The 144,179-nt window shown below is 42.3% G+C and overlaps 2 protein-coding genes and 1 pseudogene across 2 annotated transcripts; all 3 read right to left on the bottom strand.

The window, feature by feature from the left end:
• Positions 1–1,867: 1,867 nt before the first annotated feature.
• On the bottom strand, positions 1,868–3,662 carry LOC147899055 (UDP-glycosyltransferase 85A1-like). The gene is made up of 2 exons (XM_087377836.1): positions 3,072–3,662; positions 1,868–2,992 (listed from the first exon to the last, which is right to left on the bottom strand). Exons 1-2 carry the CDS (start codon positions 3,550–3,552, stop codon positions 1,995–1,997), a joined length of 1,479 nt encoding a protein of 492 aa, XP_087233962.1. The 5' UTR covers positions 3,553–3,662; the 3' UTR covers positions 1,868–1,994.
• A 20,654-nt stretch (positions 3,663–24,316) lies between these two features.
• Positions 24,317–90,419, bottom strand: LOC147899056 (ubiquitin-associated (UBA)/TS-N domain-containing protein). The gene is made up of 13 exons (XM_087378132.1): positions 90,164–90,419; positions 90,031–90,081; positions 89,797–89,938; positions 89,615–89,710; positions 70,688–70,764; positions 38,665–38,744; positions 35,490–35,550; positions 34,995–35,062; positions 34,812–34,893; positions 25,819–25,902; positions 25,607–25,684; positions 25,082–25,201; positions 24,317–24,972 (listed from the first exon to the last, which is right to left on the bottom strand). Exons 1-13 carry the CDS (start codon positions 90,278–90,280, stop codon positions 24,799–24,801), a joined length of 1,230 nt encoding a protein of 409 aa, XP_087234258.1. The 5' UTR covers positions 90,281–90,419; the 3' UTR covers positions 24,317–24,798.
• Positions 73,795–75,536, bottom strand: LOC147899057 (uncharacterized; annotated as a pseudogene).
• Positions 90,420–144,179: the final 53,760 nt, after the last annotated feature.

Genomic DNA, 144,179 nt, shown 5'->3' on the forward strand with positions numbered 1-144,179 from the left:
TGCTTTGCTTGCTTTGAAACTAAAGATAATGTGATGTCATTATTGTTTGCATTCTTGTCAAACATGAGGAGCTGGAATGCATAAGAGTTGGGAGGCACATTATAATTTCTGTGCAGATTTGAGCCATTGAATAGCCTATTGATTCTGATTGTTTTCTTTCTTATTAAATCCTTAATTTGGTTATTTCACACCGAACATCACCGTATTAATTCATATTCTTTTTGTTCTAGTAATGTCCTATCGCAGCATAGTCTAAGGTTGATCATATAAAATAAATGGGTGCTCACATTTAATATATTTTTTAGAGTCAGAGGATAGTGGCTGTAGACTACAAAATCATCACTTTAAATAAATTTGACAAGATTCTTTTGATAGAAGGAATAATTTCTATTGCACTAACGATGAAAGAAAATTATCAAAAGGTTGATACAAGGCTCAAAATCACACTGGTGCTACTAGGCTTAATAGTCGTAGGCTAGTAGTAGTACTAGTGTATTTACTAAGTAGTGTGCGTGCCTTTTCTCATTAAAATTCATAGTCTTCAAAAATATATAATACATAAGTCAAAATATTCTAATTAGTTTTATCATCCTAATGTTGAAACTGACTTAAATTCATAGTCTTAATACATAAGTCAGAATATTCCAATTAGTTTTATTGTCCTCATGTTGAAACTAACTTTCTCTTCCTTCGTCTCCTATGAGCTTTAAACCTTTAATCCATTAATCTCTCAAATAGTAAGAATGGTCTTGTATTAAGAGGTGATGATATCTAAAGTGATCTACAAATACTAAGAATGGTCTTATATTAAGAGGTGATGATATCTCAAGTGTTATACAAATTGTAAGAATGGTTTTGTATTAAAAGGTGATGATATCTTAAGTGTTCGACAAATAGTAAGAATGGTTCAAGTGTTCTACAAAAGTATTAGGTACCTCTTAGTGGCTGAAGGAAAGAAGTGATGATATCTCAAGTGTTCTATAAATAGTAAGAATGGTCTTGTATTAAGAGGTGATGTTATCTCAAGTGTTCTACAAATAGTAATAATGGTTTTGTATTAGGAGGTGATGATATCTCAAGTGTTCTATAAAACTATTAGATACCTCTTAGTGATTGAAGGAAAGGGGTTGGAAGTATGGGCAAAATCTCTAGGAACTACAGAATGGTTGCAAGAACAATTTTGAATGTCATAAATGACACTTGGATTTTTCAACATACGGATGAACTATTTTTAAACATTCACTTCTTTCATGGTCGATAACACTTTTAATAAGAAGAACCATTTTGAATGTCATAAATGACACTTGGATTTTTCAACATACGGATGAACTATTTTTAAACATTCACTTCTTTCATGGTCGATAACACTTTTAATAAGAAGAACCATTTTGAATGTCATAAATATTAATGCAATCCCATGCTATGAAGTCTACAGACAGTTTTTTTCCCCCGCATATGGGTGAAGTGATGTTTACGTTACTAAGTTCAACATATCAAGCAACGCATTTGTTTTGATTATTGAAAGAGTTTGATAATAAGACCCATTTCAAATGCAAAAGAAATGTTGTATCAGTAATGGAATCCGCTTTGGAGTGGAAATTCGATTTCTTTCAAACCCACATACTATTGTTGCATAATGTGAGTATGGCTCCAATTGGAAGTTAAGGTAGACTATAATTCACAATATTGGTATAGTTACACATAGTAACATAAGTTTTATTTTCGAGAATCTTCCCAAATAGTGGTTTCCACAAAGCTATGTTGAGTACCTCATAAAAAAATTGTGGAAAAGCTCGCTCGCTTTTTTGGGCCCACTCGCTTTTCCTCGCTCGCTCTATCGACTGCCTCAAGATTATTGATACACCTCTGAATTTCATGTAAAGGTACTTGCTCAAACTAGAAATTGCGAAAGCATACCCGTCTGACAGTGTGGTGTTGGAGCGACAGTGTGCTCACTCACGCCACTCATGGCTCAAGGTTGTGGGTCTAACAAGCTATGGAGAGGTGGAGGAGGTCATTTCTAAATGTTTTTGGCGTAGCCTTGACCATGACCTGAGATCATCTATGAACGTTTCTAAGTTGGTTCTTGATGAACCTCCCTGTTGAGTAGCTTTGACCAAGACGTCTCTGAGCTCCAAAACTTTCCTCCTAGAGTGTAAGCCTTGCTCACCTTGCATGAGAGCCCTGACTGCCTTCTCTATGGCAGCCCTTCCGACTGTGCCCCCTTCATCTGTCTCCACTGCAATGCCCACCTGCCAGTCCTCGTCTACGAACTTCTTGTTCATGCTTTGATCTGCTCTTTGGGGCCAAGCTATGATGGGAACCCCAAACCACACTGTCTCCAGGGTAGAGTTCCACCCACAATGGCTCAGAAAGCCCCCAACTGCAGAATGATTCAACACTGCTGTCTGGGGAGCCCAAGACACTATCAAACCTCTCTGTTGTGTCCTCTCTTGGAATCCATCAGGCAAAAGCTCGGAAACCAACTTACTGGACCTCTCCCCAACCACAGATCCTGGCCTTATCACCCACAAAAAGTTCTGCTCGCTGGCTTCCAGCCCCATTGCCAGCTCCTGGATATCATTCTCGGACATCCTCGACTCGCTTCCAAAGGCTACATACAGAGTGGACTCAGCTGGTTTGCCGTCAAGCCATAGTATACATGTGTGGTCGTCCTTGTACATGCTAGTCCGTGCTGCTTTTAAAGGCGTTTCTGCTTCGGCTTTGTTCGGATTCTGTAGAAACAAAGGCCCCACCGCATATGCACGAACCTGTTCGGCTTGTAGTGCGTCAAAGGCGCTGCTCTCCAGCTCGTAGACGCTGTTGACAAGTACTCTGTCTGCTTCCCTTGCCTTACCGTAAGAATCTTCTGTGCGCTTCCGAGTTCTGTCTACCGTTTCCTGCGTTTCTGACAAAATTTCTTTCGGATAATCCAAAGCCCTCATTGGAGGAACCCCAGGAATGCAAGTCACCCATGTCTCCTCTCGTCGACCTTGAAACAACAATGCATGTTTGTTAGTGGCGAGCTCATATCAAATCACTTTTCTAGTGCAAGTCGTCTACGATCTTACCTTTGAAAGGTACCAACCCTTCTTCCACAAGGCGAGAAAAGTAAAAACCAACGCAATAAATGCTGGCCAAGCTCGACCACATCTCCACTCTTGGGATACGAAATTTTTCGGTGACGGCACGCGTCCAAGGGCAGAAGGTGCTAGAGATGAGACAAGTCGGAGGGTGGTCCCCTTGCACGATCCCGGCCACGAGCTGCTCGAGGCCGGTTTGCATCAAGGGGATGGATGCGAGGGTTTCGTCAATGGAAGGAGTGTAGGAAAGGTCGGAAGGCAACCCATCGGGGATGATATCAATATGGATAAGGGGGTGGGAAAGATCGGGAGAGGCAGCGTGGAGTAAGCGAGAGTGGGTGCGGGAGGAGTAGACGAGGGTGGTGAGGAAACCGGCGGAGGAGAGCAGGTGGGCGAGATGGAGCATGGGGGTGATATGCCCCTGAGCAGACCATGGAACAAGCAAGACGTGCGCCATCTCACAAGCCATAGCCGTGAATTGGCCAAGATCGTGAGCTTAGATCCTCTCCACTCATTAGCTACAAGTCATTTGACACCAAACCGTGAATTCGCAAAGATAGTAGTCATTCTGAGCTTAGATCCTCTCCATTCATTAGCTAGTAGTCATTTGACACCAAGCCATGAAAAAATCTAGGAGCACTTCCCCACGCCTTCCACTAGTGGCATGGCAGTTCTCACGCCCCACGATCCCTTAAGGCCAACCTCTCCCCCTTTCCCTAATATACATTATAATCATATCTGAAACTTGTCCACATGGAGGCAAAGAAAGGGATACACACCACTGACATAACAATTTCCCTTTTTCACGCCTCTTTATTAGGTCTTTCCATGTAGAAAATAGGGGAGGGTGCTGACATTTTAAAGGCACCCACCTCTTTACTAGCCCCTTAACCCTATGTGAAGAAGAAGTGCTTGTATGTACAGCTATTCCTCCTCATTGTTAGAGTCTGTGCTTCCTTCGTCATTGTCATCATGGAGCAGGTCATCATCTTGGATTGCAAGCATTGCGAGTGTCTGCATCATTTTGTAGCCACTGGTGGATGTAAAGCTCGATTGCCATGGACGTAGCTGCATGTGCTGAAACGATTTGAGGATCTATATTGGCCGATTGGAGTTTTTAAGGAAGCAAGCAGAGAGCAAATTGGTGCGAGGGACCTCGAGTTGGAGGCGAGAGTAGACTGGTGCACGAGAGGAGCAGAAACTATTGCGCGAGGAAAAATGGCGCAAGGTGGGCTCTTGGCAACCCCTTGCAGGGTGATGTAGGTAGAGCGGGTTTGGGCGGGTGAGGGAAATCCAGCCGCCATGGGGGTTGAAGCTCACAATAGCTCGTTTTGGTCCACCATTTTCGCCAATGCCAAGCGGAAGGTCTGGACTCTCCTGCTGAGTTAGTGCATGGAAAAGTGATCTAACTAGGTTAGAGGAGCTCCCCGCGTCGTGCCTGATGCTGGGAACTCAGTGGGGAGGCTGCTAAGACAGCAGCAGGTTTTGCGATCTGTTTTGCATCCTTGTGTGTCTGTCTCACTCCAGTGCAGGGCTTGCAATACGGGTGGCACCGTCTGCAACCGAAATAGCCAATTCTGCTTGCACTCCACTTTGCCCATTTTTGCGGCCCTCCTTTGAACTTTAGCCATGATGTTCCGGTTCAACCAATCCAGCATTGCAATGCTAGGCTAGATTTCTCGAATTCTGGACGGTGGCTGAGTGAGGAATGGAGATGACAGTGGAATGGGTGAGGTAGTCCCAACGGGGTGTGGGAGGATGGGCTGCTTAGGTGTCAAGCTCTTATGAAAAGTTAAGATAGTCTAAATGTGGCCCACTGGTGCCTTTAGTATTGGGTATGTAGTTTTTCCACCAAGCTAATATTTTTTTCTCATTCTTTTTTGAAAAATTATATCCTTTCTCTATTTCCATTCATGCAATCCCTTACATTTTGAAAAACATAAAAAAAACTATAGGCGCAGCCCCTTACACAATGAAAAAGATAGGGATGCACAAGACTGGCCCCTTTACCCTCGTAGCAGGGATGCTGGTGGACGAGTTCTTACGAATGGACCTTCTTCGCAGGAGGAATACATATGGCATGTGGTATGTTAAGCCACGATCCCTTCATCTATGGCGAATTTTTTTTAATCATGTGGATGACGACGACATTCGCTTTGAGGCAGCATTGAGGTTGCTCTAAGGCCTTATGAAAAGTTAAGATGAAGCCTTAGATCATTGACAGACCCTACCTCAAAATTCTCCGAACTGTGGACTTCCCCACCCCTTAGTGCTTGGACAAATCCATCAGCTTCATCCTGGACCCTAGACGGTGCAAAGCAATTCGCTTTGAGGCAGGGTCTGTCAATGATCTAAGGCTTCTCCGAAATTCCATCCTATACCATTTGGTCGAAAGAGGGCATAATCTAAATGGTCCTACATTCGCACATTGAGATGTTGAAATCCGGGAATTCTAAATGGTCTGACATTCATACATTGAGATGTTGAAATCTGAGAATACATCCTTGTAGATGGAGAATATATATCTCTGCCATGGCCTGTCATTCCATCCCATCACTAGAGACTCAAATGTGAGCGATTTTAATTTCACACTCATCCTCCAGGATTGTGGTCGAAGGGCTTTTGGTAGGCTGAAGACTCTGTGGCGATTTCTAAAGAATCCAGTACAAAGGCCACACGTGAACTTCTTGCCGAGGATTGTCTTGGCCTGTTGTATCCTACACAATATTTGACTAGACTTTGAAGTGGACGTTCTAGACAATTTTGTACCCCAGCTCAATGTTAAATTGAACAATGAAGTGGCGGAGTTCAAGGGGGGGGAGCTCACTAGGAATAGTCTCCTCAACTATCTTCTACTCAAATGACCAGGGTGGAATGTGTATTCCATTATATGGGTGTTGCTTCTATGAAGCATGGAAAATAAAAAAAGGCTAGACTTCGTTTAAATTCCTATCTTGGTTTTCCTAAATGTAACCCTTCTCTAGTATAAACTAAAAGGGAAATTTGCATTTAGATCTCCATGTTTCTATTCAAGGCACAACATGAATTTAAAAATAGCATTCAGAAGCAAATTTTATCATTCAAAAAATTCAATGGTAGAAATTTGATAACAAACGTAAACTGTGTAATGATAAAACTCCTGCAAAATACTATTTCAACTGTCAAAAAATAACAAGTGCATTTCCATGGCAATCAACCTTTCCACACAAACCCAAACATCCCAAAACACTGCATTTTCAAAGACATAAGGAACCCCAACGAACCCAAACATTCCAAAACACTGACTGGAATTGTAATCTTCAGCAAACGAACCCAAATGAGTTCAATAGGTGAATCGTTTGGAGCCCATATAGGGGAAAAGTCCAAACACTACTTCTGCACATACAAAATCAAACTAGCTTGACAATCCACACAAAGGATTATCTCTAGTTAATGTTGTCATGCTATTCTATGACTGAATCGATTGTATGGTTCATTTATTGATGAAATTATTAAATTTAAACACACATATTGATCTCCCAACTAGCCCTTGGTTAGGCTAGTACCATAGAATAGGTTTTCAGTTTAGTAATGGCTACTCTTTCCTTTGATTTCTAATTATTGGTTTCTTGTGCAAAAATACTGGAGCCAAGCTCTTGTGAATTTGGAGTATGCAACTACTTATAAGAACACTTATCATACTACTCATTTCTACCATATAAAGGTCACTTAGCATTCTATTAGGTGGGCAGTAAGTTCCACATGGTGGGCTTACTCCCCACTGTGTGGTCTTACCCTCTAGGTTCGGGGTGAGCCACACACACACACACTTTTTTTTTTTGGGTAATTCCATAGTCATAATATTACAGTTTCAATATTTTATAAAGAGATTCTCTAAAGAGTAGAATCTCATGCACTTCAAAAACACAAGAAAACAATCTCCATACAAGAGCTATGAAGATCACCCTCCTGGCATGCATCATGAATAGATTGCCTCAAGGAGGCTCTGAAGAACTCATATGGATGAGTAAATTGTCTGTGCAGATACACCATGTTATGTTCAATCCACAAAGTCCAAAGAGCCCAATATCTAATCCAAAAAAGGAGCAAAGAATATTGAGTCAGTGGAGCAGGACATCTACCAAATAGCCAGAAAAGTTTTCCAAAAAGAGTTAGGGAAACGAAGCCTCAAGAGTGTCCACATCTGCTGAAGCAATGACTGTGCAGGGGCAATGCCAAAACAAATGAGCTATTGTCTCAGTTGACGCAGTACAGTGGAGACAAGAGGATGTGGCTATTCTCTACTTTGCCAATATTACACCCACAGGTAAGGTACGTGTCATGCACCACAAGAAGAGTTTTTGTTTCAAAGGTCACTTAGCATGCCACAGTGCATCCAAATTCTTCCTCCACCAAGATAGTGGTTTTTGCATGTGCCACAGAGCATTAGCATGATTATGTATCCAAGGCATGGGCTGCAATAGCATGTATGTTTTGATAGATGTGAGCTTACAAAGAGGTACAGGATGGAGATTCAACCCAACATGCTGTAATTTCCATTCAGCCAATCTCAGTCCAATTGAAAGGGGAGGGATTAGCAAGAATGGTTGCAACAGATCCTTAATTTTGTTCCAAATATTCCTATGATGCAAACCTAATCCATAGGTAGCCATAGCCTAAGGAAAAGATAAAAACTGCCCTTGATCATCCACCACATCAGCTATGTAATGAATGCCCCTTTTACTTAGATTATATGCCTTGACAGGCTCCTGCAGTGCAAGTGGAGAGTCAAAAATAGCACTCCAGTAAATACTCTCCATGCGTAATGAGCTGGCAGATCCCACTTAATATGTGAGAGCACCTATTTCCAATCTTGGATCAAAGCAGTGACAAATGGGCTGCCTGAAATCTTCCCACATATTTGCCCAGTATGACCTCCCATATATCACTTTACCATATATGACTTTCCCACTTTCCATAAGCATCAGTAATCAAAGTATGACACATAAGTGATAGCATAAGTGTCCATGGCTGAATTTGCTAAAAGAAAGTAAGCATCATTGAAATCTTTCTGGACAATGTATGAAGGCTAAGGTTTAGCACATTCAGCTCTCCATCTCTCCTTGGAGAACATACTTTATCCATTCTCAACAACCTCAATGCCTTGACTAAAGACTTAGTTTTCCAAAGTAGCTCCATAGCTTTAGACATATATGCTGAAATGTCTTGAGCAGTCCAGTGTATTAGAGGCAAATAAAATTGAACATAGGCCATGACAATGGATTGCACTATCTGAAGCCTAACATGTAGAGGCCATGTAGAAATCTTCCAGTAATGCAGCTTAGCATGAAGCTTTTGTAATATCCATTTTAGCTGCTACTTTTGAGTAATTAGATAGCCAATAGGATAACCCAAACATCTAATTATATCCTGTGGCTCCATGATTTGCCCTGGCCAAAGAATAGCATGCCAATCACATTGTTTCAAAGGTAAAAGTTTGGATTTTTCAAAATTAACATGAAGACGTGCTGCCAAGGCAAACAGAGAAAGAGAATCCATCAAATTTTGAAGCTCCTGTGGATTGTTCTGAGGCACAAAAAAGGAATCATCTGCATAAGCTTGAGCCACAAATGAGGATGCTCCTGGAAGTTGAAGGCCTCTTAAATGTCCCTCTCTAGTGAGATGATCAAGATACAAGAGAAGGGGATGAGTGGCAATGGCATAGAGCAATGCACTGAGTGGACATCCTTTTCTAACTGATCTTCCCAATGTCCATGAGTCAGATAAATGATTACCAAGCATGCATTGAGCAGATGAATCCTTATATAGCCAATAAAGTGCATTCACTATCTTGGGTCCAAAGCCCATCCTTATCATGGTTTGTGCAATAAAATCCCATTGAACACTATCAAAAGCCTTAGCTATGTCCACCTATAGAATGAGGACATCCTGTTCAGTGTATTTTGCTTACTTAGTAGCAATCATCGCATTTGCAATGTTATCATAAATTTGCCGTCGAGGCGCAAAACCATATTGATGTGGATGCAAGCCATCATGAAGTATGTCATATATCCTATAGATTAACATTTTGGCAACCAACTTGTATATCACAGGCATGAGAGTTATGGGTCTCCAGTCAGATAGATGCTCACATAGACTCTTCTTGGGAATCAGCTTGAGCAGCCCATGTTTCCATGAATTTGGCATCAAATTGCTGGCCCAAGCTTCATTAATCAGCCCAAGTATGACATGTTTGAGGTAATCCCAAAAGGCTATGTAAAATTCAGCTATAAGGCCATCCTAGCTAGGGGATTTCCCTTTTCCAAGATGGAACAATGCATAATCTAATTCCTCTTCCAAAAAAGGTTGCTCCAAAGAAAGAGCATCATCCATAGGTAAAATAGCATTGACACGTGTCAACAATGCTTCCCTGGCATTAAAAACTTCCTGTGAAGGGACAGTAGGCGATGCACACATGTTTTGAAAGTGATCATGACACTCATGCTGAAGCACTAGATTGAGTCCATGAGCCATCAAGTTTTCTCACTCTCAAATAGGAATTCTTTCGACGATGTGCATGTAAGCCCTGAAAGGATTTAGAAGAGTAGCCTTTGTCCATTAGTGGCTTCATTCTAGCTATGACTTTCCATTTATTGAGTTTCCTTTTGTCATTAGCTTGCAATAAAAACTGAGAATGTAAAAGGGATTCCTTTTGAGTGTCAGACAATGGCTAAACATGTGATAATTCAGTCAAGGATTGAATTTCTTGTTTTGCATGTGTTACCTTGCGCCTCCAATCAGCCATGCTAAATTTGAGACACAAAACTATCCTAGGCAAAAGACATATCATAATGAGCGTGTTCTTACAATGGGGCAATCGCATCCTTATCATTTGTTTGAATATGTCATGCTCCAGATAAGCTTGATTGATATGTTTCAAGTGGATAGTCTATGGAGGCATATCATCCATTCCAAAATTCATAGTCAGCCATAGAGGAGCATGATCTGAAAGACAAAGAGAATGATCCAATGTGATAGGGAGTGTAAAGTCCATGAATTGCTAAGCATTAATCAAATACCATCTGTCTAACCTGGCCTAGTAATAATGGAAAGCATTGTGATGATAGGTAAATCCTGGCTGATTATGTTGCAATATCAATCCCCCATTCCCACTCCCTCTCCCACTCCCATCCTCCCACCCCACCCCTCCCACTCCCACTCCCATCCTCCCACCCTCACCCCATCCCCACCTCCCCCATTCCCACTCCCTCTCCCACTCCCACTCCCACTCCCATTCTCCCACCCCCACCTCCCCCATTCCCACTCCCATCCTCCCACCCCACCCCTCCCACCCCACCCCTCCCACTCCCACTCCCATCCTCCCACCCTCACCCTAACCCCACCTCCCCCATTCCCACTCCCTCTCCCACTCCCACTCCCACTCCCATTCTCCCACCCCCACCTCCCCCATTCCCACTCCCTCTCCCACTCCCACTCCCATCCTCCCGCCCCCACTCCCATCCCCACCTCCCATAATCCCACTCCCATCCCCACCTCGCACAATCCCACTCCCACTCCCTCTCCCACTCCCACTCCCATTCTCCCACCCCCACTCCCATCCCCACCTCCCACAATCCCACTCCCTCTCCAACTCCCACACCCACCTCCCCTCTCCTACTCCCACTCCCACTCTCCCTTTCTCCCACTACCACCCTCCCAACTCCCACTCCCATTCCCACATTCCTACTATCAATTCCACTCCTACATATGAATCCTAATTAAAACTATTACTTAAATAAATGATCTTATTGAAAACACTCATAGGATTTAAGGTTTAGGGTTTAGGGTTTGGGGGTTAGGGTTTAGGGTTTGTGAGTTAGGGTTTAGGGTTTTAGGGTTTGGTGGTTTGGATTTAGGGTTTGGGGGGTAGGGTTTAGGGTTTAGGGTTCGAGGGTTAGGGTTTCGGGTTTGGTGGTTTGGGTTAGGGTTTGGGGGGTAGGGTTTACGATTTAGGGTTTAGGGGTTAGGGTTTAGGGTTTAGGGTTGGGGGGTTAGGGTTTAGGGTTTAGGGTTTGGGAGGTAGGGTTTAGAGGTTAGGGATTAGTTTTTATTTATTAGGGTTGAGGATTTAGAGAGTCAAGATAAACATTTACTATTTAGGGATTAGGGTTAAGGGTTTAGGGATCAAGGATTAGGGTTTGGAAATTAGGGTTTATAGGTTAGGTTTTACGGTGTAGGATTTAGAGTTTAGGGGTTAGAGTTCTAGGATTAGGAATTAGGGGTTAGGGTTTAGGTTTAGGGTTTTGAGGATAGGGTTTAGGGTTTAGGATTTAGGGTTCAGGGTTTAGGGTTTAGAGGTCTAGGATTAGGATTGAGGGTTTAGGAATTAGGGGTTAGGGTTTAGGTTTAGGATTTTGAGATTAGGGATTAGGGGTTAGGGTTTATGGATTAGGATTTAGGGCTTTAGGATTTAGGTTTAGGTCTTAGGGTTTAGTGTTTAAGGGTTAGGGTTTAGGAATTAGGGTTTTAAGATTAGGATTTTGGGATTAGAGATTAGGGTTTACGGATTAGGATTTAGAGGTCTAGGATTTAGGTTTAGGGATTAAGGTTTAGGATTTAGGGCTTAGGGTTTAAGGGTTAGGGTTTAGGAATTAGGGTATAGAATTTAGGGTTTATAAATTAGGGTTAGGGTTTAAGATTTAGGATTTAAGGTTTAGGAATTAGGGTTTATGGTTTCAAGGGTCTAAATTAGGGTTTGGGGATTAGGGGTTAGGATTTAGGGTTTAGGGTTTAAGGTTTGATTAATTTTTTAAACAAGATCTAGATTTTTAAATAATTAATAAAGTAGATTATTGAGAAGAGACTAATGTTCTTTATAATGGTTGTTACAGCTTGTTTGCAAAGGAAACTCACAAAGGAGATGCTACAAAATTTTTTCCGAGGATAGAGGTGATTCTATGTTGCAAAAGAGAAGTAGTTGCATTTGCTACAATCCATGAAAGTGAATAATTAAACCATACAATTAATTCCATCAAGTGGATAAAAAATTTTTTACAAAAAAAAGAGGAAAATATAAGGAAAAAATGTTTGAGACATCTAAGTTGTAAAATGTAACCATTAGAGTTTGCAAAAATTTCCACCAAAATTAGGAATTTTTAATAATATAGAGTTTGATTAATAAAATATTGAAAAAGGATGTCAAATCCTCAGGGAGTTTAGGTTCCGAGGGCAGGGTCCACTTACTTGCCACCATCCAAACAAACTAGGTGTTAGAACATCATAGTTATGTTTGGGTAGACAGGTAACACCTATTTTCCTAGGCTTGTTATTGCTTTATGTTACGAAAAGTATATTTTTGGTATATCTTGCTTTAGACATTAATTATTTTAGTCAAGTGTAACTATAGCAAAGTACTCCATAGGAGCGCACCAGACGCGGCAGAGATCCTAGTGGAAGCTTTGTGTGGTTAGTTGGGAATGCCTAACTGGCTTGTGTTTTGCCATGCTAGATGGTCGGTATTATGGGTGATTCCATGTTAATATTGATGTCGCTAGTGTTATTAGTGTTGTGCTTGATTATTGTACTTTGAGCATGGTTATGTTGGGATCGGTTGATTTGGTGATTCATTCAATCGATTGTTAATAACTAATGTAATTGGCGGCTTGAGTACAGGTGATGGAACTCACAACGAGGATTGGAGTTAGTGTGAGGGTACCAATTGAGGTGTCGCATAGTTCATCTTTTATGGCCATGGGCCAATTTTGTATTTTTTTAATATTGCAAGTTTGAGCAATATATTTTGGAGAGGACATAAATCAATTTTAGGCCCAAAGAGGCTATGTAAAGCAAATCCGTTATTTTGGAATAGAGGGATAATTTTGCCTCCTTGTGCTTTTATGAAATATCATAAATACTCTAGATGAGGAAGCATGAGCCAATCATCTAAGGGGGGAGATTGTACCCTTTCAAAGAAAATCTCACACAGGAGATGCAGAAACGGCCGTGGCAAGTCGCTAGTTTCTCCATCTCTTTTCTAGGTTACCCAAAATCTATTCCAGAGGCTCGTGTACCCATTCCAAAGCCTCCTACCCAGCCAAAAGCTAGAAATTCGATTCAGCCTGCCTAAATTGAGTTGAAAAACCAAGTCGCATGTGAGAGAGAGAGAAGGTGATAAGCACCTGACAATCGATGATAGATTGGCTTCATATGTTGGCTATACCATTTTCAGGACCTCCAAATTCATTTCCTTAGTTTGTTTGAGCTCTCATCATCGAGAGGATTAGCGGGTCCAAACGCGCTTATCAAGAGAGAAAAAGCTCAGAAGTCGTTGAAGAAGAAGATAAGTGTAGTGAATTTTCATGATGTGTGATCTGCTCTTGTTTGATCAGCTCTATCATTCTCCTCTTTGGCTTATCACTGCATCTACCCACTCTTTTTACCTCTCTAAAGTCCCCAAAATCCCTCTATTCACCCTCCTAAAAGCCTCGCTTTGAAAGATGGAAGATCCCAAGTGAGTTTCAACAAGAAGGGAATTTTGAAGAAAGATTTCCATATCGACTTCGAATCACAAAGTCATTGAGCAATTAATTAGAGTGCATTTGAGCACAAAGACGACTTCATGTGACATCACTCGGTCACATATCTCCCACTCTAGTCCTTTCTACATCCTATCAAAGAGTGAGATAAGTGATTTCTTTTGCTTTATATTTCATACACTTAGTATCATCCACCAATTGTTTCTTACCGTACACTCAAAAATTACACTTTTTCATCCATTTAATTTCTCATACACTTAGTATCCTTATTTCCCTCTGCTCTACTTTATTTGTATTTATTACATTATCATGGCAGATCAGCCACAACTACCCACACTCCAAGAATAGTTAGACGCACTTCAGGCATAATTGGCCGATGAGGATGAGCATAGGGAGAGATTCGAAAAGAAAGTCAATGGTAAGAAAAGGAAGAGGCATTCGTGTAATGATGAGTCATCCAACCATGATTCTAAAGATGATCCTATTATCAAGACAGTCAAAGCTACACTGAGAGCACAGAATTCAAAAAAAGGGAGTAATATAAGTAGAAAAGCCTTCTCATTTCAAAATTTCAATCGAAAGAAAGATGCATGCACTATCTTTTCTTGGATCAACCAGCTAGATGATTACTTTTCAAAGGAGAGATGCACTTTGGTGGAACATCACTAAGCACAGTAAAAGGTGACTAAAATCTTGGAAGTCTTTTCAAAATCTCATCAAGAGAGATTTCCTTCCCTCACACTTCAAAGGAAAATCCAAACGGATGGTAGCACGTTTGGTTTGTATGCTTTTTGTGCTTAAAAGCATGTGCTAAAAAAGCACAATTTCATCACATTTCAAGAGGTGCTTGCTTGTGACATATATCCACCAGCCATGTAAATTATGATTGGGTGTTTTGCACATGTGTCCCATGACACTCGTAAGCTTGTAAGCTTTCATGATACCACTACTTTAGTTGTAACTACTACTTCATCCCTCGCATGTCGTCTCCCTTGTCTCCCACGCAAGTCCTCCAACTCAACCAAATCCTCTCCCTAGTAGGTCGTGAGCTTAGCTCAATCCTCTCCCTGGCAAGTTCTGAGATCTAGCTCTCTTCTCTTTCCCCTCCGAGGTTCTCTACCTCGAGGTGTTGCTCTATGTGCACTACTTCTCTAGAGGCTGTCACCTTTTGCTCTCCCTCATAGGTCCTGAGCTCAGCTCAATCCTCTCCCTTGTAGGTTCTGAGCTCTACCTCCATTTACTTTCCCTTCCAAGTCCTCTAACTTAGTTGTTGCAGCTCTCACTCTCTTTTTATTTACTGCACGTCTCTTCCTCTTTGAGCGGGTGCTACAAGAGTGTCTCTATCATCCACAGACTTGCAAGTCAAGAGATTATGTCGTATTGATGTGGATTTTCCTAAGGTTTATGGTGGAGCATTTCAAAAAATTGTAGGCAAACATTGCCTTCTTCACGGACACATTGGAGATCCTGGGATTCAAAGTAGAAGCCCCAAATTTTGAGGAGATCATACCTAATTTGGAGGTAAGACTATATAAAATTTATTATACACTTTGCGTCAGTCCTTAAGTTTTTTTGTGATGTTTCCACAGTCCATGGTGTTTACTTGAGTTTAGTTTTTTTGTTATTTTGACATGCAAGCACAATTATGTGAAAAGTTTATTGTCTTTCAGACGAGGCAATAACAATATTATTTTGCCAAAAATTTGATGGAAAGAGTCTGGTCCAACCAGCTTCTTTGTATAAAATATCACCCATGTATATTTTGATGCAAATCGATCATCATGATCCACAGATGCTTAGATTTCTTACACATAGGCATCCACACATACAATTTTGGCATTTTGGTTGCCCACTCCCATAGTCTGTGTCCAATAAGCATGAAACTTTTCAATGTCATTAAATTAATCTAAAATGGCACTCCCATTCAAGGTTTGGTACCAAAATGCGACAACAGTTCACCGATGCATATCGTTCTTGCACCTAGGCACCCATGCATATAAGATTGGGGCATTTCACTTGCCCACCCCCACAATCAATGCATTAGTACATCCTAACATGTTTTACATGTAAGCACCTACACATACAAAATTGGGACATTTTGCTTTCCCACCACCACAAGCTATGTATGATATGCATGAAACTTTTGAATTCACCTAAGATAACACCCATATAAAATTTTTTACCAATTTGATACATCACAATGTGGCAACAGTCCACCAATGCATACTTTTATTACACATACACATTTATATGTACAAAATTGGATGGATTTGGCTTTCCCGCCCCCACAATTGGTGTTTCATAAGCATGAAAATTTTCAAGTTCATAAAATTCACTTGAAATAACACCCATTAAAATTTTTGTACCAATCCAATACATCTTGACATGGTAACAATTCATCGATGTGTATTTTTCTTACACATAGGCATCCACACATACCAAATTGTGACATTTCAGTTGACACTACCACAATTAGTGTCTGATATGCATTACAAAATTTTGGTATCATGTCATTCACTTTAAATAACACCCTTGCAAATTTTGGTACCATTCCTATGCACCGCAATGCAGTAATGGTCCATCTATGCATTTCTTACACATAAGTAGTGGCACATACAAAATTGGGGCATTTCTCTTGTCCACCCCCACAACCCATATCAAGTATGCATGAAATTTTTCAAGATCATGAAGCTCACTTGAAATACACCTATGCAAAGTTTTTTACCAATCGAATCCATCGTGATGTGGCAATGGTCCATTGTTGCATATTTTTCTTACACATGTGCACATACAAAATTGCAACATTTAAATTGATTACTCCCACAATCGATGTCTAATAAGCATGAAACTTAGAAAAGTCATAAATTTCACTGAAAAAATAATCATGAAAAGTTTGGTAACAATCTGATACATTGTGATACAACAATGGTCAACCGATGCGTATCCTTCTTATGCATAGCACCCACACATACAAAATTGCAATGTTTCAGTTGTCTACTCCCACAATTGGTGTCTGATAAGCATGAAACTTTGCAAGTTCATGACATTCATCTCAAATAACACCCATGAAAACTTTGCTACCAATTTGATACTTCACAGCATGGCAACGGTCCACTATTTGAGTAATGTTTTTACAATGCTCTCAAGTACAAGACTATGACATTTCCATTTTTGACTCCCCTAATTAGTGTCCAATGAGCATGAATCATTTCCCAGTCATGAAATAACACCCATAATAAGTTTGGTACCAAACTGACACATCATGATGTGGCAACGGTCCACTGATGCATATTTTCTTGCACATAGGTACTTGCACATAAAACTTTGAGACATTTCAATTTTCCACTCCTATAATCAATGTATGATAAGCATGATACTTTGCTAGGGAATGGAAGTCACATGGAATAATACCCTTGCAAATTTTGGTTCCAATCCGATATTTAGCAGTGCAACAATGGTGGATTGATGCTTATTTTTCCTACATACATATGCACCTGTACATGTAAAACTTGGGGGGTTCACCTAAAAATATGTAAGCCACTACATGAGTTCAAATGGAGGGTTTTGTTCAATATTTCAAGGTAAACTTATAGAAATACATTTATAAAAGGTTTTTTTTGTGAATTCTCAAAAAAACCTGTAAGTGTATATAGAAAAAAAGGTCACTTTATTCATTTAAAAAATACAAGGGGCTTTTTTAATACCTATTGAATGCATGTCATACCTAGGGCTTCTTAGTAGTGCACCCCCTAAGATGAAAAATTGGAACATTTGACCTTCCTACCCCCACAGTCAGTATTTTGTTCACATGAAACTTTGCAAGAACATTTGAGTCACATGAAATAAAACCCCTACAAAATTTTGGTACCAACATGATACTTCTCAATATGGCAATAGTCCATTGATGTGTATTTTTCCAAATCATATGCACCCACACATGCAAAATTGGTGCATTTAACCTTCCCACTTAAACGATTGGTGTCCGATGCGCATGAAACTGTGCAAGAACATTCAAGTGACATGAAACATCACCCATGAAATCTTGGGTACCAAACTGATACTACTCAATGTGCCAATGATCAACCAATGCATGTTTTCCCAACACATACACACCCACACCCACACCAATGAAATTGGAACATTTGACTTCCCCGCCCACACGGTTAGTGTCCAATGCACATGGAACTTTGCGAGACCATGGAAGTTGCTTGGAATAAAACCAATGAAAAGGTTGGTATCCTTTTGATGCTTCTTGGTGTGACAACAATTACAACCAATGCATATTTTTCTTTCACGTACATATGCACACATTAGAAATTAGGATATTTCACCTGCCCACCCACATAATCGGTGTTTAATATGCATGAAAACTATCAAGGGTGTCCAAGTGACATGAAATAATATGCCATATGACATAAGAAAAGATACGATTTTTTCTACATATACGTATCCTCCCATGCGGAACTGGGCTTTCCAAGCATAATAACAAGCCTATGTCACCTCAGTGTAGCCTTGGTGTTTGGCTAGTGAGGCCTTTTTTCCTTCTATGGAATATTCACATAGGGAGGGCACAATTTACGCTTTCCTTACTCGTATTTTACAAATGTCTTTTTAGAGCTTTATCATGTCAAGGACTATTGTGAACTTTGGATATGTTTAGAGTTGTGTTTACAAATTACTACATTTGTTTTTCAATTTACTTAGCCAATCCTCTAAGACTCGAGGTAAAATTTTAAAGTATGATCTCACAAGATCTAGTTGTTGAATTATAGATTTAATACTTGGGAAGTACTTGAGCAACATTACCTTATGTGTCCATAGACCCGCAATGTATTCAAACATGTATAAATTATAATTTGAGTACCAATACTTGGGCAACATTACCTTATAATTTAATACTTGGGCAACATTACCTTGTGTCCATAGACCCGCAATGTATTCAAAGGTATATAAATTATAATTTGAGTACCAATAAATTGGGTGTTAAGCGCTACACAATGTGATGTGTCTTCATACAAATTAGGATGGCCATCCGATATATAATGAGAGAGAGATAATTCATTTAATATGAAAGTGTCTACATGTTTAAATCTGGGATAAGTCTTGTGCACTTCAACTATACACAGGTAAATGAGGACTCATATATCTTGGATCTTTAATAGGATGGTATTTTTGTGTGCAAAAATATATGTATGCTTTAATAAGTCTTGTGCACCTCAACTATACATAGGGAAATGAGGAGTTATATATCTTTGATCTTTAATAATATGGTATTTTGTGTGCCAAAATAGATGTATCATTTTTTATTAAAATACTACAAAATGATATTCCTTAAGGAAGTAGGTGAGAATTGCTCTTTACTATTTTCCCTTTAAATAGTCTAGGCAACCAATCCAAGCAAGACGCCCTTAGCTTGCAACCACCCTTGTCTACTTAAACAATATTGTGGCAGGTAGCATCCATTCTTGTAACTTTAAAACCTCATCATCAAGCGACACTTGACCACAACAATATGCTAGAGATAATTGTGTAGTACATCCACTTGCATTGTTTTATCTTTCGCACTCTCATTATAATTCATATTGGAATGCTCACCCCTTATTTGATTACTACTTCTCCAATTATGTACTTCTCTACAATCTATTGAAAATAAACTCACTACACAAAAACATATGCAATTCACTATTGCTTCCATGAACTCCTACGCATTATTTACGAACATAAGTCGACAACATAAACATGTTTGCCAGTAAAAAATGCATCAATAACCCTCACCCTCTCGCTACTCCCTCCCTCTCCTTCTCACCCGCACCACAAGTGGCGAGAGGAGGAGGAGGGAAAGGGAGAGGAGGGGAGGGGAGGGGAGGGGAGGGAGATAAAGATTGCATGGATGGCATGCATAAGTGGCATGCATGGAATTGGAGCAATAGTGGAATGAGTTCAAAAATGTATGACATATAACAAATTGGAGGCTCCCCATAGAACTCAAGGGATGAGTGTGATTCCATAAATCAAAAAGGTTCCTTCCACCCCTTTGCCTTCTATGTCTAGTGTGCAACAAGATCCAACTATCCAATGTTATTGCAAGTATGGATATTCTTTTTTATAAGGGAAGGTACTAGCCTATTTTTCCCAACCTATTTTTGCCAACCATGGATGATTCACAAAGGACAATATATGCATACAACACCATTGCATGCAGGAAACTCTTGTGCACAACCATAGGACCAATCTAAAAATTACAAACCCTATTGAGGCTCATGAATTTCACAGTGTAACAAACCAACTCCATCACCCACATGCATTCAAATTCAAAAGAAATCGATTGAAACAAATTTGAGAGCTTTGAGAGATCATGGGTGTAGTTAGTGGATAGCCCATTGTAAATCTAACCATCCCAATCTCTACCATGCACCCAAAAGAGACCCAATAGTCACACAACCCTCCAAGATATTCAACACATCTCAAAAGAGACCTTATAAACAACAGTTCTCCAAGATAACTGAACACACACGAGGGATGATGCATGCTAAGGAAAACACCCAACAATAGAGATAAAGTATTGTAGGTGGGAGGTTGTGTTGAGTGAGGAGAGATCATCTCAAATGGGGTTGGATGGCCTATAGATGGAGGTAATTGCTCCCTTTCCATTGGTCTAGTGCATGTCAAGTCATATACCCACTAGGATCTAGGGTGCATGGTGACTAGTTGATGTAACTGGTAGACAAGGTAGGAGTCTGTAAAATGACATGTGCTCCCTTGAGTGAGGTAAGAGGGAAAGGGAGGGAGAGGAGGGAGAGGGTAGATCAGGATAGCATATGCAAGAGCTCCAAGCTATGCATCATAAGATATTTAGGGGTGACACTAGCAATGAAGTGGCACTATATTTTGGGCCATGTGTTTTAAAGGATGTCCTAGTTCTAGGATCATCCATCATGAACCAACTCCCACGGCTAGTTATGTGTTTGGGGGTCCCTAAGAAAACCATTACATGTGGAGGCACAATTTTTACGACACTTTCATCGATACTAGCCCCTTTGCCCTATATATCTTGATGGTGCATGGTTCTAGCCTAAGCATCATCTAAGCATTATACCAAGATTGACTAGGGTTAAGCATTGCTTTCATGTTTGTTGATTGTATCCTTGCACCTATAACTTCTTAATGTCATTGTATTTCTAGTCATTTATGGCCACCTTCATCTTATTTCCTCTTGAAACAATAACTGTGGGTGTCTACATAAGCCTTGTTCTTGGTCCTACTTGCATTTGTGATGCAAATGACACATGCTGACTAGTTTCTAGTTATGGCATGAACTTTTCATATTTCATAACTCTATAAGAGCTACTTATCTTATGTACCCCTTTTTTCCCCTAATGTTTTATGGATTCATTGGTGATTGTTGGTTTTCAATTAACAAGGATTATAGGCCCCCTTTTATCTTCATTGTGGCCTTCATGTGGAAGATTGTTATACTTTCTCAAATGTAGTGATAACATCATAGAAAAATAAAATCATGTCATTGGCATGATAAAGCTTCAACTTATGTGGGCAATCAATGTGAGATTCCATGTTCTATCACTTACAACTTATCAAAAAGATGAAATCTGTGACCAAAGGGCACTCGCATGAAGAACATACACTAACAGACTAGAAAAGAAAGCAGAAAAGGACCACCAAGAGATAATGCCTACATAAAATTCCAAGACTCTCCCAATACATAAAATACCAAAACTCTACAAATACAAAAAATATGTAATGAAGGCATATGAACAAACAAGTAGCTTTGAAATAAGGAAAATGAATATTTTGCACCTCGACATATCAAAAACCAACCAAATCTAATGAGCTGGTAGCCTAGATTAAGAATAGGAAGGTTAAACCCAATTGCAAAAAACTAAAAAATTTGCAAGCAAGACTTTCTTTTGCAACCCAACCAAAGGCCAAAATTGTCAAAGTCACATACGTCTTAAAATCTACAAACATCACACTATTGTAGAATGCTATCTAGAACTAACAAGATACTTGGCACAAGAACAATTTTGAGGTGAGAAAAGCAATAGCTGTAATTGTTTTGTATCCACTTAAGATGTACAAACCACCTAAGCACAAGCTAAATTCAAGATATTGTGGGATTAGTGCTACTGTCGACTCATAATTGCATCTCTAAGATTATGGCTAATGGATGCTAACACCATCTTTGATGCTAAAACCACTAGTCCTCTAGTGGACCCTAGATACTATAAGTTAAGGGACTACAGAGGTGAGATGCCATCTCTCCTCTATTGGGATATCATTGGAGTTTTGGTGCACATTGATAACAAACAAAGCACATGTTGTTTCTTAAACTTGCATCTGTGGTAAGGTATGCACATCTCTGCATGAGGTCATTGATTGGACCAATATCTCTAAGAAGACCTAATGCTACCTGACATAACCTTTTTTACCAAGGAGCTAATTGGCAAGGCATTCAAGACAAGGAAAATGAGGGGGGCATCAACCTAGTGACCACTTGATCATTTTAGCAACAGCCTACAATACACATTTGTAGTAGAGGGCATATAAATCCAAGCCTTTTCCAAATTTTCCTTGATGAATATATCCTAGAGCCTACATCTACTCAAACTACTAGGCCTCTCTTTCTTTAGTTATTCTTGATCTTTGAATGAGTCTTTACCGGTCTCGAAAGTTTGCCATAATAAAAAGTAACATTTGATAGATTCACCAAGATTTGAAACTTTTATGCAAAAAATTTTAAAGTTTCGCAGTTTCGCCTGGATTTACATTTTTTCCCTCAAAATGCAAAAGAAAACAAATAAAAGTATACTACACCCTGAGGTGGGAGGCACGACCCTTGATGCCACAAGGCGCCCTCTTGCAAATGGGACAACAACTAGGCAGCCACCAACAATTCGACTTAGGTCTTTCAAAAAAGGGGGAGCAGATCTCCCAACTTGGGATAACCATTGCAACATAGGACAAGAGCAAGTAGCATGCACCCTAGCATAGGGATTATGCTAAGTGTCATGATGCCCCCAGAGTGTTAAGTCCTCCATGTCTTTTTTGGATGTAACAACCTATACCTCAACATCGAGACTACTATAGATTGATGACGTATTCTTTGCACCATCATGCTACGTCATTACGAGGCAACCCCATATAGCTTATATCTCCATACCCTTTCAAACAAACCAACCTACTCATTAACCTTATTAGATTGCTCACACCACCAACCAATGTCTTTCCCTAGTGAAAGAATGGGGTTCACACCATAATTCATCATAATGGAAGAGAAGCCACTCATTCTCCCAACTTTTGGCTTACAATTTCCACGACTTGATGCCTTTGCCACCAAGGACCCAAGCTCCCATCTCACAACAAGTGAGTACTTATAATTTGCCTCAATCCATGCACCAATGAGAGGTCATGGTCATACAACTAGCCAACTAAACAATGATCACAAGAAAATTAATACTTTTCAAGCAAATTGTGTTCTACCTAAAAACATCAAAGACAAGATACCCATTCCATCACTTAAGATATCATGTTGTCACATTGTGGGTCTTATGTCCACAAGGATGATAAGGATCAAATCGCAGCAACCCCATCCCCTAGTGACAAAATGCCTTGTACCCTCTCAAATTGACCATGAGTTTGCTTTGGACATGAATCCCATCAACAATGTTTTCGAAAGTGATTGCATAGACAATGTCTTTGGGGGATTTGGGCGTCTCTAGGGAAGTTTAGTGTTGATATGAACATTGTGACTTTTAGCTTTGAATACAAGGGCAAGAGAATGGCATTGCATGTCTCCACAAGACCAAAAATGTGCCTAATTATAGCAAGAAAAAGTATAAGAAAGAAAGTGCATTGTCAATATTGTAGTTGGTTGAACCACAAACAGGAAGTGTTTCACATATTGATATGCAAGAACTACTTTCAAAATTTGTGGATATGCCCCATAAGCTAGCTTTGGAGAGAGATGTTAACCATGTCCTAGTCTTGGGCTTCTCAAGAAGACAATCAACAAGGCTCCTTATATCTCTAAGGTGGAACGGGAGGAAGTAACAAGTGAAGGACTTGCTTGAGAGGCATGCAATTCCTCATATCACTTCTCCTTTTGCCTCACCAATGCTTCTATTTGAACAAAAAGATGAGGCATTGGCTAAAAAGAACTAAATACGGATCCTCTGGCATTTTCCTTGAATTATGTTTGATGCCTTGTTGGATGAGCTCAAGGGTGTTGCACAAAACCACCTTCAACATAGAAAGGGCACGTACGGGTTTGTAGTGATACCATTTTGATTGCTAATACACTAGCCACTTTTCAAGCACTGATGAACACAACATTGCAGCCAATTCTACTCAAATACACGTTGGCTCCTTTTCATGACATCCTCATTTACAATAGGAGCACATCGAGCATGTCATGCTGTAAATCTTGAGCATGTCAAACGAGTGAGACCTTGCATCAACTTGGTACCAAAGCCATCCAATGCACTTTATGGAAAAATAGGTTCAATACCTCGCACATTGTGGGAGGAATGGGATTAATATGGACCCTTCAAAAGCTGAAAAATGTTTCGATATGAAGACAATGATAACTACTTTGGCGATAGCGATGCAATTTTTATCAGCTGAGAGGATTTAAGGGCCTTGTCTTGTTTTACAAACAATTCATATGCCATGTTGCAGGAAGGACATCTGTTCCATATCGCCTGAAGAAAAATGACTAAGCACCTATAGCTTTGACTTCAAAATTTTCCTTTGACCCAAGCCCCGAAGTTTATATGCCCAGACTTCTCACCATTACAGACCCCTGTGGCAACTTGCAATAACCAGTGCCTTGCACATATCGTTTTCAGTGCCTTGCACATATCCTTTTCAGGTACATATAAATATAAATTCATCATTACATTTAGTACTTGTGCCTTGATGCTCTGTATCGGATAGATGTAGGAAAAATAATGATATATAGATCCTCATTGGTAATATTGCATTCAGACATTGGAAAATATATTATTGCTTCTCAGAGGTGGGCATCAACTTTCACCCAGTAGAACCCCGCCCAGTCTGCACATATCATGCTTGTAATGTGGTCCTTTACTAATGTCAAACTTTAGCCAAAGACACCAATTAGATGACCCTCATAGATCTCTTGGGCTAAACAGAAGTTCCCATTTGCAAATTGATCAGAACTATCAAAGAACACCAAAAAAAGGGTTGACAATAGCTGAATTGAGCTCAGCCCCTGCAGTGTTGAGAATGGCAATGTCTACTTTATCTCGTGGAAGCAATAAAAAATCTCCACCCTCCTTTTCAAAACCACAAATTTCAAGAAACTGAATTCCTCCTTTCAAAGCTCCTACTCTTTCCTGCATCAACAAGAGCCACATGATGTAAAATATAATCAGACTCAGCCCGTCCTTTTAATCATTTTCTTCCACAATAACGCTGTTTTTTATTGTGAAGATTCTATTATACCTGAAAGGTTGGGTTGCTCAGACGTATTTTCCTGTACTTCTCTTCATCTGGAGAGCGTGCTACGTTTCCAACATAAGCCAGCAATGTTTGAAAAGCCTTCTTCACAGCTGCTTCATTATCCTATACTCACCAACACATTAAGGATAAACAATGTTTCTTTGTATGTCATGTTTATGATGGTAGAGAATACAGCATGGATGCTAAGAAACAAAGCACAAAAATAACTTATGCCTGCATTCAGAGACTATACCATGCTATTAGGCAAAGAAACTGAGAAAGGTGTGGTCCCTCATATCCATGCCTACTTTCATCCCTTAGGTACTCATATTTATTCCTACAATGCTTTATATATGTTTCATTAACAGTATTATGCTTTATATATGTTTCATCCCTTAGGTACTCGTATTTATTTCTACAACGCTTTATATATTTTTCATTAACAGTATTATGCCTTGCACTGAAAGGTCATGATTTGTGAAACTTTTTAAGCATGCCGCATGGATGAAGATTGAGGATGATGCTGACCTTGTGACTCTGCTTCAGACTGCGTAAGCATTCTCGCATTAACTCAGCTTTGCTTGCAGGCCTCACAGGAAGAAAACTCTTTGAGGTAAAACATGCAGATCAAGTAGACCCATTAATGTACTTTGATCATAATATTAATTGATGAAAAAAAAAACCAATACAACAAATTAATCTACAATGCAGAAATTTTACAAATATATGGTGGGATCTACCTTCTTCACCTCCGGAACTGGGGGAGGAGCTTGAACCTTTGTGGGATCTTCAGGAGGTAGCCCTAACTTTCGCCTCCTTTCTGCCTGCATGCCAATTTTTCAGAGAGAAAACACCCAGACCTCTAAATTCCTGGAAGGAATAACAGTTGGAGGAGACACAAATTTCTAATACTCCCACAGAATACAAACTGTATCAGGTTCCTAATGCCCTTTTAGTATTTTGCCTGTTAAGCGCAGTCCTGCCTTCACCACTGAAATCTAAGTTTGGGGGCTTTTGAAGCATTGTTGAAAATTAGCACCGAAAAATCTGTTATAAAAGAACTGAACACCTAGCATGGGTTACATCAGGATTTCTTATTGGCTCATGATAATTTTAGCATTAATCTATTCACACTATCCTAATATCACCCTGAAATATGTTGCCAACAGCACTATCCTAAGGTTTAGGGTGGCACCTGGCCTGCGCACAACATAAAAGTCATCAGCACAAAAACAACAATATAGAAAAGAAGAAGTGATATGTAATGCAGATGTGAAGCTATCCAACATGTAATACAACAAGTCTTGCATATACTGAGAGACAAAACACATTTTTCTTATCCTCAACTATCTTATGGCATAGAAATGGGAGAGTCTTTTCACCCACTGGCCTATCACAATTGAGAGTGGGAAATACATGTAGCATTTTGAGTTGCAATTGTCTCCACTGTATCCGAGCTCTTCCTTCAAGATGATCATCTTGCTTTAGACTGCAACAAGATGTTGGTGCAATGTTGTGGTGCTTTGTAGCAATAGATCTTGTAGTGGCTCCTCTAGAATTTCATTGGTCTGATTTAGTAATTGGATTTCTTAAAATTATTGCCTTCTAACCTTGTTGAAGACTCTTGAACTATTGAGCTGCTTTGCATTGTGCTAGCTGCATCAACACCTAGGCTTGCGCATTGATTCCTACATGGCATTCACAAGTTTCTCCTTTGGTGCTGTACATTCTTACTGTAGTTCCTGAACTTGGTGTTTACAATCTTTGAGACTTGTCTGCAACTTGATACTTGTTCGTTGTGCTGCATCTATTTCATAATCTTTCTGCATCAATCTTTCTTGTAATGGCAATATTCGTATTCAGTTCATCACAAAAGGCTTGCAATTAGTAGAGTGAATGCTCTACCTATTCCTTGCTAAGGCATCTAAAAGCTGCAATTGTTTTTGTTGTTGGGGTCACTGTGATTTGTATTGTATCTTTCCTACTTTCATTTCCATCCTAATGATGGGGTGCTCCAGCTTGAAGGATTATGAAGCCATGGTGGAGACGACGAGAGCATAGAAGTTTAAGAGATGCAATAAGGACAATGAGGTTGCAAGAGAGCTCCAATAAGATGAGAATGTGGGTTGCAATACCGATTGAATCCCAATATCATGCTACATGAGGAAACAGCTTGTCTAATCTGGGCACCATCATCTAGAATGGTGCATGTAATGCCTCAAGTGAATGAAGTGGCGATCCTATGCATGATGACATTGAGTAAGGGCCTAAATTGGAGTGCCTGGCTTGTGTGGCAGCCCCCGATGTTGAGCGTGCCTAAACGGAGGGATATGGTGAATGCATCTCTAGCAATACCAACATCCTATATGGTTCTCGAATGAACTTGTCTCAAAACCACAGTAGGCCCTTACGCGATTTAAACTTAGGATGATCCAGACATGACATAAGTCTTATAAATCTGAAAATATGGCTACTTCTTTCAAATTCTATACGTACTTTGGTGCGAAATTTTATTTTGCTGCTATTTGGGATGGTTTGCGGATTTTAGTGACACTATGCATGCCAACGTGTTTTGTAAGTCTAGCTCCGCTATGGGGTCCAAAGGGAGGTGTGGTGTTGCGAAAGCTTCCAAAATTACTGGAGCTTGAGATATGTAATAAAGTCTTGTGGAGAGTAGGCGTTCATCACCCCCCAAATCATGACTCCTAGGATCTGCATCTGCTGAAGTCTCCTAATCGTAAGGGATAGTGGGTTTGTGCAAAGGCCTTCCAAAAATCTACAAAGCAAGCATCCTTGATGATGGCCCATAGAGTGAAGATGTGGTCAAGGCTCAAGAGTAGAGTGCTACCTTCGGAACCCAAGCTTGCCCCAAAGCCCACTGTCCCCGTGCCTCTGTATAGGAGCTGATCTCTCTCACTAGTACTGACCCGTAAATCTTGGCTAATGTGTGACCAATCATTTAAGTGTGGTACTTCAGTGTCCATGGAGTCCTTTGCTTTGTGTATCAGCACGATGGTGGTGGTACTCCGTGGCATACAGCATGATCCAGCATATGTGCCTTATTGGGGCCAAGACCTCCTGTCCATGTGCAAAATCCTCAGTCCACAACCCCTCGTGATCCTGGTCTCTCCAGTTGTGGAGCCAATGCAATGCAGCTCACACATTCTATGCAGTGAACAGGATCGATGTAGTGGACCTGGCCAGGGAGGACATATCAGGTGGGGCATGGATCAAGACTGTGAGAAGTGCAGCAGAAACTGAACACGAGAGAGAGAGAGAGAGAGAGAGAGAGAGAGAGAGAGAGAGAGGCACACATAAACTGAAGTGAAAGTAGAGAAAGAGACCAAGAGAGACTGCAAGGGATATCAGGCAAAACCCCCTGAACTGCTAGGGAAAACCTCTTCTCATAGATGCACAAGTGATGCTCAACTGAGATACACAAACGAGGGAGGGGGGCCTATATATAGGCACTCCACCCCCCATCCCCAGTCGACTGGTCAAACAGGCCAACCAGTGGGCTGACCCACCTGCTGCATATGGGGGCTGCCACGCAGCCCTATAAGGGCCGGCAGAGCAGCTCCATGGGCCCGAGCCCCTCTTGCCCAAATATGGCCTGCCACGCAGCCATATAGGGGTTGACCCCCTGCCTCAACCAGGCCGACCAGAAGCCTAGGTACAGGTCGGCCCACCTCGGCTCATATATAGCCTGCTAAGAGTGGGGCTGCAACACCAAAGGGTGGCCAGACAGGTCCCCCCACACTAACCTGACCAAGGCACCTCAAGAGGGGCTGCCACGCGGCAGCAAGCAGGCGACAAAGGGCCCTAGCCCAGTGCTGCAGCAGACCCGTACCCTCCTGGGAGCACCTTGTAGACAGCATGCCATCATGGCAGCCTGCCCATTGGGCCACGAGCCCTGTTGTGCTCTGGCCCACAGGGATATGGACCCCCACTGGTATAGCCACATGCTGAATCCTACACTGACCTAACCTAGCTATGGTACATTAGGAGATGCCGACCTTGACAAGGATATGGACCCCCACTGGCATAGGCACATGCCCAATCCTACACTAGACTAGCCTCACAGGGGGTCCTCACTCATGACCTAATCTAACTATGGTACATAAGGAGATGCTAACCTCCAACGGAGACGTCATAGAGCAATCTCGCATATGTGAGCTAGACGCCTGGGTCCATAATGGCGATAGGTGGCTTCCCCTCAAAGAGAAGCCCCCATGCAATAGTGGAGTCCCCACCTCAAAAAGAGCGGATCACCTACTCTATGTGAGAGGAAAGCCCACCTCTTATGGCATGTAAGACGACGTGATATCCGTTGTGCCTCAAGCATCATCAAGTGCCCCAAGGCTGCTCCCGTATGAAGTGAGATCTCATCTCTTGGCACTCAGTATCAAACCATGGGTTCTAGGGCATCTTCCCAACTGGGGGCCATGCTGTGGACTGAGTTGTAGGGAATGGTATGTGACAGCATCAAGAACCGCTGATACAAGGGTGTTTGAGGCATGGGCGAGGTCTGCATCATCTCCAAGGGAGGCCAGTAGCTCCCAAGACAGGTGGCTCACATAGATCACATCAAGGGCATGATGTGCTACATATAATGAATAAGAGGTGGACCTATACATTCCCCTCCACTTTATCCCTTTTAGCCTTTAGCCCTCTAGGCCAAACACCCCTAGCCATATAAATCCCAACCCCTAGGAACTTGGCCCAATCATTATAGACAACCCCGCCCAAGATAATTTGTGCTCAAAATTGCAAGTGATGGTTAGACACAAAGGCCTTTGACCGTAAAAGGACGTACTCCATCATACATGCCACCTGAGTCAAAACGAAAAGTGATCCTATGTGCCCTGCTGTCCACTCTTTCCCTATATTCTGAGCATTGACTGCTTTTTCATATATCCCACACAGCATCTTCAATTAGCTGTCTTTGCAGGGCATCTTTTGCTATGCGGTCCAACCAAAATGTGAGGACTTGGAACATCCCACACAGCATCTTCAATTAGCTGTCTTTGCAAGGCATCTTTTGCTATGCAGTCCAACCAAAATGTGAGGACTTGCAAGTGATGGTTAGACACAAAGGCCTTTTACTGTAAAAGGACGTACTCCATCATACATGCCACCTGGGTCAAAACGAAAAGTGATCCTATGTGCCTTGCTGTCCACTCTTTCCCTATATTCTGAGCATTGACTGCTTTTTCATCTTCAATTAGCTGTCTTTGCAGGGTATCTTTTGTTATGCGGTCCAACCAAAATGTGAGGACTTGGAACTCTTCGTCATTATAGCTGTTGTATTTGGGCTCCAGAAATTCAGCAAGCCTCTATGCTTATCAAGGATCGAGGACGGGTAGTCTGTATTTTGGAACTCATCTTGTTTGTGCCAATGCAAATCACTACTGTATGTTCAATCATTGAGCGTGAGTGGAAACATAAAAGTGGATACCATGAGATTTTTAAAAATCATCCCATGTGTAGGGCCTGCATGATGAGTTCTTAGCGGCCCTAGCAAAATGGCTGACCCTACTTCTAATGGCAAAAAGATAGTTTTCTGTATAGTGTCTGAAATACTGATACCATGCTCAGCCAAGGCTTGCATTGACCTCCTGTTAGAATTATTATCATATTCTAGGCAGTGGCCAATGTAATGTAATAAGTGGGTTAGGGGCACTTTTCCCTCATTGAGGTTTTTCCCCCTAACCACAGTCTAATCCCTAACTACGGTTAATGGATAAGATAGGGTTTTGTCACTTAGACAAAACCCCTCACTTCTCTTTTGTACTCACTTCATTTCAGTCCACCATTCAGCAGACTTACGTTCAGCTCACTCTCTTGCTCACTCTTGCTCACTTTGTTCTCAAATTTGGTATCAAAGGAGGTTCTTACTGCTCTTGCTCCTGTCGCACACTCGCCTCCAGCTTCCGTCCTCTAGCTCCAACCCATCCCGTATAGGCTCGTACGACTGTACGGATTTCGTACCAACTGCCTACTCCGTACCATCGCACTTCAGCACCGCCATCAATCTATTGCATCCGTACAATTCCATACTGCACCATCGCCACCGTACTGCACGCCATCAATCCGTACAATAGTACGGTCATCCGTACTGTTTGTCACCATCATCTGTACCTCTCTGCGTAGGTGTCCGTACAAATCCCGCGCCATTCATCTCGTATAGGTCGTACATCTGCGCCAAATCCGTACAGCTCCACCGCACCTGCGAACTGCATCAGCACTGTACATCCGTACGCAGTCGTCCATATTGTGCACCGCCATTCCGTACTAGCTCTGTACTCCGTACAACAGGTCGTTCGTACAATAGGTCTCGTGGGCCGTACACTATCCGTACCATTGTACGGAATCCGTACTATCAATCCCGTACAAGTTGAAGGTGTCCGTCCTTTTTGGTAGGGTCCATTTGCAAGTTTATTTGTGCATTGTGCCATTGTTTGGCATTTCTTTGTAGCAGGTGGAAATTTGGGGTTGTTTGCAAGAGACTTGAAATTTGAGTGACATTTGCTCAATTTCACCCCAAAATTTGGGGCTTTTGGTGAAGGAAACACTCTTGAGGGGTGCACTACAAAAAAACCCTATGTATCACGTGCTTTCAAGTGTTATTTAAAGAACGAGAGAGGTGCACCACTTGGCAGTCCCTATCAAACATTGAAGATGATGTTGTGCTCTTAGGAGACTTCAATATGGTTGAATCAAGCTGGCTAGGGGATAACCTCCATCATCTTCAAGCAAAAACAAAAGAGAATGGATTATTAAAGAGCACAAGAAAGAATGAAGGCCAAAGCCTCTAACATTGTCAACATCAACAAATGAGAGGCACTAGTCAAATTCAAGTGTACCAATTATGAAAAATCAAGGCAAAGATTGGAGAGAAGAACCATAAGAAACTACCCTAAAAAAGGTAGAACCATAAGAATCTACTCGCAAGGACAAAGGAAAAGGACCAATAAAGGAGGATCACGCACAAAGAAAATCCTCTACCTCCTATCGGGTAGTCACATAAGAACATGTGTAAAAAAAGAGACATTCACACAAGAACCTACGTGACCATGAGTCTATCAAAAAGTCATTGAATTCACTCCATCATCTTTAAGAAAAATGGTGATTACACAAGAACCTATTTGCCCTCTTTTGGATGCAATTTCCCTAAACTGGGGCTTTTGGCATTTGGATGCAATTTGGAAGTTGAAAGACCATTTGGGAGTTTTACAAGCAGTTCTGGAGTCACTGTGAGTCAATTTGCAGACTTTTGCCATTTTTTGCAGATTTTTGGGCATTTGCAAAGCATTGTGATGCATTTTGAGCCTTTGATAGACTATGACCGTGGAGTTGCTGCTCCAGTGGCTCCCATAGTAGAGCAGAAAAGATGGGATTCTAGGGATACACAAGCTCTATCAATGATTTCTCTTTCTGTATAGTAGCTCGATCCTCAAGTAGAGGGCCATCAGCTATTGTAAGAATATCTAAAGCAGCCTTTATAATGATAAAAGCAATTGTGCCAACAACAGTCAATATTGTTCCCCTAGCTATGCGAACCAACGATAATGCCCATGGCACATAGTTTAAAATTGTGGTTTCGGGGAGCATGGTAATGTTACCATCAAATGGCTCACCCTTAATGATGTTGGTAGTAGCGTCCACATGAAGAGATAAGCAGCATGTTCCTCCTTCGCCACCTACATGCTTTATTATAGTTGCACCCTCAATCCTGTAGAAGGAGTCAGGAAGAAGGACATCCCTATACTGATGCACGTATGCATGAGGTACCACCAAAGTCACAATCTCATAGTTGTGATAATCAGCTTCGTTCCTAAAGAGAGAGCTTTCTCATACGCATATGGATGAGGGAGATTCCATGAATACTCATCTCACAAAGCTTCAAGATTTGAGGGAGCGGTTGCTGAATATTGATAAAGTTATTCCGGATTCAGAGATGATTACCACTACTCCGAATTCTCTTCCGGAGTCCTATCTTGGTTTCCACACCCAATTTGTCATTGAGGGGGGGCAGCAATCCTCTCTCTTTTCACGAGTTGATAGGACTTCTATTGCAGGAAGAGCAGACACAAAGAAATATGGCAACACGGGCTGGCGAGCATGCCATGCTTTCTAAGTTTAAGCCCAAGGGAAAAGGGCAGCAAAAGCAACATGCCAATCAACCCGCACATCAACATAAAGCTGATTCGAGACAGCCTTCTTATAAGGCTAAGGGTGATGTAGATAAGCCTAGAAAGAAGGGCGTTTGTCACTACTGCAAGAAGCCAGGTCATTATATTGGTGAATGCAAGAAGCACATAGCTAAAGAAAAGAAAAGGGATTCAAGTATGGCTGTGTCAGATGCATCAGCTCCTCATGCACATGATGGGGGAGATGTTACAGCTAACTTTGTGTAAGACACTATGCCTTTTTGTCTTGCATTTCAGATTCTTCAGTGGGTAGTTCAGATGCTACAGCCACTATTGAGGATGATCCTTATGCTTTCTTGACTTGCAGTTATGATCCTTCAAAGGATGCATGCTCTCTCAGTGTCAATGAGACACTAAATACTTGGTATTTTGATAGTGGTGCTTCTAAGCACATCACTTCCAAGAACAGCCTTTTTGCATCCCTGCATCCTCCACCTACTAAAAAGAAGCTCTTGGATAGGTTCAACATGCATGATTGTAAGCCTATAGCCACTCCCATGGAGCCAGGGCTGAAGCTTACTATGTATGATGCAAGTGAATCAGTGGATGTCACACTTTACAGCCAGGCTCTTGGATGCCTCATCTATTTGTGCAATACACGGCCCAATATTCAGTATGCAGTATCTCAGGTGAGCAGATATATACACAGCCTAAAGACAACACATTGGCAAGCTGTAAAACACATCTTCCATTATTTGCAAGGCACAAAGTCTTATGGCTTGATGTTTCCCAGGGGGGGTGACTTGCAGATGCATGCTTACAGTGATTCAGATTGGGCTGGAGACTATGATACCAGGCAGTCCACTAGTGGTAATTGTTTCTTTTTGGGCAAAGCTTGCATTTCTTGGCTGAGCAAGAAGCAATCTATAGTGGCTACTTCCTCATCTGAGTACAGGGCAGCTTTCACAGCGACAACTGTATGTGTTTAGCTGCGACGTTTGTTCGCTGATCTTCATCTCTTATTGGAGGGTCCTTCTCCAATTCTCACTGATAGTCAGAGTGCTATAGCAGTGGCAAAGAATCATGTGTTTCATGCTTGCACGAAGCACATTGAGGTTCATTATCATTATGTTAGAGAGAAGTTACATGCAAGGGAGATCAGTATGATCTATGTGTCAACACATGACAATGTTGCAGACATTTTCACCAAAGCACTTCCACGTGAGAAGTTTGAGGCATTTCGCAGTGCCCTAAACTTATCTCCTTTTGGTGATTGATCAATACCTTGTACACCACATTGGCACTGCAGGGGGGTGTTAGAATTATTATCATATTCTAGGCAATGGCCAATGTTAGGGGCACTTTTTTCTCATTGAGGTTTTTCCCCCTAACCATTGTCTAATCCCTAACTACGGTTAGTGAATAAGATAGAGCTTTGTCACTTAGACAAAACCCCTCACTTCTCTTTTGTACTCACTTCATTTCAGTCCACTATTCAGCAGACTTACGTTCAGCTCACTCTCTTGCTCACTTTGTTCTCACACCTCCAAGAAAAATAATAAAAGACCAGGAAAGCAAACCTTATCTTCCTCCAGTTTTTGCCTTATCCTTTCCCGTGCTCGCTGCTCTTCCTCCTTTTCTGCTTTTCTAAGAAGTATCAGGCTGCACCACAACAGATAACAGCACTATTTCAGAGGGGAACCTGACATGGCTTCATCATTTCACATGTATCAGAACAATTTGCTGCTTTCAAAGAGTCTAACCGTTTGCGTTCATTATCTTCCTCAATTCGCTTTGCCTCCAGCAATTCCTTCCCAATGCGTATACGCTCCTGCTCTTGAAGAAAACATTAAAAAGAATGATCAAGAATGACTTGCTGATGAAAAGCATAGTCAGATCAATTCCCATCTTGCTGTAGCTCACAAAGAGAAAGCATTTAGACTCACACTCGACCACTAGCACCCGTCACACTCAACATTGGCGAAGGGGAATGCACATTGAATACAACTCATACAGAAATCAGAAGAACATTCCCTTTCCCACATTGACCCAAATATAAAGCAGAATAAAAGGCTTTCGGAAACATCCTGTGCTTCAATCACTCACTCGCCATATTTTCAATTCTCTGTTAGCCTTTTTTGCCATTAGCTCAGACTTCCTGACATTTCATTCCTGAATATTACCTTCCATTAAGAATAGATTACAAACCACAAAAAAATGATAGGCCGAATGTTTTATCCAGAGAACATAATCCTTACCCTTTCCCGTTCCCTCTCCATTTGTTTCTCCTCTTCCTCCTTCTTCTTCCGTGCACGCTCACTGCAGAATATAAATTTTGCCTCAGTGGTCATATGATCAAACCCATCATTTTAGAAAAGATAGAAAGACTTCTCAAAAATAATGAAAACTATATCTCAGCATCATCCCACCAAGACCTTATTAGCAATGAACACACAAGGGTTTTATAATGCAAAACCATAGTGGACGCTGCAGAGTGCAGTTTGGCTGATTTAATTTCTTAAATATTATATCTAAGCAGAGCCCATTTGTACTTCTATACATTTGTAATCCATGGTGAGATGCATATGGCTAGGCTTTTCATTTCAGTTTTTGTTTCCTTAACACTCACGACACGGATTTGTTGTATATAGATTTGTCTCATGGTCCCATTTGGCCTTTGGTAGACGTTGATATACCCTCTCTCTCTCTCTCTCTCTTAGAGAGGCTATGCACACTAAGCCATCAGGGTACAAAAGAGTCTGAGCAGCACCGCTTTTTGGCACGTGATGCCTACTCAAGCATCAATGAGAATTTCAAGACTATCATCTCAGGGCATTTGAGCATTGCTAGTTCCTTCTCCCAAAGTGACCATACCTTAGCTATGGGAGCAAGAGCATACATTGCAAAGATTATGGAGACAGGGCATCATTTGTTGGATCACTAGACATGCAAGATGTTTTCCATCATATGTAATCAGTCATATGACCTATCATAGATGTACTGGCTTTTGTTATAGTCCCATAGATCGTACTCGACCTTCATGGATGTTAAAACAATCATCATCATCATCAGCATCCTCCCTCTCTCTCTCTCTCTCTCCATAATATCCATACACATACTCGTACTCGTACTCCTACTCCTACTCCTACTCATATACACATACAACACACTCTTTTTTCTGGTGATACACACACACACTTTTTTTAGTAGAGTGATACACACAAACACACTTTTCTAGTGAAATCAATTTGGCATTATATTACATAGAGCAGTCCCATCAAAAGGGACAGCCAATTACAAAGCATCAGAAATATATACCTAGATGAATCAATGAACATTCCCAAACTCATCCTCTAAAAACACAACATAGTGCAGTTTCAATCTCACGATAGTCACTCATAAGATTGAAAACCATAAACTCCATCACGCATAGCAGGGAATAGCTACTATGACATCCCCATTGATGTCATCAGTGCCCAACAGTGAGTGTAGACCATAGTATAAAAATATGCTCTCACACAAACAAATCCACACACCCACACATACTTGAGCATTCATTTATACAAAGTCTTCGTACTGAGTTTCTATTGGCACTCCAGAGGTGAAGGGCAGACTCAGCCGTGACGAAGGCTAGCACTATAGGAGAAATATCATTATACAACAAGAAGGCAAGATATCTAGATCCCGCGCACATAGACAATCATAAAATGATTGCCTTCAGGATGCTCGGAGGAATTGAAACTTAGCCAAAGAGGGATCACCAAAGAATCGATGGTTACGATCCAAGATACAACGTACTGCAAAGGTGATCTACTGAAAGAAGCGTTCTGACAAAAACGAGATCGCCAAAAGCTCCATGATGTTGGACATAAATAAAGAGATGTCCTAGCTAGCAAACATCATCAAAGAGAAGTAAAACTGGATATATGCCAAAATCGGTTTGGAGTTGTGGCTTCTGCTTGAGATACACACACACACAGAGCTCCATCCCTTAGCTTTAGTCTCACAAACCCTTTGGTCCTCCAAAGACTTAAATAAACTTTCTTTCTTTCTCTTTTTCTCATGGTGGGGGGCACAAGTACAGTGGACTACATAATGGGGCCCCCAAACTTTGTGTCACTCGGCGCTGACCCTTCCTACTTCACACTCGTCATCTTAGCTGCTACAGCAGACATGGGCCCCAATCCTCCTGCCCCACCCATGTCCGGATACACTTTGACCATGCCCTCAATGCCATCACCTATCTCATGAGCTAACAATCTCCCTTGGAGATGATGCGAGTCTCGCCCATGCCTCAAACAATGGTTCAGGATGTTGCTACCAAGTCATTCCCATGCACGACTCGATCCATAGCATGCCCTTCAGCCGGAAGATGCCCAAGAACTTATGATTTGATGCTGAGTACAGAGAAATGAGATCCCACCTCATACGCGAGCAGGGTTAAGAGGCATCTCACAATGTCCGTGGCATAACGGATGTTAGGCCGTCCTACACGCCTAAGAGGCACGCTTTCCTCTCACATAGGCTTGATTAGGTGATTCACTCCCTTCGGGGAGGGAACCCCACTATTGCATGGGGGCTTCAATCAAAGGGGGAGCCACCCATCCCCATCACGGACCAAGAAATCTAATGCCTTCACAAACGTGTACATATTTCTCAGTATACATGTACACAGAGGTCTCTGCAACCAACCTTTTTTCAAAGCTCCATAGATGGACAGACACAGGATCACGAAGGCTTGCACTTTTGAAGAGGGCTAATCGAGACTCGTCTACATTCTTTTCTTCGAAGCCATAAGGTTACTTCATTCAAATCTGCTATTATGCTTACTACACAGTCAAAGAGGCCCTAGATGAAACTTCATAATAGCTTACATCAATTACGTACATTGGTGCATCAACGGCCAACCAACTCCCCGTGGTCAGTCAACCAAACTATGTTGGCCTGATTAGCTCGGGGCCCAGTCGGGTTCAATTCTGCCTATAAACGATCTAAGTCTGCACAGTTACTACTGACTTCCAGTGTATTTTGGTAAAATACAGTCCATCTCGTTCAATTAAATGCGTACAATTAGTCTTGACTCTCTCTCCTAAAATCTTGTGTGTGTAGATGTGCAAGTTTTATTCTCATTGTCTAATCCTGAGTATTTGCACCCTTGTGTCTAACAATCTTACATCGAGCTTTCCACGCTGCTATAACAGGTCTAGATCTGCAGTTCTATAAACTGGACTCAGGATGAGACTCTCTTACTGCATGAACAGCTAGAGCACTGTATCCAGCTACTGCATGAAGTGTAACACGGCACCCAGCACATCTGTCTGCGTGCCTTTGTTCTATTCAGGTTTATATAATCGCATTTGAGTATAAGTTAACAAGGTAAACTTTTAAAATATACAAAACGTGTCTACATGTATCCAGCAGATCCATACTAACCGCAATTCCAACATTTTCGCCTTAGCTTCCTCCGGGCTAAGTATACGCTGTGGAGTCATGTCTTTGTTATCTGCTGGAACCTGCAAACATGTACGGCACACTTAGCAAAATCCAATAGCATTCATACTTGCAAAGCCTTATCTACTCAAGAAAACGACACCCACTACAACAGGAAATAAGGGTCACCCTCTCATTTCTTTTCAAAACACACATCCATGTCCACAAAACACACGAGGAAAAGTCTATCATACTGAAAACTAGTTAAGCTATCAATAGAAAAGCTATGCCCTGCTGCTTGTCACACATTCCTGTTGTAGTATTGCCTAAGTGTCCACCTTCATGGGGAGACCCAGTTAGGGTGCGCACGTAGTTGGGCTGCATCACAGAATATGTGGAGGCAGCTAGTGATTGATCCATGCATTCCAAGTGTCTGATTGGTTGGCGGTATGAAGATCACGTGGAAGCTGTGTCTGGGAGTTACCTCTCCATGCAAACTACGAGACACTTCTTCGACTTACCAGAGAGACATAGTCGCGCATAGCTCAGGAGAAGGCGGGCCATATGTACTAACAATGCTATTTGAAACATGTAGAACATTCTAGCACAAAGTTCCACTGAAAATAAGGATGCAAAGGACAATTGGAAAGGTTGAGCAATTTTTAGAACTAAGTGCTACCAGATGCATCCCAAGTGTCTTATGGCGGCCTTTGTATGGATATGGCCATTAGGACACTAATATAATTGTTCCCGATCCCTGCCCCCAGGAGAAAAATTAAAGCATGAACAAGAAGCTATTTGAAATCTGTGATCCAAGCTTAGAAAGTCCAAGAGGTAACTCAATGATGGGGGAGGTGGGAGGTATCAGTCTTCACTTAAATCTTTGTCAATATCCACTGCATCAATACCTCCCTTTTAAAGTGTGACCCCAATAATCAAAGAGTCACTGATGAGAAGAAATGATTTAATCAAAGACCTCTCAATGGCAATGACTGGGCTAGCAATTGTGTCATTCCATGTGGCATATGAATTGAAATACTCCATGGCCTTTCTTAAGCTTTAAGATAATAAACTTCCATCATTAAAAAAAGAGAGATCCTCCACTGCACGCATTTTATTTCTTTTGCAACGCCTTGAAATTAAAAGAAAGGAACTTTCTATTGCAGCTAATGCCACATTCCTTATTTATTCTATGTCACAAACGAAAACAATTAATGCACAGCAATCTAAGATCAGAAGTGCAAGCACGACAGATTTGCTGCTCCAATTGTGCGAGACACTTCATGCATTGTTTTCCATTACAAGTTAGCTGAATTAACGACTCTCTTTGTACATATCCATTCAGATCATATGTAATTAGCGGCAAGCTAACACACTTGATGCTTGATGACATATTACATGTACACCTATCACTCCGTCACATGACACAAACTCTCACATTAGAAACTGAATTGAATATTTAAATAAATGTCATCAGAAACATGGCATGCCGCAAATTCTTCGTGCTTGTCGAATTAGGCACATCTGCTCTGATTTCTCCAATGTTTCTGCTCTTGACTATTGCTGCATATAGCAGCATAAACTGAGCCATTTGGAACTGTAAGGAACCTTATATCCAGAGGCGTTACCACTGTCTCTATCTAGAGGGGAGTGGCTTCGTCCCTCTGTCACGACTGAAATCTTTGACCAATCAGGATTGCGTAGAATGGGTTCTGAAGCCAGAGCACTCTTGATTTGTACAAACCCATGATTAGAGAGCAACAGGGGATGGCTAGACCACCGCAAGACATAGAGGCTGACCGGGCACAGCGACGCGTCACAAACTTCTATACATTTGAGTCAGCCCTAGGACACTGTGGAGTGGAGGAGGAGGAGCTAGCCGACATGAGAGCAGTCTGGATTAGCAGCCGACACGGTACCACCGAGAGAGGGACGCAGAGACCACATGCGCGACGGAGAGTCCCCACAGTACACTCTCGAGGTCTAACCTATCACAGCTTTCCTCAAGGGGGACAGACAGAGACGAGGGGTCACTCTGGACATAGCTCAGAGAATTCAGAGAGCGAGGAGACTGCGTCCCCCACCGCAGCGCGAGCCAGCTCGACAGACACAGATACGAAATATCTTCGCAGCCCACCAAAGAGCCATCACTATGCCAAGCTTCAGTTTCTGATTCTGTTTTTGGGTCCCAGCTTCGAGACTGACTTGTTTTTCAGATTGTACCTGATACTGGATAGATTGATCTAGTCCACTGTGCAATTGCAGTTGACTATTTCTATTCATGATTATGATTTTGCTAGCATAGATTAGTACTCAGCAAGGGCCCAAGCGCACCCTTTGCTTCACCCCACTGAGGCTTGTATGAGTTTGCTTTTCTGTGTACTTTGTCCCATAGGCCCAGGAGGCCTCCCGTGGACATTAATATATCCCTCTCTCCCTCTCTCTCTCTCTCTCTCCCCCCCCCCTAACCCCTCCGTACAGCTCCGTAACCTGCCGTAACCCCTCCGTACAGCTCCGTACAACTCGTCGTACTTTCTTTGTACAGTCCCATACAACTCCTCGTAGCTTCTCCATACAATCCCAAAACCCCAAGTACAGCTCGGTCATACAGCCTGTACAGTTCTCCATAACCTTTCTGTACATCCCGTACCATGTCCATCGTACCAGCCCAGCAAGCTCCTAGGGTATGTAACGCCGAGTTGGGCTAAACCCCCAGCCCAACTCGGGAGTTAGGTTCAGCTAGGGAGTTCTAAAGAAATAGCCAAGATGGAATGGCCTACCCTCTCCTCCAAATGCCCCTCAACTCCATCAACCTCAACTATAAGGACACGGTACTCTACAATTGCAGCCATGACACCCTCTCCGTATGCACGCAATTACCAGTAAGAAGGGTCCAAACGACCTATCATTGGACAACATGAACAGATTTATTATTTGCAGCAAGGAGTCAGAGAGTTAAGGCTTGAGCTGGTAGAAGTAAAAGCTCGACTTCAAGTTCTAGAGGGACCTAGCAAGCAGGCAGTAATTGCTGAGGTTGTGAACTCATGTAAGAATTATCCTCCTACTCCTCAACTAGTCTCTATAGTCAAAGATATGGTCCATGCTGAAGTACAATCAATCAAGAAAGAAGTGATTGAGGAGTTCGACACAAAGGCAAACAAGACTGATATCCAAGAAGAGATCAAAGAACACGAAGCCAGACGTGATAATGCATTGAAGATTAGAGTAGGGGGGCTCCCTCAAGGATGGTTCAAAGATGATGACTCTTTCAATGAGACTTTAGCACATGTCAAAGCGGCCATGCCTAATATTGAATGGAAGGTTGATGATGATAAAGATGATGATGATGATGATGATGACGGGGCAACTAATATCCAGCACTCCAAACGACATGCTATTCTTACACTTAAGTCGCGAGATTTACGGATTAAGCTTCTTCGACAATCTTGCAAGTTGAAAGGGACCAAGATATGGATAGCTGAGGAACTTACACGAGCTCAATTGAAGAATAAGGCAACGGAATTAGCTAAAGTCAAGGCTGCTAGGAAGGATTAAAAAAGGGCAGTTTATCGTGAAGGCATAGCACTAATCAAAGAGTTTAAATCCAAACCAAAAGACTCTCAGTCTTAAACTGATGTATGGCTGATTACTCTTTCAGACTATTATGTAGGTATTCTAAATAATTGGGGTTGCTTTTGCACTCCCTAGGAGCTGCCATGTGCGCTCCTTAAAGCAAATGTACTAGATGGTTTTTTTGTTATCCCATAGACCTGTTGGTCTCCCGTGGACAAATTACGAAAGGGAAGGCTGATATGCTTGCATGGAAAGATGTACTCAAGAAAGACACAACAACCAAAGATAAGGGAACTCATTTCTGAAACAATTGAGGAAGAGAAACGGCGGGACAGCAAGAGTTTGAATGTGCTGGTCAGAGGCCTAACGGTAGGCGATAGCCCTGTTGGAGAAGTGAAAGGAAAGCATGGAGCTGAACACAAAACAAGAGAATGCTTATAGAATGAAGAAGGGTGAGGTCCATATGTAGGCACCTCTACATGAGCCACCAAGCTCCACAATCATCTCTTCAATCAGCTCCTAGAATCTCTCAATCAACCTATGTGGCATCTATGTCATCATCACTTATGTCATAGACTATGACACATCATAGCACTTATTGTGTACACATACATGATCATAGGACAAGCCCTTGATCACACATTTCCCAACATACCCCCCCTCAAGGGTTTGCCTCTTGCTATGTCAAGGATACATCTAGTCACATAGTTTCACAAGCCATCTCGTGGTGGTCAAGGATAAATCTATGGCTAGGATCCTCATGCTAACAAAGGTGCCCAAGGGTCAAGGTTTACAAAAATGGGATTGATTTCCTTTGATGTAGGAGAGGTGCCTATGATTTAGGCCACCCTCTCTCTCTTTCTATAAAATGAGAGGCTTTCCTCTCAAATGAATAGAACACACAATCTTTTGCATTCAGTCGGTTCTCTTCATCTCTCCAGCTATGTTTATCTACGAGCCACCATAGCTTTCTATTCCAACAAGCCCCATGTCAGATGCCAAAATCCTGTGATCCCGGACACTAGGAACTACCGTACTCTTATGATTGGCCACACTTTGGCTAAAATATATGGATCAGTCCTAGAGAGGGAGATTAGCAGCCACACAGAGGAGCATGGACAGCAGGCACTTGGGCAGGCAGGATTTCGGAGACAGCACTCCACCCTAGACCACATTTTCACCCTAAAAGCTATTATTGAGGAGGCAAAGTCAAGGTGTCAGCATGTCTACACTTGCTTCGTAGATTTTCGCAAGGCATTTGACACTGTCCCATGCTCTCGCTTGATCACGAGGCTACAGCAACTACGGCTCCTAGATGTCATGATTTGGGGGGTCATGAGTCTATATTAGTCTGTCAGAGGGAGGATACGTGCCCCAGGAGGCTTATCAGATTGGATTGAGAGCACCATCGGAGTTAAGCACGGCTGTCCCCTATCACCAACCCTCTTCGGGCTCTATATTGATGAGATCACTTCTTTTGTCGATCGACTAGTCGGAGAGGGTTTGCTCCTGGCTCACTTGATGGTGCAAATATTGTTGTATGCCAATGACATAGTCCTCATATCATCCTCAACAGGAGGGCTGCAGAAACATCTTGAGGCTCTGGAGGTGTTCTGCAAGGAGAGAGACTTGACTGTTAACCTTGGGAAGACCAAGTTTATGGCCTTCAACACCTCGCGAGCAACGTCCCGTAATCATAGTTTCACATACCGTGGTGAGCCTGTGGAGATAGTGCAGTCCTAAGTCCTCCAGGCGATTAGCAGTGAGTGGTGTTGATATGGCATGGTACGCACGGATATCCACATGGTTTGGTAGTCACAGCATTCAGATGGGCAGACTTCCCCCCTTTCAGTACAGTGAGATCAACCGTATCATACGGTTGGACCTCCTCTAGCTCCATACATCTAAGGCTTGGGGGGGAGAGGATCTCTCCACCAAGCTCCAGTTCTACCATGATCACTTCCTGAGGATCTCAGAGCACAATCTTGTCATCAGACCTCAGTATCTTGAGGACTAGAGAGTTTCACATGCATTGAGGATCGCCATTGGTCAGGTACAAGTCTCATCACATCAAATGCGGATTGAGACAGGGAGAGCTGCAAGCATACTCAGAGAGCAAAGGACTTGCACACTATGCCAGATGGGGGAGATCGAGACGGAGGAGCATTTTCTATGTGTCTGTCGGGTCTACTATGAGATCCGAGGACGATATCATTGCCTCTTTGAAGAGGGGCATGGCTTTGGTCCACTCACACAGTTGATACATTTTCATGATCAAGTCTGTGTTGGGCTCTACCTGCTTGAGATGCGCCGGCAGAGAGACACATTGATGCGACAAGCCAGAGAGCAGGATGGACTGATGCCACATATCACCATCGACAAATCGCAAACTTGTCATAGACTTCTATGCATCGGAGTCAGCTGCCAGTGTAGCTGAGGGAGAGGAGCTTGATGACATGAAAGCATCATGGATCAATAGCAAGACTGTCCACCGGTCCATTGGCTTTTGTCTCACGGATACACGACCTCACTATAACCCTCCCCCCCCACTCGGAGCCGACCACTCATATCTAGCGTTCGGTGTTCTTGCTACTACGCCAGTCACACGGAGAGTTCCTACCGCAGCCCGTACCCAGATCCACTGCTACTGCTCCGCGAGCTGCGCCAGGGGCTCCAGACCCCCCTCCATGAACTACTATCTGCACCTGAGGCCTCAGGTCCCCCCTGTGAGCCCTATTGCCGGCGGCAGGGGCTCCAGACCCCCCCGTAAGCTACTAGACAAGGGGCTGAAAAAGACTTGCAAACAGAAACCAAAAAAAAAGGGGGGGGGGGGGGGGGGGGGGGGGGATCAGACCAACAAACATATGCTCCAAGTGAAGAAATTCAAGACCGCAAGAAGGGGCTAAGACACCATCAAAGCTGCCAATATGGGGACAGAGGAGAGCTCACCAGATCAGAAAACAAGAGGTGAGAAGGACCGGAAGTGTAGCCTCATTTGGACGAAGGCAGAGAAGATAGAAGACCCGAGTGTCAAGGCTTGCATATCAACACTCAAGGAAGTATGCAAGATACAAGACACTGAAATTGACTGCCTACGCAAGAAGCTGAGAGAGACTAGAGAAGACGAGCTCTCAAACCTACGAGCCCAAATGTAAGATGAAATGAAGAAATGGCAAGAGGAGATGCAAACCAAATGGACATGTGAATAAGGTAAAATGTTGTAGGACATGAATTCTGTTCTAGGTGAAAAAACCAGTCATTTGGCCTCTCAAATTGAGATATTAGAAGCCCAGGTTGCTGCCCTTGTGAGAATGACAAACTGAAGGCAAGTGCACACTGAGAGGAAGGGGATTATCAGCCACGGTTAAACCAGGAGCTGAATACCATTAAAGAACAAATGCAACAGCTCAAAGATGCAAAGGGGGTGCCAAAGGAAGGATGCAAGATCATTGATGTGCTGAAATCAGAGAATGAACAGCTCAAAAAGGAAATGGCATCTTTGCAAACGACGACAGTACAAGGGAAACATGCTGAGTTCATACAGCAAATCGAGAAGGGGAAGGCAGATATGCTCGCATGGAAAGATGTGCTAAAGAAAGAAACAACACCAAATAAAAAGGAGCTCATCTCTGAAACACTTGAAGAATAAAAACAACAGGGCAGCAAGACTTTGAATGTGCTGGTCAGAGGCCTACCTGTAGGTGATAGCCCCATGTCAAATGCCAAAACTCTCTTTGACAAGATGGGAATCAACCTTACTTGTGAATCAGCTTGGAGAGTGAGTAAAGCAAATGCACCGACGAGGCCCTTAGTTGTAAAGTTACGAACAGCCACAGATAGATCCACCCTCATGAGTACACGGGCAACACTGAAGGGGACCAGGATCTATCTAGATAAAGATCTCACACTCCTACAGCAGGAACATAGAAGGGAAGGAATGGTGCGGGTGATGGCTGCAAGACAAGAGGGGAAATGGGCAGTTTACAGAGATGGCAAGGTGATCATTTGAGAGAGGACAGAAAGAGAAGTACGAGATGCAGGAGAAGGGGACAGCACATGACGGTGTTTGAACAATGGGACGAGTATGCAAAACAAATTGAGGATGGCAGTGTGGAATTGTAATGGCACCCTTTGGTCCAACCCAGGAGGGTTCTTGGAGACATGCGGTAACAAAGATATGGTCTTCTACACCGAGACACATGAGAGCCCAGAGAGAGGGCTACCCACAGTGACAAGATACACATGGGAGTTTGCTCATAGGAGGGACCTGAGGAGGGATAGTAGTACGAGGATCTGGAGGTGTGGCTGTTCTCTTCAGATCACATCTAAGGCCACTCCTCTCTGTGATACGAAGGGAGGAACACGCACAGCACATGTGGATTCGTATTTAGTTACAATACACACGACCGATCTTCATTGCAATATGTTACTTTCCCCCATACACATCATCTTATGCGCGAGAGGTCACCACTGACGGGCAAAGCACATATGAGACTATCCATGATGACATCACAGAGTTCTCCAGACATGGGGACACTCTCCTCCTTGGTAACTTCAATGCACGTACTAGGAACAGACAGGTGGGCCAATTATATTGCGATGGGGACTCCCTCATTGTACCGAAGATGGATGCGGCAAATCTGGGGATCGTGAGGCAGTCAATAGATGCAGATGCACCAGCGACAGCATATGGGAGGCATCTACTCGAGTTGGGGGCTATGCATGACCTGATCATATACAGCGGTCTCCGTAGATGGCCATCATCTGGAGGGCTCACTTGTTTCCCACATGGAGAGGGAAGTAGTACAATGGACTACCTGCTCCGTCCACTAGCCTTTGCCCCACGGATACATGCTTTTACTGTACCTCCTCTTCCACTTGAAGCCGACCACTCGTATCTTACCTTCTGATATCGATCACCACGCCAACCATGAGGAGGCCCCCCCCCGCCACCCACTCGCGTTCAGATCCATTTTGACCGTGCTCTTGATGCGGTGTACGTGAGCCACCTGGCTTTTGAGTTTCCAGTACTACTTGGAGAGGGGATGGACCCCGCACATGCATCAGACACCCTTATCTCAATGATACAGGATGTTGCCACCTGATCCTTTCCCACGACATGATCTGCACGCATTCTAGATGGGAAGATGCCCCAAAACCCCTGGTTTGATGATGAGTGCAGAGAGATGAGAGCCCACCTTACACGTGAGCGAGCACAGGGACACTTGACTTCACCAAAGGCAAAACGAATCTCAAGCCAAGTGACACGGTGTAAGAAGTGGGCTTTCCTCATGCACAAAATTGATGCGGTGATCAGCTCCTTTGACGGAGGAGACCCTACTATGAGATGGGGGCTCTTGTCGGAGGGAAAGTCGCCCATCCCCATTACAGATCCAACAATATGGCACACATATGCATGCCCCTATATGATGTCCCAGGTCACGCACCACCTAATATGTCCTCCATGCCTAGACCCACTACGTGTCATCTGTTCACTGTGCAAAATGTACGAGCTGCCCTTCTCCGACTTCATAACCGGAGATCACCAGATCATGAAGGACTATGCACTGAGCATTTTGCACATGGGCAGGGGATCTTGACCCCAATCCTAGCACAACTGTTCAACCATGACATATGCCATGGCTTCCCACCTACCTGGAGCACCACCACCATAGTGCCGATACACAAGGCAGGGGATCCAATGGACACTAGGAACTACCGTACTCTTATGATTGGCCACACTTTGGCTAAGATATATAGGTCAGTACTAGAGAGGGAGATCAGCAATCACACAAAGTCACGAGCAGCATGCACTTGGGCAGGCCGGCTTTCGAATACAGCACTCCACCTTTTGAAAGTCTACACTTGTTTTGTAGACTTTCGTAAGGCATTTGATAATGTCCCACACTCTCGCTTGATCAAGAGGTTAAATGAGTTGCAATTCCTAGAGATCATGATTTGGGGGGTCATGAGTCTATATGAGTCCGTCAGAGGGAGGGTACGTGCCCCAGGAGGCATGTCAGACTGGGTTGAGAGCACTATCAAAGTAAAACAAGGCTGCCCCCTATCGCCTACTTTTTTCGGGCTCTATATTGATGAGATCAATTCTCTTGTCCATCTCCTGGGTGAGAGGCTCGCTTCTGGCTGACCTGATGGTGCAGATATTACTGTACACCAATGACATAGTTCTCATATCTTCCTCAACAGAGCGACTGCAGAAACATCTAGAGGCTCTCAAGATGTTCTGCAGAGAGCGAGATTTGACTGTTAACCTTGGGAAGACCAAGGTTATGATCTTCAACACCTCGCGAGCAATGTCCCGTCGACATAGCTTCACATACCATGACGAGCCTACGGAGATAGTGCAATCTTACACATATTTGGGGGTAGTGTTCACCGGGCTAGGTTTCACAATGATCTATGCAAGTACGGCACAACTCACACAAGGATGAGGCGCTCTAGCCCGACTAGAGAGGTGATGCTTCCAGGCACACTTCCAAGACCCTCCGACGAAGGGTTGGCTTTTTGACACACTGGTGAGACCAACTGCCATGTATGCAGCACCCGTCTGGGGGAGCGATAATTCAGCGACAGATTTGAGAGGCTACAAGTGACTATGGGATCCAGGATGATTTGTAGTAAACCCTCAATCCCCCACTAGATTATACAGGCACAGTTTGCCATGACCCCTCTCTAGGTTGATGCCATCTTTCAGACAATGACAGTCTCATAGACCCATCGGTCTTCCGAAGACTTTGATAAACTTTCTTTCTTTCTTTCTTTCTCCGTTGACGCATCTCAATCATGTAGAGCCCTAAACGAGCATCCATACCAATGCAAACTGCAAAATGCAAAAAATGCAAAAATGCAGAATGGCGGTACTAAGTCCTAAGTACAACATAGTTATGTCGATGGTCGACTATATGACAATCTCAGCATCATCATCAATATCATCATCATCCCCAGCAACAGCAAGATATCAGAATGGATGAGGCAGTGGAGGCATGAAGTCGGCAATAGAGTGCTGTCGGCCACTCAGAGGTGTGGTCCTCGCACGTCTCCTAGTCGTAGCTCTTCATCTAACCAAGGCTACTGTGACCCCTGTCGATCACTCCGACTCTAAACAAGGAGGGGATGTATCCAAGTGTGATCTGTGTGTCAACCCTCTGTATGAGCTGTCGGGTCACGGGCTTCGGGTCACAGTCATGTCGAGGCCTCGTCTCATTGGGATCCATGTGATCTAGCTGAAAGAACTCCGTGATAAAGCTCTGAGAGGGATCAACCGAGGAAGAACTCTGCTCATGTCTTCATGCTCGGAGTATCCTCTCGCGGTGTCTAAGTGCCTCATGAATGAAACCTGCCAAACACCGCTGGTCTGGGTAGGAGAGGAAACGGGCTAAAATCCCATAACTATCCCTGAAGAGGCAGTGGAAACGTCCTCGAATCTCATAGTACACAGGACACCTGAAGATGAAATGCTCCTCTGTCTCAATCTCCTGTATGTCACACAGTGTGCATATGTGCCGCTCCCTGGGTAGTCGCTCTGCTCTGCCGCTCTCGATGCGAAGTTTGTTTGAAGAGACCCAGAACTGCCCAAGAGAGATCCTCAGCGAGTGGGGTAGGTGAATCTGTGTGTATCCTGGTGGGTCAATGAAACCCTCCGTTGTGATATGTAATAAGTGATCTCTGTAGAGGCTAAGCTTCACTGGGAGTTCACTCGATTCCAACCAAGTCCGAAAAAGTGTGTACCTGTAGTAGATCCTCACGGATAACCTGGTTAACCTCATGTGATAAGAGAGGAGAGAACAGAGCATCCATGCTATACTAAAAGGAAGGTAGTCTATCCATGTGGAGCCCCAGTCGCTCAAACCATCTCTCTATACGTGCATACCAGCACCTCTGATCTCCTCCTGCTGCAAGTGCCAATAGAAGAGGATAGAGCTATCCATCCTACTACGTCTCGAGGTATAATCCCCATATTCCCTAACTCGGTACAGATATGTGATGACCTGAAATGCAGCATCTAGCTGTAAAGGGGGTGACCCAAACTCAGCCTGAATGATCTGGTGAGGAACGGATGACTTACTTCGAATCATCTGTGATAACATGAGAACCTATAGCCGCTCCACACAGGCCCACTTTGTATCCGACAAGTCTGACCCCCAACAAGGACTGTCGTACATCCCCGCTGGGCGAGCCAAGGAGTTAAAAAGCAATCCCTTGGTGCGTGGATCCTGAAAGTGCGAGCGGAAGCACTACCTCTCTAGCTTAGCCAATGAGGCATACCCTCTACTCAAGCGTTCCTGCATCGCGGGTCTCATAGTGAAGCTCTGTCCGAAGAAGATAACCCCAAGATAAGTATGATGAAACTATCTCAACAGACGACCGCACAAATGTGAACTGCTCCTGACGCATGATCTGGTGAGGAACGGATGACTTACCACGAATCATCCGTGATAACATGAGAACCTATAGCCGCTCCACACGGGCCCACTCTGTATCCGACAAGTCTGGCCCCCAACAAGGGCTGCCGTACATCCCCGCTGGGCAAGCCAAGGAGTCAAAAAGCAACCCCTTGGTGCGTGGATCCTGAAAGTGCGAGCGGAAGCACTACCTCTCTAGCCTGGCCAATGAGGCATACCCTCTACTCAAGCGTGCCTGCATCGCGAGTCTCATAGTGAAGCTCTGTCCGGAATAGATAACCCCAAGATAAGTGTATGATGAAACTATCTCAATAGATGACTGCGCAAATGTGAACTGCTCTTGACGCATGATGGCTCGAGATGTATTGAAGATCATGACCTTGGTTTTACCCAGGTTGACCTTCAAATCATGAGACTCACAAAAGGACTGTAGTGCGTCTAGGTGTCTCTGAAGCCCCTCTGTGAGGAAGACAAGAGAGCCATGTCATCTGCATAGAGAAAATCTGGATCAGCGTGCCCGCAAGAGAGCAACCTACACTCCCTTGTGTCTGCATCACTGTCTCAAGCTCGTCAATGTAGAGGCCAAACAAGATAGGCGACAAAGGACACCCTTGTTTGACCCCGATGGTACTCATGATCTGGTCTATCCACTCGGATCCTGCCCTAACTCTGTCAGAAACTCTCGTAAAGTGCCATGACAGCCCAAGTGATCTCCTAGTCATAACCCAAGTCCTATAGGCGCCGTATGAGTCGGGCTCTCGGAACTGTGTCAAATGCCTTAACAATAAACCCTCTGCTTCTGTGACCTCGCCTCCTCGATGATACATCTGAGCGTGAGAATGTGGTCCATGGTTCCATGATCACGCCGGAATCCGGCCTATCCTGCTGCTCTGAGTCCTCGACACTCTGCAAGTCTGCTAACCTCGGAGTCAAGTACTGATGCAAAAATCTTGGACATGACATGTCCAATCATAATGGTCCTGTAGTTCTCCAGGCTCATGGGATCCCCTGCCTTGTGGATGGGTAAGATAGTGTTAATGGTCCAAGTGTGTGAAAATCCCAAACAAACCGCTTCATTAAAAAGCTTTGCTAAGATCGAGGCTAGGAGGTTAATCCCATATGCAATGAACTCAGTGCATAGCCCCTCATGATCCTTCGCTCCGCCATTATGAAGTTTCATTACGGCATCCTTTACCCCTTCTCTAGTGAAGAGAGTACAGGATGTGAAATGAGGCATGTGTGAGAAGTTAGGGACTGGCTGATTTGAGATGTCATAAAGTGTGCGTGCATAATCAAACCAAATCTGGGTGTCAGTGAGTGGCGGAGGGGACCATCCTTCTAGAAATCTCCGCCAGAAGTCCTTAGAGTTGTTACTAAATAAAATGTTCAGTAGCTCCTCCTCGTTTCGACGAACGAAGTCTAGTTTCTTCCTCCGTACCAGTCTACGGTATTCATGTAGCATATCTGGTGCGCTTGGAAGACTGTTTTTGGTTTCGAATCTAAGTTGACAGCGTAAGGCCTCACACTCATCATCGTACCAGGTGCAGCGGGTGGTGTGGAGAAACGGCAACCTCGTGTAGTGAGCGCGTGACAAGGGCAGCACGATCCTCTAAAAGGGGTATGAAGTCAATATAAGCGAGAAGTATGTACAAACAGCCAGAGTAAGAAGGTGAGTGATCCCGATCAAAGCGTATATCATGGTAGGTGGAGTAAGCACTGAGTGGGGTAGAAGGTGCTGTGCGAAGGGAGGTGGAGATGCGAAAGAAAAGGTATGTATGATCAGCCCTTGGGGGGAAAAGGTGCTACAGTGAAGTCAGTAATGCGAGATGTGAAGACAGGGAATCCCATGATGTCATCAACAACACTAGAGCCCCCCCATGTGGAGAGCATGTGAAACCACCTGAAGCGGGCCATCTGTCAAGACCATTATAGATAATGAGATCATGTATCCTGCCTAGGTCTAATAGGGCCTGCCCATAAGATAAGAATGGACCTCGCCTGTCAGCCGAAACCCGTAGCATACCTGCCTCCTCAAGGTCAACATCTGCCAGTAGAGTGGAATCATCTCTGAAGTCAAGAAGTGGTACCTGACGGGCCCTTGTCCTCGCGTTGAAGTCCCCCACTAGAAGGACTTCTCCGCGGCTAGAAAAGTCAACGATGGACTGATAAAGGACAACAAATGGGGATGTCTCATCATCACCTCAAATATCTCTGGCAAAGTGGGAGGTCTCCAGGAGGAAGTAGCAAAATTGTGACAAACAGATCCTGGCTGTCCATGTGTTGTATCCGGATCCAAAGAAATATGGAATGTGTATCTCTCTGCTCTACTGAAATGATCCCCCGAAGTATGGATCTGAAAAGGACTGCAACTCCACCTAAACCTTGAACCTCCTGTACCCCTCGTCTCATCTCTGTAGGCAGACTCCTATGTATATCCGCTGACTATTGGAAGAGGACGCTCTGGACTCTGATGTGTCTCTATATAGAAGACTATGTCATGGCCTGTATAGGATTCTGAGAAGTTCCCTGGCTCTGACCATAAGGTACCATTACAGTTCCAAAAGTGCAGGACAGAGTCTCAGATACCTAAGTCTCATAGACCCCGCTTCCCTATGTAGGGGAGGGGACAGGTGCCCTACGCGGGCTTGTAAGAAGTCGTTCCTCTCATACCACTGCCCACTTCCCCTCCTTCCGGGCCTGATCCCGCTGCTACAACAAAGAGCGCCTCTCCTCAACCTGTAGAGGTGTGAGGTCCTCATCCATAAAGATCGCTGACTGATCTCGAAGGACTGACCTGCATCGTAGAGCTGAAAGTCGTGCCTGAGTGTCATGGAATCGTATGATCAAGGGTTGCTCTCGGTTGGGATCTCTCCCCACCCGCCATGCCCTCTCTACCCTATGCTTAGTCACACCCAAGGTAGCGGCCAAGAACGCAATCGCATCTACCATTGGTGTAGCTTCAGTGCGTGGGATCCCGCGTACTCTGATGTTGAGAGCCTTACTGACTCTCTGCTGCTACTCCATGAGGGTAGCCGAAACGGTTACCCTTGCGGATTCCCGTTTGGCCACGTCAACCCATCTGGAAGTCTCCTCAATAGCAGATTGCGTGCTCGCAATCTGTGCCTCGACCACCGGGGTACTCCCTCAGACAGTGTGTATGGCTGTGACCTCCTGTCCGAGCTGCATGATATCCTGTCTGAGTCCCTGAATAAGACCTGCCTGCTCCCGAATGGCCCTAGCCTGCTCCTATATGATGCGGCTCTGGAAGCAGACCTGCTCCCGTGCGAAGCGAGTCAGCTCCATCTCACGCTCACGGAAACTATGTATCTCCATGAGCAAGGTCTCACGGGCCTTTGGTGTATCAGTCCACCCATGTCCATGCTGAAACTGTGGTGACTATGGCATGAAAGAGTGGGACTGAGTCCGAAAACTGGACGGTGACTGAGTGAGGAACGGAGATGACAGTGGAATGAATGAGGCAGTCCCAACGGGGTGTGGGAGGGTGGGCTGACTGAGAGGGAGAGGGGAGAGTGAAGCGTGATGCGGCACAGTGTATGACACCTCCGAAGTAGGGATCATAAGCTGTGCGAGAGCTGTAATAGGAGAAGAGGGGAAGGGAACAACAACCGGCGCCATGGGCATGAGTATGTCACTGATCGTAGATGTAGAGGGAGCTGAGACTGGAACTAGAGCTGGGCCTGAAGCGGGGACTGAAGTCGAAGTAGAGATAGAGATAGAGGGAGCTGAGACTGGAGCTGAAAACGAAACTGACACTGTAGCGAGAGTTGAGGTTGAGGTAGAGATAGAGGCTGAAGAAGCTGAGGCGGGTCCTACCTTTGCCTTGTTGTCTACCCCGAGTCCACTTCGGTTGTAACGTGTGTTCACAACCTCCAATTTCAGTTGTGTCGTTTGCTTTTTTTTGTTGTTGTTATTGTTGTCTTTCTTGGCTTTGTCCCCCATTTCTCTTGGGGTGCGGGTGCAGATCTTAGTGTTCGACCGGGAGCGGGAGCACCGGTTCCCCCCCCATAATGGAAGGCACATCCAGTGCGAGGTGGTGGAGAGGCAAGGCGGAAGCCTGAGGTGGAGAGGCAGCCAAGAGGTGGAGAGGCAACGGGGCGTGAGCAAGAGAGCATGAGCGTAGGCTGAGCGTGAGAGTGAGCGTGAGCGTAGGCTGAGCGTGAGAGTAGAGGCAGCCTCAGAAAAGGCCCAAAATGAAGACACCCAAGTCTAGGGAGTGACAGATCAGAGAGCAGCAGAGACTGATGCCACAAGTCACCGATATCGACAGGTCACAGACTTTTGTTACAGACTTTTATGCATCTGAGTTAGCTACCAGTGAGGCTGAGGGAGAGGAGCTTGAGGAGATGAGAGCATCGTGGATTAGCAAGAGAGTCCACCACGATGCTGCCAGACAAGGGACACTCTCTCCATGTGCGACACGGATAGGGACCAGAGCACGCACGATTGAGGTTCGGTCTATCTCAATCCTTCTTAGAGGCAACTGCCACAGGCAAGGCATCACCCTGGACGTAGCCCACCGAATCCAAATGCAAAGGCAGCTAATCAAAGTGCATCGAGGTGCTGCAACAAGTCTTCACGCAGAAAATAGATGGACTTTGATGTGCTGAAAAGGCCAGAAACACCTCGAAAGTTCCTTTGCTGTAGGCGGTTCTACAATAGCAACCCCAAAATGACTCGAAATTGCAGCAGCAGCCTCAGAATATGTCGAAATAGCCTTCAAAGTCACGCATTTCTGCCATCAATGAGCATGGGTGGCCGACTCTGCTGCAGAGGCCTGGAAAACCTAAAATCGGCAATGGAAAGGCTCCAAATCAGCTAGGCACTTGTGGCTGGTGGCTGCAGGGTACCGACCAGCAATCCGACAGGCTATCAAGGGCCTAGGAATTGCTCTAAGAGATCCCGTATGGTGGCGATAGCCTGTGCAGATTCTAGATGAGTAGAAAAGAGCACTAGACGAGTAGAAAAGAGCACAAAAGGCTGCAAGAAGGAGAGGCGAAATGAGGCGGCTGGCTGTGGAGGAAGTGGACAAGTGGAAACGGGGGCAAGGTGAGGCAGCTAGAGGCAGAAATGAGCTGAGAAGACGCTGAGCAGAATTAGGGTTAGGTTAGGGTAGAGATGATGATGTGGCAGCTATGGCTATGGCAGGGCTAACCTAGCTTTGATACCATGTTAGAAACATGGTGAAGGGAGAGAGAGAGAGAGAGAGAGAGAGAGAGAGAGAGAGAGAGAGAGAGTGTGTGTTAGGGTGTGAGGAAATAATGCTCCAATAAAGACATAATGAAAGGCTCTCATTCATTCATTAAGTGTGACAAGACAAGTGAAGTACAAGCCTTATGTAGGCTACTCACTCACACACTAGCACCTTGTGCATATGGGATAAGTGCACATGATGACACGTGGCACTCACACATAGACTAGTACTAGATCACCTAGTACTACACACTAACACTTCACACCAACACACTCTTTGACTATGATATCTCCAACACAAGGGTCTTAGTGGACCCTTTGCTTCAGCCCTCAGTGGCTTGTATGAGTTACCTTTTGGGCGTGTACTTTGTCTCATAGGCCTACGAGGCCTCTCGCAGACGTTAATACATCTCTCTCTCTCTCTCTCTCTCTCTCTCTCTCTCTCTCTCTCTCTCTCTCTCTTTCCCACACTATTTGGGCTATTTAGTGATCAAATCACAACATTCATTACCACCTGGGAGGTGAGGGATCGCAACTCGCCGACTTGATGATACAGATATTGTTGTACACAGATGACATAGTTCTATTATCCTCAGGAGCGGTGTTTTGTAGAGAGAGAGAGAGACTTGACAGTTAACCTTGGCAAGACCATTGTTATGAATTTTAACACCTCACGGCCAGCACTTCATCAACATAGCTTCACCTACTGAGGAGAGCCAATGAAGATCGTATAGTGCTATCCCTACTTAGGGGCAGTCTTTGCGGGGCCACTATTCACGATGACCTACGCAGCCAGGTCATGACTTACAAAGAACAAGTAGCTCTAGCTCAACTAGAGCAGCAATGCTTTCAAGCACATTTTCAGGACCCCCCGACAAAGGGATGGCTATTTAACATAGTAGTGACGCCGACAGCCATGTATGCAGTACCCTTCTGGGGGTGTGACCTGACAGCGACCGAGTGGTGATGTTTTGAGAAGTTGAAGGCGACTATGGGATCTAGGATGCTTTGGAGTAAACCTTCAGTCCCTCTAGGATGCTTCGGAGAAAAACCTTCAGTCCCCCACCAGATCATACAAGAAGAGTTTGGCATGACACTACTCGAGATTGATGCCATCTTCTAGACCAGTACTTATCTTCACAGGGTCCGAGCCTTATTTAGAGGGCGGCGGCTATCGAGGGTGGCACTGGAGTCATCTATACGACTAGCTAAAAGTGGGGCTCGCATGGCCTGGTATGCACGCACTTCCAAATGGTTCGGCAGACAAGGCATTCAAATGGATCGTCTCCCCCCCTTCCAATACAGCTTTGATGTTCCTTATCCCTTGGTCCCACGGGATGAGTTCAACCTTATTATATGGTTGGACCTACTCTGGTTTTATACGTCACATATACTTGGGGGGAGGGAGGACCAGGAGTTCCCCACCGTTCTACCGCAACCATTTCCTGAGAGTGTCAAAGGATGGAGTGGTCATCAGGCCTCATTATTTGCAAGACAGGCGAGTCTCACATTGCCATTGGACAAATGCAGGTCTCATCCCATCAGCTGGAAAATCGTGATAGGGAGAGCCATAGGTACACCCACACACGATGCAGCGACGACCAGAGCACGCACAATGGAGGTCCAAGCCGTCACAGCTTTCCTCGGTGGAGACCGTCCAACCAGAGGCGTCACTATCGTTATGGCCCACCAAATACAGAGATCACAGAGACCCCACCCCTCATCACAGCGCGAGACAACCAAACAGATACATATACGAGAAACTTTTGCAGCTCATAGGAGAGCCACCATGACAACTGGCTATGTATTCTAACTCCAGCTTTGAGATTGAGTCTAGCTATTAGCTCCTAGTTTTGGACTTCGAGTTTGTGTTTGTACTTCTGGGCTTGGTTTAGTACACTACTCAGCAAAGGGTCTTAGTATAGTATAGCACTCAGCAAAGGGTCTTCTGAGCTTGGTTTATAGTACTCAGCAAACGGTCTTAGTGAGCCTTTTGACTGAGCTCATAGCTGCTTGTATGAGCATGTGTCACTCTGATATTGTACTTTGTCTCATAGGCCCGTGAGGCCTCCTGAAGACAGTAATACATTCTCTCTCTCTCCCCCCTCGACCCGAGCAGCCTCAGCCAGCAAGGTCCGATATGCCACAGTTGCAGCGATGACACCTTCTCCATATGCACATGTCCGATACACCAAGACACCGTCTCCGTATGCACATGTCCGATATGCCAAAACACCCTCTCTGTATGCACACACGTACCTACGAGGAGGCCTGGATTGACCCATAATTGGGCACCATGAATAAATTTTTTATTTACAGGAGCAGATAAGTGAGTTAAAGATGCAGCTGGCAAATGCAGTAGCTAGAATTCAGGTTCTTGAGGGACCTGGAAAGCAGGCAGTAATTGATGAGGCTGTAAAATCTTGCAAGGCTTCCACCCCTACTCCCCAGGTAGTCTCTACAGTCAAAGATCTAGTTCACACTAAAGTACAGACCCCTAAGAAGGAAGTGAATGTGGAAGTGGACACCAAAGCAAGTAAGATTGATATTCAAGCAGAGATTAAAGAACATGAAGCTAGACGTAATAACGCGCTGAAGATCAGAATAGGGGGACTCCTATAGGAGGACACATATAGTGAAATATTGACAAGGATCAAAGCAGCCTTGCACAACATTGAATGGATAGATGGTGATAATGAGGAGGGTAACGATTCCAAGCCAGCTTCTATTGAACAATCTAAAAGTCATGCCATCCTTACATTGAAGTCAAAAGATATGCAGATCAAGCTCCTTCGACAATCTTACAACCTGAAGGGATAGTTGAGGAGCTTACACAAGCTCAACTCAAGAATAAGGCAACTCAATTAGCTAAAGTCAGGGCTGCCAGAAAGGATGGAAAATGGGCGGTTTACCGTGAAGGCGTAGCATTAATCAAAGAGAGTAAATCCAAACCAAAAGACTCTCAATCTTAAACTGATGTATGGCTGATTACTCCTTCAGACTATTATGTAGGTACTCTAGATACAAAAGGCTGAGTATTCTCCTCTCCCTGCATGCTTGTCCGAGTGCAAGGCTGTCAGTGCTAGTGATGAGACATGAGGAGGATAGGGGGGCTTTATATAGGCCCATTGCTGGGCTCAAAAAACCGACCAGCAGGGGGTCGGCCCCCTACTGCAGCACCGACCTCTAGGCCCTCCACCAACCAGCCTGGTCGGCCATTCCTTGGCTGATCTGGCCAACTTGGGCCACGCCTATATAAGGGCCCATGTGCCCAGCACATGGGCTGCTGATGCAGTCCCCAAACACAGCCAGTATGCTGCTCCAGCAGGCGCCTAAGATGCTGCACCATCATCCTCTTGCTGCATGGGTTCCAGGCCAGGTAGGTTCTCTGTTTTTCCTTCCCCTGCCCCTTCTAGTCTCCTGCCCCCTTGTCCCCTAAAATCGGTTCACAGATGGGGCAGTGACATTCTAACACCCCCTCTCAATGACACAACTGTGGGCCGATCCCCATGCGTCGAATGAGGTGTTCCATTTGCTCCCTGGGAAGCGCCTTCGTGAAGACATCCGAGACGTCGTCGTCGGTTTGGCAGTACATCAACTCTATGACACCTTCGTCGATGAGTTCACGAACAAAGTGGTAGTGGACCTCGATGTGCTTCGTCCATGCATGAAACACGAGGTTGTTGGCAATTGCTATGCAACTCTGATTGTTGCACATAATCACCATCACATTTCTTGGGCCACGTTGTCCTCCAAGATCCACCTGAGCCACAATGTTTCGCATGCCGCTGTACAAGCAGCCCTGTACCTTGTCTCTATAGATAAAAGGGCGACAGTAGATTGTTTCTTACCAAGCCATGACACAGCTCCTGGATGAAAGTAAGAAACGGTATCCAGAAGTCGATCTTCAAGTGTCACTATCACCTGCCCAATCACTATCGTAGAAGCCTCCCAACTCAATGCCTCTCGTGTAACAGATGCCATAGGTGCAGGTACCTTTCAAGTACTTCACCCTCATACCTACGTCCCAATGGGCCTTCTTGGGTGAGGTGGAGAACTGACACAGCAATCCAACTAAGAAAGAAATATCCGGTCTGGTATTGGTGAGGTAAAGCAAACTCCCCACCATGCTTCGATACAGTGATGAATCAACCGGCTGAGATGGATCATGTACACTCAGCTTTAGACCAGCTTCCATGGGAGTCACTGCTGCTTTGCAATCTTTCATTTAAAAGCGTTTGAGTAGCTCCCTGCAATATTTCTCCTATGAGATAAAGATACAGCTCTTTCCCTGCTTCACCTCAATCCCAAGAAAGTAATGATGAAGTATGCCTAAGTCCGTCATCTCGAACTCCTCCATGAGAAGTCTCTTTACCTGAGCAATCTTCTTCGTATGATCCCCTATAATGATGAGGTCATCCACATACAAGATCAATACCAGCTGCAAATCCCCCTCTGTGTCAAGATAAAGATTTGCTTCTGATGGACTCCGCTGAAGCTCAATCTTCTGAAAGAAAACATCTATCTGCTGGTACCATGCTCTGGGGGCCTGTTTCAGCCCATATAAGGCCTTCTTTAAGTTGCATACTTTTGATGGGGATCCTGGAATCTGAAATCCTGGTGACTGTGCCACATATATCTCCTCCTCCACGGTTCCATTCAAAAATGCAGATTTGGCATCCATTTGAAAAATAGGCCAACTGTGATGAGCAACCAAGGCAATGATGGTCTGAATGGTCACCATCCTGGCTGTGGAGACGAAAGTCTCGTCGAAGTCAAGTCCTTTGCATAGCCTTTCACCACCAATCTCACTTTATACTTGTCCAAGCTCCCATCTGACTTGAACGTAAGCTTGTACACCCATTTAGTCCCAATTACCTTCCTCTTGGTCGGCCTGGCTACTAAATCCCAGGTGTTATTTTTCATAATAACATCCATCTTTGCTTGCATGGCTTCCTGCCATTCCGGAATATCATTCGCTTCCTCGAAGGAACGGGGCTCCTTAAGCTAAGCCACCATAGCATAGTCAAGGAGGGAGTCTTCATGTTGCGTTGAGATCGCCGCACTCCGGAACTGCTCTAGGGAATGTCCATGACCCGTGAGTCTGCTAAGGTCTTCAAATACCACTGAGGTAGCTTCTTCTCTGACGGAGGTGCCTTTGCTGGAGTTGCCTTGGGAGCCGGTTCTGGAACATCGTGCTCCTCCTCCTCCATCCTCGAGTTCTTCAGTTGTCTCCACCTCTTGGATAGTGACCTTGGGTGGGGGTAATGATGGAAGTTCATGAACCTCTTCTGCAGACTAGAGCTCTGACTCCTCAAAGATCACGTCCCTGCTGATAAGGATCAGCTTCTTTACCGGGTCGAAAAGACAATAGGCCTTGGATTCTTCACTATATCCCACAAAGATACATCTTCAGCTATGGGAATCAAGCTTCGTCTGCTCTTCTTTATGCACATGAACAAATGCATTAGAACCGAAAATCAGTAAATGAGATATTGTTGGCTTTTTACCATAGTAAGCTTCATATGGAGTCTTGTCATCAACAGCCTTGGTCTTCATTATGTTGAGGATGTGAACGGCAATGTTCACAGCTTCACCCCAATAAGCTTTTGAAGGATTTCTCCCTTGCAACATGGTCAAACCTATCTCTGTGACGGCGTCCTGTGCTTCCTCTCGACAACTCCATTCTGCTGCTATGTGCGACCTGTAGTGAGCTCTCTTGATCCCGTGCTTCTTGCAAAATCCATTGAACTCGGTAGAATTGAACTCCCCCCCTCTGTTTGTGCGGAGGGCTTTGATTACCTCCCCGCTCTCCTTCTCTACCTGGGCCTTCCAGTCTTTGAAATTATCATAAGCCTGAGACTTCTTGGCTAGGCAGAATACCCAAGTCATGCGACTGAAATCATCCACAAATAAAAGAGAATACCGCAAACCTGCGAATGAATTTGTTGACACCAGGCCGTAGATATCGGAATGAACCAAATCAAGCGACCTCTTGGCCCATGATGAGGCCTCCTGTGGGAACTTGTCCCTGTGTTGCTTGCCCTCCAAGCAAGCCCAGCAAACACGATCATTGCCTACAATCGATGGAAGTCCATCCACCATCTTTGACTTTTGCATCTCGATGAGAGTGCCATAATTAGCGTGACCAAACCGCTCATGCCACAATTTGGATTTGCCATGGTCCCCGTGCACCAACAGAGCGTTGAGCCGATATAGCCCATGCTCCTCGACTCCTTGAGCCACCACCTTCCCATTTGCATTTGCCTTGGATGTGACACTGACTTTGCCATTGTGGAATAAGACCGACATGTTGTGCTTATCCATCTTACTGACAGACAAAAGGTTAATGCACAAATTCGGTAAATACAATACACCGAAAATCAGCTCCTCGTTTCTTGCAGTCGCGATGAATGGAATACTACCAACACCCTTCACAGGGCAAGTCCGGTTATCCCCCACAATGACCTTGGAATCGGGATGCGTAAATTCCATGGATTTGAACCACTCCTTATTGGACATGTGTTTTGAAGCTCCACTATCCACGTACCAACCTTTCTTTCCTTCACTGACTGCATAGGCTGAGCAGGACTCAGTAATGATAAAGAGAGCGCCGATCGTGACATTTGCCGATTCGGTCTTTGGCTCCTTGAATTTGAACTACTCCTTTCGCTTGAGGTCCACCTTCTTCTTGCGGCATTCCATAGCGAAATGACCAAAAGCAATTCATCTACCTCTTTTTCTCTACATCCTCGGTCTTGTTGTTCTTGGAGTCTTTAAACTTACCCTTGCCGGCCGTGTCCCTTGCCACGAGAGCCTTCTCATCCGATTGAGTAACTAGCTTTTCCCGAGCCTCTTCTTGCAATAGTAAAGGGCCAAGCTCTTTGAAGGTGAGAGGATTGGCCCTCTATCCTGTAGTGACCGTAGTCACGAAACTCTTGAAACTACGAGGTAGCTTGTGTAACGTCAGCAATGCTAGATGACTTGAGTCTCCCTTCTGACCAACTGCTACGAGCTGGTCCCTTACCACCTTGACTTTTGTCAGATGGTCATGAACATTGTCCCCCTCATTCATATCCAGATTGTATAGTTGATGTTGAAGAAGCAAGATATGAGATGTGTTGTCTGTTTAGTACAGATCCTTCAAAATAGCCCACACCTCTACAGACGTCTTGACCATCTGGATGTGCAGAAGAACAAAGTCTGCCGTGGTCCCTATGATCAATGTTAGGGAGTGGGCATCTAAATCTTCCCAACCTTCAAGCTCTTCTCCATCTACTAGAATAGAATCTTCCCCTTGTCGTCCAACAGATCTCCCGGCTTTCCCTCCACTCCCGTTGTCAACTTCCACAGCTTCCAAGCCACTAAATGACTTCGGATCTTCACCTTCTAGATCGGGTAGTTTGACCCATCTAGTTTCCCTGACTCTCCAAAGTTAGGGATGGTGAAAGAGATAAATCTGGGGGGGGAGGAAGGAAGAGAAGGGGCTGAAGGGGCAATAGATGAATCCTTGTCCTCCATCCTTGCTGTAATAGCAAACAGCAAACTGAAAATGAACTTGCAGTAGAGAACTTGACCACGCAGCAAACCTGAGTGTCGATTGGAGTCGCCTTCTTGCTGAGGAACTCCATTCTGGAGCTGGAAACCCTGCTCTGATACCATGTTGGAAAGCAGAGGATAGAATCACTCACTCCTCTCACTCCCGATCGCAGCTCATACAACACTCAAGGAGAGATAGAGAGATAGAGACAAAACTTAGATGTATTCTTCCACTAACAGTGGGCTGACAAAAGCTCAAAAGGTGAGCACCAAACAGCAAAGAGATGCTGATACAAAAGGCTGAGTATTCTCCTCTCCCTGCACGCTTGCTCGGGTGCAAGGCTGTCATTGCTGGTGATGAGAAATGAGGGGGATAGGGGGGGCTTTATATAGGCCCATTGCTGGGCTCAGAAAAACCAACCAGCAGGGGATCGGCCCCCTGCTGCAGCACCGACCTCTCGGCCCTCCACCAACCAGCCTGGTCGGCCATTCCTTGGCTGATCTGGCCGGCCATTCCTTGGCTGATCCGGCCGGCTTGGGCCACGCCTATATAAGGGCCCATGTGCCCAGCACATGGGCTGCTGATGCAGCCCCCAAATGCAGCCAGTATGCTGCTCCAGGAGGCGCCTAAGATGCCACGCCATCATCCTCTTGCTGCGTGGGTTCCAGCCAGGTAGGTTCTCTGTTTTTCCTTCCCCTGCCCCCTATAGTCTCCTGCCCCCTTGTCCCCTCAAATCATAGGTGGGGCAGTGACATTCTAACAGTGGGATGCTGAAGATGTAATAGCTGTCCTACAGGAGGGGATACAAGCCAAAGTATGCTTTCAGAACAAGATGAAAAGAAGCAAGATTCTCAAGCAAACCAATAAGTTGAAAGGCAATAAAATATGGATAGCGGAGGAGCTCACGTACGTAGCCTCCCGTACCTTCCGTACATAGCCTCCCGTAGCTAGCCCATCGTACCGTTCGTAGCCCATCGTACCTTCCGTACACAGCCTCTCGTAGCTAGCCCGTCGTACCGTTCGTACCTTCCCGTACAGCCTCTCCAATACCGCCCCTTATGTACAACCTCCTCGTATCTTCCGTACCTCTCCCGTACAACCTCTTTCCTTGTACAACCTCCGTACCATCTGTACCGTACCACCCGTACAGCCTCCCCCTACCTTCCGTACAGCCGTACCCCCCGTACAGCCTCTTTTGTACATCCGTATCTCCCCACCTCTCGTACATCCAATCCCGTACCCTCCCGTACAGCCGTACAGCCATACCTCTACCCGTCTAACACCTCTCCATCCTCAATATCTCCCGTCCGTACCTAGTCTAATCCTAGTCTAGTTCTAGTCCTCCCTAACCCCGAGTTGGGCTAAACCCCCCAACCCAACCCGAGGGTTAAGTTAAGCCAGGGGGTTCATCATACAGCCAACTATGGATTGGCCTACCCTCTCCTCCAAGTCCCCCTCAACCCCCTGAACTCCTTCAACATCCATCAGGTACTCTACAGTTGCAGCCATGACACCCTCTCCATACGCATGAAATTACCAACAAGAAGGCTCAAAACGGCCCATCCTCGGGCAACAGGATCAGATTTTTTATATGCAGGCAATGAGAGAGCTACGATTGGAGCTGGCAGAAGTAAAGGCCCGACTTCACATCTTGGAAGGGCCTGGTAAGCAGGCAGTAATTGATGAGGCTGTAAAATCTTGTAAGGATTCCCCCCCTACCCCACAGCTAGTCTCTACAATCAAAGATCTTGTTCACACTAAAGTACAAACTGCTAGGAAGGAAGTGTTTGTGGAAGTGGACAACAAAGCAAGTAAATCTGATATCCAAGCAAAGATTAAAGAACACGAAGCTAGATGTGATAATGCGCTGAAGATTAGAATAGGGGGACTCCCAAAAGATTGGTACAAAGAGGAGTATACATATAGTGAAATATTGACAAAGATCAAATCAAGTTTGCCCAACATCGAGTGGGTGAATGATGATGAGCAGGATGATGACAACTCTAGGCCAGCTTCTATTTTGCACTATAGAGGTCATGCAATCCTTACACTGAAGTCAAAAGATATGCGGATCAAGCTTCTTCGACAATCTTACAAGCTGAAGGGCACCAAAGTATGGATAGCAGAGGAGCTTACACAAACTCAACTCAAGATTAAGGCAACTGAATTAGCTAAAGTCAAGGTTGCCAGAAAGGATGGGAAATGGGCAGTTTACCGTGAAGGGGTAGCACTGATCAGAGAGTTTAAAATCAAAACCAAAAGACTCTCAGTCTTAAACAGATGTATGGCTGTTTACTCTTCCGAAATATCATGTAGGTACTCTAAATAATCGGGGTTGCTTTTTGCACTCCTTGGGAGCTGCCATGTGCCCTCCCTAAAGCAGATGTACTAGAGGGTTTTTTGCTGTCCCATAGACCTTTTGGTCTCCAGTGGACGTTAATAGACTTTCTTTCTTTCTTTCCTTCACCCCAACTCAACTCAAACTGAAGGCCGCTGAATTGACTAAAGTGAAGGATGCTCGAAAGGACTGAAAATGGCTGTTTATAGAGATGGAAAAGCACTAATCAGAGATTTCAAATCCAAACCTAAAGACTCTCAGTCTTAAACTGGTGTAATGCAGGCCGATCATCTTTTGTAGTAGACCATAGTTAACCTATAATAACTTTGTGAGGGCTATACACACTCCCAAGAGACTCGGTCTATAACTGATGTTTGGTGTTTACCTTTTTGGTGCGTGTTTTGTCTTGTAGGCCCGTGAGGCCTCCCGACATTAATCTCTCTCTCTCTCTCTCTCTCTCTCTCTCTCTCTCTCTCACACATGAGAGTCAATGCTTGAGCAACATGTACACACCATGCAACATGTTGGGATCATTAACGACCTATCACATAATTGCAAAGTACAATGATAGGCAGAGAGTGCCCATGATGATATGTGCACATAATGTAGCACAAGCACAAAATCTTTATGTGCATGCAATTATTTCATTGATGTGCAGTTTTGTACAAACTGAATTTTTACCCATAGCATTCAAATGCCAAACTCTCTCAAAATTACATGGTGTTTCCTACAGCACGTGAAACTGGTGTAGATAAGCATCGATTCTCATCTTTTATCATTGTCAAACACTTTTCAACAGCAAATTAGGCAAAAAGCCAATAATTGGTTTTCTAAGCACACTTTGTATCATTCTGACACCTACCATTTTGCCCATATCAACCCCGTCGGCTGTGTCTACTCCAGCAAACATGGAGGAGAGATCCCTAAGCCTCATCTTGTGTCAACACGATCTAACTGGAAAAAATCATTAATCACCCTCTAAGTGGACACTCTGGCTAGGTATCACGATTTGGTCTCTGTCTCTTGGGCAGCTAGTCTCTCTATCGTATAGCCTCGGCAAGGAACAAAGTAGCAAACCACCTAGCTTAGGATGTTCTGCCTTTTTGTCTTGGCACGTCTGCCACTCAACAACATAGTCTTAGAAATCTTAAAACTGTCTTTTCATAAGAGCATAAGTCTTTTGAATCCCTAGATATCCCGCATTCTATCATGACACTCATATAACAATTGAAGCCTGGTGTCTTTTATATCCAAGACTACTCTTATAGAGTAGATATCCATTTACTATGATAACCTTTTTTCACTTTTGTCCTTCTTAGGTAGTGTAAGAAATCCTAGTAATCTCCTGTCATTAGTGACTTGGGAGCAGAAAGGAGACTATAATGATAGCTTAGAACAAGAATATCTATATTGCATAGAATGTCCAAAGCATATGTTAAATTAGAGAGTGAAGAGCCACACATTTAAAAGGTGTGCACAACCCTTGATGAGAGGGTACATTACAATGTAATAAATAGAAGTGTCTTCTTCACAAGCATATGCCTCTTTGGAAGAGTAGTAAATCTTGATTGTAAGGATTATGCCTCATGGAAAGTGGCCCGTCAAAAAGGCATACTCTTCTACAAGTGTCCATTCATTCACCTGATTCAGGTTAATTTACTGTTGGTGAGTCCAATGAGTGATTGTCTCCTCTAGCATGGCAATGCATTTGATGACCTGGCCCTAGATACCATTTGTGTAGCTGCCCTTGACATTTGTTTATCTTCTATACAATCATCAGTTTTGTAAGTTCTGTGTCACCTATACTAATCTACCTTCTTCCATCGCACAAAGAAATCGAGTCAGGTTTACAACAACACTCGCATGCACACGCTCAATCCTAGTATAAGATGCATTCAAGAGGCCATTAGACCTTCTGTGGAGAGATTTGAGGACATACATAGGTAGACAATGCTGCACCTATATCTGTGAAGAAAAAAAAATTAAGTCTGGATTTCCCTAGTTATTGCTGCTGGATTTCACAACTGCCCCTCCACCCACATAGAATCATGCACTAGAAACAATTGGAATCAGCCCTTCCTCTCATTGGAGAGCCAAATCGTTATCCTTAGATGCTATTCTTTTGACCTCCTAAAAATCTGCATGTGTTCTGCACGTGTTGTGCAATAACAATGGAACATGATCAATACAATAACCCAGATTCCCTCTTGCCCAATGCCAGGCAATTCATGCTACCCCCTAACAGTGGAAGTGTAACATGCAACGGTTATATGATCGTGTAATTCATAGCAAGACCTTCTTTAAAACTTTAGCGAGGAATGAGCGTTGTTTACCATAGAGAGAGGAAGGAGATGAGGGTAGAGAGAGAGTCGAGTCGACAACCGATTGGGTCCCTGTACCCACTGAGGGCCCCCTCCCCCAATCAAGGGAGAATTTGCTTTATACTTGGAGAACTGAGAAATACAAAGAACACTCTTCAAGAGAGCACAGAACACGCTTCTGAAGAGCTCACTGTGCACACATATAGCAGACCCAAAGACCTGAGAGGCAACGCCGACCAATACCGAGACCTTGATGCTGTCCACACTGACGATGTAGGACGCTTCTGTAAGGCAAGGAAGAGGCTTGTGCTGTCTAGCGGAATGCAGGGTTACTGCATGAGTGAGAGAGTGAAAGCTAGAAGTGATAGATCCTATGAGAGAACTGAGAGATGACGGAAATATAGAGCTGAGAGTGAGCTGTGTAAACTGTAAAAGAGAGCTGAGAAAGCTGAGGAAACAGTGTCCAAACCTCTCTCCGTTTGCTGGTCCAAACCTCCGACTGTTGTGCTGCGTGGTCACCTTCAAATCAGGCTGAACTGATGGCCAAGGGACTGAGGCTAGAGCAGGGCCAGATCTGAGGATCTCAGGGGCTGCACAGGAGGCTGAAGTGGAGCTGTAGGAGGACTGAAGGCAGGAGCAAACTGAATGAGAAAACAGGGCAGCCAAGGGGCCCTTTTATAGGGCTGAACTGAGCCAACCCAGTCTGTAAACAGACTGACTCAGTCTGTTTTACAGACTGGCTGGCCTACAACCAGCCTATAAAAAGCCCTCCCTGGCTCATTTGCCAAGGGAGTTTTTGGGCAGCCTTTGCAGGCTGCCTTCCCTGCTTACCTGTCCAGCCTTTGGGGACCCTAAAGGGACTCCTAACCTAGGCTAAGACCTAAACTATAAGATGGAGACACTTAACCTACTGTTCTCCAGTGGGTACTAGTGAACAAGAACTGACTACTGACTTGACCTAAGGCTGAGAGACTGACCTACGTAGCTTGTGCCTGACTGTCCCTGGACAAGGGCTCACAAAGGGGTCACAGCATACGACAAAATCTCCTATCTGGGAACTATAATGCACTTGTCGATGTAGCCAGTGTGTCACCTTGCACCCAAGTGCAGGGGTGCATGTGACAGGAAGGAAGCGTCACTTACCAATTCATGACAGACTATCGGATAACAGAAGCAGATATGACGCACTACACTGGAAAGACTATCAAACTGTAGTATAGCTATCCTCTCTGCTTCACTTGGGAGAGAGACACTACTTCACATGTCCACCTCTGTAGCTAAAGAGTTCTGATTACCTTAAAAGAATAATAGTCTGAAAAGCATGATGGCAATTCAATCAGAGTTAACAGACTTCGTACACACATGTTAAAAAACCAAGCCAAAGTATCAACTTCCACAAAGGTCTTGTCTTCATTTAGGTATCTTTTGGCAAACCTTCAAACCACCGGCCCCATTTACCACATGCCTACTGTATGCTGATGGAATCCATTCTCATAGAATCAGTACCATGCATAATTGGATACCCCATATCTATAAACTACACGAAAACAAGTAAATTACCTCTTAAAAGTATACGATGGAATTGACAACAAATTCACCAAAGTTATTCAAAGGAGACAACCAATCCTGCTGTAAAGAAGCTTGCAAAAAAGGGGCAACTTGAGTTCATGTAAATGCTTGTACTCTTTATGAGTAATATGCCACTTTCAGTTTATTTGGTTTATAGTTTATCTCAGCTTTTATTGACCTTCTCTTGCCTTGCTCGTAGCGTGGTCACTCTAATATTTATATTCTATTATCAAAATTGTCTCAGAATGGAGGATGGTGCATGCATAACGAGGCAACTATGCATATTTGACCAGACAACTCTTGGTCATCGCTACATCAAAGAACAGTTTAGCAAGGTGCCTCGTGTTGGCTGGCAAACTGACCCCTTTGGGCATTTTGCGTGTCTGCCTCATCCATCCATAAATCATGTCTCCTCTACAAACTAGGTGATGAATGCGTTAGAATTAGATTGTATAAGTCAGGCTTCGTGAAATTTTTACAGGAGTATGGAATCATGACCCACAAATCACAAATATACCTGCATATCTGATATATTTACAAACTATACTAAGACAATTGGACTACTCCTCGAAGGCACAGTCACAACCAATGCTAAATTTGAAGGATATCACCAAACCTCCATTAATCATAAATTCCCAGCAAGATATATGGTGTTTGCAGCACTGCTGAAGAAGTGCCACAAGAGAACCCTCCAATACCATAAGATTGATGGAGGAACAACCACTATTGAATTTCAATTTATTTGTAACATCAGTATGAACTACTTAGTTTGATGTGGGTTTTAGTGGCACTTTTAGTCCTGGCTTGGGGAAACAGGCTGAAGCTGTTTAAAATTTGTAGGCACTAGAGAAATTTCCATCGACTACATTGGGCCTCTTCAAGTAATACAATTTTGAGAGGCCAAGATTCCCCCTGCTGTGCTTCAATTGCATTTATAATCCACCCTACCTTACGTACTAAAATTGCCCACCTTTATCCATCTAAAGTGCTTGCTATTATAACTCCATGTGCCTAAGATTATTTGTAGCTTCTTAAAACATACTTCACATACCATTGGCATCTCATCTATGTCAGGATCGTTTTCATGTTCGACTATCCAATTGATTGCAGCCTCCACAGATGAAGAACCTGTTGCAGTATCAAAGGATCAACCCCTTAAAAATACCTACCAATTCAAGACATGGATAGTTGCACTTTTATTTTTAAAAATCCATATGTAAGTAGAGGCAGAGATAGTTTACAAACTTCCAAGTATAGAAGATCAACAAGTTCAATCTGACTGCAGCATTGAAACTTAAATTCTTCGCATTTGAGCAAAGACCCCACCCATCAACTGTATATCACTCACAGCCTTGAAATTTGACTACATGATTAGGATGAATATTGGGTACAGTTGTGCAACTAATTCAAGAACCCATACGTGATGTTTATCAAGATATGAAAGCACTTATTAGATCTGGACCCAAATAATAAATTCAATTAAGGCTTCACTTTCACATGTTCTTCTTTCACGTACATCCAACTTTATGTCCATTGATAAGACAAGCCTGGAAATTTATATTAGCAGTCAAAATACAAACCAATATTCTATGGACCATCATTGACATTTGTGCACCATTATTTCAAACATAATGCAAAAATTCTTTATTGTTCTGAAGACACTTTGAAGGTGAAGCTTCCACAAAGGCTTAGGGGGTTTGAGACAAACGGGAAACTTCTGGGGGCCCCATCTGCTTGCTAAGGGACCAACATAGCAGAATCATATAAACAACTCCAATCTAACTTCTAAGAGAGAGAGAGAGAGAGAGAGAGAGAGAACTTGGTTGCCCTAGACGACTCGAACCTATACAGCTAGACAACTTGAACCTATACAGCTATAATGCTTCTTGAAAGAGATTTGTTAAACCTATAATGCTTCTTGAAAGAGATTTGTTAAACCAAAACTAAGCTAAAAGAAATACAGCAAAACATTATACTTATGCAATACACTACAACGATTAAGATAAACATCATTCCCTTGAAAAAAGACTTCTCTAGCCTATCCTAAATCAATGGCGATCTTGATGACAACAATATTAAGAAGAGTTTCTTGAAACTGGAGCCATAGTTACTAGGGAACGTGCATGCCAATGGAATGCCAACCCCCTAAGGAACATGAATGCCAAAATCCTAGGTAACGGGAACAGGAACGGGAAGGGAACACCACATCACCATACTCACTAGAAAACATACTATCTGCACAACTGCTATTGGACAAAATTTGGAGTCACGATGTCACGACATAAACAAAATCCTGATGATAGATGACTCAGGACTCCAAATTTGGAGTGAGGAACTTAGGACATAAACAAAATCCGAATGATAGACAAGATTTAGGTTGGGGAACGGCATAGGGAACGTTCCCTAGATGTTCCATAGGTGTTCTCTAGTGTTCCGTAGCTGTTTCAGAAGTCTGGCGTTCCATAACCATATCTAAAGGGAACGCCGTTCCAGCGTTCCACAGCTAGGGAACGGGGTTCCCTGGGCTCTATGACTGGAGCACACTTCTAGCTTCAAAAAAATTACAGCCTAGGCACTAAACATTGGCATCATTATAAAAGAATATGTTTCTAGCTTCAAAGGCAATAATGCCTACACACCAAACAATTTACATCAAAGCCATGTACCTCTTGATAAACCTTCAAATATTTTTCATATCCTTACAAACTTATGTATTACTAACAAATCTTACATTAGATGAATTGTTCGAAGCAAATATAAGCATGTATGCATTTTCTCTAGTTTATAATATAATACTATGCATGCTATGTCTCTACTACCTTAAGATCTGTAAGAACAAGATGAAAGCTGATCTGCAGAAGGGAGGAAGATACCAGAAGATGAAAGATGGAGAAGCTGCAAGAAAGCTAATGGCGGAAGACAAAGACAGAGAGAGACGCATTGGTTTAACATACAACTTTCACAACGATGAAAACCTGATAACTACTACAACCTTTCATGTACAAACAAAACACAGGCATGTAAGGCTGAGTCTCTTCCCAACGAAACATGACAACTCCAAATTGGAGTCCTTAGTGGCCCCCTAGACCTTGGACTCACTTCCATGTCTAAATTTGGTAGCTTGCCTACATGAGCGCCATACTTGTGTCAAAAGCCTTGTGATGCCCAACCACCTTGCAAACCGCATCAAGGCCCTTACCCACAATTTTTTACCATCAGTTTAACCCACATAATTCAAACACACCCCAGCAAGATTACATACAAAAACCCACACAATTAATTATATTTAGTTACAACTTTGAGTTTATATTAAACCAGTCTATGGCCTCTCTAAAGATCGATGTCAACAAATCTGTCCAAAGTCCTATTACCATATAACTAGAATGTAACAACCCTTTTTCAGTATCAGCACCCTCAATGATAAATGGGAATGCTGTCCAGATCTAGTAAATACACTCCCATATAGCCTTTGATGGACCAATGGGAAGCAAAGTAGGAACAAGAAACAGCCGACTTGTATTGATTTAACTCTCACTATCAAAGAGGGACAGCATACAAAACATGTGTGAGAGTACACACATGAACAAGATACTAAAAACACATGTCTACATGAATCCAGGAACATGCCCAAACTCATCCTTTGAAAACACAACACCTCGTGCAGCTTCAATCTCATGATAGGCATTCATAAGGTTGAAATCATAAACTCCATCACGCATAGCAATGACTAGCTACTATGACATCCCCACTGACGTCATCAGCGCCCAACAGTGGTGTAGACCATAGTATAAACACATGCTCTCAAATATACAAATCCACACACCCACACATACTTGAGCATCCATTATGCAAGGTCTTCGTACTGAGTTTCTGTCGGCACTCCGGAGGTGAAGGGCAGACTCAGCCGTGACACAAGCTAGCACTAAAGGAGAAGGCTAATCAAAAAGAAGTCCACTTTTCTTCATTCAAGACACTCAAAACATATGTAGTTACATTTATAGGCTTTAATGAGCATTAAACTCTTACACTCTCCCTTAATGCTCAATTTGATATTTTGCAGCCCAAGCATATCCTTGCAACATTCAAATTTCTTGCCACCCAACGGCTTTGTCAAAATATCAACAACCTACTGATTTGTGGTACAAATATGAGATCCATCTATTTTGATACAAGCTTTTTCCTGATGAAATGAAACAGCACCTCAATGTGCTTTGTCCCTGCATGAAAAACACAGTTTTTTTTCCAAACGTATACAAGTTCTATTGTCACAATACATAGCTGTACCATCATCCTGTGGCATCCAAATTTCTCTCAGTAGAAGCCTCAACCATGTGGCTTCAAAAACTGCCAGGCTGGCTGCCTCGTACTCTGCTTCAGTGAAAGATAATGCCGCTATCTGTTGCTTGTTACTACATGTCTGAGCCAAGAGAAGCCTGTTGTATATACCTAGATAAATCCAGGAACATTTCCAAACTCATCCTCTACAAACACAACATAGTGCAGTTTCGATCTCGTGATAGTCACTCATAAGGTTAAAAACCATAAACTTCATCACGCATAAGCTACTATGACATCCCCACTAACGTCATCAACTCCAACAGTGGGTGTAGACCATAGTATAAAAATATGCTCTCACACACCCCTTCTTCTGTAAGGCATGTAAAGCAAATGCAATCTCCGCAAAATACCGAATGAACCTCCTGTAGTACGAGCAGAAGGCCAGAAAGCTACGTACTTCATGGATGTTCTTCAGGTGTGGCCAATTCCTGATGGCCTCTACCTTGGCAGGGTCCATCCTAACTCCATCCTTGGAAACAATGTGCCCGAGAAAATGGATCTCATGCATGAAGAATTCACTTTTCTTGGCATTGACAAGCAGCTTATGCTTCCGTAGCTCCTCGAGAACAATTACAAGGTGCTTCTTGTGTTCAGCCTCATCCTGAGAGAACACGATGATATCATCGAAGAAAGTGCCAACAAAGGTTTGGTGCTCTCTAAAAATCATGTCCATCATTCTTTTGAAGGTGGCAGGTGCATTAGTTAACCCAAATGGCATGACAAGAAACTCGTACAAACCAAATGTGGTACGAAATGCTGTTTTGTGAACATCGTCTAGCTGAATTATGATCTGGTGATAACCACTCTTCAGATCAATGCGGCTGAACATTCCAGACCCCTGTAACCTATCCAAAATATCATCTATCCGAGGTATAGGGAATCTCTTCTTAATGGTAATCTTATGGAGGGCTCTATAGTCAATGCACATCCGCCAAGATCCATCCTTCTTCTGGACCAAGAGCACAGGTGAGCAGTAAGGTGAAGAGCTGGGCTGAATCAGCCCCTTCTCCAGCAGGTCCTTGACCTGGTTCATAATTTCCTCTTGCTGGGCTGCACTGACCCTGTAAGGAGGTCGGTTAGGAGGACTGCTACCAGGGATTATATCTATCGTGTGGTCTTCTGGCCTTTCAGGGGGAAACTCCTGTGGAAGTGAGTCATAAAACAGTCCCTAAACTGAAAAAGAAAATCTGTCCGCTGTTTTTCCAGCTTAGAAAAATGAGACTCTTCTTCTACTGACTTCTTTTCAGATGCAAACACAAGTACGCTGAAAGATGCTTTTTCATTACGTTGCCTATGGCAGAAGCAAATACAACAGGGATGGATTCTCCCTTCAATTTAGCATCCAGAACGTGGGTCTTGCCACGGTGAGTGATTGTGATTGTTTTATTCTTTGTATCCAAAACAGCCCCAACACGAAAGTGCCAAGGTATCCCCAGTAACACATCACAACCATTCAACGGCATAATATAGAACTCTTCTGTGTCCACGTAGCTCTGAATATGCATCCGCAGCTTGCCTATCACCGGAGTAACTGACTGGCTGACTCCCGGACAAGCCATATTTGCATCACACAAAGGACCCATCTCTTCTGCCCTTATTCCTAACTTTCCAGCCAGCTCTGGAGAAATGAAATTGGCCTTGGCTCCTGGATCGAAAAACATCAGAGCTGTCTGGTCTCTTATCTTGCCCCATGCCCAGCATAACTGTATAGCATCTGTATTCTGAACAGTCCCAATCAAGTCTAGCAAAAGACCAGCAGTGGGCTTGGTCTTTTTATTCTTCTGATCAGTCCTCTTTTCCTCCTTGTGCTCACCCTGCTCAGAAGGAGGGAACTTCCACTTCTTATGTGGGCATTCAAAAGCCTTGTGGCCTTCCTCCTTGCAAATATAACACTTGTTGGCATCATAAAGAATTTGCTTTTCCTCATCAGACATGCAGGTCGGTCTGTCCTCCAACAAACTTTGCCTTCATGGGCTGCGAAAACTTTTTGAACTTCTTAGGGGATTTTGTCTTGCTGCCCTTTGACCTTGATGTCTCCTGTGAGCTTCCTTTGAACCCAGAAACTTTCCCTTGCATTAGTGCATAAGCTGTAGTGGCATTCTCAACCAACTAAGACATATTGGAAACCCTTGTCTTCGTGCAGTAGTCCCGAATCTCCTTTGGCAACCCGCAGCAATATCTTTCAATTTGCTCGGACAGCGGTACATGTCTCTAAGAATTCACTGGCAATAGGGCTTCCCAAAACTTCTTATTGTAGTCTTCCAAATTTCTGCAATTTGCAGCATCCAACCTGTACCAGGCGGTCATGATATCCACCTCAAAAGTGGTAGTGAGCCATGCTGCTGAGAAGACCTGCTTGAATTCGACCCAAGTGGTAGGTGCTCTGCCTTGCAAGAGGAGGTTGGTCCACCATTGGAGCGCATTGCCCTTCAAAAAGGTGGCTGCCTTTCAGACTTTGGAGGATTCTGTGAAGTGTCCACCTTAGTAGGCAGCATCAAATTGTTGCACGAATGTCTAAGCCTTCACTTTGTCCTGCATCCCATTGAAAGTCTCAAACTTGACAGTTGCCCCTCCCTCCTTGTAATCTTTCAATTTGCCTTTAGGGGTGAGATTGTCATAACGGGGGCCTGTAAAAACGGTGGGGGCATCACTGCTCCCACATTCTGAGCCATTCCAACCGTACCCATGGTGGGGTTTGGCATTCCAGGTCCCGCTCCCTGCATCTGTGGCATATTCCAAGTATTGCCCATTGTCCCAGACTGCATCCCAATGTTTGAGTACATCATATTGGCATTTGCAGGGGGCATTCCACCCATCATAGGTTGCTCGAAATTCTGCATTCCCGGCTGCGTGCAGCCCATAAAGCTACGTGGCATTCTGGGTGCCTCTGCAGATGGTGCGACCATTGCTTGAAAAACTGATCCCCCTCCAAAATATCCTGGATGCATCTTGGGCTGAGGAAGGGCTTGCTGTCCCTGATTTACTGAATGAAAGTTATTGGCATTACCCGCTACAGGGGTGATCGAGGGCATCTCTGACGGCTGTCCACCGAAAGAAACATGCCTAGGGGTCTTCTTGTGCTTCTTATGTTTCTTCTGAGATGACTTTTTGCTTCCAGGGGAAGCAACCATAGGGGGAGGAGCTTGCATAATCTCCGTGACAGCATGTTGCAACTGCGACAAGGCTCCCCCTACACTTTGCATTCGTAGCTGAAAAAGTGCATTGGGATCAAGCTCCTCTGCCTCGTCTACCTCATCCTGTGAGTCCTCCGTGGCATGCTCAAGAGAGACTAGATGTGCCCCACTGTCCTGCTGGTCATCACCCCCGCTGGTACTGTGCTCCTCATCAAAGCTCTCTGATGCTCTGTCCTGCCCCTCCTGCTCTGAAATGGTCAATGACCTCTCACGGTGTGACATGCTTGCTAAGATTGATTGCTATAGCAACAATTGCACTGAAGGTGTCCTTCACCCAACACTACCAGGGCTCTCAACTCTGTAGGAAGATGGTGACGATCCCGACAGTGGAACCACTGAAACCGGACCTCGATAAACAAAAGGGCAGTGATCTTCTTCTACTCAATCATAAACTTCATAAATGGCCACAATGCAAGCTTTAGTCACTTCAATCACTTAGCACGAACAAGCTTCAACAACAACAAAGGTGAGGCTAGAATGCCCCTGCTCAATGAAAACAGTACACAGTGTGCACCCACTGGCCCCAAATGCCTTGGCGCCCCTTACGATATTTATTTAATGCTTCTAAATGGAAAAGCTTTACAACAAGGGTTCAACCCTGCACTGTTTCTCTCTGCAAATCCTCTACATGTCTTCAAGGCATCTAATCCAAGTGCACCACTAGAATTCCCACTGGCAAGGCATACTCACGCATTCACTTCTGATCTGACACAACTTAGAGGCATTCAGGCATCCAAACCACTATCAAACTGAGCTCAAGGCAGCCTCAAGGCTATCACATGCATCCACATTGTTCTTAGGCCTTCCACAGGATCACCCTTGCCTTTGGGTGCTTGCTAGAATTTGTAGGAGTCCTGAAAGGACTGCACACAACACGCATGCACTACAAAAAGCTACAAAGCAAGAAAGAACAAGGAAAAACAAAACCTAAAACCAACTCCCGCTGTCTGTGGCAAAGGGGCGAGCTCCTTCCTCACACCTATCCTCTGTCCAGGCTCCCCGCAGGGTGCAAGTTTCTTCTAGCAATCAGGAGAAGAGAAAAATGAAGGTAGAGAGCAGAGAATGAACAAGAAAGAGTTGTAGAGGAAAGATGGTCCACAGATCTGCCCCGAAATGATTGCCTCGAGATCTGTGCCTGAGAGAGGGTGCCAAAAGCAACAGGGAAAGTTCCTCCTGCAGCCTGCACTGGTCCAAAACAGCTCCAAAAGCCACCACGCAGCCAGAAACATGTGCACAAAGGTCCACCATAGCAAAAGACAACCCCGGCCGACCCCCCCCCGTTCACTCGCGCCACCTCGCCCCCTCCGCCTCTCCATTCCTCCCCACCCCCCGTCCGCCACCTCGTGCGCCACCTCCGTTCCCGTCACACCTAGGCTCCACCCTCCCACTTCTAACCCCCCCCCCGTTTTTAGGGTGACAGCCTCTTCCTCATCGGAAGCCTCGCAGTTTGTCTTGGCGGTATGGCGGCTCCCTGCCCGGAACTGGAGGCCCAGACGGTCCCTCCCTCTCCGTACGTACGGACGTCTGTACAGTCCGTACAAAAATTTTCAAAAAGTTCATAAATGACTTATGGCACTTCCTAGAACTGCGAACTCGCCTTGGAACTGCGTAGATTGAGTTACGGAGATACTTTACATCACTTTTCACGTCCTCGTGACACTGAGCACCAATGTCTCAAACCCATCGGGCAATTCCAAATCATGGCTTCGCAAATTGTTGATGATGGAAATCCCTCGCTCAAACAAGTATTGCCAATATGTTTCCTTTTTCACATGTAGTCGAAACTTTTGAGCATCCCCATACTTAGCAGATGCAACTGGATCATTTCCACGTGCCATCATCAATTGTTGTAGAAGCTCTTTTTTCCTATTAATATCATGGCAAAGGAAAAAAATATTAGCATCACTATGGAGTGATTGTGCAAAAACATTAATTGACATTACCTATTATGGGCTTTACAAATGTAGCGGCCTTGAACTCCGCCCAAGTAGTTGGCCTTTGTGGAGAGTCCCTCATGTACCGCCACCAAGTGAGCATAATCCTATTAATGCATGCCAGCAAATATATTGCGCTCCTCGTCATGCTTGGGATAGCAAAAGTAGTCTTCCAACTTCATGAGCCATTCTTCCTGCTTATTGGGTGTGTGTGTGTGTGTATCACCCTTAAACTTATTCACCGTGAGGTGCATGTGACATTCCCTCCTCCTTAAATTATGGATGATGATACCAAAGAACTGAGGGAAAACAGTCTGGCACTAGGACCGATATGGTACCGCTCCAAAAGGCTGAGGAACGAATGTTCTATTACGATAACATGACGGCTCAATAAAAACTCCTAAGAACCGGTATAGCTATGAAGATTGGAAGCCAAACTGCTGAGACCAGTCATCCCACCACGCTACTACTGCGAACTCCTGATCCTTGGGTGGTATGGCACTTTGATAGGCTCCTAGACATAGGAACTGCATGTTGTCCTCGTGACCTGCTGAGGACTGATTGGGCTGCCGATGTGGAGGCATTGCACTCCGGAAGTCCAATAGCATGAAACTGGCTACCAATTGTTGGCATGCCTTCTCCCCACTGAACTGTGGAAGATACACCGACATAGAAATGCTAGTGCTACTCCAAGAATTGTTGGGTGATGACAAAGCTATTGAAGCTAGGCAACCAAAACTGATGAGGATTGCATTACTTGAGGATGCCTTGCAGGATTGCATTACTGGAGGATGCCTTGCGGCAGTTATTAGCGCAACAGTTACAGGCAAATGTAGGGCAGTCTGAACTTAGAAGAGTGATACACAGTATGTCTGCCAGACCTTCTCGAGATGAGAAAGGAAAGGCTCCGATGTAACCGGACGGTCGAGCCTGGGAGGGCTAAAGTACCTAATATTGCCAATTATAGGCCGGAAAAGTATTCTGGTCGGATGAATGACCGTAGTTCCGATATCATTGAGACCTGGTTGCACAAATGGGACGAGGCGTTCGCCATTTGTGAAATCAGAAATGATATCAAGAAAATCCGCAAGGCCACCCACAAGTTTAGTGAGGCAGCGGATCGGTGGTGGATTAAACAACAGAAAGATGGTATTGCATCCACTATCTGGGAGGGGTTTAAAAGGGAATTTAGGAAACACTTCTTACCTTCTGACGAAGCATCCCGACCTTGGGATCAGTATAGAATCCTTCGGTAGAGAAATTTGTCAGTGACAGAATACACTGATAAGTTTCGAGAGAGCGTAATGAAGGTTGATGAACCCCTACCTCAATCAATCCAAGTGAAAGATTTCATATTTGGATTGAATGATCGGATTAAAATAGAAGTTCGGACTAAGTACGCGAACACGTTGGATGATGCAATAGCCATAGCCCTGAACTATGAAGATGCCAAGTGCTCTCAGCCGAGTGGTCAAGCCAAGCAAGCGAAACTAGCTGAAACTCCTAAATCAAGTACCACCATTGGAGTGAAGAGGAAAGTAACACCAATGGTAGCCCGGGCTTGGTTAAAGTCTCCCTTAAACCTAGAGCAAAGAGAAAAAGCGAGGAGAGAAGGCTTGTGTTTTGGTTGCCTTCAACCTCATCAGTGGAAAGATTGTCCACGAAATAAGGATCGTCGGATGGCTGAGATGGTAACCTCAGAATGCGACGTCGAAATGGAGGGAAGTCCTAGAGCGGAACAGATGCAGATTCAGCTAGCAGGATCTTCTCAGAGGTCAGTACCTTGTTTGTTATGTGTATCTGTTGCTAAGCTAGTAACGAGTGCACCTGATAACATCCTATCTAAGCCTACAGCAACGGGATATACAGCCTTTAATGATACGGAGTTAATTAAGATGAAAGGACAAGTGGCCAATCATGATGTCATCGTGTTGTTTGACTCGGCATCAACTCACAATGTAATTAACTCCAAGCTCGTGAAGAGGCTGAAGTTACAGACTAGCCCATCTAACTATGCTTATACAGTCAGGATGGCAAATGGAAGTTCAACTGAAGTATGGGACCAAAGGGTTACCCAGTTGAAGCTTCGTATTCATGACTATGCTGAGAAGCTTGATTTTGAAATGACTAAGCTTGCTCATGCAGATATAGCCCTGGGTAAGGCGTGGCATTCTAAGAAGAATCCAGCCATTGATTGAAAAAAGCACGTATATCAATTCAAGATGAATGATGTGCTTTATGTCTTACAAGGTGAGAAAGATGTACCTCAGAGACCGTTGGTTTCCGTGATGGAAATCCGAAAAGCTCAAGAAGAGTTTTTATTCCTTTGTACAGCATCGGTAGAGCCGGTTGATGATTCTTCGGCTAGCACTGATGTTGCACAAAGTGATGAAATGGCCAAGCTGGCTAATCTTACAACAGAGCAGTTCTCTGACTGTTTTAGGGATGAGCTACCTTATGGGTTACCTCCAGAGCGGAATGTTCAGCATAAGATCGAACTAATCCCAGGGGCAGAACCTGTAAATAGACCTCCCTATCGAATGAGTTTTACCGAAGAAGCAGAGGTGCGAAGGCAACTGGAAGAATACCTCAAGTTGGGCAGATTCAACCAAGTTTTTCACCTTTTGCTTCCCCAGTGATATTAAAGAGGAAGAAAGATGATACTTTTCGCCTCTGTATAGATTACAGAGCATTAAATAATATCACTGTTAAGCACAGGTATCCAATGGCTCGGATCGATGATTTGCTAGATGCATTGCATGGGGCCGTAATTTTCAGCAAGATAGATCTTAGATGTGGCTACCATTAGATCCGTATTAGAGCCAAGGATGTGCATAAAACCGCTTTTAGAAGCAGGTTTGGTCATTATGAGTTTTTGGTAATGCCCTTTGGACTTACCAATGCTCCGGCTACATTCGTCATGCTTATGAACGATTTACTACGTCCGTATATCGGAAAGTTTGTAGTACATTTTATTGACGATATTCTGGTATTCAGTAAAAGTATTACTGAGCATCGCGAACACTTAAGAATAGTGTTCAGTACTTTGAGGAAAGCCAGTCTTTATGTAAATAAAAAGAAAACTATACTATGTATGGTTAGACTTGAATATTTAGGATTCATAATTACTCCAGAGGGGGTAGAAATGGATCCAAAGAAAGTGGCTGCGATACTAACTTGGCCAATCCCTCAAAGTCTGACCGCTTTGCGATCATTCTTGGGATTTGTCCAATTTTATAGAAGACATATCAAAGGATATTCCGAAATAGTATCGCCATATACTGATCTAACCTTAGATAAAGTACCTTCTATATGGAGACAGAATCAACAAGAAAGTTTTAACGCCGTGAAACAAGCTATGGTTTCAGGGCCGGTGTTAAAAATAGTTGATCCCCAGAAACCGTTTTTCCCAGAAACCGATGGAAGTGGCATTGCGGTAGCGGTTCTTCTTCAAGAGGAAAGGCTAGTAGCCTTTGAAAGCAAGAAGCTTTCTCCCTCTCAGCGAAATTGGCCAACTCATGAATTGGAGTTGTATGCTGTTATCCATGCTTTGAAAACATGGAGGCATTATTTGTATGGTTCAAAGTTTTATTTGGATGTGGATCATGATACTCTGAAACATTTTTGTAAACAGCCTGACTTGAGGGGCCGCCAAGCTAGGTGGGCAGAGCTCATGCAGGAGTTTAATTTGACGATTCGGTACCGAAGAGGAAAAGATAATAAAGTTGCTGATGCGTTGTCACGCATTATGCATAACATGAGTTTTACGGTATTAGAGAGTGCTCTAATGACCGAGATTAGAGAAACTCAAAAGGTGGACGAGTTTGTCCAGAGCTTATTGCCTAAAGCTCATGTGTTTAGACCCGGGAAAGAAAAGAATGACCTGGCATCCAGAAAAGACCAAACATATGCAAGATATACCATAAGGGATGGTATGCTGAAAAGAAATGGCAAGGTTGTAGTACCTAGTCAGAATGACCTTAAGCAGAGAGTCATTCGACAATGCCATGATAGCCCATGTGCGGGACACCCAGGAGTCGAGAAGACATATGATCTCGTGAAGCGAGATTTCTTTTGGCCAAAGATGTAAAAGCATATTCATGAATATGTGACACAGTGTTTCTCGTGTCAGGTAAGTAAGGCAGAGCGGTTGAAGCCACCCGGACTTTTACAGCCCTTGGAGATACCACTAAGTAAGTGGGAGAGCATTTCCATAGACTTTATTGTGGGTCTGCCTACGACACAAGGAGGGTATGATTCTATCCTTATGGTGGTTGATCGTCTAACCAAGATGGCTCACTTCATTCCGACTAGAGAGTCTGTTAGTACCCCGCAAGTAGCGGATTTGTTTATTAGACATGTGTTTCGTCAGCATGGATTGCCTAGATCCATAGTGTCAGACAGAGATGTCAGATTTACCGGTCATTTTTTGACAGCGGTATTTGCAACACTAAGGACTGAGTTAGGAATGAGTAGTGGGGATCATCCAGAGACGGATGGTCAGACGAAGAGAGTCAACCAGATTCTAGAGGATATGCTGAGAGCATATGTATCATTGAGGCAACATACGTGGCACAAGTGGTTGCCATTGTTAGTGTTTGCCTACAATGATAGAAAACATTCCTCTACAGAGTTTAGTCCGTTTGAATTGAATTATGGTTATAGACTAGCAAATCCAACTATAGTTGGAGTACCTCAGAAAGTGCCTAATGCCACGAACTTTGTGGTTCAGATGCGAGAAATGCTAGCACTTGCGAGAGCTAATATCCGCCAGGCTATGGATAGAGCCAAGGCGTATGCGGATGAAAACCGGTCTATAAGAGAATTTAACGAAGGAGAAAAAGTTTTTCTCAGAGTTCCTTCGCACTCGAAGTCGTTAACTTCAGGAGAGTGTGCTAAGTTATCACCTCAATATTGTGGGCCGTGGTTAATTCTAAAGAGAATAGGCAAGGTAGCCTATAAATTAGAATTGCCACAGGGTTGCAAGGTGCACCCAGTGTTTCATGTTTCTCGTTTAAAGAAATTTTTCCATATTGGTGACTCACTAATCGAAGGTGTGGTTTTGTTTCAGGAGATAGAGGATAATGCAAGACGCAAACCAACAAGAATCCTGGACCGAGGAACAATGCAAGTGCAAAATCGGAAGATATCCACGGTGATGGTTGCATGGCATGGTCAGCCTCTATCAGAAGCTACCTGGGAATCCGTATACCAATTGCGGAGTGTTCCCAGACTTTATCATCGAGGACGCTGATGTCTGAAGAGGGAAGGAATGTTACGCTCTAGCTGAGGTGGCATGACCTCAGAAGAATCAGTCGACATTTCCCTATAGGATCTACGTTTGTAATATATTTGTTTGCGCTTCATGTAAATGATCGAGAGGGAATTAATGTCAAGGTCCTACGTGAGGGCTGATAGCACCAGACTAGGTGGATCTAAGGCTAAGGGCCTAATGCAAGCAATGTGCCTAGGGGCAAAGGAAATTAAAGTATCCCAAGAGAGGGGTGAAAAGATGCATTAGGAAAGGCCCTGTGATGATGACATGTGGCATCTAGATCCATCTAGGGAGATGGGGCTTGTTGGAGTTAGTGAGAGAGGGAGAATGGACCTTCATGTGATTTTTCTGATTTCGATTTCTCTAAGAGCTCTCACGCTCTAGCAAGGATTTGGCTAGGAGGATATTTTGTGGTGCTACTCCCATGATCTGCTGTAGTAAGTAGGTAGTTCGTATCATGAGAGGCCACTAGCACTGCAAAGCACCCCTCCAAGGAGGAGACTGTATTGGATGCTCTCCAAAGGAACGGAGGAGCAGCTGGGCACCCCTCTAACGACTCAATTGAATGGGATGCTACCTGAAAGAACTGTGAGATGTCCAGAACTGCTAAGAACACCTCGTCTACCATGAATGATTGGTACGTCACTCGAAGGAACAGAGAGATGGTTGGCTATAGGTTCTTCCTGATGGGATACTGAGACTAAGCATGTCCCCCTGAGGTACTGAGGAAGTACTAAGGCTGCTGAGCACACCTCTGATGAATCGACCGAAGTGTTGTCATCACCAAGGGAACTGCCGGTGTAGACACTGGTCACTACTATTGCTGGTGGCTTGCGATCTGACGGAGAGGACACTGTATGACTAACCTCCCGGAGTGCAGGACACAATAATGGGAACGCCTCATCGATCTCTCTACTGACTGGTACTGTAACTGCTGCTTCCCTAAAGTGCTAAGGAAGAGGAGCTGTGGAGGAAACTGCATGACTATTCTCATGACTGCCGAGGACTCATCAACCTCCGTACTGGTGATAGCTATACCTGCAACTCCAATTATGAGGGTACTCCCTCCTGCGAGGCCTGACACTGGCAAACTCCTGAGACGCCCTCTCTTGTTGAGCATCACGGCCAGTGGAACTGAAAACTGAGCTCCCTAGTTTTGAAAACTCCTGATGAGAAGGTGAAATGTGAGTCATGCCAACTAAAACTGATGTGGTCAACTGAGCTGCAAGGGCGGAAGCCCCATAGGAACTGACCGGTGCTGATGAAGAGGCTTGATGGGTGGAAGACCCATGACACCTATCAGTCGCATCTGGGGTGTCCCCTTGGGTGGAATCCCCAAGAGAACTAACTGTGGGGAATATACAACTCCTTCGGACGATGGACCCAAGAGGCTCATCTATGGCAAATGCCGATGGGTCTAAGATATTTCCAAGGGTGGAAGACCCATCCCTCATAGCTGTGAAAACCATATGTTCCCTTGCTAAAGCTGATCCCGCTGACTGAGTTCCCAGAGTGGAAAAAAAAAGAGGAGCTAACTCAACATGATAAAGCTGCTGAACGAGTAAAAGAACCATCCGACGTAACTACATGAACTGACTGATCCTCTCGGGTGGAAACTCCAAGAGAAGAGGCTGCTGAAGCTGGATGATCCCCGTGGGTGGTAGACCCAAGAGTCTCATCATCTGGGTGTGCGGACTAAGCTAAGCTCGCCCCAGGGATGGAAGACCCCTGAGAGCACGCTGTGGAAATGGCTGCACTACCCCTATGGGTGGAAAACCCTGAGGCACTGCATGTAGCGATTGTGGAAACTGAATGATCCCCTGGATTGGTAGGGAAACCACTGTCTGAGCTGCTGCAAAATAGTCCACTGAACTGTGCTAGGAGATGGAAGACTCCAGTGCAGATAAAGGACTTCCTGCTGATGCGCGGTCTGTGGGTACTGCGGATGAGGAGAGGAACTGTGAGCAGGCCACGAGAAACCGATGGTGCTGTACAAGCATCTGCTCTCGGTCTCGCCTGCATTGGACCTCATATACTGCCAAGTCGGCACGACGTCTAGATCAGCCACTTCGAGGATTTCATGTTCCAACAGAAGCTGGAAACGGTCCAATGTCATTTGTCATCTTGTCCTGCTCGTGCTGCTCAGAAAAGAGCATATTCTGCTCAAGGAGATGATCTTGCTCCCTGAACGCTTGCCTGAGAGCTGCTCTATTGGAGGGTCCATGATGGAAGGCTGGAAGACCCATCAACTGCTGCAATAATGACTGCCAAAGGGGAAAAAATTCCCCCCCTAACCTTGCCCCACAAGGTGTAAACACATACGGGTGAAGACGGGAGCCGGCCCAATGCACGATGAAGGTTGGGAGGGAGAGGCTAATGGAGTATGGTGATACCACTAGTCTGGGGTAGGGACAAAATACAAAATTAGATAATATCCCAGACATGCTCCCTCCTCATCTAACTGAGTCTCCATAACTTAGGCTTTGCTGCCAGGCCTCCCTCCAACCTAACTCAGGTTAAATCATTGGTGGTGTTGCTATCTCAAAATAACCTTTTATATACTTTCTATAAAACTATGCAAATCCCAAGGATGACCTCAACCCAGTAACATTCTTTAGAATAGGCCACACTAAAATTGCAGCAAACTGGTGGGGATCCATTCACCACCATCTAGGGCCCCTATATTTAAATCTGACTATGAACAACTTACTATAATGAGCATAGACGGAAGCTTCCCTCAACGTATTGAATACAACTCTCAAGTGGTATATATGCTTCTTGATAATTTTGTAAATGGCCTCATTTTAAGCTTGAGCCTTTTAACTAACTTGGAATTAATAATGATGCAGCACAAACTTCTTTCGAGTATAGTGGCATGTACATATTCTCACAGATGAATCACAAAACCACTAGACTTGAATCTCAGGAGCTTGAAAGCTACAGCAATAAAGGGGTAGCATACTTGCCCCAGAGTCCCAATTCAATTATGCCGTGAAAGCCAAAGACCACTATTTAACCTTGAGCAAACTATTGTAATGGATCTAGAATCTTCATTACCACTTCACGAAATTTGGTAGTATACTCTATACTCATCCCAAGCTTGGAAAGCTTCCTTCAAAGGCATGACTTGTTATAGAAATTCTATTTCAAAACTCTCCCAAGTTGATGGTGCTACATCATGGTTATTCAACTTGATCCACCATCTATCCACAGCTTCAAAACGAATATGTAAGTCACCTTATAGATTTTCGTAATATTCTCGATTAATTCACAAGTAATAAAAGCTTCTTCCCATTCATGAACCAACGCCTCGATCACATCCAAGCTTCTCTCACCCAAAAAATTATCCATTGGCAATACTTCTCCGTTAAACCAGGCTTTTTCCTTTTTATGCACATGGACCTCCAGTTCCATTATACTCACCAAGATGTCTATTTGCAAGTGCATTTCGTAATTCACAACTGTTATTTGCTTGCAAAATACACCAAGACCTAACGAATTCTCACTGTCAATGGTTATGTTTTAGTTTCACATTTCAAAAAGCTCAAAACATGTGGTACAAGTCGAAGCCTGTATACTATGGGGTCTCCACAACTTTCACCTTGCCATACCACACCTCACTCAAGCTACTGACATCATTGAGTACACTTACTAGCACTATTTAAATTCGACCATACAATAGACAACATATACGGTAATTACCTTGACAACCAACCTTTCCTTGATGCCAAACTAGCAAAATAACACTTGTTCTCTTAAACCATCAAATCCACAAGAGAGCCACTTGAAGGATCTTCCACGGTATGATGAGAGTGTACAACCAAGCAATCTTGTGCATCATGTGCAAGAAGAGTCCTAAGCATCCTCTATGGTAATAACTGAGTTTTCAATTAACAAAAAATCACCTTGCCTCATTCAAGACCTTGCCGTTTGGAAGCCTTACTTAACCCTATATGATGTACATAAGTAAAACAACTCTCAGCATACCTTGTCCCACCCAATCCGCACATTTGACCACCTATCATGTCAAACACACCATCCGAAAGCTATAGGATGGCAAGGGCACGACTCCCCACTCATGGTTGAGAAAAGTCACCTTTACCCTCTTCAACAAAACTCGATGTAAAGCACCTGTCTTGGACTATCATCATCATCATCCCAATCCAAAAAATAGGAAAACCTACGAATAGCAACTACTAGACAATCACAACAAGCCACGCGCTTGCAAGGGTACATGAATCAGCACTAAAGATCACATTAGTGAGTATGCCAAACCCGAGGGTTTGTGATCCAACCTTCAAGGTCACTCCACCCTAGACCAGCACATTATAAGGCATCATAGAGAACACCACCCATGAACACTAGAGAGTATGATATTGCTTCATAGACTCCCAAAAAAACTCAATGGAGCACCACGAGCTCAAGTCGTCTCACAACGCCAACACTTACATATTAAGAGCACGATCATATGAGCATGTTATATGAGAGGGTCACAGGCAAGCGTCGCCATGTCGAATGAGGTCACTAGTACTACAAGCGTCAAAGAGTGTTGCCAGGGTGTCTCCTTTATTGTATCCGCAGCATCCCTTGGACTAGACAATTTTCCCCTGGGGCTTACTGAAGCATTTGGAGGTCCTCTACCATGATGACCATCGGTCTGAAAGAGAGCTGTTGACTCTCATACACTGTATGTACATTGATGAGTTGGTTGGTTATAACTCAAGGGGCGTCTTCACTGGCATACACAATAGTCCCTTTCCAGCTAAATGCAGATAAAGTAGTTACTAATCTTTCACCATGACACGTTTACTTCTGTAGGCAAGCCGATGGAGACCGCCTGGTCATGCATCTACTTGGGATGGACCATGGTAAACTCTGGTGGAAATTGTAAATACACTACGTAATGGATGACTGGCCATAATAAACCACGTCGGTATTTGAAAATTGTTTCCTGACGACTGTTTTGACTTGCTCTTGTTTCAAAATACCCATCATCCCACAAAATTAAACCTTACGTTCATGTGAAGCTTCATCTGATTTCATCTTACCATTTTCCAGAATTTTCAATCGGTGCAGTCTGTAATTCTATACTCACGCTCTGATAGAGACACCCTTGCATGGAACGGTATACAACCAATAACATTCTGCATTTTCAGTGCTTCAATGCCTATGATATGATTAAATCATTTTGGTTGATGTAAAGTCTATAATCCTCGTGAATGATTGCCGTATTGTACCGGAAAAGTGAAGGGCCCGAACTGCACGTACGTGTGGGAAACCCATGCTTTCCATCTCTTCAAGCATTTGCTTGTCAACATTAGGGACCACCAGATCTGCAAGCGCACCCTTAGATATCAATAAGACCGTTTCGAAGAATTGCTATATTGAAACGTGGATCCATTGATCCGAGCCTTATTACCTACACTATCAGGGGCAGCTTCGCTGGCGCTGCTACTAGGCACTTCCTGTGGCTTGGTGTCTAACGAGATAGGCTTTGCCGCTTCAGCAGTTTTATCATCGAACTCGCCATGTCCTGTTCGTTTCGTATGAAGGTCACACTCCTACAATCAGGTAGCGCATCGAGCCTCAAAAAAAAGGCAAGACTTCCATGGCAAGTGAGAACTTAAGCAATTGAAAGGAGTGAAGTAGACACCGTCTTTGTGCGACAAGGCTTCCCGCAGGTTGTACAGACGAGGTTGAGAACCTGCTCGAGCAAAAGGAACAAAGTCCATCAGAGTAAAGACGGAGAAGAAAAAAAATCAAAGCATAGGGTAGAGATCTCGTACAGGCTCGGTGGACTCGGAGAAATCGGTGTGGCCGGTGAGCTCGGCATGCTCTTGAGCTTCCTGAACGCTACGCAGCTGGGTGTGGCAGATGCCACAGGTCATGGAGAGGGCAGCCATAGCTCTGCAGCTTTCGTGCTCAATGGCATAAGGTACTTATTATTACAATTGTTTGCTTAGTGCTCAATCAAAGTTTCCTCTTGCCCTTCCCTAAAGGGATCCTTTACACACATACACTCTTCTGGTGCTGCTTTTTGGCATGGGCTAAGGGAAAAATGCACCCGTTTAATTCTCAAATTTGGGTATCTTGGATTGGTGAGTGCTTTGACTTTGTTGCCTGGGACTCAATGCAATATTGTTAAGGTCTACCTTCTCTTGGAGAGCATTTGCTCTGCCAAGCTGCTTGCTCGTGCATGGGCAGCACTTAATTTTCGCGATTCCTGATTTTGTAAACTGGATGCGAGCATTGAAGGCGCCGCTTCGAATTTTATCGCCTAATTCACTAGCACATGCAAAGTTTGTTTGTATGTATCCTTTGAGCTTATCTTCTCTACCGGAGGTGAGTGCTTCAAAAATTTTAGTCAATATAAGGCCAATATAGCGGAGTGTTAGTGATGGAGGAACCTCAATTTTCAGCAAGTTCGATGGACACAGATTCTTGGAATTTTATACGAGGTGGTCTACGATTTCGCTCATCTTCACTTCACGCTTCAATTTGTACTTCATGCCATCAATCTTTAGCTTTTTCTTTCCACTTACTGTGTTCTTTTTGTTACAAAGCTGGAGAAGACATGTGAGAAAGGTCCAATCATTGTGAATGATGAACAGCCTACCAACGATGAAGCAAGTTCTTGCATGCAACGCGGTATGACTCTGTATCTCATTGCGAGTTCCATGCATGTTTTTTCTTTGAGTGAACGGTGTACGCATGAGACAGCAGTACTCCATTCAAAAATTGTCTATTTTTCTCATTCATCACTTCTAATTTTTTTCTCTATGCAGCTGTTGTGTCTGTGCGTCTATTCAACTGGTCCACTCCAAGCGTAGTTCGATGCTCCAAGTTTTGCTTAGGCTAGTCGTATTTGTTGCATGGCTATTTTAGCCTGATATGGTTGCAGGTTGGCTATCGTTCAAAGTACTTATGGATTCCTTTTTGCATACTCCTTTTGTGCGTCGTCTCCTTGCAAACCTCCCAACCTTGTTATAGAAGTCGTTTGTGCCCATTGGCGTGTAGCTCTCTTGTGCAAAAGCCGTTCATATAACAATGCAATTTCGATTTACGTAGAGTGCAAGAAGGAAAAGAGACGGCATCATCATGCGAAGAGGAGCTTCACTCCCTTGAAGGTAGCGTTGTGTCAACAGCAAATTAGCTTATGTTTGTTTGATGTTCAAAGACATCAACTTTGATGTCATGATGACTCATGGGACACTTTATTTGCTATTTAGTAGGGTCCATGTCTGATTTTTCTAATTGCACTATGTGAATAACACATCGCCTTTGTGTAAATGCTTTGAATTTAAAGTTCATGGTATTACTATAATGAATATCGCTTGTAGGTTTTGCTCATTGGGATAGTGTCAACACAAAGAAGCACTTCTCTTTCAATTGTTCTTCATCCATAAGTTACATCGAAATACATGGAATACCTTGTAATATGCATAATTACTTTGAAATATAAGGTTTGAGAACTTTGACACAAATACATATTTCCATTGCAACCAAATAAACTACATGAATAAAATACCTCTTGGTAGATGAGACTAATGCACCTCCAACAATTGATCCGTTCATTAGGATAAGTCAAAAAAGGACTTACATACATGGACAAAGGACCACAAAGCTAATCTTCAAACTCTAATCACATAAAACCCAAACTTGCCAATGAAAGCCATTACGAGCATGTACCAAGTCAGTCCAGGTACACCATCCAAGGTATTACAAAGAAGATCTATAGATTAAGGGCACATGGATTACTGCACCAAAACACAGAGACCCCAAGCCTCATGCCGTCCATTCATGCAACACAATCTAGCTACCTGCAAGGCATTGTTGTAGACAGGGCATGCAACTGCAAACACTTCCCATTCCTAGCAAAAGGAAAAGAGAACATATTTCTTCATGCACCCTCTACGCTAAGAAAGTAAAAGACACCCCTAGGTTTGCATGCATTTGTTGTGACACGCTGACATTTTTTTGCAAGCTAAAGAAGTTGGATGCTCCATCCAAACATGTATTGCAAACACAATTGTTGCAAGTGCAAATTCTCCATTAAAAGGCAAAAGTGTTTACAATTTCAGTTTGAAGCAGCTGCTAACTAACAACCTTCCTAAGATGTGTACAAAGAACATGCCCATGTCATTGACAACAAGATGCACTAACCATTGCAGCTCGCCTCATATCTATCTAGATTCCCTTCACACAAATACCTAAGTTGATAGACGAGAGGGTCAGTTCAGTCTGCATGGCGGCGTCATCAAAGTCTTTGCAGACATTGATAAAGTCCAAAAGTTGTTGCCTTGTTTTTTGAGAATGGCACGATCGGGGTCGCAATAAAACATAGAATGCACTAGACACACAACTACATGAGTGGTCTTGTTTGACCTTCGATGACAATGTTGGCATGCATGAGCTGCTAGAAATCACTTTGTACAAGGAAAACAAAGTCAAGCTGAACACCCTTTGGGATGAACACATAAAAGCATTGCAAGCTAATGGAACAAATATTCAAAACTTTTGAGATGCCATTGACCCCATAGAAGACGAGTTGCATATGTACACCTTGGTCCATGGTATTTACACTAGTCAACAAGTAGTTGACTTCAACGACAAACCATAGCCATTGTAGCTCGGCATATTTAAAGATGCTTTCAATAAAGAGTTGGCATTCCCAATGTTTTTCTATGATGAGCCTTGAAATTATAACTTATGCACTTGTACTTCATACCAAAATATTACAAGATGGGAGCTCACTAACAATGAGTGCATAGAGAATCCATTCTTCAAAACAATGAAGATAATGGTGCAACAAGTCCTCTCACAGCATGATTATGGTTGCAAAAAGGGCAGACGAGAGGGCACACCCATCAAGTCAAAGATGCATTGCTTGATACAAACATAGAGAACCTTTTACAATCTAAAATTGGCTATCGAGATTTTATGCACTTGCGTACATCTGCTAACTACAAGCACCAGCTGGAAAAAAACTCTTCACCATGCTTCGATACTTGGGTTCTTTTACTTTCTTTGTGATATTGTCTGCAGCTGTTGAAAAACAATGGGAACCGTTGATGGCATGCCTTTGGGAGTTTCGGCCAAGACTGGCATCTCACGAACCAATAGACCCAAGGCTTGAAGTCCAAGACTTGGCGCGATCAAACCCTATAACCACACTAAGGTATTACACTCAATTTCAAAACAAAGGGAGCCAACACGACCATTGTTTGCTATGGATAAAAGATGCGCCCACATGCACAAATGCCTTGAACAACGGTATCGAGACATTTGTGGATCATTTTATCACGATAGATATCTCTAAATCAAACATTCTACATCATGACATGCAAATACATAAGCATAGGAAACCATGCTACAAAAAGAACAAGAAGTGCAGATTGGGCTCCCACACCCACCCATGATGAGGACTCAAGTTTTGCTCCCACTTGGTGGCAATTGCAAAGATAGCCCCCCACCATCAACAATATAAGTGCATGTTGAGTGTCCTCCCTCAAGATTCAATGCTACAACTCGACTTTTGCACATTCTTTGAAGCAATTGGCTTAAGCAAGAGTACATATTAACCTTGTGTGCTTCCTTGTCACAGCCTCGAGCAACGATTGCACCTTCTCTTGACTGGGAATGCAGGGATAGGTAAAACATACACATTGATGCTCATAGATCAAGCGCTTCTGCAACACTACATGCACAAGGGAGCATTAGACATTGAGTTGCCAAAACTATTGTTGCTAGCATACACTAGCAAAGTAGCATTGAATATAGGTGGTACAACCATACACTCGACACTCCATCTACTACTCATGGCTTCGAATCACACAAGCCTTTCAGCCGAAAAACTCAACGAGCTCTTTGTATTGTGGTACAATCATACACTCAACACTCCATCTACTACTCATGGCTTCAAATTACACAAGCCTTTTTGCCAAAAAGCTCAACGAGCTCTTTGCCCACTTGTAGTCGGTGGTCTTCAATGAGATCTCCTTGATAGGTCAAAGCACTTTCATAGTAGCAGACACGCATTTGCAAGAAATCAAAGACGATCACCTTAAGCCTTTCAGAGGCATGGATGTTCTACTTTGTGGTGACTTGTGTCAAGCAAGCGCCACGAAAGACATGGATTTTATTCAAGAAATCAACATCCATAGCTTTAGAACCCCTTCAAGGTATCTGAATTCTCCTCAGGCCTTGTGGATTCTCGATTTTTCCAAACCGTTTCCTTGGGGGTGACAAAGTGTTAATTGGTCTAACCACCCCGACCGACGAGTAGGTGTTCTGATAACATGGCAGGTTTGACATTAGAGTCACCCCACCTAGACTCGCCTCTGATAGGCCTTTAAGGTGCAATCAAGAGGTGGCCGCTCCTTGTTCAATGTGGTGATGCCATTGGTTACTGCCATTCTTTTGGAGAGACCAAGTGCTATACTACAACAAACTGGTGACTTCGATGTGCCAAAACAATAGTCACTTCAATCAACATCCTCAATTGCATTCGTATTAGAGCTTAAACAAAGCATGACATTGGATACATAAACTCTCAATTCTAGCTGTGCATTTTGAACGAGAAGCATAATGTGCCCCATCTTTCGTACACTAACTCCTCAAAAGACAAGCACAATCTCAAAGTGTTTCACATGCTTTAACCAAAGGAATATGTGCTTCGAGGAGTAGATGCGAGGCACAAAACATGCAGCCCAAACAATAACAACACCAATTGACCCGAAGTTGATCGGTGATCTACACAAAGAACTTTGCCTAAAATCAAGCATGCTAGTTGAGATACATGCCAGTAACCTTGACATCTCTTATGGCTTGGTAAATGGCACTGAAGGATTTTTCAAAGGGGCATGCACAAACACAAAACCTCCCCTACTCTAGGTTGAATTTAGCAACATGAAAATAGAGTTCCATAACCTACACAAGAGTTGAACTTGGGAACACAAGATCACCTAGCTATGGTAGTGGTAATTGCCAATCTATCTATCGAGCAACTCGGACTGACAAGGGATTTATTTGTCAGGTACAAGGATGTATTTGCATGGAGTTAGAGAGATTTAAGGGGAGTTTCTCCTGAATTATATCAGCATAAGATAACATTTGTGCCAGATGCTAAGCCAATCTGATAGCAAAGGTACAGAATGAATCCCAATTATGCCAAGCAAGTCAAAGTTGAGTCGGATCAACTCTTACACGCTGGATTTATATATGCCATAAACCGTAGTGCCTAGCTCTTTCCTATTGTGGTTGTGCCTAAGAAAAATGGCAAAGTCCAAATCTATCTGTGTGGACTACATGATGAAACTAAATGCTTAGATAGTTCCAGATCCATTCCCCATACCTTTTATTGATGGAATTTTGGATCAAGTTGTAGGACATGAGTTGTACTCATCTATGGATGGCTATAGTGGGTACAATCAAATTACAGTGGCTCCAAAGGATCAATCGAAAATTTCTTTTATTATAGAGTGGGGTCCCTACACCATCAAAGTGATACATTTTGGATTGAGAAATGCCCCATCAACTTTTCAAAAGTTATGGTAGAAACCTTTAGAGATTACTTCACTGAGTTCATTGCAATCTACTTAGATTATTTTTGTGTATATTCCTCGGATATTGATCACTTGGGATACCTTGAGAATTTCTGAGATGCAGGCAAGTGGGTATCTCTTTGAATCCTACTAAGAGTGTGTTCTATGTCTGAGTTGGTATTCTGCTTGGTCATGTTATTTCTAAGGATGGAATTAGAGCCGAGCCAAGTAAAAATGCCATACAATAGATGCATGAACCTTAGATTTAAATTAGTTACGTTCTTTTGTGGGTTCTATCGCAGGTTCATCAAGGACTTTGCTAAGATTGCAACTTCCTTATAGGAATTGACAAAAAAGGATGCTAAGTTTGAATGGAATGCCGAGTTGACTATAGTTTTCACTGATTTGAAAAATTGAGCACTGGCTACTCCAATCGTGAGACAATCCTGAGACAACCAAGATGGGATGTCATCTTCCATGTGCATGTGAATGCTTCTAGTTATGCTTTGGGTATTATTCTAGCTCACTCAGATGGTCAATTGGACTATCTAGTATATTATGCTAGCATATTGCTAATTCCTACTGAATTAAACAATTGCACAACTGAGCGAGAAGCTTTGGGCATGGTTTTCAGTGCACAAAAACTAAGGCCTTATTTACTCAAAAATCCCTTTGTGTTTTATGTGGACCATCAAGCTTTGCTCTATTCCATTAACAAGACTATCATTCAAGGATAGCTTGTTTGTTGGATGCTTCTGCTACAAGAGGTCAACTTCAAAATTATCCATAAACTAGGCAAGAGCCATGTGGGAGTTGATTGTTTGTCTAGGTTACAAGCACCCAAGCAAACACATGAAGTTAGTTGACATGGAATTACCAGATGCTGATTTGTTTGCCATTGATTATTGTGAAAATGAATATGCCGAGTTGGTAGATTACTTGTCTAAAGGCATATTCCCTGAAACTATGACTCAAGATAAACGCAAGCAACTAGCTCTCAAGGCATGGAAATACACTCTCATTGGTGGGCAGCTCTATCGAAAGTGTGTAGATGGGATCCTTCATCATTGGGTGTTACCCCATGAAGGTGCAATTGTGTTGTAGGAGGTCCACTTGGGTCCATCAGGAGGACATTTTCAAGGCAAGCTAACTGCTCAAAAAGTCTTACAAGTAGGATTATGGTGGGAGACATGATTCGAAGATTATCAAGCCAAGTGTATGCAATGTGATGTGTGTCAATGCACTGGATGTTTATTGGCTAAACAGTCTATGCCTTTGCAACCCACCAGACCAAGGGAAGCCTCTCAATGTTGGGGTTTGGCTTTTATTGGTCCTTTTAAACTTGTAAGATTCACTCAGAACAAATATACTCTTGTCTCCACTGACTATGCTACTAAGGGGGTAGAGGGCTAAGGTACTCCGAGACAACTCTCAGCTTGGATCCATGGATATATATATATATATATATATATATATGTATATGTATACATATATATATACATATATATATGTATATATATGTATATGTATATGTATATGTATCTGTGTATATGTATATGTGTGTGTGTGTGTATATATATGTGTGTGTGTGTGTGTGTGTGTGTGTATACACACACACACACATATACGTATACATATACACATATACATATACATATACATATATATACATATATGTATATGTATATGTACATACACACACACACACACACACACACATATATATGTATCTGTCTATGTATATGTATGTATGTACATACGTACACACACACACACACACACACACACACATATATATATATATATAAAATTACGGCCCATGCATGAGATTAATTTACCATGAGAGTCCTCTAAAATCTCCAAGACTTAATTAATGGTGTTAATAAACACCTTTCAGAGTTTTGGAACTCTAAAATCTCCAAGAGTTAATAATGGTACCAATAAACACCTTTCAAAGTTTCAAAAAGCAACATTGGTATAATCTCAAAGAACTTTATAACAATGCCAATAAACACCTTGCAATAGTTACAAAGGTTTTTTAAGCTCACACTTTCAAATGACACCTCTTCATGGAGGGGGAAAGAGAGGGAAAGAAGTAAAAGGGAGAGGAAGATGGAATGGAGAGAGAGAGAGAGAGAGAGAGAGAGAGAGAGAGAGAGAGAGAGAGAGAGAGGCGAGGGGGTCAGGGGGTGGGGGGGCTAAGAGGAGAGGGAAGGGAGGGTAGGGTAGCTCTCACACTATCGTGGCAGCAAGAAATTAAAAAAAAGGAAGGGAGAGAGAGAGAGAGAGAGAGAGAGAGAGAGAGAGAGAGAGAGAGAGAGAGAGGAGAGGTCTCTTGTGCTACTGCAGCTGCAAGAATTTTAAACAAAAAAGGAAGGGGGATGGGAAACGGAGGGGAGAAATGATTTTTTTTAAATAAATTTAATTAGATAAGAGGAGAGGGGAGGGTGATGGTGAGGAGAGAAAGAGATCGCGCTACTATAGCAGCCAAAAAAAAAAACCACCCCGATAGCGCAATCCCTCGGGTACGTGATGCGGTTCATTTACTTTGTTCAAGAGGACACTTGAAAGGGTGGGGAAGAAAGGGAGGGAGAGAGGAGAGGAGAAGGAGAAGAGAGAGAGAGAGAGAAAGAGGGAAGGGAAGAGAGAGGGAGAGAAGGGACGAGAATGGGAAGAGAGAGGGAGAGAAGGGAGGAGAAAGGAGAGGGAGAGGGAGAGGGGGAGGGGAGCACAACACAAGGGAGAGGGAGAGAGAAAGGGAGGGAAACACGACGAGAGGGAGGGTGTGATTCAAACTTCCCGCTCTAGAATTCAAACTTCTCGCTCCTCCTTCTCTCTCTCCCCCCCTCTCTCTCTCTCTCTCTCTCTCTCTCTCTCTTGCCCCCCCCTCACCCCCCTCCCCTCCCCCCTTTCCCCTTTCCCCTCTCCCTCTCCCCCCTTTCCCCCTTTCATTGGGTATGAGAGCATTTGAATAATATACCTCAAATACTATTTTTTGGCGGTTGTGCATAACGCTTAGTGAAAAACAGAGTTTTTGGCACGTTTGACATCCAAGGAATATCTGATGGGTGAGCTATTTTGTATGCACCTCAATATAGATCGTATTTATGTGTGTGCAAAGTATAGTGCCCATCAGGTATGAGCGCATTCGAATGGCACACCTTAGATACTATTTTTTATTAGTTTTGCATAACACTTGGTGAAAAATGGGGCAACTTTGGCCATCCAGAGCATATATGATGGGCACAATACTTTGCATACACATCAATATTTGTTGGATTGATGTACGTGCAAAGTATCATGCCCATCGGATATGTGTATGTTTGAATAACACACCTCAAAGTGTGTTTTTTGGCAATCATGCATAACACTTGGTGAAAAATGAGGTTTGTGGTGAGTTTGACCATCCAAAGCATACCTGATGGGCACTATACATTGCACAAGCCTCAAAATTTATTGTTTTGACTCAACTCGAGAGGATCATGTCCATCGGATATGTGTGTGTTCGAATAACACACCTCAAATACTTTTTTTGGCGGTTGTGCATAACATTTGATGGAAAATGGGACTTATGGTGACTTCGACCAGAGCATATGCAATGGGCATGATACTTTGCACATGGCTAAAAATAGCTTGTATTGACAAATCTACAAAGTATCATCTCCATTTGGTATGTGTGTGTTCGAATAACACACCTCAAAGCATGTTTTGTGGTGGTTGTGCATGACACTTAGTGAAAAATGAGGTTTGTGGCGTGTTTGACCATCCAAAGCATATTCGATGGACACGATACTTTGAACAAACCTCAAAATAAGTTGTATTGGCATGGATGCAAAGTATCATGACCATTGAATATGTGCATGTTCGATTAACATACCTCAACTCTCTCTTTTTGCGGTTGTGCATAACACTTAATGAAAAACATAGTTTATGGTGACTTTCACCATCCAAAGCATATCGAATGGGTATGATACTTTGCACACAAACCAAAATAGGTTATGTTGATGCACATGCAAAGTATCATTCCCATCGGGTATGAGCACATTTGAATAACACACCTCAAATACTATTCTTTGGCAGTTGTGCATAACACTTGGTGAAAAATGGGGTTTGTGGCACGTTTGACCGTCCAATGCATATCATATGGGCAAGATATTTTACATGTATCTCAAAAAAGGTTATATTTACACTTATGGGAAGATATTTTACATGCATCTCAAAAAAGGTTATATTCACACTTGTACAAAGAATCTTACCCTTTGGGTATGAACGCATTTGAATAATACACCTCAAGTGCTATTTCTTGGCAACCATAACACTTGGTGAAAAACGATGTTTGTGGCATGTTTTACTATCCAAAGCATATCCTATGGGTAGGATATTTTGCACATGCCTAAAATAGGTTGGATTAACGCAGGTGAAAAGTATCGAGTCCATCAAGTACGTGGCAACTTTGATTATCCAGAGCATATACAATGGGCATGATAGTTTGCACATGGCTCAAAATAGGTTGGATTGACGTACGTGCAAAGTATCATGCCCATCGGGTATGTGTGGATTCGAATAACACACCTCAAAGCATGTTTTTTGGCAGTTGTGGATAATACTTAGTGAAAAAAGGGGTTTGTGGCACGTTTGACCATCCAAAGCATATTCAATGGGCACGATGCTTTGCACAGTATGTGCACATTCGAATAACACACCTTAAACTCTATTTTTTGGCAGTTGTGCATAACACTTGATGAAAAACGTAGATGTGCGTAACACTTCATGAAAAATGGGGTTCATGGCGACTTTCACCATCCAAAGCATATCCAATGGGCATGATACTTTGCACACAACTAAAAATAGTGTGGATTGATGCATGTGCAATGTATTGTGCCCATCGAGTATGAGCGCATTATTTGAATAACACACCTCTTTAACAGTTGTGCATAATACTTGGTGAAAAATGGGGTTTGTGGCATGTTTGACCATCCAATGCATATGCGATGGCCAATATATTTTGCACACACCTCAAAATAGGTTAGATTCACACTTGTTCAAAGCATTGTACCCTTTGGGTATGAGCATATTCGAATAATACACCTCAGGTACTATTTCTTGGCGGTTGTATATAATACTTGGTGAAAAATGATGTTTATCGAATGGGCATGATATTTTGCACATGCCTAAACATAGATTATCGATGTATATGCAAAGTATCATGCCCATCGGGTATGAGTGCATTTGAATGACACACCTCAGATACTATTTTGTGGTGGTTGTGCATAACACTTGGTGAAAAATGCAGTTTGTGGTAATTTTGACAATCTTGGAGCATATCTCATGGGTATGATACTTTGTATGCAGATTAACATAGGTCATATTGATGCATGTGAAAAAGTATCATGCCCATTGAGTATGTGCACATTCGAATAACACACATCAGAGCGTGTTTTTTCGCGGTGGTTGTGCAAAACACTTGGTGAAAACTGAGGTTTGTGACAACTTTGACCATCTAAAGCATATCTAATGGGAACTATACATTGCACAAGCCTCAACATATATTATATTGACTTGTGTTAAGAGTATCATGCCCATCAGAAATGTGCATGTTCGAATAATACACCTCAAATACTATTTTTTTGCGGTTGTGCATAACACTTGATGGAAAATGAAATTTGTGAAAACTTTGACCATCCAGAGCATATAAGATGGACACGATACTTTGCACATAGCTCAAAGTATCGTGCCCATCAGATATGTGCGCATTCGAATAACACACCTCAAAGCGTGTTTTTTAGTGGTTGTGCACGACACTTAGTAAAAAAAGGGATTTGTGGCATGTTTGACAATCCAAAGCATATTATATGGGCACAATACTTTGAATAGACCTCAAAATGGTTGAATTAACATGGATACAAAGTATCATGCCCATCCAGTCTGTGTGCATTGGAATAACACACCTCAACCTCTATTTTTTGGCAGTTGTGCATAACACTTGATGAAAAACAAGATTTGTGGCAACTTTCACCATCCAAAGCATATCCAATGGACATGATACTTTGCACACAACTCAAAATATATTGTATTGATACACATGCAAAGTATCATGTCCATTGGGTATTAGCGCATTTGAATAACACACCTCAAATACTATTCTTTGGCAGCTGTGCATAACACTTGGTGAAAAACGGGGTTTGTGGCACATTTGACCATCCAATGCATATCCGATGGGCAAGATAATTTTCACGCACCTCAAAATAGGTTAAATTCACACTTGTTCAAAGTATCGTACCCTTTGGGTATGAGCACATTTGAATAATACACCTCAGGTGCTATGTCTTGATGGTTGTGCATCACTTGGTGAAAAATGATGTTTATCGGATGGGCATGATATTTTGCACACACCTCAAAATAGATTATATTGATGTGTGTGCAGAGTATCATGCCCATTAGGTATGAGCGCATTTGAATGACACACCTCAAATACTATTTTGTGATGGTTGTGCATAACACGGTGAAAAGCGGGGTTTGTGGCAATTTTGACAATCCAGAGCATATCTGATGGACATGATACTTTGTATACAGATCAACATAGCTTGGATTGATGCACGTGAAAATTATCATGCCCATCGGGTATGTGCTTGTTCCAATAACACACCCCATAAAATGGCTTTTGGCAGTTGTGCAAAATACTTGGTGAAAAATGGGGTTGTGGTGAGTTTGACCATCCAAAGCGGTGCAAAAGCCTCAATATCTATTATATCAACTTGTGTCAAGAGCATCATGGCCATCGGGTACGTGCGTGTTTCGATAACACACCTCAAATACTAAATTTTGACAATTGTGCATAACTCTTTATGGAAAATGGGATTTGTGGTAAATTTGACCATCTAGAGCATATAATATGGGCAAAATACTTTTCATGTGGCTCAAAATAAGTTGGATTGATGCACTTGCAAAGTATTGTGCCCATTGGGTATGTGCACATTCGATTAACACACCTCAAAGCACGTTTTTTGGCTAGTGAAAAATGGGGTTTGTGGCACGTTTGACCATCCAAAGCATATTTGATGGGCACAATACTTTGTACAGACCTCAAAATATGTTGTATTGACACAAATTCAAAGTATCATTCCCATCTAGTATGTGCGCATTCGAATAATACACCTCAAACTCTATTTTTTGATGGTTGTGCATAACACTTGATGAAAAACGCAGTTTGTGGCAACTTTCACCATCCAAAGCATATCCAATGGGCATGGTACTTTGCACACAACTCAAAATAGGTTGTATTGATGCAAGTGCAAAGTATCATTCCCATCGGGTATGAGTGCATTTGAATAACACACCTCAAATACTATGCTTTGGCAATTGTGCATAACACTTGGTGAAAACCAGCACGTTTGACCATCCAATGCATATCCGATGGGCAAGATATTTTGCACACAACTCAAAATAGGTTAGATTCACACTTGTACAAAGCATCGTACCATTTGGGTATGAGTGCATTCGAATAATACACCTCAGGTAATATTTCTTGATGGTTGTGCATAACAATTGGTGAAAAACGATGTTTGTGGCGCGTTTGACCATCCAAAGCTAACCCGATGGGCATGATATTTTTCACATGTTTCAAAGTATCATGACCATTGGGTATGAGTGCATTCGAATGACACACCTTAGATACTATTTTTTTGCAGTTGTGCATAATACTTGGTGAAAAACGGGGTTCGTGGTGACTTTGACCATCCAGAGCATATTTGATGGGCATGATACTTTGAAGACATCTCAAAATATTTTGGATTTATAGAGGTGTAAAGTACTGTGTCCATCGAGTATGTGCACATTCGAATAACACACCTCACAGCATGTTTTTTGGTGGTTGTGCGTAACACTTTGTGAAAATTGGGGTTTGTGGAAAGTTTAACCATCCAAAGCATTCCCGATGGGTAGGATACTTTGTATAGGCCTCAACATAGGTTGTATTGACATGAGTGAAGAGTATCGTGCCCATCGCATATGCGTGCATTGAAATAACACACCTCAAATAGTATTTTTTGACTGTTGTGCATAACACTTAATGGAAAATGGTGTTTATGGTGACTTTGACCTTCAAAAGCAAATACAATGGATATGATAATTTGTACGTGCATTAACATAGGTTTGATTCACATGTGTATAGACTATCACGCCCATCACGTTCGAATGACGCACCTCAAATACTAATTTTTGGCAATTGTGCATAACACTTGGTGAAAAATGGGATTTGTGGTGACTTTGACCATTGAAAGAATATTCGATGGGCATGATACTTTGCATGTGCTTTAATATAGATTTGATTTAGATGTGTGCAAAGAATAGTGCCCATTGGTTATGTGTGCGGTCAAATAACACACCTCAAATACTATTTTTTTGCTTAAGGTTTAGGATATAGGGTATACGGTATAGGGTTTAGGGTTTAGGGTTTAGGGTATAGGTTTTAGGGTTTAGGTTATAGTAAATAGGGTTTATGATATAGTAATTAGGGTTTAGGCTATAGGGATCACGGTTTAGGATTTAGGGTATGAGGTAGAGGTGTAAATATTAGCCATGTTACCATTTTAAGGCTTCAATAGATTTAAGTATAATTAAACTTCATTCACACATTTTTAATAGGCTAGAATTTGAAAATACTAACCATAAATATGACTTTAGAAGGCTTAGGGCGATTGATTTGAGTACCTGGAGGGTGAAATTTGGACCTCATACGAGAAAGTTGTGTTAATTTTTGGGCAAATTTATCAAATTTCAAGACTGAAATATTAGACACACTAGTTTGGAGAAGCTCCTAAATTCACCTTTGGGAAAATATTCACCCTTAATAATTACCTTGGGGAGGGTAGGAAAAAAGGGAATTAATGGAATGGAGGAGAGGGGAATAGAAGAAAGGGGGGGGGCAGGAGGAAAGGGGGATGGGGGGGAAGCGAGGGGGGGGGGAGGGAAGGGGGAAAAGGGGGGGGGAGGGGGGAAAGGGGGGGGAGGAGGAAGGGGGGGAAGGGGGAGAGGAGGGGGGGAAGGGGGAGAGGGGAGAAGGGTGAGAGGGGGGGGAAGGGAAAAAGTGGGTGGGTGGGTGGGCGGGGAAGAGAGAGAGAGAGAGGGAGGGGGGGGGAAGAGGAGTAGGAAGTTTGAATTCCTTGAGGGCTATATATTGACTCTCACCTCTCCCCTAACTCATTTTCAATCACATCCTTCCTTCTACTCTCGACCCCATCGTGGTCCCCTCCCTTCCTCTCCCCTCTCCCTCTCCCTCACGTTGCACTCCCTCTCCCTCACGTTGCACTCCCTTCCCCCTCTCCCTCTCCCCTCTCCCTCTCTCTCTCCCTCTCCCTCTCCTTTCTCCTCCTTCTCTCCCTCTCTCTCTTCCCATTCTCTCCCTCTCCCTCTCTCTTCCCCTTCTCCTCTTCTCTCTCCCTCCCTTTCTTCCCCACCCTTTCTTACTTTTCTCCCATGCCTCCCCACCCTCATTTTGCTGCCATGGTAGCGCAAGGGGTCCCCTCCCCCCCCATCACCCACCCCTTCCCTTCTCCTCTTATCTAATTAAATTTGTTTTTTGAAAATCATTTCTTCCCTCCCCTTTCCTCTCCCATCCCCCTTCCTCCTTTTTTGTGTTAAAATTCTTGTTACGCAAGAGACCTCTTCTCCTTTCTCTCCTCCCCTTTCCTCCCCCCTTCCCCCCCTCCCCCCCCCCCCCTCTCTCTCTCTCTCTCTCTCTCTCTCTCTCTCTCTCTCTCTCCTCCCCTCCCCTCCCCTCGCTCTTCCCCTTCCCTTCTTTTCCTCCCCGTGGCAATGCAAGGGGCTATGCAAAAAAAAAAAAGTAAGTTGTTGCGGCAGTGAGAGAGCTACTCTACAATCCCTCCCTTCCCTCTCCCTCTCCCCTCTCCTCCCCTCTCCTCTCCACCTCCCCCCCTCCTTCTCCCTCCCTCTCTCTCTCTCTCTCTCTCTCTCTCTCTCTCTCCCTCCTCCCCTCGCTCTTCCCTTACCTTCTTTCCTTCCTCGAGGGTTCCCCCTCTCTTTCCCCCTCCATTCCATGTCTCTCCCCTTTCCCCTCCCTTTTCCTTCTTTCCCTCTCTTTTGCCCTACATCAAGATGCATCATTTGAAGGTGCATGCTTCACTCAGTACAAACACATCTTTAAAAACCTTTGTAACTATTGCAAGGTGTTTATAAAGTTCTTTGATATTATACCGATGTTGCTCTCTTACTTTGAAAGGCTTTTATTGGCACCATTATTAAGTCTTGGTGATTTTAGAGTTCCAAAACTCTAAAAGGTGTTTATTAACACTGTTATTAAGTCTTGGAGATTTTAGAAGACTCTAATGTTAAACTAATCTCATGCATGGACCTTAACTATATAAATATAAATAAATTATATATATATATATATAATATTTTTATGGTTTTTTGTATATTTAAATTATTAATAAGCTAAGAAAAAGTTAGTTCTTAAAAGAGGATTGATTTTCTTTAAAATAAATATTTATACTAGGACTTTTACAATATAGAGTAAGGTACGAATTATTTTCCTAGTTCTTGCATTATTAGTTCAAAATATTAGTGCAAGTAAATATAATTTTTATTGAGAAAGGATAGTGTCAAAAAGTAAACTTTTGATTTGGGAGGGGTAATCAAAACTTGCCCAAGATGGCCCACCTCCTCTTGAATGCCATTTGGGCTTAATGTGGGGAAGGTGCACATGGGAGGAGGGTTAAGAATGGCTTAAGGGGGGGGGGAGGGGGGTGGATGGTTTGGGTGGTCCCTACTATAGGGGGAACAACCAACAAGGGCTCTTTCCCGGCCTTCCCACCCTCAACCTCAACATATGATCATCCCACACCTTGGAGCACTCTCATTGGTACACCTCAAAAATCCCTCCCTAATATACTTGAAATTAGTAAAAGGCCCTTTTGAGACCCCATTTCTCCCCCAATGATTAAAGAGAGATATTGTGAAATTTATTATGTGGAGATGATAGTGCCAAAAAGTTATTATGTGGAGATGATAGTACTAGAAAGTAAACTTTTGATTCTTGAATGACATTTTCATAAAGTAAACTTTCCATTTAGGAAAGATTTTTAGGATTAGTCCAAATGTAGACATATGACTCCAAAATTAATGAAATAGGTGTTATTGTCTTCATCACCCTCAACAACCATCTCTACGCTCTCCTTTTCCATGATTTTTGCATTTTTGATAGCTTCTCTGATCTTCCTTTCTCCTTCAAACCAATCCCTTCTTCCACGTTTCTTCTTTGCCTCCCCGAACGTGTGTCAATTGCGTTACTTAAGTTAGAAAGTAGTCGAAGAGTAATCTAAGTTCGCATTCGACACCCTAATTTTCAAGCACACCACTAGTTGATGCCACTCGTATGGAATTACTTGAATAAATTTCCTATAATAGCCCACAATTCCCAACAGTTGTTTTGCTTCATCATAGGTTATCATGAACTGTCTCCTTTTTTCCACTAGCACTAAGGTTACCAACTTGGTTCTCTAAATCTCCTACCCTGATAGCTTGTCAACTCAAAATTTACTTGATCCATCCCTAGCAACATTACCAAAATGTTGACGCCTTTGGTCTCTCACCCGACTAACTTAGAAGTGCTCGGTCTATTACCCAACTTGGTGCCATTCCCAGTGAAGATTCATGCTCTTTTAGTCCTAAGGTGAACGTACTTGGGTGTAGAATAAATGACAACAAATAAACACTCAGAGGTCAGGGTTAGCTAACAGAGGAGAATCGTATGATGACAAGAGAACACCGAGTTATTACACACTCCACACTTAGACAATAGAGCATAACAATAGAGTTGGACAAAAGAAAGTTAATAGCTTTTTCATTATCATTGAGTTAAAATCAACTTGATAGAACCAAGCCACCTCGGCTTGCAATGAACACTCCCTAGTCTATCAACTCAAGTTAGAGGAAATGAACTTAGCACATTGGTCTCTTGTTCTCTTCCTTGCCTATTACAACTTGATTTCTACCTAAAGAACCTCCTTCTATTTGAGTGTGTGCTCAGTGCGCCAACCGCTACTTGCATATATGTTGACTTACTGTGATCAATTGCACCTCTTACTGTAAAATGGGTGCTCGACTGCCTCCACCGCTTCTTGCTCCTAACCAAGGTCAACGCTTGGTGCCCCATGTACCAGTTAGCCTACTTGGGGCTAACATAGACCAGTAGGGATACGGAGGGGAAAAGCACCATTGGGAATGAGGATGTCATTTTTGAGGCCAAGCATGATAGAGAATGGTACTCATTTAGAGTGTTAGTATCATTGAGATCCATGGCAGCAAGGTTAGAGGCAACTCTTTGAATTCTAGTAGCAAGGGCACCATCACTTTTGCTACAAGAGAACTTTAGAATTTTAATCCAGTCATTGAGAGAGAGAGTTTTGATAAGTAATAGAGAACTTTTGCTACAAGAGAACTTTAGAATTTTAATCCAGTCTAATAAAGGCAAAGAACTTAGGTTGCTGAAAACAAGTGCTTAAGCCGATTTATTGTCATAGTATATTGTTGTTGGCATTGATGAGTCAAAGTAATCTATTTCTAACAATAGTCCACTTAGCCATATAGCCTCACATGCACCTATTGTGAGTGCCCTATATTCTTCTTCCATTAAAGACAAAGAAACAATTGGCTACTCTTTTGACAACTATAATATAGCACCTTGATCAAGAAAAAATGCATGTCCTTGTGTGGATCTTCTATCTCATGATTTCCAGCATAGTCACTGTCATAGTATCCATGCAACCTTGGATGACTTCCTCTGAATTCTATTCCAAACTGTCTTGTACCTTTGATGTACCTTAAGACTCTCTTGGTTGCATTCTAGTGAGTCTGTTTTAAATTTGCCATAAACTGTGCTATTGAACTTACTGCATAACAACTATCCTGCCTTGTGATAGTCAGATATATAGGAGATCTAATGAGCTATCGATACTATTTGTCATTTACTATAGGCTTTTCTGGATCTTTTAAAAATTTCAAACTCTGCTCCATGGGAGTGGCTGCAATCTTACAATCTACCATATGAAACTTCTTTAGCAATATATTTTTGCTAGATCATGAAGGTGTTGCATGAGTCTCTCCAGAAATCAAGACTAAGACAATAGTGCATAAGACCAAGATCTTTCATGTCAAACTCTATAAATAAGTCTTATTTTAGCTTGTTGATGAAGTTTTCATTGCTTTCTGTCACAATCAGGTCATCTACATATAAAAGTACAATAGTAATGTCTTCCCCTTAATCTTTATAGCAGAGAGTATGATCTACATTGGACGTCATGTATCCTAGATTAGCAAAATACTTGTCGATTCTACTATATTAACTTTGGGGTGCTTTCTTTAATCCATAGAGACTTTTCTTGAGATGGCAAACCTGATGCTCTTTCCCTAGTTCAACATACCCTGTTGGATGCTACATGTAGACTTCCTCATCTAGGTAACCATTGAGAAAAGCATTCTTGACATCTAGCTGGTACACATTCCATTTATTGAGTGTGGCTAGTGATATCAAAAATTGGATGGAGTCCATCTTTGCTACTGGAGCTATTTTAATTTCTTAACTACATTAAGCTTTTGAAATTAACATGTCCATATCTCTTGTGCCATATCATGGAAAGTGGCATCGGTCGCTATTGAGCTGATATGGCATGCAAATCTAGTACTAAAGCTAGCATTCTAAACAAGCATCCTTCCTTGACTACTTTTCCTACTAGTTGATATCCGCTAGATTTATCTCTGATAGTGCATTCATCTCCATCAAAGATGACTCGATAGTTTTGTTCCATCATTTTCCCAACTAACAAGAGGTTCTTGTTGAGCTTTGAAACATAGAGTACATCTTTCACCAATTCTTTTCTACAAGTGAAATTGTTCATAGGGACAATGCCTTTTCCATAAACTGGATTTGGTGTATTATCTATAGTGTAGATAATCTTCTTGGGCCCTTCTAATGGTGTAATCTTTGTTAACAATTCCTGATGCTTTGTCATGTGAGATGATGCACTGCTGTTGATGTACCAAGGATCTTGATCTACTTCATCAACTTGATAATTGCATTCCCCTTTGGATCCACAATCTATATCAAGACACGCTGTGTCAACATTCAGCATTTCCTCACATGCAAGATACATATTCTGAGATTCATTGGCATAATGATTGTAACTTGAACGCATATCTATGGGGTTAAAGGCCACTATGCCTTAACCTCAGTTATGTACAATACTTAAATAAATACATACATACATACATACATACATATATATATATATATATATATGGATGGATGACATAGAAGGGTGTTCTGCACCCACCAAAACTTGTATGGCTCTCTTTTGCTCTCCCTCTCTCTCACCCTCTTCCATTCCACTTCTATTAAGAGCACTCTCAAGTAGTATCAAAGCTCGGGTGGTCTATCTGATGTTTGTGGGTGATCTAGCTAAACTCGTGTATGTGTGCCTGGAGCTTGGAGTTTGCTACTACAGCTCTCTGGGAGGATGAAGCAAGCCTATGGGTACTTGTTTGATCTACCCAGGTGGTATTGAACCTTGTAGAAGCCTGCAAGTGGTTTCAAGAAAATTATGGAGTGGTTTTTCCAAGCTTTGAGTGGTTTTAAAGCAAAAAGACGTTTTTTGATGATTCCCTTGTTCCTTTCGACGATGAGACTGAGAGTCCGGAATGACCTGTAGAGGCAACCATTGCTTCCTTTTAGTATCCATTGCACTTTGGGAGTTCAAAAACCCCTTCATTCTTGAATTTGGGATCAATTTCATTGGATTTCTGACTCACTGTCTCTGCTTCAACGTTTTTTTGCCAGTGACTTGGAACTCAAGTTTGAAGCAACCATTTAAAGATATGTCAATTCTAGTAGACTTTGGAGGTCCTAAAACTTTTGTATTACTCATCATTTGCACTCCAGTGGAGTTTACAAATAAATCAATTTGCAAAAATGTTTTTCAATCCATATGTTGGACCTGATGATTGGGACCACAATTTCCAAAACCGTTTATTCTATTGCATTCTGAAGGCCCAAAAACCCTTACTTGTTAGCTCTTGTGCAATTTTGTGGATATTTGAAGAAGTTTAGTCTCTTCAAAAGATGTCAAAATGTATGTTTCTATGTCAAAAATCCATTCAAAGGTTCAAACCTTGGATTTTTTGATTACAGGTCAATTGCAAGGGTTGACTACCCGTTTTCCATTCATTGATTGGGATTTTGGAGTTCTAGTAGAAGAGAGATATTTGCAGATTGTCTTGCTGAGGCAATGACACCCATGTTTTGAGGAATTTGAGGTCTTATTTTTAGTAGTGGTCATTGTGGGGGGTCGTGATTTTTGGTACATACCTTATGCAGATCACTCTAGTTGCAGTTTGCCTCATGTGCGCTCATTCGTGTTTTGCATTAGGTTATAATGGATGCTTTATTGGCCATTAGGATGCATTGCAGTCCTTGTTGGATGCACTGATAAGCCCAGATTGCCTTGTGGGATGCTTTATTGATGGACGTTTAGCACGTAGATGCTATTTTATGCTAAAGGATAGCTTCAACACATTGCAATTGATGCACCGATTTTGCTATGCTTTCTTGGATGAGACATTGATGATGCTTATACCCATGGCTGGTGTTTATGCTTGAGGCATTTAGCTCCTATTGGCATTGGGTTTGCCATTGTTTTGTCATTGTAGGTTGCCATTTTATTTTGGGCTAGATTTGCTCATATGGATGCATAGTATATGCAAACAAGTTAGTTTCATTTTGATGCTTTGTGCTTTGAGTTTTTGGTGACATTACCCTCCATTGTGGTGGTATACATATTTGGGTGCGCCTCATATTTGGTGTGATTCTTTATTGCAAGCACTAGCATTCGGGATTTTGTTTATTTGCATCATGGCATTCTCTTCCATGTCTGAAAAGGAGTTTTTCAGCATTAAATTGTTTGATTGGACAAATTTTTCTCTGTGGAAAGAACGGATAAGGGATGTTCTTATTCAAAAGAAGAAAATTAACCCTTGGAAGGGATTGCAGCTAAACTTGCAGCTATGTCTGAGGATGATTGGAATGAGTTGCATGCATTAGCAAAGTCTACTATTAGACTTTATCTTGTAGAGTCAGTTTATTTCACATTAGTAAATGAGCAAACTATGGAAAATTTGTGGAAGAAATTATGTGCCACTTATGAGTAGGAAACTACCTCTAATAAAGTTTACCTCATGAAGAGGTTGTTTGAGCTTCAAATGAAGGAAGGGGTCTCCATTGCTTCTCACTTGAATGAATTTAATATTATTTTCAGCTAGCTTTAGGCTTAGAAGTTGAATTTTGATGCAGAGACTAAGGCAATATTCCTTCTATGTTCATTGCAATGTTTGCTTGGGTGTAGCCAATCATGGAACTATTTTTGCAGCCATTTTGTGGCCGCGATGCGATGTGCTATTGGGTGAATATTTGAATTTTATGTGGACTTGTGCTCTCGTCGTAAATTTTCTCGATGTCATGATGCCGCACTGGTGTAATAATGAGACGTAATCTATTTATTCTGCAGAGCTTGACACATAGCAGCTCTGCATTGCATTCCATTCCCTTAACTGTTTCATCTTCTATCCCTCTCGATCATTTCTTTCTTTCTCCCTTGCACTCGAGCTGCAAACTCAAGCCTCCACTATTTAATTTCCTTCATTGTGTCATCTTCTATCTCTCTTGACCATTTCTATCTACACTCTTCTCGCAACTTCTATCTCCTCTTGTAATGGACCCTGCAGAGTCTAGGAGCTCCTCACACAATCTTTCCTCCCCCTCTATAGCATAGTGTGAGAGCCTCTCCTCCCCTGATCTTGAAATCATGACATATAGGAGCTCCTCTCTCGTTCTTCAAAAGCACAATTTGGATGCTCTCAAAAACTTTACCAGGTTGGTACAGGAGGTGAACATGAAAGAGGGGCAATTAGTCTGTCCAGGTCAGAAGATTACCATCACTGAAAGCGCTAGGCATTCCTGGAGGCAATTTGTAAGCACACTTCTTCGAGAAGCAGTGGAAGAGATAGGATATTCTAGTTGTATACCCCAATGCTCATATTAGTAAAGATGTTGGAGTTAAGATTTCTAGCTTGCTGACAGATCTCCAAGATGTGCTAAAGAAGACCATTCACTTCTTTCTTGATACAAGAGGAAGTGTGAAGTTCTGATAGGTTCAAGCAGCAGTCAAGCAACTGAAAGGACGTGATGCATATTTCTCAAGGGCACTCTCCAAGAGCATGATAACCAACCTAAATAATTGTGTGGATGGCAAATCCCAATCGTCATCTCAGTTCACCGGAGTTGTAATGCACATGATGGCATCTACCCTCAAAGGGATTTTTGAGCAATACGATAAGAAGATTTCTCAGAAGTTGCCTTTTCTATAAGAGAAAGCACCGATGCGACAAAGGCAGTGCAACTTGAGAAAATTCTCGGGTAAGGTGCATAAGCCAAGGTAGAGGAGGCACAAGCAAGGGTCTTGCAGGCACAAGAGCAAGTTGAGGCCACTGCAAAAATGGTTGACATGGAAAGACATAGAAGAGAAGAAGCAGAGAAGCACATCAAGGAGCTCCAAGATAGGCTTGAATAAGTGAGAAGTGATGGGGACATCATGGACAAGGAGCTAGCAATGATGCGAAAGGAGCTTGGAGATCAAAGAGCTGAAAAGGAGGGTCTTTACAAACAACTCTGTAACATGCAGAACACATTGAACATTGAAAAAGATCAGATGATGGAGGAGTTGAAAAGGGAGAATGCAGAAACAAGAAAGGTGATGCAGGAATTGTGAGAGAGCTTCAAGGCTAGGAAGGATGGGGCAAAGAGTAGCCGAGGTGGAGAAGACAACGAGGTAGCTTCAAGCCAGGAAGGATGTAGAGAGCAACCACGGTAGAGCAAGTTATAGCAGCCAGCAGTCGGGATTGTTTTTTCAAAACACCATTGGAAGTTCAAAGAGTAAGCTACAAGACCCTGCAAACAAGATTATGATTGGGTTGTGCACGATCTTGCCATGGATTTTGACAGTTTTGAAAAGTAGTCCGTCGTCCTGAGAGATTTCCAAACTAGAGTGGAAGTCTTGGAAATGGCCCATTTTGATGTTTTTGAGCAATTTAAGCAGCTTCAACAAATGCTAAGGGATTTAGATGAAGCTGTTGCATAGAGTGAACAAAGAGTGGAGGAGAACATCCGCACCTTAGGATGAGGGAGGAAGGAATCAAGAAGCAACTTCATCATGTATAGAGTAAGACTGTGGTATTGACGACCACAATAGTTAAATCAAATGCCTATCCTGCTATGCAGTAGGGTCCAAAATGCATGGTCTGCCATACCCCCATCATAGATGGCAGGATGATCTGATGGTTTGCATGATACCAACCTATGCACATTTTTTGCTTTGGGGTCAAAAAGGTGACTTGCTCAAAGCAATGTGGAACCAGTCCCCTAAAGGAAAGGAGTCCTTGAGATGTAATCTAAAGGAAAGGAGTCTTTGAGATGTAATCATTGTAATCTGTGTGTAATCTATTGAATTGTTATTCTCCAAAGTTAATGTTTTCTCAGCTATGTGACTAGGTAGTGTCCTTTGACACACCAAGGACCATAATGTGAGACGAAAGATTTTGATTAGACAACTAATGTGAGACTAAAAAATTTTGATTAGTCAACTAATGTGAGACGAAAGATTTCAATTAGACAACTAGTGTGAGACTAAAGAACGAGAAGGTCAAGCTCAATGAACTCTTTTCCTATTTAAGTGCAGTGCAGACACAACTAAGAGCCCATTATGAAATCTAGCCCCAAAACTTTGTACACTGATCCACCTACTACAAATCTATGGCATACCCAAAGGACTTTGGAATGGTTTTATTTTAGGTGAAAATAATGTTGGATGATCTCATAGAAATAGACCCGGAGAAGAAGGAGGAAAATAGCTACAAGGAGGACATGCTTCGGTGATTGGTGTATTACTTGGAGGTGGCCAAGACTCTCAAGCTCACGATGTAGGTTTCTTTTGGAAGGACATGATGGAGGTGCAAAGTTGTATAGAGCACAAATACCAAGATGAAGAGGAACCCAAGCAAAAGAAGGAGTTACTATGGGCGTACAAGTTGGTAGAGACAAGCAAGCAGTGGTGTGATCATAGGTTTGCGATAGTACATCAGGTTGGCCTAAAGAGCTGGGAGATGCTTGCTATAGAGAGGTTCATAAGATAGTTGGGAGTTTGGAATTTCCTCGAGGCACAAAATGTCATTGTATTTTGAAAAGCAAAAATCTTGTAGACATTTCTTGGACTTGTGGACTTTCTCGGCCTACCATCATCCATGATCTATGGTGCTCGTAATACCTACTTCCATGTTAGTACTTAAATGTTTTAAGTAGCCTAGTTGTTGAAATCTGACAGTTAAAGATAACTAGTCTAAGGGAACTATTTTAGTATAGAAATGTGCAACAAATTTTAGGATAGCAGGGAAGCAGTGCAAGGTAGTAGTGTAGGATAAGTGATTGCCAGCACGGTGGTTGGTTACACTAGGATATTAACATCCACCAGCACGATGGATTGCTTCTATTATTACAAGATGAATGGATTTGTGGATGTGTGGATTCATTATGGGATTTAATAAAACCAACGCGGTGGTTGTTGGGATATGCTAAAACCAAGCATGGGATTTACAAAAATAACTTAATAAAACCAGCACGATGGTTGTTTGGGATATACTAAAAAGCATGGGATTTATCGTTTGGATTTACAAAAACAAGTGTGGTGGTTAGTTTGGGATTTACTAAAAGAAGCATAGTCTCAAATACATTTTCCATTTTCTAGGATAAGTGGAATATTGTTTCCTTGCAATGAGACTATATTTTCTTAGTACTATCTTATTCGTCCTCACATCCACTGCTCCAAGACACCCCAAGATGTACTCATGCATGTCTAAATCCAATTTGAAGACACTGTTGCCTTTTAGAACTTAATAGCTCTTACTAGATGAGAATATACAAATGTTTGTATTGTGGCATAGGTTGCATCTAGAACTTAATAGCTCTTACTAGATGAGAATATACAAATGTTTGTGGACTCTTATGTAGCAGTTCATAATTGCGGCCTCTCTTTGGTGTTTTTTTGTACCAAAAAACTCCAACTACTACACCCCGCTTCTCATAGGTTGTTCCCCAATTATCCTTAAATGCTTCCTCAACCTTGTGCTTAGGTTTTGTGCACTGTAACAAAAAGTATGGGTCATCTTCTTCGTTCTCCCCAGATGTAGCGACAACTGCAAAGTTATTTCCCTCTTCTAGACAGTTAGTGAGGTCATTGAAGCTCTCCCCAAATAGTGGCGAGTCATATGTCTCTGCATTGTTTGTCACTCCATCTGAGCATAGACAAAAAACTTGAACTCGCTTCCATGTCTTTACAGTTGCAATGTTCTTATAATCGTCACGATCCCTTAAGATGCAATGACTCAGTTGATGTCGATCAAGGATAGATAGGTGGAGAGAGAGGAGCTTTTTAGCATCACATGAACAATTCTAAGACCCACTTGCATGCATTGCAGAAACAAGAAAGCTTTCTTGTTTTAATCAGTTGGTTGTTTGAAAAGCCCCATGTCTTGTGTAGACCATGAACTCCTTTAGTTTTCTCACTATCGTGATGGCTTCTCCTTTGCACTTCATCTACTTCCACTTCATGGAACACTTTGGACACTACACTATTCTTAAGGCTTTGTTTACTGTAGTTGAATGCATGCGGTTGGCTGTAAGCCATGTTATAGCATCATGGGCATCATTGAGTTTTTCTTGAGGGCATGTTAATTGGTGTTTAAATAAAACTTGCTTAATAATAGCACCACATCCATCATGTTTACCCTTGCCATGGCTAGACCCAAATAAATTCCACATCATGTCTAGACCAGTTAGGGATTTGAACCTTGAGTCAAAGTAGAATCCACGAGCTAATTTAAATTTAGAGACAGCACCAACACCATCTAAGAGGTAGCACCATCTGACCACACCCAATGTTGTCTTATATTTTCTGCATAGGGATTTTTGTTTTTCAGCCATTCCCAATGCAGTAGAAAAGCATGCTGCACAAATAAGGTGTCAAGCTCACTATCATCTGAAATGTAGAAATGGTATGTGCATTGCATTGACCTGGACTCCTCTAAGTTAGCAAGCAGATTGGCATCTGGCATCAACCATGGAAGAATCAAGCAAATGACTGTACATTATATGCACAAGAATTGTTATCTACTTGTACCAGTGAGCACTTTGTATCTCATCTTGTTCTTGAAATGAATAATTTTTAGCAAAATCTATGACAGAGACAATAGTGTTATGGGGAAAATTAGCAAGGCACGTCATGAACTGCTTATCTTGCCAGTTGGCTGTGAAATTGTGAAGCACATATTTTGGGATGGATTGAACCACGTGACCTATAAGCTCCCTTGGCTGAGTGCTCTTATATGACAATAGCCATCTCTTTTTATCAGATCCTTCAACATTGACATTTTCCAATCTCCTCCGCATTGCCTCTTGGGCGTGCATCGCCCGAGGTGTTGGTAGGGTTGTTACTCTATGAACTTTAGGGTGCAGGCTAAAGCTTGTGAAGACTCGAGAAGGGTAATCACCTGCATGGCATGATGTTATTGCCTCGAATGCTCCCACTAATTGTGACACCATAGCTCGCGTCTTCTTCACTCTGATGGTAAGGATCAAATGCGTGCATCTGCAATCGCTTCCTACTACTGCTTTGTAAGGAGTCTTCTTTCTTCTCATTGTTTCTCCCTTCATAGATGTTGCAAAGGTGTCTTCCATTGCTGTTTCAATACCATGCCATCGATTTCCTTGACTCACAATCTATCCATGGCGAGCTGCATGTTGCCATTGATGTCATGGCCATGATCAATCCAGAATAGAACTAGAGAACCTAGCTGGTGAGGCAAGCAAAGAATAGAAGACAACTTACCCGAAAGAAGACAATGGTAAACTAGATTTTGCGTAAGGTCACGTTGAGGTACATGTAGTTGCAGGGCATTTGCAGGGCGAGGGTATGTTGGAGGTACTTAATCTTCTAAGATTTGATGGGCAGGAGGTGTGAAAATTCGAAATTCGTGGGAGTAACGAAATTTTTAGGTGTTGGCTTTTCCACCTACGACGATACACGTCAGCAGAATTGGATATCCAAACAAGTGTGATGTGGCCTCAAATACTTTAAAACACAAATAAACCAAAGGGCATGCTATCGGGTTTCATGCTATGTACTATGAAATGCAGTGACCTTTGACATGCTTATGAGCCATATAGCAAGCAAGTGCATAGAAAAAGAAACAATTCAAAATTGTAAACAGTGTTGGATTTATTAAAAGATCTTTGCACATGCACAAATTACAGTTTTTCAACTTCTTCCATTTTAGGGTGAATCTAGATACCAATACCCACAACTATCAATGTTTTAAGACTACCATGCAGTAGTCCTACTAGTTTGGATTCCAAATTATCAATTCATTTTGGTTTCCAACAAATCAAAAAAAAGTTATGGAGCGTGCCCTCAAATGGGTATGCATCACTTTAGCACAACATTGGAGGCCCGTTAACCCATGTCTAATATTCTCATTTAGGTGAGTCCTTGGGTTGAGGAGAATCTTTTATAGTGTACTTTTGAATGATTACTTGGTTGCATGTATGTATAGAACAAAATTTTGATGTTTTTGAATAAATTGCTATATCCTATAGTCTTTAGGATGCATGCTTCACATGCAACATAGCACTTGTAATGCTTTAATGATCTCTTTCCAAATCGTTATTCAATAATTTTTTGTCTCATGTTCAAGTGTACTACAACCTGGAGACAAAGTTTACCGAATTCCATGAGAAAACATGCGTGCCTCAAGATCTATGGAGCGCTCTAAGGTGGACGGAACCTATGTGGAAACATAGTGAAGAGAGTGCCATGAATACATAGATTAAAGGCTAAGGTATGGTATAGGAAAAAATTAAAGTAACCACCCTAGGATGTGGAGTACATGATTTGGAGATATTAATAAAGGATATCCACAAGGAGAGATGTGGATCAGAGGATCCCACAAGTATTGACTATTCTAAGGGCACTCTCTATATAAGAGGCCTATCATGTATTGTTGAGAAGAAGAAATGCACATACACTCAAGATTCTGTTTATGAGTCCAAGCTAATCTATCTTGGAACCTAATTGACTTGAGGTACATCTCCCCTTGGTGCCATGATCCTTTGGCTACTGCAAGGTGCTCAAATGTGAGTTACAAATCCATCACCTCCCCTTAGTACATACATTGCTACTTAAGGTGGTCAAGTGTGGTTTTAACATGTACCTCCCCTGGGTGCTTTCAGAGCTATGGTCAGGCTTGATTTACAAACATGTGGGCTGAAGGTGGCAAAGTTGTTGCTTCTCAATGCTTGATGTCGATGGCATTCACTTCTTTGCTTGATGTAGCTTGATGCATGATTCTTTGTTCTTCCTATTCTTTTAATGCTTTATGTGTGGATGCCATGTTCTGTGCTATGGTCATCTCATGCACTTGTGCTTCTGGCATGCTTTTTGCATTCATGCGTTGCTTTAGCATTTGTTGCAAATGTCTTTCCATGAGCTTCATTTTGCTTCAATGGAAGTGTCTAATTGTGTACAGTGGTTTTGACTAATGCATAGAGCTCAAAAAGATGATCACTTTTCCTTTTTGGAGCATGTGCAAATTCATCCTGGATTGGAAGTTATGGCTTGTCGAAGTTTTTGTGAAGAAGAGGAGGCAATCGATGATGTGGCACAATCTGTTCATATGTAGCTTGCAGGGCTGTGCTTAGTAGACAACTTTGTGCTTTTGTGGCACTATGATGACATGGCATTTTTACCTAACCCTAAACCTAACCATGGCATATTGGATTGACCTGACCAGGGTTGGCTTAACTAACCCTATCCACTTATTGACCAGGGTTAATCCTACCCAGATTAAGTTGATTACACTCAATGACCACACCAAACTAACCAAGGTTCAGTGTGGTTGGATTAACTTAACCACAATTAAGTCTTATCTTGCCACATGGCTTTCTTTTTTAGACCTTGGAAGAAGATGGTGATGCAGAAGGTCGTTCTTCTCCGAATTGGACATCGGGCGCTGCAGAGAGAGTCTTTTGCAAGAGCTCTTTCTTCCAGGTGCCGTCGTGCTACTATGGCATGGAGTTCACCCTTGCTAGAGATGCACAGACGATTCGTTGATGAGTAGTTGGCCTTGCTTGGAGTTCTTTGAAGCTGTGAGGCCCGTTTGCTTGAAGCGCTCTGTGTAGAGTTGTTGGCTGCTTCATTGGAGGCTTTGTCTATGCTGATGAGAGGTGATGGGAGCTACAAAGTGGATGGTGGGTTGCAGCATGGAGTGATGATGGGAGCTGCTATTGGAGGCTTATCGTTATGGCCGATCATTACTAACACGTTTGCTAGGCACTGGCGTTGTAGAGTATGGTGTTCGTTAGGGGCTCATTGATGGAGGCTTGCTTGCCTTGTGTGTAGAAGGTGCATGTGTTGGAGGAGCCTGAGAGGGGCCCAGTGCACTGCTTGTTTGCGCCCGTGTTGGATGAGGCTGGTTGACCGGTGGAGCTTAGGCTCTGTTGGAGCTTTGGAGGAGGCGACTATGGAGTCATCCTGGAGTTTGCTGCTATAGGTCAGGGTGGATCCTTAGTACTAAGTAGAGGCAAGAGCAACCTAGTGTCTATAGCTACGGCTATTGTAACTAAGTGGTCCTTTATTAATAAAAGGTACTATTTTCCTTTTCAATTCTCACATACTTGTATCTATGATGCATGCATGCTTAACCACCCATCTCCATGGTTTAGGACTCTTTATGACATGTGAAATGGCACATAGCATCTTTTCAATTCCTAACACAATGGAGCATCTACTATATGCCTTGTTAGCATGGATGAAAGGTATGTGGCTAGATGAGTTTCCATGTAACTAGGAATAATAATAATGAGCTCCAAAATACTTGGACTTTATCAAAATGGGGCCACTTAATCATGCATGGGATGCGACCTAAAATTCAATAGTCTATTGAATTACCATGCAAGTTAACATCTCGTAATCTCGACATTCATTAACACAATGCTTTTTTTTCATGAACATCTCGTAATCTTGACATTCATTAACACAATGCCTTTAACCTCTCTTATTTCATTAACACAATGCTTTTAACCTTGCTTATATGCTTTTCATCCATTCAGGTCTCATAATGCATTGACTATGACAAACGGGTTTCAAGGTTCATAGGACAAAAGTAGGGTCTATGACAAAGGGGTTTCAAGGTTCATAGGATTAGAAAAGGGTATTTTTGAAAAAAAAAAAATTTTGTGCAAAATTTTTTTTGAATGTTTGACATTGCCAAAGTCCGGATGTCATGAGCTAGTTGTCATGAGTGTGATGGAATGGACCTTCCAAAGGTTGGTACTTTAAAATTTTATTTCTCATCTTGGAGCATTGGCACACTAGCAATCCAAAACAAGTATAAAAAAGTGTTGTGGGTTTTGGAAGCGCACCGTCGAGCTTGGACGATTGACCTTATGGATGACCGTCTTTACGCTTGGCTTTCTCATCTTGGAGCATTGAGAGCAATGAGCTAAGAAAGCTTTCGTCTTCTGGCTCCAACTCTTGAAAAGAACGCATTCTTCTCTTGTAGTGTTCTAGTAGAGCGACTCATCGCTTGCCTAGCCATGGCGGGGCCCTCGTCGACGGTCTTCTTCTTCTCGTTCCATATTGCACTCTGCCTTGCCTCACGTCCATCCATGGCTTTCCCTTTCACTGTGACTTCGGATCGGCCTATCCCCATGAATCCGACTGCGACACCGCGCTTAAGGTGAACTCTCAACGTCCTCATTGATCTCGTAGTCCCAAAAGGCCAATAATATGTGCTCCTCATTGTGTCTTGCTATTTGTTGCATCTAAGGAAAACTAATTTTAGACAAGGAAGGATCTCATATCCGATGCTTTAGAATGCACCACCTGGCTTCATAGGATTTCAGACTGTTACGAAACGCTCTAGTGCTAGCGAAGTAAAGATAAGATAAGATAAGAAAAGAAACAAATCTAGTGTCAATATTGTCGACTAAAATATTGATCTAGAACGCCGCATGATCCGACGATACATTCATGTAAGTGGCACGATTACAAACGGAACATTCTTGCCGTTATCAATATCGTAGTCTTCACCTCCACAGGCGTATTCATAAACGCAGACGTTCACGAGAAAGTTGAGATAGCTCAGAGCGCTACTTGCGTTGTAGCTCACAGCGAACCCGAACTCTGCATGTTCCGGAGTCTGCGTCTCGTACGTCGGCAATCGTCAAGTCTATGCTCGCCTGTTGCGGAAGGAGGATTCCAAGTGCACAAGGAACTCTAAACCTTTGTCTATATAGTAAAAAAAAGGTATTTTGCTAGATACAAATGAACGTATCTAGCAAAATTCCGGAATAGTAAATTCTGAACATTTACTAGATTGTCTATATAGTAAGTAATTTATTATATAGCAAATGATTAACATTAATTTGCTAGATATACTATATCTAGTAAATTTGTATATAGGAAAACCAAGGAGTATCTATGTAGATAAGATTTTACTATATAGCGAATCTATATTATAAGTTTACTAGTAAGACTAATTCTAGTAAATTTAGCAATATAGTAAAACCAAGCATTTTCCATATAGACAAGAATTTACTATATAGTTAAGTTTTTACTATATAGCAAATCTATATCCTAAGTTTACTAGTAAGACTAATTCTAGTAAATTTAGCAATATAGTAAAACCGAGCATTTTTCATATAGACTAGCAAATTTACTTTAGAATGTTACTATATAATAGATTCACTATAGTAACTCTATCTATGTAGTAAAAGCTGAGATTGATAAATTTTATATATTACAAAATCAATTTTTACTCACACAATTAAATTTCCATATACATCGTATTAAAAAATATAAAGTGACATTTAGAATGAATTAAAGATAACTGCATAATCAAGATGTAGAATGCAAACTCATCTTCAAAGAAAGAAAGAAACAACCAGTTACTAAGAAACTTTATAAAAATATTAAACAACATGAATACTTGCAATAATACTTATTGGACATCAAGAAACAAAAATAGAGTTCATCCAATTGTTCAAAATGCACATGTATCATTCCGATACATGTACATCATTACTACTGAATTATTCATCCAATTGTTCAAAATGCATCCAACTGTTCATCCAAAAATAGAGTTCATCCAATTGTTCTAAATGCACACATGTCATTCCGATACATGTACATCATCAAGACTCAAAATGTGGTCTTCATGCTTCTTTACAATAACTTTTTTTTCTAAAACTAGCCAATCCACTATAGCTTTCCTCATTGCAGGCAAGCTATGCTCAGTTTTGTGTCCATGGAAAGTAGGGTCTCTTTTGATAATGTTGTAGTTAGTCTTTAGAGACGCATACATTTCGTTAATAGTATGTATCTCTAAAAACTTCAAGAGAATTGTCTCTTGATCCTCTTCACAAAATTCATCAACCTGAAAGAAGCAATAAAAATATATTATAATCCTTGTTTACTAATTTATAAAAAGAAGAATGCATCATATTTAAAAAAAGAGCTTACTTGAGAAGACATATCAACACAAAAATCGAGGTCCTTCTCGACATGGATGGCATTAAGCTCCTATGAAAGGAAAACAAGTAGTAAAGAGTAATCTTTTATATAACGTAAAATGGAAACCAACTACCAAATATGTATGCATGATTTTACATGTAAGATATATGATTTAAAGTAGAAAAACTAAAACAATAAATACCTTCAGTCTTTGTTGCTTTTTAGCAGCTTTACTTGCCTTCATTTTTTGCATGTTTTTTTTCATCTTCTCACTCCACTTTAAAGAAGAATAAATATTAAGTTCTAGATTCCCATGTGAGACAAACGAAAAAAAAACGATGCATAAGAATTAACATTAAACCCGTTATAAAGAGGTATAATGTATACCTTTGGTGTGCGCTTGCTCTTTCTTGCAATTGACATATCCTCAGGATTTAGCGAAGTCTCATGAACGCAAGTTTGATTCAAATCCTCAACCTAAATCATTAAAAAATACTAATTAGATATCCATATTAAACTCAACTGATATAATATAAAATGGCAACGATAATCAATTTTCCAACCTATTCTGTCTCTTGCAATAACTCCATGAAAGATTTAGATGCTGAAAAATGATGATCTTTGATCTTCAGTCGTTGCTAACTCTTGTGGCATTTCTGGGCAATAAACACCTTCTCCTACCTAACAAAGATTACATAATTCTTATAAACAAATTCACAAGAAAATAAGTATAAATTACAATGTATATGAAATATGTGATACAAACCTGAACCAACATTTCACTACCGTGTTCCAAGTCATATTGACATGGAGCATGATCCTCTATAGATGCAGCTACTATAAGTTGTTCTTCCTCCTATCATCATTATAATAAAATGCTCAAGAATTAACACATGTATAATGACTTAAACGTATAGAAGGGAAATACAAATTTGAAAATAAATCATCAAACTTACATATCCCTGCAAAACTTGTTCTTCTTTCTCAAATAATGCACCAATTGTTTCCTGCAATAATTATAATATAGTGAATTTATTTAAATATAAAAGAAGAACATAATAGACAATTTGCATTATGAAGAAAGATATTACCATAGAAGATCCCACTGAAGAGCCCACAGAAGAGGTGATGCTTTTTCTTTTTTGGTACTTTCGGCTTGCTTGCATTGTTCGAACATAGTACATATAAACATCTTCTTGCTTCCAAAAGTATGTAGCTCCGGGAAACTTAAGTGGCAAAATTTGATCATAGTTATCTTGAATAAAATCCTTGATTTTTTGTTGTTCATCTTTATTATGCCGTAAATCCATAATAATCTCATTATTTTTGACCCACAACTGCACTGTACGATGGTTTTTACAGTAAGTCACATTTTGGTTATCCCTGCAATGGCGTAGTAAAAAATCCCTTCCATAGAGCATGCCACACTCACGATCTGCCAACTTTGGGGGTCGAAAAATTTGATCATAAGTAGGAATCTCTAGCAAAGATACATCACCACTATTTGTTTGCATTGTGCATCGTTGAGGCATTTTGGACATCTCTTTACTCATGGAGCTTACCACATGCAATCTTTTTGAAGAGCTAGTATTATTTCCCTTTAGCTGCTCTATTGTCTTTTGTAGTTGAGAGATAGTTTCCAATAAGGATTCCAAATTCGGTACATCGGGAGAAGACATAATAAACTCTAGCCTGAACAACAATTCAATAAAACCATAAGGCTTAGCAAAAAAATTTAAAAAAATAGCTAGTATTTGTTTTTACAATAAGAATATTTCTTCTATTTAAGAAAAGAGCATTATAAGTAATAAACGAAAAAGAATAATTATTCTTACTTGTTCTCGCTTGCATGAAAATGCATCATGCATACCCAATGATATCATGGTATTATTATGATATCCAAACCATAGGTAAATAAGAAGTTTCACCATTAGATGACACTACTCTCCTCTTACTGATAACCGCCCATCCTGGTACTATTATGATGCAACAGTTCCAGTCCCTCCAAAAGCTCTCTTCATTATCAACCTTCCATGTGTTCTCATGCGTGTGATCTTGTTTCAGCCATGCTAGCATGATTTGCTTCCTTTCATAATCAACTGCTCTTATCACAGCATGTAGGAATTGACTATTCAAATCACTAACATCAATGCGTGCTAGCACAACATCATCATGTTCCAACCAAGGAGGCACACAACCAGCTTCACCTATTTTCAATAGCCGCGTTCTTTGAGCCAAGTCTTTTGTTTCATATGCAATAAGTTTACTACTAATAGGCAAAGGCATAAACTTATGCAACAAAGAACTTATGGATCTTATACAATCCCAATAGTATGGAAGACGTTGAGCTTGTAATACACTCATTCCTGTTACTGGGTCTATCAACAAATGCTCCTTGTCATTTATCATTGTAATGCATGGCTTATAGTACTCTGCACTAAAAAAAACCATATACTCTCCATCCCATTGTATAGAGAAGAACTCCCTAATGTGTGCCTTCCAATGACCTACACTTTCCGTTGCATCGTTTCCATCCACTCTTACCACTACATCATCTCCAACCTTATAAATATCACCATTATAAAAGACCTTTTGATATATTGTGACATGACGTCCTTGAAGAAAACCCACTTCAGTACACCAAAGTTGTTCAAGATACTTTTGTTCTTCTTGAGAGAGCAATCGATGTACTCTTCTCTTCCTTGTTATTGGAATGCCTTTTAGTTTCATCATTTTGCAGCAAGGAAGATTTCCATTATGCATGACAAGAACTCTCCAAAAATCCTTAGCTTTCATGATTGAAGAAACCTCTAAAAATCCAAACTCATGTATTGAATGACATGATGGACTTTCTTGATTGGTTGTTTCATAACCATCAAGGAGATAAATAGATCCATGTACCTCCATTAACAACCTTTCATGTGGCATGAGACCATCCATTTCTTCTTGCATGGTACTAAAAACCTTAGTAAAATGGGTTCTCATATAGAAGTGAGCATATGTTACTTCATTATTTCGATTATTGGTATTGACACCCACATAAGATGAAACCAGGCGTTCAAATAGATAGCACCAAAATACATCATGCATCCCATGTCTATAAACATCATCTAATATTTCCGCATTGCCTGTAAACATAAGAGAATTTGGTTAGACTACACCAAGATACAAAAGGAACACTAGTCATCAAATGTTCAACAAGTTTACATCTAGTAAGATGGTATACGAACCTGCAACATGCTCTAATGGTGAAGAATTTGCTCCCAATGACTCTTCTTTTTTTACTCTCCAAGCAAGGAGTAAAGCACATACTGTTTTCATAGTTTCCTTTGACCAACCATTGTCACGGCTATAATTATAGAAACTATGTGCAATATCAATCAACAAAATACCCAAGTCATGTAAGTTGTTCTAGTTCATCAATAAGAGGCCGCAAGAATGTGCTAAAGGTATCACTTGAGTTTCGAATTATTTTCTTGCAACTAAATGGTATAAACAATACTGGTAGAACTCCAATTATGGAGCTCTTTCCACCATTTAAAACCATAATTTCAACAGCACCACAATCCTTTTGGGTGGTTCGAGAAGCTTGAAAACCATCCCAATGGAGAAGAAGTGCAAAGTTTTGAGGATCACCCTGTGATTAAAATACTTGTTAATATAATATCTTTTAATACATATGACAAAGAGAGCACAGTTATAAACCAAAGAGAAGAAGTTATATTCGTTTTATAAAGAAATGTATACCTTGCATGATTTCTTTTTGCACTTGTTGGAAAAGCGGCACTGCTTACATACAAGCTCGTACTCTTGTGTCCCTTCATTCCATCCTCTTTTTAAAACCTCTGAGAAACATGATGTTGGATATGTGGTATACACTTTGTTGCATTTGGGGTTTCCACAAACCATTGGCAGCTCATATTCAGCATTCGGATTCCAAAAGTCTTGCACCTCACGACATTTTGATCCGTCCCAAAATTCACATATACTATCTGGTTGTGCATTTATTTCCTCTCCCAACCACCTTTCCTTTCTACGCCACATATTTAGTAAATCATGACAATTTGTTTTACTCTTGACTAGGAGCTCTAGTTGCTTACCGATAGGCAAGTAGTCAAATGCTAGCAAATCCTTCCTTGGCTTATTACATTTTTTACACTTCTCACAACATGTAGAACAATCACGTTTAAAGATTCTCTTCCTTGCATTCTCGTGACAAGAACATAGTATTGCATTTCCAGCATACACATCCTCTTCACTAGGTTAAAGAAGCTCAATATCATGTCGATTATCATCTGGACCGATACATAGTCTGTAGCGTTGAGATTGAATCATACCAAGTCCATTGAACATAGAGTTTAGTTGCTCCCAACAAGCAGGAACTCTTATTCCATCAAGGGTGCCATCCCATGATTTTGGTAGTTGTACCAAGAGTTTACTCAAGCTTGGTTTCTTGCATTTTCCACTTCTACCTACTCTTCTTCCACCCATGTCTCCAAACAAGAGCTCAAGCATTTTATCTTGGGCCTTGATTGGTATTTGATGCTCATCCCATAAAGCTTGGAACTCAATTATCTTCTCTAGTATTTGATTGCACAGCGAGGGTCCTTGCAATTCATCAACACTAGCAAAGGCTATAGGGGGGTCAATCGGCTCATCATTGAGGTCATGCAATTCATTTTCATTAGTCTCATCATGAAGATCTTGTGATACATTTTCATTTGTATCACCTTGTTCGAGGAACCCCAAGTGCGTACCCAAGCCTTTGTATCTATGCCTCAATTGTTGGTGTAAAACATAAGTTGACGGAGCCACATGTCGTCCACCCTGACAATATGCGAGACAACTACAAAAAACCCTTCTTCGTTCCATCACCCTAGAAGACGTATTCATCTCCCTTGCTTGTTCTACATGAGATGGCATCCGCTCTTCACTCTCAATTTGAACTTCTCTTTGCTGAATCGGATGCACATTTCCAGATAAGTCATGGTTGCAATGCTCATAGTAGGTGCTTCTACTAATAAGCTGCCACCCTTGAGGGGTATGGGCACACCTATAGTTGCAAGTACACCTTCTCAAATTGCTTGAGGAACTTGCCATCTGAAACTCAATCAAAGGATGTAACACCATTAGAGGATGAAACACCATGACATATAAAGTGCATGACATTGAAGAATAGAGCATGGATATGTAAGCATTGAAGCATAGAGTAGAAGTGCATGAGCCATGCAAGCATCTATAACCTATTAACAACCAACAACTCTTGCTTATGTGGCACAAGGTATATGATGGAGCTAACTTGATAGAGTAGAGACCAAGATATATAACTTAGCTAACATACATAGGGCTAACATACAGATGAAACACCATTAGAGGAAGAAACACAGCTAACACATAGATAATGTGTTTAGACATGATACAATATGTAAGACATAATACAAGCATAAAGCAAATCCTAAACCCCACTTGCATTTGACCAACTCATACTCCCTAATTTGTTTCTTTCTTCAAGAAGGTAACAAAAAAATACAAGATCTATACATATTTATTTTAGAGATAATCAAGAAATAAATTAAATCTTTACAAGATAATCAAGAAATAAATTAAATCTACATTGCAACACAAGTAAGGAGATAAAGCATTTGTCCAACCTGGAGGATTAGTAGATCAAACGAGATAGAGTGGTCCTCGTAGCGCAACCACTAATCAATAGAATGAGGATATACCCTGTAATACAAGCACAAAAGAATGATAAGCGTCTTACCTCTTGGTTTAACGGAGTACAGCTGCTGCTGCACAAAAACCATGTGTGCACTATCAATCTCAATAACTACTTTCTTGGATTTCCTTTGTTAGATTGGCTTTGAAAGACAAAACCAAGAAGAAGAGGCATGAGGATGCCATTGATATGGCTCCATTGGCTGCCATGAAATTGAATCTGAAGTAAGGGCAATCATGATATAAAATGTATGTAAAGCAAAGAGAACCTCCATAAGCAAAGTTCTGAGACTTTGATGTAGAGTACCGATTTTGATGTGCGGAATCATCTTCCAACACGAAGGCTAAATCTCCCCCCAAAAAAATAAAAAATAAATTGAGGTACTGGAATTATTCTCCGAAACAAGTGTTCATTTCAATTTGAAATTTGCTTTCTAATCTAAAGTAAGGAAGTAGCATGCAAAGTAGAAGCTCAAGTGGCTATGGGGCTTGTGGTAGCTACGGTACCCATGCCAACTTGTAATGAGTGCAAGCAGCAACTGAGACATCCAAGGCTAACACGTTGTGGTGAATTTGTGAAGGTATATGGGAGTGCAAATCATGAGGTAAAATGCCAGCAGCCCCAGGCGGGGTGTTCCACCATGCCGGTTCCCTCCCACTCTCTATCTCTCTGTCTTTCTGTCTTATGTCAGTGGCTTCCTTTCTATTCTGCTGCGTCTCCTACATATTCCCTGCCTACGAGCTTGAAATGTTTATGTTTTCAAAGTGCAAGCAATCTAAATAGTTTGAGTTCTCAAATGTTTTCGAACCTGCTCTCCCTGATTTGCAATTTTGGATTCTTTTTACTTTTCTACGGTGGCTCCAAGAATACAACAAATATGTTGTGTGATATCTACTATGCACTCAGCACCACACATCAAGGGCAAAGATTCTTAATTCAAACTTTGAAAGCATAGATTGGGTTTGTGGATCTCTAAGCATGGAAAAGCAACATTTCAACAAATTTAACTGGATCAATGATTTGTATACTAGGATGGTCGGCCTCAAGTAGTTTTTGCAAATCTTTGTGGACTGCTCTTAAGATGCATGTATGTGGATTGTGTTGTTGTTTGGCAAGCTTTTCTTGAGTCTCCTTTTTTCGCACAAAATACTTGTCATAAAGTCATTAACGCTTGTCTTTCCGTTGGAGCTAAAACTCTATCAAACAATCAGAATTCTTGAACCAATAATGGCTATGCAATGAAGTAGAATTCCAAATATATAAACAAGAGACGTGGTCTGAATGAGAATTCCCATTGCTGCAACAATTGCTCTCACATCTAGAAGGAGACTAGAGAAGATAATCATTAGCTCATGCCACCACTACTCCACGCAAACAAACTAACAGCTTGGTTTCGGCAAGATACAACAGTGCTTTCCAATCTCTTAAACACTCTGTCCATCCCGAATCCAATGATTCTTACGATGCCTTCTTGTGCATGTAGCCAACAATCCAAAGGCACACCAGGAGAAACAAGACCAATGTGCTCAATTGGATGCATTGTTGAAGCAGACATGGCTGTTCCACAAGATCTGGGTTCTTGCATTTGCAAGCCCAAACGAAGACATGTTCCGGCAGATCCTGGCGGGCTACAACGATTTCCGCATCAGTTTTGTCAGTTCTGGACATGATTTTAAGTATTACGGGAGATTTCAGATAGCTTTACAAGCGGATGGTGCAGACTATGTGTATCTCCTGGATGATGATATGATCCCGGGGAGAAAGATGCTGCACATTCTCGCCCATATTGCTGGCACAGAGAAGTATGGGAACGCTGTATTGGGCAGCATTGGACGAATTCTACCATTCAGGCAAAGGGATTACAGCTTTCTGAGCTATAGAAAGTTTGGTTCAAAAGAAGTAGGCCTGTATTTACCAGATCCAGCGTATGGAATTGTGGTGGAGAAGATAGTGCAAGTGGACTTTCTGTCGAGTTCCTGGTTTCTATCAACGTAATTTCGAGCATTGTCTCTCTCTCAAATCACACCTGCGCTATCGCTCGCAATTCAGACTACCTTGCAGAGTTCCTCAAACTACCCATCAATCTAAGCATTACCTTTTCAGTCTGTTCCAAATGGAAAAGCGAGCTCCTGCCTGAATCGAGCCAATTGTGGGTTTGCCGAAAGTGGGAACCGTGAGCAAGTGGAGAAAGAAATAACCCGCAAGCTTTTATCGAGTCTCTGAAGTTTATAACGGATGATGAATTTGAGAGCCTTACCCGAGATTAGGAGCAGACGTTTTGAAGCGTGAAGGTTGAGAATCGGCTCAGGAACTGGATAAATGTTGCTCAAATGTTGTTCTTCACTGTGACGACTGAAAAACACAAAAGTGAGGCCGCAGACCAAGACGAGCTTGAAGGAAATGTATGCAAACAATTCATGAGCAGAATTTGGCAGACCGTTTAGTTTGAGGCTGGAGCTTACAGGAATCGAAGGACATGAGGGTTGCAGGAGAGTGCACCAGATCAGGGAGCAAGGGGAAGGCAGGGAGGATCGAGTGAAGAGTAGGAAGCTGCAGGGGAGAGCAAAGACCAAAGACTAGAGGATGAGAGAGACGTTGGGCGGGAGTTTTGCCGCCACCCAATTTTGTTACTATTGTTAGTAGACACCAATTAATATTGCTACTATGATCACCAACCCCTGACATGGAGGTGAAAGAGAGCACTCGTGTGAAGACAACTTGTCACCTATCATTTTCTTCTTTTAACAATAAAGAAATACTCCTTTACGAGTAAAGATGCTTCAAGGATACAAAATAAAATAGGATTATTTGTATTACAAGGATCTCCTATGCATTTTAATTGTGAGTTGTTGAAAATCAAAATCATAGTAGAACATATGATAGTTTGATTGTAGGGCATCCATGCTATATGAAAGCCTACACATTCATACAAAGTGTTTGTTTTAGCTTAAACTCAAAATAGGTGTATTAGGCCATGTATACCAATGCCTAGTATGCTACGGATACAAGTTTAAAAGAGTGAAAAGGTATGGAAAATGTTGGGGATATTCTAAACCATGTGTCTAAAAGAGCCCAAATGTGTGTTTTAGATCCCAAAAGAACGATGTAATCAATTGGGCACCGACCTCTATCAGATCATTCAAGGCATTGTTTGCATGCTACATTCTAATATTTGAAATAATGTGTTGAAGCAAGTGGATAATTATGGTGTGAGCATCCGATCACAAATCATCTTGACTAGGAAGTTGGTATCATGAGGGTTTTAATTTTCGAGAATCTCTCTCTCTCAAGAAGATGTAAATGTTCGAGAACCTCTATCATAAGAAAATGGATTTCCCCTTGCATCTTCATGTGCCATTTAGTAATATGGATGGCGTCAAAACATATGTGATGGTATTTCCTGTGGGACATCTATATTTTAGATGGTGTGTGCATTACCATCAAAACATATGGATGGCAGAGGGGATTGACTAATTGCAAGAGGGGCATTTCTTTGTCACTCTGTCACTTTGATTGTAAAAGGTATCTCTATTTGAAGTAAGAACTAGAAACACTTTTCATGCTAGAACTAAGCCCTACACCACACTGAGCTTCCTTCAATGAGAGAGGAAGAGTCCTATAGAATTAACAACTGAGCATCCGATCATAGATCATCTTGAATAGGGAGTTGGTCTCATGAAGGTGTAAATGTTTGAGAACCTCTATCATAAGAAAATGGATTGCCCCTTACATCTTCATGTTCCCTATAGTAATATGGATGGCATCAAAGCATATAAAAAAGAATAAACATAAGAAGATGGATAACCCCTTGCATCTTCAAGTGCCCTATAGTAATATGGATGGCATCAAAACATATAACTAATTGCACACCATGCTACATGGCAATGCAATGGTATTGTCTGATGAACTTCATACTTGTCAAGATCATCGAAAACACTTGCCTTAAGACCCTTGTCAAGTTTGGTACAAATCGGATAAAGTCACATATGAATGTCCTTGACTTACGTATATTTTTCCTTCATGTGCATACCATGCACATGGAGTCAAGTTTTGTACCCATCGGACAAGTTCACATATCAATGTCATAGGCCAATCCGTATTTTTTCTCCACGTATGTACTATGTGCATGAAATTTGGGACATTTGACCTTACTGACTAGACATACGATTTTGGATGAACTTCATACTTGAAAATATCAAGGAAACCGATTGCCTTAAGACCCCTATCATTTTTGGTACCCATCGGACAAGTTCACATACCAATATCCTTGGCCGATCCATATTTTTCCTACACGTACGTACCATGCACATAGAAATTTGGGCATTTGACCTTACTGATCGGACATACACTATCAGATGAACTTCATACTGTGCAAGATCATCGAAACCACTTGCCTTAAGACCCCTGTCAATTTTGGTACCCATTGGAAAAGTTCACATACCAATGTCCTTGGCCCATCCGTAATTTTCCTTCACATACGTACCATGCAAATGGAATTTGGACATTTGACCTTCTCCACCAGACATACAGTGTCGGATGCACTTCATACTTGGAAGGATCATGCAAACTACTTGCCTAAAGTCCCTTGTTAATTTTTGTACCAATCGGATAAGGTCACATATGAATGTCCTTGCTCAACGCATACTTTTCCTTCACGTGCGTACCATGCACATGGAAATTTGGGCATTTGACCTTACCGACAAAACATACGGTGTCGGATGCACTTCATACTTGACCATATTATGGAAACCACTTGCCTTAAGATGCCCATCAAGTTTGGCACCCATCGGACAAGTTCACATATCAATGTTGTAGGCCGATCCGTATTTTTCCTTCACGTACATACTATGCACATGGAATTTGGGGCATTTGACATTCCCGACTAGACATGTACGATGTCGGATGAACTTCATACTTGGCAAGATCATGGAAACCACTTGCCTTAAGACCCCAGTCATGTTTGGTACCCATTCGACAAGTTCACATACCAATGTCCTTGGCCGATCCACATTTTTCCTTCACGTACATACGATGCACATGGAAATTTGGGCATTTGACCTTCTCAACCGGACATACGGCATTGGATGCACTTCATACTTGTCAAGATCATGGAAACCACTTAACTTAAGACCCTTGTCAAGTTTGGTACAAATCAGACAAGTTCACATATCAATACCCTAGGCCGATCCATATTTTTCCTTCAGGTATGTACCATGCACATGGAATTTGGGGCATTTGACCTTCCCGACTAGACATACGGAGTTCACATACCAATGTCTTAGGCCGATCCATATTTTTCCTTCACGTACGTACCATGCACATGGAAATTTGGGCATTTGACCTTCCCGACCAGACATACGATTTTGGATGAACTTCATACTTGTCAAGATCATGGACACCACTTGCCTTAAGACCCTTGTCAAGTTTGGTACCAATCGGACAAGTTCACATATCAATGTCGTAGGCCAATTCGTATTTCTCCTTCACGTGCATACCATGCACATGGAATTTGGGGCATTTGACCTTCTCGACCGGACATACGATGTCGGATGCACTTCATACTTGGTAAGATCATGGAACCCACTTGCCTTAAGACCCCTGTCAATTTTGGTAACCATCGGATAAGGTATCTTATCAATGTCCTTGCTTTGATTGGATTCAATTTGATTAAATTGAGTGGATGTAGAGATTTGAATAGAATGAGTGGCTCCTCTTATTTGAAGGCATTCTGTTTTAGACTAATTTTTGTAGTTCCCTTGAATTTACATCAAATTATATACTATGGAATCCAATGTTAATATGATTTGGTTCAATAATGTTTGCATCACCTAATGTGGTTACATATTCTTATGTATAATTTCACTTTTGTTTTGCCATAACAATATACCATATATCGTATCCTAATGCTATTATTTCATTTTAATTATGGTGGCAACTCGTGGCTAATGTGACACCAAGCATGCTAATGATGTGGCATCAATGGGGATGATGATGTCTCATGCTCTAGCCTCATGTGACAGCATGAGGTGGCAATGATAAGTGAGGTGGCAAGGTGATGTGGCAGCATGAGGTGGTGGTGATGAGTTGGCAATGATGAGGTGGTGGTATGAGGTGGCACTTGAGTGATGATATGGCACCTAGGGTGTCTCTGATGTGGCTTCATGAGGTGGCAGACGTGGTTGATGTGGCACCATGAGTGGGGGTGAGTGGGAGGTGGCACAGGGTGAGGTGGCAAGTCAAACATGGTCAAGATGGCTCACATGGCATGGTGATGAGGCAAAATTAATGAGTTGTTCAATCCACATGAGCAAGATGCCCACGCCCTAATGGCTACCACCACTAGGCTTGGTGATGCCACAAACCTACCCGTCCAAGCCTAATACCAAGCCTATCTAGCCTTGGTATTTGGCTAGGGTGCCACTTTTTTTCCAAAACATGGGGATTTCACCTGGGGAGGCCATAATTGATGCTTTCCTCACTCAAATTTGACCAAAATTTTGTCCTCTTATTCATCACGTGGAGGACTACAAAATATGTGATTTTTGGCATGTTTACTTATGTGCACAAATTACCAAGATTAATTCTTATTTTCTTTACTACTCCTCTAACAAGTAAAAGTAAAAGTAAACCTGACAGCTCACAAAATCTAACCGTTGGATTTGGGATTTGATGCTTGCGCCACATATCCTTATGTGTGTACTAACCCTTTACCAAATTGGATTTGACCAATTTTTTGACAATACTCAAAAAATATAGTGTGCACCAAAATGTGCCTTTTTTAGGTCTTTAAATTTTATAAATAATTAATAATAATTATATAATGCATTCAAATAATTACCAATAAATCAATTTAAGTTTACACTATGTGAGGAGAATACATATTAAGTTTCACTATCATCTGATGCATAATGAGTGAGATATTAAGAAATTAATATGATGGTGTTTGTTTGTGACAAAGTGTGACGGCCCCTATGAATTACCTGCACTGCGCCACAATAAAATTATCATTGTGAATCTCCAATTTTCGATCAGACCATACCATTGTGTGCAAAAAACCATGTGTGATGTATTGACTAAATCCCTAGGTTAGATTTCCAAATTTGTGTGCAAAAAGGCCTGTCCCCCCCCCCCCCCCCCAAGTTTGGGCACTGAACCAAAAGTGGACACCCTTGGCTTGTAACCACCCTATTAAACACATTGCTTTACAAAAATGATAGTTTTGACAAATGAAGCAACCATTTTAAAATATTATAGGATGTTCCATTAGCATTGAGGTAATTTCCATGATGCCAATAGCATGTTAAAAACCTCCAAGAATAAACCCAAAATTCCTAGATAGAGAGCTCTTGAACGCTTTTTGAAATTTCTTACATTGAATCCAAAATTTTTAGATTGAGAACAAAGACCATATAGATAATGTGATTCACAATATATTACAAGATTGATATAAAGCAAAAACATGAATTTAGTAGATATGAGTGGAACATTGGCTAATATACATGCGATTTCCAAGATTAAAAATTTTGGACTACATAGCAAAAGGATGTATTTGCTAAAGTCATAGAATTACTATATAGAAAAAAAATAATCTCCTAGATGCAAAAGATTGCAAAAGGACTACTATATAGCAAAAAGAAATTTTCTTAGACCCTCTTCCAAAAGAAAAATTACTATATAGCGAAAAACATAATTTTCTAGGTGCAAAAGTTTGAAACTTGACCACTATATAGCAAAAAGAAGAATTTCCTAGATCTAAAAACTTGGAAGGGGATTGTTATATAGGAAAACTTAGAATTTCCTAGATTCGCAACAATTACTATGTAGAAAAACCATGGATTTTGCTAGTTAGACAAACAAGTTTCTATATAGAAGCCTTATGGTACGTAGGAAAATGAATTAGCTAGTTAGAGAGCCAAATTTTGCTATTTCTAAGTAGCAAATCACGCAAACTTTACTAGTTATAGTGTGCTTTCCTATATAGTAATAGGTTTAGAGTTCCTTGTGAGACTGGCTGCTTTGTGAGGTAACAGGGAGCCGTGACTTCTTTGTGTTGCCTTTCCAAGGTTTTGTGAGGGATCTTCTGACTTTGTCTGCTTGCATCTTCATTTCTGTTGAGTTCGCCTTGTTTCCAAGGTTGTGTGAGGATACTTCTAAGTTGGAGGATTCTCTTCATGCTCGGAGGTCTGCTACAACGTCTCTTTGTTGCTCCAGTTTCCATTTGCCACTACGTTTCGATTTCATTGCCAATACGTACCTTCATCTATTTACCACAATGTAGCTTCAACTACCTGCTGCTATGTACCTTCATCCGTCTGGTATCCATCTCTGTATTCTGTAGTTCCCTAGGGCGTGTTTGCAACAGTCTGCGTAATGTGTTAACAGGAAGTATCCGAGAAAACCAAACGTTGAATTGGCTAACTTGGTTCGATTGAAAATTGTGGATACTTGTGAATAAGCTATCCAACAGCCCCGCTTTTCCCAACCGCAGAATAGATAAGTTGTCAAGGTGAGTAGAAAGACTATTCTGTTACTTTATGCGATCTTGCATGTCTGGCAACACGGCTTATGGAAAATTGATTCTACGTTCATGGGGTGTGTTATGACTCTCTTAACAATATCGATGCATGGCGTGTATCCAGCATGTTCTATCTAACTCGATCTTATTTCTGTTCAATTCTACAATAGCAATTCCCACGTATGCGGACAATGGGCATCACATCGACTTCCGCTACTGTTGACGCTCATGCGGAGCGGAGAGCGTAGCCAAATCTACAACATCATAATTTTTCTTAGCAGATGAGGGGACAGAGTTGTTGCCTGGGCAACAATCGCTGTTGCGATGCAGCGTGTCTCAGTGATGGGTTTAGGGCCCCTGCTAGGCATCCTTTCCAAGCCAGCTCCCAAGAGGGTCTGATCCACAAAAATTCTTTAGTAAGCATTATTCAAGCCAGAAATTAGGAATTATGCATGTAGATATTTCTTTTGGGTTGTGGTAACTTTGTCTGCATTTGCTTTGTTTGACACAAAAGCAATCTATTTCATTTCAATGTTTTTTCATTATGTACCTCTCTTTGATCACGACCTTTTGATCTCTGGTATTGTCCATATAGGTGTGATCAGATCATGCTAGAGTTGCCACACATTTTAGGAGCTAATGAGCCTTTAATTATATGATATGTGCAGGAATTTTGACACGATGGAAAAGTCAAAAGCTTCATGTGTCGTGATTGCCCATTTGGGTAATTGAACAAGTTAAGGCAATTTGTGGTGGACGACGAGGCAAGAGCAGGGCAGCCTGTTTGCGAGTTCGTCTCCAAAGTCATCCTTCTCGTCTACTTTATAGCTACCATCGATCCAATAAGTAGAGTGAACTTGCCAATCATTGACAGTCCATGTAAGTACGACATTTCAAGATTGTTTTATTTTTGCTCAACACATCCAACACAAGATGTGCTCTCTCATATGCTACACCTTCACACTGGCGGTGATCTTTTTCAAAATGGGGGAAAGGCACATTCCCCTATGATTATAAATTTACAGAGAGAGTTGTGCCGACTCTCCGCCATACATTATGTATGGATTTTCTCCCCCTTTTCCCTCTCTTCGTATCCTTGCACCTGTATTCTAAGGAGCACATTCTTCTCATGCACATTTATAGTACTTTAGTATTCCACTCCAAATCTATTAATTCCTTTTGTTTTTATTTGTTTCTGCTAGAGTTTGCAAATTCAAAACAAACATCATACTTACTTTGGACAAACATATTCTTCAAAAGGTATACATATCCCAACCTTTCACCTATGCGAGACCTATGCAACAATTAGAAAATAGACATCAAATGAGATTGTATTCATCATGTCAATTATCATGCACATTAAAACTTTGAATCACACGAATAGAGGTCTACATGTTTAGATACTACATGTCTACTAAGCTCAATATGACTCATGCACACGCTGCATACAACTTGGCCAAACATTCTAGTTAACCTATTAACCACAGACACCATTAAAAAAAAGAGAGGACACTTGGCAGCTTGGAGTAGAAGAGCCTTCCAAGTGTCGCAAAGGAGGAGCTCTTGAATGGAGGCTTAGAGGGGGGAGGAGGTGGAAAGACAAGAGGCACGCTTTGAGTAGGAGGAGGTGGAAAGACAAGAGGTAGCTTTAGGGGGACGGACAAGACAGAAGGTCAATGGAATGGAGGAGTGAAAGTTTAACTTTGGGAGGAAGGAGGAGATGCGAGGTCTCAAAGCCATCGGTTAAGACTTTATCAAATTTTCAAAAGCCAATCCAAGTATGCAAGTTGAATTGACTTGCAATTTAAGAATCGATTATTCTTCTGGCTGGCTAAGGGAAGATCCACTTTTTGATGGGGAGTGGTTAAGGATGGCCATGCATCTTTGCCGGTGCAAAGCCGTGCAAAGCACGGGTTCAGTACTCATCTTACTATATATTAAGGAGGGAGGAGGCCAACTTAGTGCCATGTGTCATCAAACTGAAGCTTGGGAGGAGAGAGAGGAGGGAGGGAGGGAGGGAGAAGAAAGAGGAGAACTGCCATGTGGTACGCGCACGTAGTGAGCACAATGGTTAGAGTGCCACATGGCACAGTGCAGGCACTCAACAAATGAGGTGGTAGAGTCCCCGAGAGCATAGAGCTGACACAAGCTGTACAACAGATGAGGTGACATAGTATCAATGACATGGTGCAACGCGGCACTCTGGCGCACTCGCTGATGACATGGTGCAACATGGCATTGCAGATGAGGTGGCGGAGTTCGAGAGAGCACAGAGCAAACACGAGTAGTGCAATAGATGAGGTGGCATAGTATCGATGACGAGGTGCAATGTGACACTCTGGTGCACTCGTGTTGACGTGGTACAGCATGGCATTACAGATGACATGGCGTGATCGAGGCAGTCGAGGATGATGTGTCACGGTGCTATTCATGCAGGGTCTGTAAGTGGACTAATGTGCATTTACATTTACATGGCGCTATTCGTGCGAGGTCTGTTAGTGGACTGCCATGTGTCGCGTGCAATGCTCGAGAGTCACGTAGCTACTCAAGAGCCCGAGTTTACTCGTGCTGGCTATAGTAAATTCACTCATGCGAATTTATGGTGTGCGGGATTGCGTCGGCAGGGACACTTCACCACATGGCAGAGAAGTGAGAACCATCATGACAGAGAAGGACAAATGAGGCATAGAAGAGAGAGAGGAAGAAATATCTATCTATATATATATATATTTTTTTGTACAAATATATAAAACTTCCTATATATAAAAATACATACATACATATATATATATATATATATATAATTAATATCTGAATTTTTATAAGTTTGTTTATTTTTTATTTATATTTATTATATATATATATATATAGATAGATTTACTTACATTTATATTATATATAAGTAAATCTATAAATATAAATATTATAACTATAAATAAAATAAAATTTTTTGTGTGTGTGTGTGTGTGTGTGTGTGTGAGAGAGAGAGAGAGAGAGAGAGAGAGAGAGATAGAGATAGATATAGATAGATAGATAGATAGATAGATAGATAAAGAGAGAGAGAGAGAGAGAGAGAGAGAGAGAGAGAGAGAGAGAGAGAGAGAGAGAGAGATTGATAGAGATAGAGAGAGAGAGAGAAAGATAGAGATGGAGATAGAGAGAGAGAGGGAGGGATGGAGGGAGGGAGGGAGGGAGAGAGAGAGAGAGAGAGAGAGAGAGAGAGAGAGATGCTAGCATACACCCCACCTTAAGACCCACCAGCGGAGTGGGTCTCTAGCCATCATAGACAGGTCATGCTACTCGTTGTTACAATACAAGAATCTAGCTAATCGCTCCTCACACTTTTTCTATTAATTAATTAGTGTCTATCCCCCCCCCTTTATCTTCAATTAAGCTAACGTGATTGTCAAATTAACCTAAGGTGTTTGCGATCCTCCCTTCGCTCCTCGCCTCTGCCTCTCCTTCCCTCTAGCCATACTACGCCTACTCCTTCCCGCTTTCTCTCCTCCCCTCCCTACTCCTCCTATGCCTCCCCTCCCTTCGCTCCTTTTGCTCAGTCATCCCTTTTCCCACCTCTCCTTCCGTTTAGTCCTCTCCTCCTCCTCTCCCTCTATTCCCAGCTGCTCAGCCCTCTCCCTCCACCCTCAACCTCTGCTTAGACTCTCCCTCCTCTCACCCTCCCCTCCACTCACGTCATTCTTGGAATTTCATTGACTGCAGTAGTGGTGTTGGGAGAACAAGAGTCTGTGGGAACATCATTTCCTCCTTATTCAGCAAACGAAGTGCAGCCTGCGAGGTTGCTTCTTCCCTAAAGGAGCTGATCGAATTTTATAAGACTTTCTAAGGGCCAGTGGAGTTGGAGGAACAGAGGAGCGAGAAAACAACATATTCGGAGGTATCCTAGGCTCCTCATAATCAACCTTTGCTTCAAAGAAGGATGGTATTACAAAAGAAGGAAGGCTCCTGGAAAGCGGAGTGACTTGCATAGCTAAGGTAGAGGGTTGCCGGTCGTAACAATACTTGCTCTTTCGTCATAGCCACACCAAAGGATGCAGTGCTCTCAGCGATTCCAGCCTCTGCTCACCCTCTCCCTCCCCCTGCTCAATTCATTCCTCTCCCTCCCTCCCCTCCACTGAGCCTTCCCCTCTCCTTGCGTCTCTGTTTCCCTCCCCCTCTCTCCCACTCTCTACTTTCCCCTCCACCCTTCCCTCTCATATACTCATTGTAGGGCGGCAGAATAAACTTTCTAGATTTCTCAGAACCTTTTCAATTTTGTCTTATGTTAATTCGCCCACATTAATCTGACTTATCTTAGGTTAATTACGATCGTGGGGAGAGGCTACTAATTAATTAATGCTTGTTTCTATTGACTGGGGGGGCCTATTATTATAGTGTTATTGGTATCCATGCGGTAAAAGAAATGAGATTTGTTAGCCTCCTTTTGTAGGCGTAGGGAGAGTGCCATAGTGGAGGATTGAAACTCCTTATGTGAATTCCTAGTGTAATTTAAACAAAAAATTTGTATGTTTCCAATTTTCATTTATAGAACAAAAATTACCTTTTAATACAAACACCCTTTAAACAATTATTTGCTTTCTCTTTTGCCTCCAAAAGCACTTGCTTTACCACTATACTAAGGGGCAGTGCTCATGTACACTTGCGCACTCTTGTTAGAAGAGACTAGGATAGTGATTTGTCATGGTTTTTGCTTTTAGAAAAGTCTCCTAAGGAGCATTCATGCTCTTTTGTTAGTAATCCCTCCAATATAGTGGAGTGTTGGATGGTGATTTATGGGATTTTCCACGTGTTTTTGGCTTTAAAATATTGTCTTACTAATTTAGAGGAATATTGTCTTACTAATTTAGGGGGATATCCCCCCCATATATTCCCCTCTCTGAAGATTCATCTAAGGGGACACTCATGCTCTCTTTATTTTGTCTTTAATAAGCTAGTATTGGCTCCTGTTCTCTTTGATGAAAAACTTCCATGAGCCGGTTTATGCAGGCAACCTAGGTATATATGAGAAAATGGATCTATAATTTTATTTAAATTCAAGATAATAGTTTAAATCATAAATAGTTTAGAGAGAGTTTAAGCATGCTTTATGCACTTAGGTTTATTATCGTTGCAACTATTACCAAATCAATAGTTTTGCATCTCATTTGTGACCAACTATTTCTTAAATTCAAGGTTTTAAAAAATATCATATATGAGAATGCAATAATGAACTTCTAGCATAATCAAAACCCCAAATTTGTAGCACTTTAAACAAATAGAATGATTGACATTAAACAAGAATCAAGGTCACTAAGGTTGTTGAGGAACAAAATTCGAATCCCCCAATCAATATAAGTTAATGAGCACCAAGTACTAACCTCCTTTTTGGAAGCTTAAAGCCAACAAATAGCTAAATAAGTACTAGTTGAACAATTTATTAAATTACATCTTTTCATTGAAGTTGTAAGGGAGATAGACTCAAGTCATGTGTGTCATCATCCACTGTGCTTGTCTATATCAATATTGATGCTTAAAGAACTTATTAGATAGATATTCAAAGCACAAATAAAAAGTTTCTAAAATATAATAAAACAACAAAAGAATTGAATATTAATATATTCATGTATTTATAACTTTAAGGAATATAAATCAATCGTATAAATAAATAAATAATATATATATAAATAGATAGATAGATAGATAGATAGATAGATAGATAGATATGTAAGTAAAACCACACAAATTATGGGTGGGGAGGTGACACGATTTCTCCCAAATCTATATAAGAAAAGGGATGGGACCTTCCCTAGCTTTAGTATCTTTTCATTTTGTATTTTAGTGTGTATCAAGCCTTTGGAAGATAGTTTTGGCACCACTAAATTAATCCAAAGAGTATAGTTAATGCCCAATGCCATTCTTATATTGTGTTGCAAAAATGGTTCAATCAATTACTGGGCAAAAGGGAAGCCAAAAAAAAAGACGAGGAAGAAATAACGATACATAGAAAGATTCTACCCTTTTTTAAATAATGGTTAGCATTGTTTTTAATTAGATTTTGGTTTTGTTTGCACATGGCTTCATGAGGGGCCAAAGAAGCAAAACATTCCTTTATGTTGCCTTAAGTAAATATGCTTATCACGATTATTATCCTTTGAGTTTCCTTTGAGTATTCCCTCCTTGCCTCTCATCCCTTACCATGCAAGTATGACTTGGTGATGATAAGGGAAATTTCCTCTCACAACAATTTCATGATTCGCTTGTCCCATGGCTGACAATTGTGCACTACAAAAGCAAAATTTCCTCTCACAAAAACTACATGATTCACTTGTCCCATGGCTTCATTTT

The sequence above is a fragment of the Dipteris shenzhenensis genome, chromosome 8 (genome assembly GCF_047967505.1).
Source record: "Dipteris shenzhenensis isolate YYH24624 ecotype China chromosome 8, Dip_SZ_1.0, whole genome shotgun sequence".
NCBI lineage: Eukaryota > Viridiplantae > Streptophyta > Polypodiopsida > Gleicheniales > Dipteridaceae > Dipteris > Dipteris shenzhenensis.

Coding starts and splice junctions, on each gene's coding strand:
- LOC147899056 (XM_087378132.1), bottom strand. CDS start 90,280: ATGGCTGCCCTCTCCATGACCTGTGGCATCTGCCACACCCAGCTGCGT. Junction 89,939..90,030: donor AGCCTTGTCGCACAAAGACG/GTGTCTACTTCA, acceptor ACCTGATTGTAG/GAGTGTGACCTTCATACGAA. Junction 35,551..38,664: donor GCGAAAATGTTGGAATTGCG/GTTAGTATGGAT, acceptor TATATTCTGCAG/TGAGCGTGCACGGAAGAAGA.
- LOC147899055 (XM_087377836.1), bottom strand. CDS start 3,552: ATGGCTTGTGAGATGGCGCACGTCTTGCTTGTTCCATGGTCTGCTCAG. Junction 2,993..3,071: donor AGGGTTGGTACCTTTCAAAG/GTAAGATCGTAG, acceptor TGTTGTTTCAAG/GTCGACGAGAGGAGACATGG.